General features: G+C 38.8%; 2 protein-coding genes and 1 long non-coding RNA gene across 4 annotated transcripts; all 3 read right to left on the bottom strand.

Moving 5' to 3' along the window:
• Nucleotides 1-43,311: 43,311 nt before the first annotated feature.
• Nucleotides 43,312-73,955, bottom strand: LOC121060101. Its single transcript, XR_005814744.1, has 5 exons — nt 73,767-73,955; nt 68,148-68,217; nt 58,418-58,532; nt 55,126-55,187; nt 43,312-43,513 (listed from the first exon to the last, which is right to left on the bottom strand). It is a non-coding gene; the product is annotated as an uncharacterized LOC121060101 (long non-coding RNA).
• Nucleotides 73,956-80,241: 6,286 nt separating this feature from the next.
• EFNB2 (ephrin B2) lies at nt 80,242-124,810 on the bottom strand. The gene is made up of 5 exons (XM_040537562.1): nt 123,721-124,810; nt 102,736-103,019; nt 86,500-86,592; nt 85,627-85,740; nt 80,242-84,043 (listed from the first exon to the last, which is right to left on the bottom strand). Exons 1-5 carry the CDS (start codon nt 123,846-123,848, stop codon nt 83,661-83,663), a joined length of 1,002 nt encoding a protein of 333 aa, XP_040393496.1. The 5' UTR covers nt 123,849-124,810; the 3' UTR covers nt 80,242-83,660.
• Nucleotides 124,811-131,635: 6,825 nt separating this feature from the next.
• On the bottom strand, nt 131,636-141,081 carry ARGLU1 (arginine and glutamate rich 1). Of its 2 annotated transcripts, none has more exons than XM_040537545.1 (4): nt 140,457-141,081; nt 136,157-136,382; nt 133,757-133,840; nt 131,636-132,477 (listed from the first exon to the last, which is right to left on the bottom strand). In XM_040537545.1, the coding sequence occupies exons 1-4, from the start codon at nt 140,810-140,812 to the stop codon at nt 132,313-132,315; spliced, it is 831 nt and encodes a 276-aa protein (XP_040393479.1). In that variant the 5' UTR covers nt 140,813-141,081; the 3' UTR covers nt 131,636-132,312. The 2 variants fall into 2 exon arrangements, 1 of the variants encoding a protein (XP_040393479.1); XR_005814743.1 differs by having other exon boundaries at nt 132,451-132,477; nt 133,757-134,330; nt 140,457-141,069.
• Between the last annotated feature and the right edge of the window lie 3,098 nt (nt 141,082-144,179).

The following is a 144,179-nucleotide window of genomic DNA, read 5'->3' as shown; positions in this document are numbered from 1 at the left end:
CTGACTATGCAAATGCTGTGCTTATGGTTACAAGGACTGAATTTACTGAATTACAAAAGTACTGTCTTCATACAGAGAATGGTTTGTTTAGGTTTTCTTTGTTATTTTGTAGGGGGCTATTTTCTGAATTTTTACTAAAAAATGAATTTATGGATAAGAAACATTGGGGTCTCATGAGTGTAATTCTGGCAACCAGTAACTAAGCTTAAATAACCAGGCTTTGAAATATATATGGCTCAGCCATGATACTGTCACTATTTAGACAATTTAGATGCTGTTTGGATCTACTTTGCTGTTTTATTATGTTTTATCAAAGAAAATGGGGAACAGAGTGCCTTCCCATTTCAAACTCTTTTGGTTTAATACAGGTTTCCAGAAAAAAAATAATCTTCTGGTTTCAAACAAGTTGTGGGGAGCAAGAAGAAAGACTGATAAAACCAGACCTTAGTTGTGCTTTGTTTTACATAGAGGGTAAGAGTGACAGTGACAAGGGATATTTATTTACCACATAACTACTATCACCTTTGAAAGCAAAAGTAAAAGTTCTCAACACATAAGAAAAAACATTTCAATATTAAAGAAATTTAATATATTCATTGACTGAAGCAAATACACAAACACATACCCTTTTTGAGATTCAGACTTTATGTCTCGTGCATAACTGAGAAACATTATTAGCTAACTGAATCTTTAAACAGGTAGGTAAAGACAGAAGTTCCCGTCTCAGCCCAAAAAGTTCATGTGGTTTAAGAATAATTTCCATCTGCCAAAAGAAAAATCATTGGTTTCATACTTAAAAGTTACAATATTAAATTGCACTTACTGAGTACAGTAGCCTAAGATCAATCCCTAAATGTCAACCATTGTATAAACTGTTGCAGTAAAGCAATTTTTCAATCTTTCAATTAAGTGCACTGTATAATTTTATGCTTTTGGTCTGCATGCACGGTTCATGCACAACTGTGTTAAACAATGACAGGATCAGCCTGGAATGAGGAAAAGACTACAGGGAGGATCCAGCCTGACAACGAAGCTGACAAAGCAAAGGTAAAAGAGGCTTAACGGCTGACAGACACACATGAATTTTAATTATCCTTTCCCACGTGCTCGTTGTTGCAACCCCATCTCACCCCCGCACCTCTCTGTTTCTCTGTTCTCATCTTCACTGCATGTCTGTTCTCCTCTCACCTCTCCATATCTTGAAATGTCCTTGCCTTTCTCTCCATGCCTTTGCTTTTCCTGATCTCCACCTACCCAAACCCCCATCAAACAAAAATAAGAATGTTTGGAACTCACAGGGTGTTTCCTGACAGGCCATTGCTCATTCCTGTCCTGTGACTCAACCTTTCTCAGCCTGACTGCTCCTGTGTGGTAAACCCTACATTTGCATGTACACACCCTCACCATGCATTGCCCCTATATTTTCAGCTGGTAACCTCTTCAAGGTGAAGACTGCCTTTTTCATTCAGTGTTCAATCAGACCTTGCCATGCATTCATGTGTGTTCAGTGTAAACATAAATAGCATGCATTTTCAGAATTATCAAGGCTAATTAGCCATAGTAGTAATGAACTATGGTATTTTTAGCAAACCTTAACTGCAGGTACGTACCTGTAATGAACAGCAACCTCTGGAAAACAAATGTCTCAAAGCTGTAGTGGATTTTTCCTAACATCATTCACTTCTATGCATTCTGGTATTCCAAACAGTAATAAATCTGGAAATATGTCAAAAGAAAGAAGGCAAAGAGAACTGTTCTATTTGTAGGTGGTCATAGGTAGTATTTACAAAAGTAACAAGTAATAGACTTGTTCTTTATCTCCTATCTCAGGTGTTTTTTCATCAGTTCATCCTATTTTTATATATTCATAATGTTAAAAAGTAAGAAAAAAGAAAGAGTGAAAGGGAGAGAAAGGAGAGAGAGAAGGAAAGAGAGAGAATGAAAAGTAGGAAGGGAGAGAGAAATCTTTAAAAAATATGCTGGGGACAATCACAGTGATGGTGCAAGTTTGTGGGCAGGATGGCAGGTACACTAGAAGCACAAATACATTTCAGGTTTACTCAGCTACAACTCATTCAGTATTGGGCACAATAAATACAGTGCCAAGTATAATGATTTTTTTTTCCTAACTGACACAGAAGAAAAAGACTTTTTCAGAGCACATTATTGCACTCTAAAGTAATCTCTTTTATGACAGTCATTACCTAAATATTTCACACAAGAGATCTATTCTATTAAGAAGCTCTGAAATTTTCTTAAAATTAATTATACTTTACTTAAGGTTTTTGGATCCGATTAATTAAAAATATGCTTGGATTGCAATAATTTTGCTCTTAATTATTCAAATACAGGCTTTTAATTCTTTCATTTATTTGTCTGTTACTTCCTCTGTATTATATGTACATATTATACCAATGTGAATAAAGAAAAAATATCAACTGTAGCAGATCAAACTAATAGACACGTGATATATGTAATCTCATATTAAAATATTTCATATGCTGCATACAGTATTTTAAGATCCTCCCAGGTGATAGTCATTACGTTACATAATGTGCTAATCTTACTAGTGCTTCTCTCTTTCCTCCTTTCAGGCTCTGCAAACTTTCTCACATGCTGAAAGATAACTTCACACATACATGCAGGCTTCCAGGATCAAGTGCTAAAGTTTAATTGCTCGAAGAGATGCATATAAGCTAAGCACCTATGGTCTATTCTAGGCACCTAACTTCACAGTTGTGTACAGTGTGGCACTTGAGTTTAGGAGCATGATCAGTGATTCAGATCTTCTGTAGTTCAGATTGCTGAGAACTTGCCTCCCCAAGCTGTCAAACGAAAAATGTAGTCACAGGATTTAGTCTGAACATTGTGTAGATGGGAAACATATCCAAAGGGGAAAATAACAAATTAGCTTGATTCTCCCCGGACATGTTTATTCGATAGAAGGTGCAGTATGTTCTGTAATTAATAGCAAACAGCAGTTGTTGATATCCACATGTTGAGGTGGAAAAGAATCCCAAACATCTTCTATTGTCTTAATAACAATAGGAACGAAAAAAATCACCTTGATAATAAGATCTTTTTTATCTGATAATTTTTTGACAGTTCCATTCTTGAAACATCTAGCTAGAAGTGTTCTCTATGAACATTGCACAAAGTTCTAACATAATTTAAAAAATAATAATAATCTTGCCCTGTACTCTGCACTCCATAGCAATATTGTAAACAATCACATAACCCAAAATCAAAGTTTACTGCATAATTTCATGTTGTTGATGTTTTAAAGGAAACAGACAATATAAATCCTGAACTTCAGTGGGTCAGAGAGAACCAATTCTTTACTGTAATGCAGTCTGAAGGCTGTGATGGTAATTTCTATGAATAGAATTTCTAGTAAAGGGGTTTCCTAGTTTGGATTTACTTCTCAGAGGTGCAAACTGTAAATTTAAAGGTGAAGACAAAAAAAAAAAACCACTAGAGAAGAGAAGCAGAAGTCTCAGAGATGAGAAACAAACAACAACAAAAATCTTCAAAATAAAAATCCAGAAACCAAACCAGATCACTCTGGGATCATGCAGTTAACACTTGCTTTGTTTCTGTTTTCCTACAGTTATTTGTTTAGGGAAATAGCAGTAAGGCACTGTGTTTTTAGGGAAGAACAAACAGCTGCAACTAATGGTTCCCATGGAAGACTCCTGTAGGCTGTAAAAGTGTGTGAATAGCTGAGTTCTTGTCCATATGTGCAATTTTGTTCAATTAGTCCTTATAATTACAAGAAGAGATGATCCCTTAGGAATTACCAATACATTCAAGGCACAGGAGAATTCAAACAGTAAGATCAAGATTGACATTATGAGAGAGAAAAAGAAAGATGAAAAGGCTACTTCTGCAAGGTACTCATTTACCTACAGTTCAGAATAGATTTTCATGAGAAGTATATCACAAGAAAAGGCCACATAATAATCTATGTTCCTGACACTGGTGAACTGTGAAGTATTGTGACTTAGCAGTAAAATACTTGTTGTTCGGCAGTGACTAGACAAGCTGAATGGCTTTTTTAAATGATGTACAGATCATATCAGTCAACTGTGCTGCTACTGCTACTGAATTTTGGGAAATAATTTGGACTGAGTTAAAAGAACTGTGTTTCAAGAAGCTGTGACAAAGAAAGCAATTAAACTTGGCACAACTTTTTTACAATCTGCACAGAGCTAAATAAAATAAAATAAAATAAAAACTACATCTGACAAAGGAAGTTCTCAGCCACAAAACACTGGAAACTAAAGAACTACATAAAATATCACTCTATGTTCAGTGTGTAAGATAAGTCTCTTGTTTGATCTAGCACAGCTTTTCATATAAAGCACATCTTTTAACAATGATGAGAGAGAAGCAGCACTAGTCAGTGAAGCCTTGTACCCAGCAAAACTGATTTTTTACTTACTGCATCCAACTGTGCATGTCAGACTCTAAATGTATTTCATTTGGGAAAGCACTGGAGCTGTTATACTCTGTCTGAGCCAAATTCTGCCCTTGGCTTCAGGCACACAGCTCCCATTGACTCCAGTGGAAGTTACTCAGAAGGAGATAGATTGTGTAAATTAGGCATGCTCTTTAGATAGTGAAGGAAGGGAGATTCACTGCTGAACCCCAGAGTGGGAGTTCACCAAAGGCCAGTAAAGTCAATCTTCAGCCATTCCTTCTCAACTCATGAGAGCAATGGCCTACCAGATTCATAAAAGAAATAGCTCATACACACTGCTTGAAAAATAAAAATATTTTCTCGGTCTTTTAGACAGGGATTCCCTTCACTCATTACCTTAGAATCAGCCAATCCTCAAAGGATTTTGGTGCTGTACTGTAATTGGTGAAATGTGCTGATTTTTTTTTTCTTCCCTCAGAACTGCATTCCCCTAGATCTGACTGAAATCTTTTCTTACCTACACTGCTATAACTCCCATCAGGGTTATACAGCTACCTCCCTGTTTTTTTCCCCCATTCGGGCACTGGTTGTTCCCATTCACTTTGTTTGCTGTTTGTCTGCTTTTGATTTCTTTCACTTCAAGAATCACAGGATTTATCTCTAATTTTCTCATAGGTTTAGATTGATATATTTTGTGTCATGCAAAGTTTAGCAGATGGGTGCTTTAGCATGGACCTAATAGTTTAACCTCAGTGAAAACCAAGGAAAACCAAGCATTATGGAAATGAGCATAGCTTACTGCAGTTCTCCCACACCCATCTTCTTAAGCAAAGAATGCACATCTGTTCTGAAAAGTCCCAAAAGTTCTGGAGGCTATATTAAGCTTGTATAGAAATTAATACCAGAAACAGATCAATGATGACAATTCCAGTTTGCTTTTTTACATATTTTTAGTATGTAGATTAAAAAACATCTCTTTGTATTATACTTTCAAACCTAATTACAATAACAACAACAACAACAATAATAATAATAATGATTATGCTTGTCAGATTCTGTTTTGTTACTCAAATCCCCACATTTTGCTTGTGTTGTAGATAAAAAACATATATTTGGAATGTGGTTTAGAAAGTTGCATCTTAAATTGGGGGAGTGGGTGTCCTCTTTAGTATGTCTCCTTAGAGAGCTGAGGCTGTTCAGCCTAAAGAAGAGAAGGCTCTGGGGTGACCTTATTGCAGCTTTTAAATACTTAAAGGGGACTTATAAAAGAGTTGGAGAGCAACTTTTTGCTCAGTCATATAATCACAGATTCGCAGAATGATGATTAGGGGACCAGAGCATCTCTCATACAAGGAGAGACAGAGAGCTGGACCTGTTTAGCTAGGAGAAGAGTGAGAGGGGATCTTATCAATGTATACAAATATCTGAAGGGAGGGTGTCAAGAGGATGGGGCCGGACTCTTTTCAGTGGTGTCCAGCGATAGAACAAGAGGCAGTGGGCACAAACAGAAACACAGGAAGTAACACCTGACGGAGGAAAAACTTCACTACTGCGAGGGTAACTGAGCACTGGAACAGGTTGCCCAGAGAGGTTGTGGAGGTTTGTTCTCTGGAGAAATTCAAAACCTGCCTGCACATGATCCTGTGCAGTGTGTGCTAAGTGACCCTGTTTGGCAGGGGGGCTGGACCAGATGATCTCCAGAGGTCCCTTCCAAAATCTGCCATTCTGTAGTTCTGTGTAATTAAACAGAAATACATGTGATGGAAGAAGTGAATAAATAATGACTGAAGCATGTAAGCTTTGTCTGTTACCAGATAGAATCGTATTTTTCCAGTTGTTTTGATCAGTTAGCATCAGTTTGTTTTGGGTTTCCTGCCTCCAACCTACAGCAGAGCCTCTGCCATTTTCAAGCAGGATGGGAGAGGGGGAGAGTGAAAGATTCAGTTGTCTCACAGTGACTGTTCTGGTCTCCAGGAAAAAAAAAAAAAAAAAAAAAAAAAAAAGCAGTTGGTTTCTTGCTGTTGTCTGGAAGCACTGCATTATCTCAACTCATATACACTTGGTGACTTTATAATGGTGCCTGGCCTGTTATAGAAAGTGCTTTAAATATATAATCCTAGCAAATACAAAACTTTCTGTAAGCAAAGTGAGAGGTCAGCTTTCTCTTGTCTCTTCTCTGTTTGAGAAATACAACCTTCAGTGAAGTATTCTAGGATCCAGTCATTTTCTTTATCTGAGAAAATCTTTGAAAGATCTTGAAACATATTTATGCTCTGTAAAATCATTGTGTGTCTTGTTAGTAACATATGGATACACCATCATTTTCTCTACTTCTCTTTGGATTGCTGTTAATAAGATATTTTAAAATATTCAGCCATTAATTACAAAGTTCCTTGAATTGTCTGTTGTTTCACATGCACACACATAATCTGCTACTGATGAGTTTTCTAAGTAACTCCAGAGATATTTTTGTCACTGGATTTGTCAACAAATTGCTGAAAGGCAGATCTGCATGAAATTGATATTAGTCCTTTGTTCAAATGAAATGAAGACATGGTCACTTTTTTATGTCTTTCATACTGAAAATCCTCTACCTATAAATCAGATATCTCAAAAACAAATCTTCTTACTAATGACATCTTTAAAGCCTCCTTATCATCACTGGGGGTTCAAAGGAGTGAAGAGAGGACTGACAGCCCTGTTTGATGAAGTATTTTCCTGAATTATCAGCTATCAAGGATATCCTTGGTACTCCAAACCCTCCCAACTGGCTTGTCACCTTTTAAAATCTCTCAATCCATCTCTCCAAAAACTAAACAAACAAAATCCTTCCTTGATCTTTGCAAATAACCAGGGTAGGTTGATAGGTTGACGTAAGGTTTTAACATTTTTGTTGTTGTTGTTAGCTCACTTAGATACTATTAGACACCATAAAAGACCAGCAAGTGTGTTATAGACACAAAGCTGAGCAGGAAGAGGAAGAGATTCCTTTAATCCAAGGCATTAAAACCCCCAACATCTCTCACATTATGTTCCACATATATGAAAGAAAAAAAAAAAAAAAAAGGACCTGAGAAATCATTTCCAATTATATTTCTTCTTTCCAATTCTCTTTGAGCATAAGTTGTTTAGAACTTAAGCAAAAGAACGGCACATATATTAAGATATATATATGTATCACTTATTTGATTAACTTCTATATAATTTAAATAATTATATAGAAGAATATAACAAGAATAAGAAGTTCCTCACTGTTTTTAATTACTTCTATTTTGTATTATAAATGTATACAATCTCTACTAAGTTACCAAAAGTGCATGAGATATTTTTACATTATGAAACTTCTCAAACAATAAATTTCCTTTGCAGGCTCTTCAAAATAAGATATTACATACAGTAAGCGTGCTAATTGAAGGTGAATTCTTCAGATAGTATAAATCAGCCTAGCTCTATGAATCTCAGTACAAGATACCAGATAATAGATTACAATTACTGTTTCTCAGATGACAGTTATACCAAACCCTAAGGGTCTGAGTAGTTAGATAGAGCAATTAATCCCAACAACCTCCTTTTCACCAATATGTTTCTTTTATCAATTTTACAAACAACAGAATAGAACAGGCTTGCTAAGGCTAATTCAGATGAATAATAGGATCAAACAGAGACTATATCTAATGAAAATTATATCTTTATAAGATTTTCAGTCCTAAAACAAGATAATGAGCTAAGATATTCTTAATTTTTGAATATTACTGTTCTTGTAAGGTTTGGGTTTGTTTGTTGTTTTTTTTTTTTCACAATATTTCTTTAGTGCTTCCCTTCAAAACATACTTCTTTCCTTGTTGATATGGCTGTATTAAGCATCAGCAATCCTACTGGTGACCTTTTCTGCTGGTAAGTGCTAGAGCCCTGTTGAAGTTCACCTAATTGATTGTAGTTTAATTCCCCACTGCTGATGATTACAGTGGGAGCAATTCTTTAATGGGGTAGGGCAATAGAGACTCAGGGAGGAGATGTTAGTGGCAGCCAGGCTAATAAAGGAACTTTGTACTGAATTTTTTGTCGGAATGTTTTTGTGCTTTACTTGTTTGTTTATTTTATAGAAATAAAGGGCAGCATTCACAAAGCTAATATGTATAGCACTATGAACATCAGCCTGTTCACAGAAATTTACTTCTCTAAGGTCTTTTCCATCTCACTGTTACTGTTTTATTTTTTCTGCTTCCATTGTGCATACCGTATGATTTTTAACATTCAGTCACAGTTGAGGTCAAACCCTGAGAACTGCAATTCAGTTGAAGTAATGATTTTGTAGTCACTCAGTATTAATCTTGGAGCCTTCTGTGACTGAAAGAAACTTGCTCTCTCTGAAAGAAAGAAACTTCTTAGACCTCCTCTTACAGTAGAAATGTTTGAATTTTTAATAACCATCACAGAACTTTACAGAATTTCTATCAGGTACTTTCTTTCAGATATGAATAAATAAATAAATAAAGGCCAGTTGTTGTTTATTTGTTTTGTTTTGTTTGTTTGTTTACCAGTGTACACTATTTTCAAAAGAGAGACACATGATTAGTTTTTCAGTGAAGTAAAAATATCTGTGATGGAAACACATTGATCAGTCTAATGAAGGAATGTAAAATCAGCATCATTAAAGAAACAAGGGTTATTGATTCAGTTAAGCAAGATTTGAAGGATTTTGTGCTTTGGCTTAGAATTAAAGTATGTCACATATAAAAATGTGACCTACTGAAAAGCTTATAAAAAGACTTGAATATCTAGAGAAACCTATGTGTAGGTAGGTAACTGTGTATTACAATCCAGTATAGCATACATCTTGGTGTAATAAAGGAAATAGAGCACATTGCATAAAAACTGCCAATAGCAGCATACTCTGCACTCAGTTGCATTCTTCTATGATTCATAGGGGAAGTTTGCACATATGCCTACCATTTTATTTACAACATACACTGAAAAGCAACCCAAATCATGCTAAGGATAGAAACAACCTTGTAACAAGCCAGCTTGCTCCTTCTAGTAGTAGGAAGCCTGGGACTAGAGAGGCCCAGACAATTAACAGATCCAGTTTGTCTGTGACCAGTTAACAATTAATGGAAACTACGTGGCCTCTGCTATAAATGGCAAGAGAGTACCAGAAAAAGATGCTCTTGAAAAGCAGTGAAAAACAGGATGGAAAAAAAATAAAAAATAAAAAGGAAGGGTCTGGGGGATTAAACTTAGCAGCTGGTGTTCCTGTGAAAGAACTAGAGCACTCAAAAAGATTGTGTATAAGCAAATAGTGTGTTTTTTAGGATGTATGTTTTGAATGCTTTTCCAGGAAGCAATATTAGCTATGTCAACTGTCACATTCCGTAAGCATGTTATAATTTGAGGTGTCCTCAGCTTGCTGTGTCATAAACACTTGTAGAACAGAATCTTTTACCAGCTTTTAGAAGCAAGCACTGCTTTTTGCAGCAAGAAGGAAAAAAAGAAAAAAAAAAGAAAAAAAAAAAAGAGAGAAAAGAAACAGACCTCAGCAGCTCTGGAACCACGGTGTACATTAGGTGTTACAGCACTGCCACCAAATTTGAAAAGGCCAAGTAGTATCTGCACAGGCTGGGGTGCAATGCCAATGAATTCCTCTGCCAGCTGACATGTCCAATATACTGCTAGAGCATTGGCACCTTCCTCTCCTGTGAGTCAGTATTCCAGGTCACAGCTAGCTCCATGTTTTCTAGGATTCTGGAACTGCTTACAATATATATATTTATATATACATATATTTATATATATATATATTTTTTTTTCCAGAGCAGCAGGGCCTGGAATTTGTCCATGGAATCCCTTAGAAAAGACCCAGACCTGGTCAGCTGCTCACCACAAACACTTCCCAGTAAGCTTAATCTTCCTTTTCACTTTATACTCTCTTCTTGCCCCCAGCTCCACCCCCCTCACCCCCCACCCCCGGGCTTTTTACTATTTCTGGCACCCTTCTCTTTTCTCTCAATACATTTTTTACTGCAGAAGAAGAAGACAGGTACTGTCTAGCTGAAGTGCTGCAAGTGCACTAGGGATTCTAATACCTAGGTCTTGCTGGCTTGGGGCTACCTGGCCTTAGAAGAATAATCTTTTCCTTTCTAGTCCATCTTCCCTAGAAGACTCATGTTCACCACAGGTCTCCTAGTTAGCATGAATCAACATGTACACTACAATCAGCAAATATTGCACTATTTTTTCCTCCTGTTCCAGGAAAATATTAAGCCCCTATGGCCCCAGGGCTCTATATAGATGAAAATTGGCAACACTGTCCAAAGTGGCCCTTCTGTCTGTCTCCTGTGCTCATTGAAGGTATCCCAAAATATTATCTGATTATATTAATTTATGTTATATTAAAGATAAAGGAAGACTCTATAAAAGTCTGATACACATTTATGATATGGTCTGTACACACTTTTTCTTGGTCTGTAAGTTGCTTTCCATTTCCCTCTTCTAAATAATACACAATTGTGTGGCAGCAGGTAAGGCATTTCCACCACCTACATTGTGTGACAAATTCTAAGTTTGGATGCAGTTTCAGAGGAGACAGGTGGAAAAAGGAAGGTGAGAAAACAGTTCTAAAAAATATTTCTAGGGGAACTATTAACCATCTTTTACAAGTGCTTAAAGAAGAGAAGTCTCAAAGATCATCATTCTGTATTAAATCTCTGCACTGAACTCATCTACAATCTCTACAAGGAAAACTGCCATTGCTTTCACCTACAAGCAAAGCTACTGTGAACATTCACACAGGTACTTTTTTGATGGGGGAAGTTGAAATCCAGACGGGTCCAGCCATACAGAGGGGTATGTGACACAAACTCAGGCAGGAAGATGGGCTGACTCTTCACTGCTCACTTTCAGAGTCCCTGAGGAAGACCATGGGTTGGATCCTTCCTTATGTTCTTCCACTGGTTCAGACCCTGTTTAAATCTCCCCTCAAGCTGAGATGGCAGAGGAAGACTGCAAAAGCAAGATCTAATCCAACATCAAGTCACTTTAGTCCAGTTCTGATGCAGTAAAAGGAAGAGGCTACATGGACATAAGGCAACTGTTTACCAGTTATACTACTTACAAGTGTTTCTTGGAAAAAAATATTTCATGACAGTACTAACCAAAATGACTCAGCCATTTCAAATGCTGTATTCCAGCTCAATGTCTTTACTTTGTTGTTGTTTGCTCTTTTTATGAAAACCAGCCTTTACAACTGAGCTCTGCATAAGTTCATTTATCTAGTAAACATTTGGTCTCCAATACATTGCAGTGCTGAACAAAAGAAAAGAAATTGAATGAACCTGTAGAAAGATGGACCCTCCACTCCAACACCATCCTGACGATAAGTAGTATCATATTTTTTTAACATTAATCCCAGAACTACCAAAACAACACATAAATATTTCCATATGGTTTCCAAATAAATCTCCCATATCCTGTATACCATAAATTGTTCCCTCAAGAGATATAAGCTAAATAAGGTTAGTCATCTATTCCAGCTCTCTTGGGGGCACCAGGCCTGATTTTCCACTTGGGTGCACAAGCTTTGTGCTTAGGCAACTTCACTCAAGTTAGCATCTTCCAGAAAGTAAGTCATGGGGTTGGTGTGAGAACAGAGAATCAATCTACCATCTTTCACCAACAACCTGTAGCTGTAACCCGATTTTTCTCCTTCTGACATGTTCAAATTATGAAGATTAAGTGAGCATGCCCTGGCAATTGCCAAGCGGCTTGTAGATGGTGCCTCTTGCCTACTGGCATGGGCTCCCAGAGCTGTGGCTCAAAGTCCCTTCATAGACTGTTCCTCATATCCCATCTGCACTGGGATAGTGGGTTGCAAAGCCTGCAAAATCACAGCCTTCTGGCTGTGATTTCAGGCTTTCTTACATATTCTGTGGGACTGTTTGTGAAATTTGTTTATGAATGATTAATATTTCACCAGTTTCTTAATGCTTTAGCACAGACCTGATGAGTGTAAATAAGAAACTCTTACAAGTCTTTGGCTTGAGTAGCATAAAACATTGTCTCATACCCAGTCTCCCCACAGACAACAGTTTCTGCTTTAAATAGTCCAACTACAACTCCCTGAGTATAATATAAAGGGCATAAACATTATAAAAGTACTGAATACTCAGACCTGCAGGATGACTAGACTAAGTAAGTATCAGTTCTTTGCAGTCACGCTACTTGTTATAATTCATTATAATAATGGATCACTTTAAAGATACATTCCTATAACTCAGGGAAAAGTTTCATAATAGAACTAAAAGTCCCTTTGCAGCTCTGAATGTGTAGGAGGTGAGGTTCAGCAACCTTATGTGTAATCTGATTGTTTTACTTAACAAAACATGAGCATCCATAGAGATCTGCACGTAGGATTAATACGTCTTCCTGACTTTCAGCTTGCTTTTTTTTTTTTTTTTTTTTTCCTGAAATCACCAGAAATGCTTCAGGAAAGGGAAACTAATTTGGCTTGATTTCAAACTCAAAGTTTGTTGTTGTTTTTTTTTCTTCCTCCCAGAAGAACAAGATTTAGAATAAGTGCTGGGGAAATGGTTCTTTGCAAATCTGAGCATGAATACAGATTGTGGGTTTGTATTTCCTGATCAGGATGGAAACAGAAACATGGACCCTTCAGATCTAAACCCTAAAATTAACTCAGAGAGCACCATTCAAAAGCACTTCCTCAAGTCAGCAGGGGAGAACGGCAATGAAAAGCTTGATGAGAGTTTGGTGAAAGAAGAGGAAATAAGGGAGGGAATGTGGGGAAATGACAGTGGACCCTCAGCCCCATACAAACTCTTTTTTAATTCTCCTTCATATGCGTACATTGTAGTTATTAGCATGACCAATTTTAAAAGAAGGATTTGGTTAGCTCAAATGTGGACATGTCTTTTGAATAACTCTTTAGACTCTTTAGGCTCATGCATTGGAGAACGAGCCATAAGCATGCTCAGGTTTTGATTGAAATATAATTGTAGAGGCAATAGTGATAACAGTATTACTTGAGTCAGCTTTATAAATGACACCTATCACTACAGGACTCTATTGGAAACATTACACTTCTTTCAACACAGAGAATGTTTCTATTTACAAATTATTTATGAATATTTTTTTACTTAAATTGTCTGGGGTTAGGCCTATTGTGAATAAATTGTAAGGTCAAAGGGCAAGTTGTTTATTTGGTGAAGAGACAGGATTATTACACTGAGAAATGGTGAGTACATCCTGTTATTGCTGTTACCAGTAAAAACATTGCATGAAAAGAACTAGACAGACTAGTTGCTTGAGTTCTCAAAGGTTTTATTTTTAGCCTAATGACAAAAATGTCTGTTTGCACAGGAAACCATAAGATTGATACAAGGGAGTGGAAATAAAATTCTTCATGTAATTTTCAGTGATACATTAAAGACTTGATCCCCTGAGTGTCAGAGAAATGTTTAGTGAACCTTAGAAAGATGAAAAGATGACTTTTTTGCCAGCCCCCTACCATTCTCTACTTCTCTGGTCATGGAAGCTCCTGCATACAAATCAATTCCTTGTGCAAGTTAGAGAATTTTCAGAACCATTCTTAGCTGTGCCAGCAAATAATGATGCTACAGGAGAACAGCTCACATAGCCAGAATAACCTGTCCTTCCCCCATGGCATTTCAAGTTGGCCCTGTGGGAATGGAGGCAGAAAGCGGATAGATGTCTTGCTGTTCCCCAGTGGAGTCTTTTGCTGTTGCTGTAAATTACTTTAAGCTCTCTTTGCTACAGTGGTGCAGAAGGTACTTGTTTGGGGTTAAGAACATGGATCAAAATGTAATCATCCTGGACCAAATCATCAATACTCACTTTCCATGGACCTCAGTAAAGTTTCCAGACATATTAGGGCCAGCTTCCAACTACTAACAACAGTTCTAACTTCTAAATTATTTTTGCCCAAGCTAGACTAACATTTGAAAACATGCTGTACTACGAACAATAGTTAAAGTCCTGCCTATGCTGGCATCAACAGTAGTTTTGCTATTAATGTAGTACCAGCAAAGCCATTAATTCACTGAGTGCAGTTAAAATAAAATATCTCATTTAATTTCATTTATTGAAATGAACATTATGCTTCAGTTCTGAATGTTCAGAGAATGTTCCTTGTTGTTAATTAACTTACTTATTAGTGTTTCAGAAATGCCCTAAGGTTCCAGTCGGGATCAATGCCCAGTTTTGTTGTAAGGTAGATAAAATGAAATGGAAAGGGCTGTTTTGAAAGAGTTTACTTACCAGGGCTTACTTCTACACTCCCAATCTCCTTAAGATCATAAATCAGAGTGCAGGATCAAGACTGCACTTTGGGAAGAGTTACTCACTTCAGGTGTATTTCCAGTGAAGGAACTAGAATGTCCTCGTTTGCACAGAACTGAACGCCGGGGATTTCTGAATTCCTTTAGCAATATCTTCCATAACATGTTGGTTACTTGACTGAAAGCTGACCTGCAGTTTTCAATTAATTTAGTACTTGGGGACTTTCTGTTGTTGTCATCTTGATTTTTTTTTAAATGTAAAATAGTGCAACTTGGTCATTAATTACAGCTGGGACTGTTTCTTGTGCATGTTTATTGTCTTTAGAAGGGGAATACAATTCACCCTGAGTGAAAAGGCCCCATTTGCTTTACAAGAGTCACTTTATTGTGGAAATGCTGATGCTGAGGGAGGAGATATTTCCCTCAGCCTGAAATATTTCACCTGACTAGAATTTTGAGTGTTCAAAAGGGACAGATACAGATCCTTACTCAAGCTGGCATAAGTGCAGAGGAAGTATACAGAGTCTGGAAGTTGTGGAAACGCAGCTCAGAACCATTCTCCTTTAGTGCTGAAAGGGTTTTACAGTGACTATGTACAGTCTTGTCCATTCAGTAGCCAAAAAAGCTTGCACATGAATTTACATGAACATTTACAGAAAATACAGGAACAGTCTTCAGTGAGGAACTTCCATCCTGCTTTTTTGCTCTGCAGTTCTGGGAGTTCACAGGAGTCAGGCATAAATGACATGTACAATATATGTTCCACTGTGTTGGGACAGACTTTCTTTAGAAGTCATGATAAATTTTCAAAAAAATCCCAAATGACCAGATTACCAGCCTTCTTTTCCAAACTTTACCAAGTCCTAGCTGAAGCAGGGTTGCTACAGAGGGACACCTGAGTACATGGGATTTGGCCCTTTTGTTTGTTCATCAGTGCTCTAGAAAGACATAGGAAAGGAAGGAGATAAAAGTATAAGAGATTTGTTATTTAATAACATCTGGTCTGGCTGAAGTCCTCAGGACAACCTTGTTCACACTAAAAGTGAGGAAGGGGAGTATTAAGCCTTTCTTCAGAGCTCAAGAAGGGACAGCCAACAATAAGATCAGATTATTGTTTTCTTATAGCCATACTTTTCTGTTTGTCAAAAAGGACCTTAAACTCAATTTCCAAGTTATGCCATTTGATGTTTCATGGTGATGTTTCAGGATAATTGAGTGATCAGATCATGGACTGTGTAAGAAAGCAAGTCATGAGGGACTTCTGGGGACAACATCATTAGGTCCCAGCAACATAACACCCTGCAAAGGGTGTAGAATTCCCATTATTTTTTTTCTTTTCCATTGGATAGCTACTGGGATATTTTTCCTCTGTCTCTCTTAGTTATGTGGTGTCTGTATTGCAGCTAATTCACAGTTATTTGAAGATTCTGGTAAATAGCTTGTAAAGTTAGGAAATCTTCCACCTCAGTTATTGTTTTTTTTTTCACCTTGCTAAGACAGGTCATTCTGTCATAAGAAATACTTCCATAAGATACATAAGTTTTCTCTGATTTAAACTCAGATCACATATTGATCAAAGATAGATATCAATGCCAATAATAATAATAAAATTTCAAATTCCAGATACAGAGCATAGTCCTATCTTGAATAAGCTCTATTTGTTGTATTCCTATAACTAACACGGAGGTCTTGTTCGCCAGGGCTTTAATACAGTGCCTATACATTGTTATGCCAATATCACCTCCTGGAATTCAACTGTTTTGATTTGATTTTTCTCTATGCCCAGAGAACAGTGTGGAAATGTCATAGGGATAGATACAACAACAAGGTATGAAGAGGAGGCACAATAAAGAGGAATCAAGAAGTAGAGTGATGAAGACAGAGAAAGAAAGAAAGGTGCTAGTACAGAGCTACAAAGAGCCTTGAAAACACATCTGCAGAGACATAAGAAGCCACATGATAAGATAAAGTGAACAATGTAGGGTAAAGAAATAATAGTAATTAAAGAAGCTGAGATAAAAAGAGGATAATTTTGAAAATAAATTAAATATCCTAGGGGTTAGGCTTGGAGAAGGGTGGAAAAGAAACCCCTAGAGAAAAAAAAAAAAAAAAGAAAAAAAAAAGAGGAGGTAAATAGCAGCTGCGGAAAGGGTTGGGAGTACTGATGATTAGGCAGGCAATGCCTGCTTTTTCATTTTGTGCCAGGCTCTATAAATCTTCCTGTTACACAGAATCACAGAATCACGAATCGTCTAGGTTGGAAGAGACCTCCAAGATCATCTAGTCCAACCTCTGTCCTAACACTAACAAAACCTCCACTAAACCATATCACTAAGGACTACATCTAAACGTCTTTTAAAGACCTCCAGGGATGGCAACTCAACCACTTCCCTGGGCAGCCCATTCCAATGCCTAACAACCCTTTCAGTAAAGAAGTTCTTCCTAATATCCAACCTAAACCTCCCCTGGCGCAACTTGAGCCCATTCCCCCTCGTCCTGTCACCAGGCACATGGGAGAATAGACCAACCCCCACCTCTTTACAGCCTCCTTTAAGGTACCTATAGAGAGCGATGAGGTCTCCCCTGAGCCTCCTCTTCTCCAGGCTAAACAACCCCAGCTCCCTCAGCCGCTTCTCGTAAGACTTGTTCTCCAGACCCCACACCAGCCTTGTCGCCCTTCTCTGGACTCTCTCGAGCACCTCCACGTCCTTCTTGTAGCGAGGGGCCCAAAACTGAACACAGTACTCGAGGTGTGGCCTCACCAGAGCCGAGTACAGGGGGACAATCACCTCCCTAGACCTGCTGGCCACGCTGCTTCTTATACAAGCCAGGATGCTGTTGGCCTTCTTGGCCACCTGAGCACACTGCTGGCTCATATTCAGCTGCCTATCAACCAGTATTCCAGGTCCTTCTCGGCCAGGCAGCTTTCCAACCACTCATCTGCCAGCCTGTAGCGCTGCTTGGGGTTGTTGCGCCCCAGGTGCAGGACCCGGCACTTGGCCTTGTTGAACTTCATACAGTTGACCTCAGCCATCAGTCCAGCCTATCCAGATCCTCCTGAACCTAGAACCTAGTTACCCTGAACCTAGAGGTGAGGAAGTTTGAGTATAAATTCAGAAGTTTGGATATTTTTCCAGATCTTACCTAAATCATATAAACCTCCTTATATATAGTATAACTTAGCCAGAAATAACTTAAGAACTCACTTTTCCTCATGCTACTTAGTGCAGCTGACTAGATTATTCATCCTCAATAATACTTACAGCACATACGTCCTTTTTTTTTTTCTGTTGGAGAATCATTTATGAATAAGCTTTGAGGACTGTTCTCCAAAATGTGAAATGCCTCTTGATCCTGTTGATTATTCTGAGCATTTACCTTCTTTTTTTTTTTTTTCTTTTTTTTTTTTTTTATCATAGAATATCCGAGTTGGAAGGGACCCACAAGGATTATCGAGTCCAACTCCTGGCACCACATAGATCTACCTAAAAATTCAGACCATATGACTAAGTGCACAGTCTTAAACTCCGACAGGCTTGGTGCCATCACTACATCCCTGGGGAGCCTGTTCCAGTGCACGACCACCCTCTCGGTGAAGAACCTCTTCCTGATATCCAGCCTGAACATCCCACATCACAGCTTGACACCATTCCCGTGGGTCCTATCACTGGTCAATAAAGAGAATAGATCAGCACCTTCCCCTCCACTCCCCCTTATGAGGAAGCTGTATGCCATGATGATGTCTCCCCTCAGCCTCCTCTTTTCCAGGCTGAACAGGCAAGTGACCTCAGCCGCTCCTCGTACATCCTCCCCTCTAGGCCCTTCACCATCTTTGTAGCCCTACTCTAGACACTCTCAGTAGTTTCACATCCTTTTGTACTGTGGTGTTCAGCAACTGCACACAGTACTCGAGGTGAGGCCGCACCAGCGTAGAGTAGAGCGAGACAATCTCTTCCCTCAACCAACTAGCATGAGTATTGTCTGAAATTAGTGTTCTGTACATTAGGTAAGTAGACTAATTTTCTCAGCATCATCAAATGTGAACTACTTTGACTATGAGCAGAGCATAAGGAAATATGTAGAGAGTACAGTCTCAGCCTTTCAGCTGCTCTCTCATCTCAGTTCTTTCCTCTTTTCTTCATGGTCTGTACAGTAAATATTGCTAGTGTGATACCTGCCTGAGTCTTCAGAAAGCCTGAAGCAGTGGTTCTGTGATGGCACTCTTTTTCAAGAGTTCACTCAGTTGTTTAAAACATCAACAGTAAGTTTCTTTCTACACTGTTCAAAGCATGTCTTGGAAAGAGAGGAAGTATCTGAACATGCGGATCCACATAAACTTCTCTGAGCATTTGTTAATTTTGGTATGCTTTTGATAATACATGGAAGGGGTGAAGAGTGCAGATGTTCTCATTTTCCCTAAAGGAGGGTTCAGCTTTCAAAGGTTTGGGAAATGCCAACTTGGGGGGGGGTTCAGATACTGTGCAGTTTAACTATTTCCTGCCTGCTATTTGGAGAATGTCATTGGTTAGCGAAGTCACGGGTTATTCTTCCAGCTCTCTAATGGGTTAGTGTATCCTTTTAAACACTAGGAATAATGAACGCTCTTGTTGTGAGGACTAGCCTCGTTCGCATGCAAATACGGGTATTCACACAAATCAGCCATTCCTCCCACCTCCTCAGGAACAAAAACCTTTCTGTCTGAAACCATAGGAGCAGCAGATAACAAGGGGCCTTGATATGGATAGATCAAACAGCCATTTAAAATTCCTGCAAATGAATACTGTTGTGCAATATTCACCCAGTCCTGTCTTCTTCTGCATCATGGAAAAGATAACAAAAGTTAAAATAGGATGTCAAGAAATGAGGAGTATGAAATAGTTCTGCTTTCCAAAATAATTCATCTATTCTGTTGTAGCACTTTTCAGATTGTTACCTTCTTTATGAAAGACAATAATTATAAAAAAATAAATGTGAAAACACTTTTGGAGTTTCTCTGTTTGTTCAAATTGGACATAGCTCAAACCCAAACAGCAGGTCCAATAAGCTTGAGAACATAATTTCAGATGCCTGAAAATTCAAGATACACAGTATCTAAGCAGATGAGAAATAAGACTTGCCATTTGAAGATTTACCAGAAATTCTTCAGTGATTCTCCAAGACTACTCAAAGAATGAGTTATGTCCTCATCTGGCTATAAAAATAGCTGTTTAGCCATAAAGTATTATACAAAGTAAGTGAAAAGAAAGAGCCTTACAAAGAGTGACAGCTCCAAGGGTAACTTGGCTCCCTTTCCTCACTGTGTTTTTATAGCTGTAGGAACTCCTTATTACTTTTTCTCAAGCTGTCATCAGAGCAACAGAAACCGCTGTTTTTTGGTTTCTCTTCTCTTTAGATGGAAAGAAAAGGATATAATAAAGGCAGGTCATGAGCAATAGGTTGTAATCTATCCACAAAATGACTCCACCTTGCCATTTATTCCCTTGTATTGTGGTGGAACAGACTGCCAGTAAACATGTCTGCTTCACATTGATCATCATTGATAGTAGCATCCCTAATAGTGGCTCCATCTTGACAGAAAAATGGTAAGTGCCATTGTGCTCTGTTGTTTTTGTCTCTTTCTACAGCCACTGAAAAACAGAGCTGTTAATTTATCTGATGAAAGACATGACGGTGAATGTTATGTACAACCCAGATGTTTCCCCACTGATTTCATAAATAGGAGCACATAATTGTGATGATTGGGAACCCATTAATTCAAACTACTTGTAAGCAAAAGAAAAAGAAGACCTCAGCTTACACTTTCACTGTGACAAGCTTCTTTGCGTGAGATGTCTGTCTTTTTACTCACTGTTTATAAACCTAACCAGTCAAATAATTTCTTCAGTTCTTCTCCATCTGTTTTCTCACAACAGTGTTAATGTTCACTTAAATAAGCATAGCAGCATTAACCTTTTGAACTTCTTGTCTCTTGACTCTGCTTAGATCAGATTTGTGGTCTAGAAAATTGACTCTTCCCTCAACTTTGACAGATTTTCTTATTATCCCCTTCTGACCTGCAGAGAATTGCACTGGCTCAATTCCTGAGGCACCTAGAAGTTTCAGATGGACTCAGCCTCCCTATCTGATTGCCTGTCATGGGAAGCGTCAGTGGTATGCTTTTTATTTTGGTTTATTCCCTTCCTCTCTATAGATATAATGAATTCTCTTGCACTTTTGTGCTCTTCTTTTCAGCAGGCCTTGCACATCACATCTTCATCTGTAACACAAAAGCATGTCATAATAAGTGCATCAATAAGGGCTTTATACAGTTCTGATATTCCAGGTATTGTCCACAGTAAATTGTATACAAGTTGCATAAGCCATTATCGCTGTGATTTAATCTTTCTACTTGCATAAATACTATTAGTTCTGATAACTACATAAATTAGGCTTAGAGCAAACTGTCAATGAAGATGGATACTCTTCATGCATGAAAACTGTGGGAAGGAATTAAGACTCTATTTAGAGCAAAACTGGTGCTTTGGAAAGTGTCATTAAACACTGAGTTTTCTATGTAGCTCCCAAGCATAAGCATGCTAACAAACTAGTTTGGATAAAAAGTTATATTCATTGTTGAATCCCCAGTTACTGTCCATATATTTTTGTACTTCTACAGCAAATATGACTTAGGTTAGCCACTTTTCACTGACGGAGGTTGATTAGGGCCACAGAGGTGATCAGAGGGATGGAGCACCTCTCCTATGAAGAAAGGTGGAGAGCTGAGGCTATTCAGTGTAAAGAAGAGAAAGCTCTGGGGTGACCTCATTGCAGCCTTTCACTACTTAAAGGGAGCCTGTAAAAAAGATGGAGAGCAACTTTTTGCTCAGTCAGATAATGACAGGACAACGGGAAATGGTTTTAAACTAAAAGAAGGGAGATTTAGATTGGATGTTAGGAAAAAATTCTTTACTCAGAGTGTGGTGAGGCACAGGAACAGGTTGCCCAGAGAAGCTGTGGATGCCCCATCCCTGGAGGTGTTCAAGGTCAGGTTGGATGAGGCCCTGGGCAACCTGATCTAGTGGGTGGCATGCCGGCCCATGGCAGGGGGATTGGAACTAAATGATCTTTAAGGTCCCTTCCAACCTGAGCCATTCTATGACTCTACGATTCTATTTCCCCCTCTCCTCCTCAACTGACAGCTGAGCTAGTTTAAGTTACATCACATTAGCTGTGAGAGCTAACACAAAGAAGCCAGCCTACAGTAAATTGAGATGAACTCTAAACTCTACACCAAGAAAGAGTTTTTTAGATAGGCTGGGTTTTGCAGGTTGAGTTATGCTCAGGCTGAAACGGAAATACAAACACTTATAAAGCTATGGGCAAACAGCTAGGGTATGACCTTGGAAGAGTGTTTTGAGAGGAGTATAATTGGAAAGAATGCTTAGAGTATGGAACAAGAAAGCTGCTGGCTGCTTGATTTTGATCCTATTTGGTAAACAGACCTTTGATATACTTTACAAATGAATAGAAATATGAGTTTGTCCTTTGTCATCTGAGAACAATGGCCAAAATAAGGGCTAGCCTAAAAATGAGGATCCAGAGAAAGTGGTAAAATAGGTAATCAGTGTAGCAGCAGAAAATAAAAAAATAAATTAAAAAAATAAAAATATAAAAAACAGTAGAATCTCTACATTTTAGTGCAATTATTCCATTTTAGCAGTTTCTACGTTTTCTGTGGTCTAGAGTTTATGCTATAGTCTTCCTGTAGCCCCTGCGGATAGCTTTTCCCTGCCCCAGCCTGAGCTTTTTCTGCTGAGAAAGATCTGTGAGAATAACTGTACAGAGACGAGAAGGACCAACATTACAGACAGAAGTGTGATTGTTTAGGGTAACTAATAACTCAAGGATTCAGGAAGGAAAACACCAGCATGGGAAGATGTGAGGCCCCAAAGGGTAAATTTATGCGTGCAAGGGCTTAGGATGCTGAGGTCCCAGCCAGGAGTCCCATGTTAAGTTTTCAGTGTCATGGGTGGATATGGAGGCTAGTGGCAGCTTCCCAGTGCCGTGGGACTCAAGGAGGAGTCACTGGTGCTGGCCCTACCCCTTCCTTGAAAATGCTAGCCCAAGTAGCAGCAGATCTTCAGGTACCTCATCCATTGTGGCGGTGAGCATGCAAGTACCTAACATTTGTTGATTTCTAGCTATCTTCTGTTTGTGCTAGCTGGTGCATAACTGTTTTACAGTTTCATTTCTTATATCCTTCTTGCAGAATCTCTCTGCATTTTCTTAAGATGTCTGAACAAGCCAAACCAAGTGAGAGGCCATAAGGAAGACAAGGAGCAGAGAGAGAATGAACAGTGCCATGACTTCACTGTTAGCCCAGTATTTGCAAAATTTCATGCAACAGGGTGGCAGGCCTGACACACTGCAGGAGCACCAGCCTCAACACTTTCTACTCCCTGCTCCAGCCTCAGCACTTACAGACCCATGGCATTTCATGTGGCCCAAGAAGGCCAGTTGTAGGCCATGCTGATTTAATACCACTTGCACAGACCAGCAACATAAATGCTGCAATTTAGCCTCTAGAGTGCAGAGTATAAGCCTCCCCTATTATGCATAGTTTCTAAGACTCAAGTCAGTAAGCGATTCCTCAGGGAGAAGCAAGACAGCTTGCTGACTGTCATACAACTTTCTGTTGGAGCAACCGACAGGAAAAATCAGACACCAGTCAACTGAGGCACTGATCCAAAGCCCCTTTAAACACCTTGGTGACTCTTGAAAATAAGATGTAGGAGCTTTTCAAGAGATTACCCCTAATCTGTCACAGCATGCAAAACAACTTAATACATTTATCATTTTCTTTTCAGCTAGAGAATTCAAATCCCTCTGTGACAAATCAACTAGTAAGTCAAACTTCTACTTAACAAACATATGTCCTAAAATTGCAAAGGGTGGGTCCATTTGTCACTTAATTGTCCTGAACACACCAGGCCTCCTACCAGTTAGAACTTTGCTATTGAATCAAATGGCCATAGTACTGGGAGACCACTTTTGTGTGTGTCTTTGAAATCTTGTTTTATGCTATCATGTTTGACCTAGTCACTTCACAAACACTAGTTCAGGTCAACAGACATAAGCTTTCTTGTTAACCTGGACCAATGCACCACAAATTACTTTTATTTACCTAGCACCTTCTCTTCCCACATTATGTTAAATGCTGATCTCAGAAAAGCAAATAAGCTGTCTTTTCCCTTTTTCATAATGACTGTCAGCTTGTGCTTTAACCAACAACTCAAGCCTCTGTCTGGCTTGTAAGAATCCTTGAGATACAGTGAAATAAAAATCTGTTTTGTCTTTCATTTTATATCCTGTTTCCCAGAAAGTATGAATATTTGCTTTTCAGCCGTATCATTTGAGTATTAAGGTATTTCCTTCACCATCCTCAAAAGCTGATTATTCTAATACAGCTCAGGAAAGCAGTATTTGGCTTCTTTCAGGTCAGAAATACATCGAGTTTTATTTTTAAAAATTCTGTTAGATCATTCAGCATTAGATATATTCAAACTAAAGTCACCTTAATACTAAAAATCAAATTCTTGGATATCAAATGCTCTGGCTAGTGGCTGTTAAATAGCAATAGTTGCTTCCAAGTAAGTGCATCTTTCTTAGAATCATAGAATGGCTTGGGTTGGAAGGGACCTTTAAAGATTAGTTCCAACCCCTTTGCCATGGGCAGGGATGCCACCCACTAGATCAGGTTGTCCAGAGCCTCATCCAACCTGACCTTGAACACCTCCAGGGACGGGGCATCCACAGCTTCTCTGGACAACCTGTTCCTGTGCCCACACTCTGAGTAAAGAATTTTTTCCTAACATCCAATCAAAATCCCCCTCTTTTAGTTTAAAACCAATCCCCCTTGTCCTGTCACTGTCTGCCCATGTTAAAAGTTGCTCTCCATTTGACTGAAAGGCCAACATGAGGTCACCCCAGAGCTTTCTCTTCTTTACACTGAATAGCCTCAGCTCTTTCAGCCTTTCTCCATAGGAGAGGTGCTCCAGCCCTCTGATCATCTTTGTGGCCCTCCTCTGGACTCAATCTAACAGGTCCACCTCTTTCTTGTGCTGGGGGACCCTGACCTGTATGCAGTACTCCAAGTGGGGCCTCACAAGGGCAGAGCAGCAGGGGACAATCACCTCCCTCAACCAGCTGGCCACTCCTCTGTTGATGCAGCCCAGGACGCAGCTGACCTTCTGGGCTGCAAGTGTGCACTGCTGGCTCATGTCAAGCTTTTCAGCCACCAGAACCCCCAAGTCCTTCTCTGTAGGGCTGCTCTCAGTGAGTTTTTCTCCTAGGCTGTACCATACTCTGGGATTGCCCCGGCCCAGGTGCAGCACCTTGCACTTGTTGAATCTCATGAGGTTTCCATGGGCCCACTTCTCAAGGTTGTCCACATCCCTTTGGATGGTATCCCTTCCTTCTGTTGTGTGAACTACACCACCACTCAGCTTAGTGTCATCTGCAAACTTACTGAGGGTGCACTTGATCCCACTGTCTATGCTGTTGATGAAGATATTAAACAGTACGGGTCCCAGGACAGACCCCTGAGGGACACCACTTGTCCTTGGCCGCCACCTGGACATAGAGCCATTGACCACCACTCTCTGGGTACAGCAATCGAGCTAGTTCCTTATTCACTGAATGGTCTATCCTTCAAATCCATGGTCCACCCTTCAAATCCATCTCTCTCGAATTTGGAGATCGGGACCTCCTGTGGGACTGTGTCGAAGACCTTACAGAAGTCCAGGCATATGACATCTGTCGGTCTTCCCTTGTCAACTGATGCAGTCACTCCATCATAGAAAGCCACCAGATTGGTCAGGCATTATTTGCCCTTTGTGAAGCCATAATGGCTGTCTCAGATCACCTCCTTGTCTTGCATGTGCCTTAACATAGTGTCAAGGAGCATCTTTTCCACGATCTTCCCAGGCACAGAGGTGAGGCTCATTGATCTGTAGTTCCCTGGGTCTTCCTTTCTATCCGTTCAAAAAATGGTAATGATGTTTCCCTTTTTCCAGTCACCAGGGACATGATTTTTCAAATATGATGGAGAGTGGCTTGGCAACTACATCTCAGTGACCAGATATAATTTGAAGTGCTTGTTATCCAACTGAGCATGGAATTTTTAAATACCTTGTTCTATTATATCCATCCCATTACAACCATTCTTTCAGCAATTTCTTTGTAAAATTAGATTTCTGCTAGGTTTCTCTCCCTTAAAACAGTGAACCAGTGAACTACAGAAATCTCTATTGCCTCTCACATCATATTTTACTTTATTCATGTATTAGATATAGATTAGCATCTTGTCTTGGAGAAGCTTATATTTAGTAGAAAACAGCAGAGTTTCAGTTAAACAATAACTGAATATACCCTTCATGCTTTAAAATAGCAGGAATTTTTAAGTGTTCTTTCTCATAGGCACAATTCTCAAGCTTTTCTCTCTTTTTTTTTTCCCAAGTGTGATTAGGCTAATGGTACTATTGTGATCAGTGTTTTTTCAGTGTAATGAAACCTCATTGAACAAAATATCTTCTTTCAGCCACATAAATCATTATTTGTGACCTACTAAAATGTGACAATACAAAACTTTTTTCCATTCTAACTGATCTCCATGGATTTAAAATTTTAATTTCAAGTTTAAGAACACAATCTTCAAAACAGAGAGGATTTAATTCTAGAAAACTTGGCACACCATTATGTTTCCTACGTAAAAAAAAAAAAAAAAAAAAAAAAAAAAACCTGGAAGAAACATAAAAGCTATGTAATTTCATCAGATAATCAGTTGGGCTCCCTTGGGTTTCCTGAACAGCAATACTGTCTAAATGCAGATGCGCTGTGCTTCAGTCCAGATGGACACAACAACCTGTGATGAAGCCACAGTAATTAGAAAAAGCCGTTATCTTCAGGACCACTGCAAATGTGATGGGAATGTTAGGCTGTCTTGAAGTACACCAATGAAGTACAACACTGATGCTACTTAGAGAAATAATGGCTGGGTACAGCCATAGGCAATCCAATCCTGTGATTCCTTGAGTAGTGGGTCAGCTCTCTTGGGGGAGAACTGGTGCCAGGGGGACACCACTCTTCCTCATACATCAGCCCTCTCCTTGGCTTGTTTCAGCTTCTCCTTCATAGCAACTGCTGCTGCTCCATATGCAAGGTTTCTGTGCTACAGTGCAAGAAGGGAGGGAAGAGGGTGCTGGGGAGAGAGGAGTGGCATAACAGGACCACCCAGGTATTTTTCCAGGTGAGGAGTGAGGGGGAGAAGAGTCTGTTTGCCCCAGGACCCAAAACAGCTCTTGGTGTGGGCTCTAATAGCACTGCTGGAACAACCAGACCTACAAAACACTGGCAAACACAAGGGTTTATTTTTCTTTTTTTCTTTTTTCCCTTCTTTACTTATTTTCTCTTTTCTTCCCTTCACCTCTTTTTCCTTCTTCCTTTCTTTCCTTCATTTTTTCATTTTCTTTTTTTTTTGCTCTCATTTTCTTTTTTGTCTCAAGCTATTTATTTCTCTTTCTCCCTCTCTTTCTCTCTTTCTTGCATTCTCTCTCTCTCTCTCTCCCCCTCACCACAAAACACGTCATTTCTTCAGAGAACACCACTCCATAATTTAATGGCAAAGCATCAAGGACTCTCAATAGCATCAAAAACAGTACTGTTGCTCCACCAGTTTGATTTAGAGATCCTCCCCATAGATAAGCTGCTATTTTTAAAGCATAGTTACATTGCAAAACAAGCCAGAGCATGCATTTATAATTTCAGTTTTTTTGACAGGAATTGTCTGAAAACAGCCTTTTTAACCATTGATGATAAACATAAAGAAATAGATAACGATGAGATGATTGAAGTAAAACACTTTTCTTTTTGCTTAAGGGAAGGTTGCATGCACTGTTTCTTTAGAGTAATTTCAGTATAAATCCACATCCTCAGAGAACTATTCTTAAAGTCAAATTTTTTAACATACTTGCTTGATCCTGGAGGGAACATTACCTTCATTTACTGGTAGGTTTAAAAATCTTATTTTCATGATCATCAGTCATTATAGTGGTACAAGGTAGGCACTAACCTATACATAAAGATACACCCATTTTGGTGGACATGTTTATGATAACATAAGTTATTTCAGAAACAGAAAAAGAGTACAGAGGTAAAAAGAAAAAAAACTAATAAGTACTTTTTTAGTAGAAATTTCTCATTTTAAAATTTGTTTTATAGCAAAATATCTGGCCAAAATCTTTCACAAAGTTTAAAGAAAAAAATCATTAAAATAATGTCTTCTATTGTATTTTTTTACCAGAAATGTGTCAGAATGACATCCTTTGAAATATTTTTACCGAAGTTGTGAAAAAACTTGGAAATGCAGGCCAAAGATTAATTTTTACTACAGCAATGTAACTTATCAGAGATGTAAATTAAAAACAATCACAAAAAACAATCAGTAAAAAAGAAATTATACAATATTCAGAATCAACGATAAGAATGAATAAAGCTGGAATTCCTTGTGACACTGTTCCATACCACTCCTAAAGTAGCAGAGGTGTTTAAGTCTACTCTAGTTTAATGGGTAAAGGTTGCTTTGAGGTCCTTTCCATAACTGTGTGATACCTGCATGTGAAGATGGAGCTTGAGCTAATGAAATACTAATGGGAAGTAAATAATTACATCCCCTTTCACGTATACAATACTCCAATCAGTATATTCCTGAACAGGATTTCCTTTCTTCTTTTGCAGCAGCTGCACAATGGATGCTTCAGGATTTTGTATTTGATGAGTGCTTGCTGTAGGATACCACAGGATCCTGCTGTCATCATTTTTCAGGGAGCAGCATGCCACAAACACATTTTCTGTGGATAGAGACAGGGATCTTGGGGCGTTGTTGCTTGCATGCATGTGGGTCCTGTTCTAATCTGAATTTGCAGGTGCCTGGCATGTATGTAAGAGCACAAGAAATTTCTCCTGACTCCAGTAATTAAGGTACGATAGATATGATCCAAGGTAACCTCCTGCCTTTTTTTCTGTGTATTAATCATCAGCTATTTTATCCTTTTTTTTTAATTTATTTTTTTCCTTGGCATAGCACTTCATACTTATCTATATTGGCTTTACTTTGCAAAATTTCTTTTCACAGTTTATCATGACCATCTCGAACTTTACTTCTGTCCTCCACAGAGTTTGCACATTTCTTAGTTTAGGTCAATATCAAATTTCCTCTTAAATTCAAATCCTTAACTAAACCATGAAACTGAGCCAAGTCCAGGATAGAGAAGTTATTATTGTTTAACTAGATAAGACCCATTATTTGCACATATCAAAGCAGAAAAGAATGATTAGCATGACAGTTCAGGTCATCGAAGAGAAGTTAATGGTCATTGACCATGGTTGTTTGGAAGAATTATGTTTGTACCAATTAAAAAGTCAACAGCCACCAAGTGAGGAAAAGCATGAGGAAAGATGAAAGCCACTACAAGAAGATTGCTTCAACCCCTGGGGGGAAAAAATGCAGGAAGAAAATGTAGTGAAATAATAGCAAGAAAACGGTAGAAGGAATTAGGGAAAAAACATCCTTAACTGCTGTGCCTCATGTGTTTCGAGTTGTTTCTATGGTCACAGAATAAGAAGGTCAAATCAGATCAAATAAAGCAGGACAGAACTGAACAGTACAATTAGGCCATAGTCAAAAAGTAATTACTTTTCCACCCAGTAGAGATTGCATGTTACTTTTTGGAACTGTACATTATTATCTAAATAATAGATAGCAGCCAGAGAAGCAACTGGGAATGAATTGGAAAAAATCAGCTAAAAAGCCACTTAGCTAAATATTATAACATTACAATTTATATTAAAGCTCAGATAAACTTGAAAGTTGGATATTGGTGGGTTTTAACCTATTTATGCTCATTCATCAAGAGACTAGAGGAATAAAAGATGCAGAACAGAACTAAAATACAATAGTACTGAAGTAATTTTTAAACTACTCAACTAAAACAACATTCCCTTTGCTCTGTTCTCTTTGCATTTTAATCTTTTGATATTATGGTTATGATTAAGACATATAAACCATATAACCTATCCTGGCGATGGTGTACAATGGTGTACATTAGATAACTTTAACTCTCTCTGGAGTCTCTTATTTTTACTTCAGCATCCTTTATCTCAGCCATGCATTCTTCCTATTTTCTCCACAGGGCATGAGATGCACTTCACAAGGCATACAATCTTCACATTTTTGTCAGTCATATATCTCTCTAAAGTAGCTTGCTAAATAAGTCATCTGTTTTACACTGCTGAAGTCGATTCTTGGCTGAACTAAATGGCATGGCTTTGTGGATGTAAGTAGAACTTCCTAATTTATCTTTCACAAAGGTAAAACTCTTTGTTTGAAAAGGTTTACATGTCCTCATTGATTCTCTTCACTTTTAGTAAAATATCTTCACTCAGCATGGCCAGAATCAGCTGCCAGCACCTAAAAATCATTAGAATCACTCCACTAGTGATGGAAATAAAATCTAGTGTAGTGTAAATCAGCCTCCCTAGTCATCAACCGTCTTTCCACAGAAGCCCAAATTACCCTGTGTTGTCTGCAATGCATCAGTGGCTACCAGATATGAAGAAAATGTAGTAAGTCATTCCCATGTCTGGAAGGAACTATGATCACACCACCTGAGTTATCATCATCCCAATCCAGACACATTTCTGCGCTTCACTATCACTACTTCAGAGAACCACTCCTAATCAAAAGTAATTCCTTCAGCTCCATCTGCCAGCCCTGGAATCCAGAGGGTTAAGGAAGCTGTAATTTATTTCTACCAAGTGAATAGAAAATTAGGATCTCTCACTTTCTCTCGTTCTCATGCGTCCCTGAGGAAAAAAAAAAAAAATTATTTCACTGGAAATTATGATTTCATCAGTTGAACTGAAAATCAAGAAATAGACCACTTTAAATATTCACACCATCTTGATTAAGCAGGTGTCTCCAAGCCGTATTATCGCAAAGTGATTGTCAGAATTTCCATTGTAAATCTCTTCCCTCCTTTTCAGTGGTTTATACTTGAGCCTTGGCTATAAGAGCACATTCCAGCCTGGAATTTAGGCTGGCTGGATTATTAAAAAGAGGGTGAATTTTCCTTTACAAATGATATTAAAACAAAATGTAGAACTAATAAAATTTTGTTTTTTTTTTCAGAAAGGGAGAAAGGCAGGAATGTTTTTCTATATTACACATGTTGACCCAGAACTAGCCACAATCTGGTAAAGAAAAGCAGAGCTGGAAAATGTCATATTTCCCCAGATGACAAAGGAATACTCTAAGCTGGCAACCCATTATGCTCCCTCATTCTGCTTCATTCCCTGTAACTCCTGGAATGGAAAGAAAATAAAAATTAAAATTATATGGGACACAGAAGGATGCAGTTATTTCTCTAATTACAGAAATCACAGGCCTCACTATCATATCATTCCTAGTCTTACTGTGTTTGTTTTTTTGATACGTTGTGAAGTGCTGAAATACTTTTGCTCATTTTGTAGATGTGAAATAAACACAAGATTTTCACCTAATAAACTTTAGATGGAACATCAAGGCACCAGCCACTTCTTTGCTCGTGCTCAGTGTTTAGGCTATGTTCACAATAATAAATTCAACTGTCCCAAGAGAGATACCAACAGACATACCTAGGCACTGAAAATCAACTGTAAATGCTTCTAAGTGAGTATCACTGTCACAACAGCCCGTGACATGGTTTCAGCCTATGCCAATTAGTACCCTCCCAAGCAACTCTTGGGCATGGTTCAGGAGTTAGCAGTGGCCAGAGATCATTCTTAGCAGGAGAGAAAGAGAGTTTAATAGTATTGGCCTTAGTTGTTCCCTGTCAGCTGGCCAGAGAACAGTCCCAGACATGTTTAATTTACTACTACAGAAGATGCCAAAATAGTCAGAACCAGCTAGTGTAGTGCGTGGAAGCCACATCTTTGTGCTGAGTTATGCCAATGCTAGCAGAAGCCTTTCTTAGCATAAGGTATAAGAATGCCCTCTCTAGCCATCATACTCTGCAGTACTTCATCATGGCTCAGAGTGTGATCATTTTTGTTCTCCTTTCCATCTATATTAAGGTTATATACTCATCATCAGTATAGCAGCAGTTTTCAGTGCAACTCTGCCGAGAGAAAAAATCATGTCTGTTGATACTTTCATGGAAGTAAGAATATGACTGTTTAAAGGAATTGGCAATAATATGCAAACTGCTTTTTCCATGCACACTCTGTAACAACATTTCCTAAGTATTTTATTCTCCTTTAGTAAAGAATCAGTGTTACAGGTCCATAAAATGAAAACATGTTCTCCTTAATATGCATTCAAAGTGAAAATCACTTTACTATCATAAAACCTAATAATTGGATGTTATGTGGGAAAACTGAGAAAAGAAATGAAGTTTCCTGTGAAGTGGCACTAAAGATGTTGCACAATCCTGAAACCGGCCACAGATATGTCTAAGCCACCATCCTGTACTGGCTTGAATAAACTTTTCATTTTTCTTACATCTGCATGCAAAAACTGCAAGCCTACTTGTGACTGAAATAAGAAAAAAGTTGTAAGTAGTGTAATGATCTATTATTAAAAAAGCCATTGTTCACTTATTTATTTGAAAATTATTTTCAAGCACTGTTTTTTCATTATTTAACTTGTATGTGATTAATGGCATTGGTGACATTGACTTAAATATTGTATCTGTTGAACCCTTTTTGAATATCCAAAGCCACAGAGGAGGCTTCTGTTTCCTAAAATCCCAGACTCCAACTGAGGAATTCCCATCCTCTCACACATTAAAGAAATTGAGAGCTGGATTCTCTTATTTAATGCTGGGCACAACTCAAGAAAGGAAATTGTGTTTTAATTCTGGATTCTCTATACACCTTGGTTATATACCCTTCATTTTACATCATTAATCTTTAGAATTCCAACCTACAGTCCCATCAATACTGATGGGAGTCTTTTATCATTCTAAAGAGGTTGAGACAAACACTGACTCAGAAACAGTTTTCAAAAGGAACAGAATGAAAGTGATGTCAAATTCAAGACCACAATCAGCTCCAGAAGTTTTCTGTTGTTGTTGTTTGTTTTTTTTTTTCCCCTTTCTAAGGAGATCTAAGATCTAAGTAGTACTAAAAGTGTCATAATGTTTAAAACACAGGTTTGTTTCAAACTACAGCTTTGAAAGTAGGGGGCTGCAGATTCTGTAATGTCACTGAATCCTTTTTATGATACTACTGTAGAAATGTTGAGGCAGCAATAACTCTCAGTAGGATTACATCCTGGCAAGCAGCAAAGCAAAATGCTTGTAGTGATCCCACTGTGTGTTAATCACATGGTTAATTTGTTAAATTTGCATTTCATTTGTTTCTGTAGCTTGGCACAAATTTTATTGATAAGGGCTTTTTTTTTAATTGTTTTGTTTTGGTTTTGCTGTTTTTTTCCATTGTCTTCCACGAGATTCTGCATTGATCAATCCGCTTTCTGTCCACAACTCCATCATAATTAGTGACTGAGTATGTAGCTGAGTAAGAAAAGTTAATAATAGGGCATAGTCTTTTGTGAAGTGTCTCGTTGTGTAATTGTTGCTTTTCTGGGTTCATAGGTTGCATGCAATTTGCTTTGGTTTTGATCTTATTTTCTTGTGAAATTGTTTTAAGATAAGCCTCTCTCAGTGATTTTTTTCAAGGTCTTTCTTCTTTGTTTGATTAATTTTCATCCTTTTGATTTCCTTATTTTCTTTTATAGCAAATGATTGGGGTGGGTACTCTAATATGGGGTCATGAGGAGAATCCAGCTCTCTTGCTCCCCCCAGCTGCTGAAGAAAAATATCAACAGCAATGTCATAAACCCAGAAATGCGTCCATCATTTCTCTGCCCAGATAACCTCACCAAACTAAAATGAATCACTTCTAAAAAAATAAATAAATATATATATATATATATATGCATTGGGTCCTAGACACTCAGCAATAAGAAATTCCCTCCATAACAATAACATTATCCCCATTGCTAATTCCACCAATCCATAGGAAAATAAAGCAAGCATTTCTTAGCCTCTTGTAACTCACTGCAGCCAAGTATTAGTATATGCTTGGCTGGATCACAGTCCATCTAAAATGTAGTATGTTGTAAACCCCTTGGAGTAACAGAAGAACTGATACATGAAATAGCTAGGATACAAATCAGCTAGAGTTTTAGGCATCATAGACAATATCATGAAACATCCTTTAAAGAAAGTAGACAACTAGTCCTTGGTTATGAATATGGATTGCACTAGAAGTTTGCATTTCTTATTACCCATTGTCTGATTTAAAGGATCAGTACTGCATTTTGCGCTGCCTGAAAACTGCAGCTGCTTTTCAAAGTAGCTCCAAAGGACAGAGCACCATATTATGAATTATCCCTCAAGTATGGACAAAAACCACACTGGTTTTGATTGGGGTAGGGTTTTGGGCCAAACATTTAGCAGAAGGGGGGAAAGGAAATCCAAGTTGCAGTGGCAGACCTAGTGTCTCCAGGTCTCATAGAGACTTTTGATTTCTCTCTTTCTGTTTTATTTCTTTCTTTCTTTTTAATCTGCAGGAGCAATCATATACCCCTGAACTTTTTTTTCAGACAGACTAAGAGGTGTCATTTACATCCCTGACTCATTATGACTGAAGGAATCTTCTTTGGATAAATACAGGGTTTTACCTTTCAGTTGTTCCAGCTTTCTCTTGCAATTAGCTTCAGTACTTCACTCACTGACATTCCTTCTGACACTCATGTTTCACTAATGGATCAGCAAGTTCACTTTCCATAGGCTGAACTGTATTCCCAACCAAACATTTTTTACACCAAGGAAACCTTCAGAACTCAACACTCACTACAGAGTCTGGAAAGGTAGAAACTGTTGAACCAAAGTCCCCACTCAAAGCCACGGCACCTCTTACCCAAGGGTGTGGAAAATGGGGAAACTACTTCCTTCAGAGAGGAAGAAGCAGAAGAGGATGTTCATCTCTGCATGTATGGCATTCCTTTGTTCTCTGGTATGACATTTGCCTTCAGGAGATTTTCTCTGCTACGAGAAATTCTTCAAGGGGATCATTCAAGAATGATCTCAAAGGAGAATTAAGTACACTACAAAGGTCTGACAGAGCCCTTGCAAGGGGATAGTGAACTGAGAAAAGTGAAGCAAGGAGTTCACTGATCCTGTCTTTTCCTATCTTCCTGGGAAGTAGGTAAATGATTTGGGTTTTGTACTGTCCTTTAGAGAATATCATCCACTGTGAACCACCTGGGTTTTGCTTTGGAGGCCTGTGAAGGTTTCTAAGGCCAAAGTATCTTTTCCAATAACATATTTTCCAAAGCAAACATGGTTAGAAAATGAAAGTGTTCAGTGGGCAGAGCAGAACTTCCACAGCTTTTTTTCACTTTCTCAGAGAGAAACAAGAAATGTCTACTAGAAGTTATTGCAACAGCAACAGCAGGGTCTGGATTGTAAGGTGGTAAGGAACACAAACCATATCTGACAATATGGAGTAATAAAATCATCTTCTGAGTTCAGTGCTAGCATGGGTTCAGGCTACCTTTTAGCATCAAAGCTGATCAAAGTCAACCACAAATTGTAAAAGATGAGTATTTGAAAATCTGGTGCCACTTTTTACAGCAATCTTTAAACAGTGTTTGCAGTGTCTCTGGTGTTTCACCCACTTTAGCTACATCCAGACTTGACCCAGGAATAAAGTTCTCTCTAATTATGTCTGTGACAAAGATCTTTGTCCAAATACACAGAAAAAAAATCTGAATCAAAGATTTCAAATTCAGAACTAATCTTTGATCTCTCAGTCTGTCTAGAACTTAAGCAGACAGAAGAACTCAGGAGCACCCCACCCAGTCAATCAAATGATTAAAGAAACACCAATACAAACTTTTACATTCAGATATGACCAAAAAACCCCACCCTGCATATCAGTCCAGTTCCAGAGTATTATATAAAAGAGTCCAAAAGTGTTTCCTTCATGATTCTTGGTTTGTGAATGCAAAAGATAGACAAATAAATAAATAAATAAAGATCAGAACATCACTTTTTAGTTGTACTGCCCCAAAAGAAATAAAACCTTATTTATTTAATCTCATGTCACCATCAGACCTGCCCTCAATAAATAAATAAATAAATGAAAACAAGCCAAGAAGCACACTGCTCATGGTCATAGAAAAGCTGATCAAGGAAAGCATTAAAAAAAAAATGGGGAAGATGTCACATTTTAGTCTCTGTTGGAAAACGTCTTACAATCTCAACAGTGGATCCATTACTCTAATCACTCTGTAATGAAGGACTTGCTAAACAGATATATTAAGAGAAAAATAATGCATCCAGTAGTGTCCGCTCTTTGTGAACTCATATCTGTACTACATAGAAGAGAATGCCCTAAAGAAAACTCTTAAAGAGTGGTTAATTAACATATAAACCACAAATGTCAGAGTATCATAAATATTCAAGTAGTGATGGATAGTGGGATAAACCCTGAGTGCATGCCATAAGTTTTTTATCTCCATAGCTATCTTGAGTTGGATATTTACAGTAAATTACAGCTGCACATGCTTTACTCCAGAGCCATATGTTTTATTATTCAACCAGATGTAAGCCATAAAACTGTTTTATCTATTTTGTGGTTCAGCTTAGTACTAATAAAATAAACTACAAATACCTGACTTATAGCTTTGCTGGCATTTTTGCACTCCAGTGAAGTGCAGTGCCAATGACTTGTGCAGTGAAAGTGATCTAAGAAAATCATATGTTCTTCCCATTTCTTAAGCTTTCATAAGGACCTTAAATATCTGAATGAACAGTGTTGGGCTATAACTTGTTCTTTTATTGTTTTTCATCACATGGACTATCACCATCACTGACAGTTCATGTTTTCTCCTGGAGATTGGAAAGGACATTGCAAGGGGCCTGCACTCTGTCTTGGTGTCTACATTACTGATATTCCTTAAGTGTTCCTTAAGTGTAGCACCAAATTACTAAAATAATCATCTAATCTAGGAAGGATGCATTTAGTTATATATACTTATATATATATAAAGTTGCAATTAACAGGACATTCCTCTGACTTTTTCATCTATTACATTAAATCTTGAAAACAAGAATCAAAATGCATGAATTTGTCTTACCACTATTTTGGGATCAAGATTCTTTTAAGCACCTATGAAAGCTGTCCTAAGTGCACACACAAATGTTTTCCATTTATGTCAAGTGTGGTGGAAGACAAATTCAGCTTTCATATCACTGTTTTTGCCAAAAAGAATTCTCAGAGGTCATATAATCCTATTTTTGGTGTGGAATGTGACCATAAACAACACGGCATATCATGGGGGTAGAGAAGACATGAAGAATTTAGTGAAAAGATCACAAAATACAGCCAGTTTTCTGAACATTTTTACATACACTGCTGGCCTTGGAGTAACATGTTCAGTCTTGAGGTTGTCATGGACATCTGTTAATAAGTCTTCCTAGACAAACAACATTCATTTGATTCTCAAAATGCATAACCCTAGCAGACTAATGAGGAACTGAATGCTGAATGTTTATCAAAGGGGACTCTCTTCCATTCCATCCACCTCTTGCATACTTTCAAAGAATTAATCTATTTTAACAAGGGACCCTCTCCGTATTCTATGGCCTCAATTCAATCCCTAAAACAGGGGATTAAGTCCAACTTTCTGCAAGTTGAAATTAAAGTGGTTTTAGTTGTTGTTTTTCAAGCTACTCTGAGTGTTAATTGGGGTAAAATCTGCAGCTCCTGGATTACCATTCACATTTCGCTTAACAGAGAAGGAAAACTTTGCCAGAACTACCACAAGGACTAAGGAAAATGAAGTCCTTTAACCCTTTCTCAGCATAATAAGCAGATATCACTTAGAGGAACACAGGCAATTTAAAATGTTTTCATTACTCTGCATTCAGTAATAAAGTTGAAGGAAAAAAAAAGTACTGTGTCATTTTTCACTCCTCAAAATCCTTCAGATTTCATTACGATTGATTAAAAATAATTAGGCAGATGTAACAGGCAGGAATGCTTTTAAACCCTTTGTGCTTAGATTTAAATCTGAAATAATGCAGATAAAGGAAGTGTGAAAGATTTCATACCATGGTCCCACAAGTATTCGTAAAATGTAAGTGCTGTTTAGATACTTTCTTATGCCAGGTACTTTATCATTTTTATGCTGCTGCTGAAAGGATAAGGTCTCAAGTGTGAGTTCCTGTGATAAACACATTTTCTTTTGGCTCATGAGTCATAGACAATGTAAAAAGTCGTTTTCCTCTCAAAACGACAATATTTTGAACATCTGGTTGATACCCTTCTTAACAAAATTTGTTCCACTGCTCTATTACATATAAACATCTGTCATTTATATCAAGCAGTTGACAAATGCTCTATCATGAATTCTAAGAACCAGCATACTAGATCATTAAATATTATTTTTATACAAAATGAAAACTGCTTGTTTGTGATGAAGATTGAATCTTATTCAATCAAAGTGACTTCTTTATCAAAGGAGAAAAATGGGTTAAATTTATATCAACAATCTTCAATTTTCTTTCTCCCAGCAACTGTATTTAATTACTCTAAAACCTTTTTCACATAAAAGACAATGACGTGCTACTGAGTGACACTACATGGGTACTGCTTAGTGAGTGAGTTTATCTATCTGAAAGACTGAAAGTTCTAAGAAGCTCCAGACCCTCTGAGTTTTCTAGATATGTATGCCTTGAGAAGTAATTTGTTAAAAAATAAGTTTTCCACGAGTGTTCAGAGCTCATGGATTGCTTCATTTTTGTTTGCTTTGTTTGAAAGGGACATCTACAGCCACACATACAAACAATATGTCCCAGTAAACATTGTTCCTTGAAAGAAGTGTGAAATCATTTCTGCCTCTCCTTTTGGATACCTAGAGGACTATGAAAGGAAAATCCAGTGCACCTATCACTGATTTTTACAGTGTCCCAACTACCATCCAAGCAAGAGGTGATCATCTGAGTTTTCTGAGACCAAATGGTTGCTGTGTGGTCCATTCTGTATTTAGGAAAGAAAGACCTCTTCCATGGCAGGATAGAACAAACTCCCAGGAAGCTTCAGCCAGAATTTCCACAGGATTCTGCCTCCCTAAATTTTTAAAGTTGGAACTGGAACCCAAATAGGAAGGGCCTTCTGTAGTTTTGTGATTCATGACTTGAAGAAAATCTATGTATGACCTCCAAAACCAGCTGTATTGGGTAGAGTCCACTATTAAGAGCAAGTCAAGATGTGTAAATGAGGTGTCTCCTTCTTTCCGTTGACTGTATAGACTAAACAGAGAGTCACCTGGCAACAATTAATAGAAAAATGGATTGCATTTCCTAAATGAGGTGCATAAAGTGGGCAGCCTGCACCTGGTCGTATGAGCGTTAAATTTGCCATCCTTATTCACATTGTATGAAGCATTTTTCATAGCTTTTCAGGAGACGCATTGCACAAGACATTTGTAACTAGCTGAAAACAAAGAAACCCTGTGATTCACTGAGAAAAAGGATATTTAGTTAGATTCATGGCAGAGCCAGAGGCAACTTTAGAGCTGCAAATGCAATTACTGCTGGCCAAAGGCATTTGCTTTCCACTGGGGAAAAAAGAAAAAAAAGAAAAAAATAAGTCTGCTCTGATTTGTCTGATTTCTGTCCGGTGAAGAACAGCATAAAACATGCTCAACCTTAGGCAATCTGGAAGATCCTCTGTAAGAAGAGAAAAGATTTGGAAAAGGAACCTCTACCGACATGTGTAACATGAAAGAAGATAATTTCATCATCCTCTACCTTCTCCCCAGTGTTATTAAAATAGTCTGAACATTGCTTTCTTTATAGCAGTATGGGCAAAATGTATGGAACAATTTGACGTGCAGCATATAGTAACGATGAGAAAGCCAAATCTAATGTCTTAATGAAATCTATTGCAATATAAAAAAATGAATTTATTAATAAGGCAGAACATTATTTGATTTTCTTATTGAGATAGACCATTTCAAGGCCACTTAGGGCAGGGAGAGAGAGCAATGCCTTTACAGTACATTCTTTGTTTCCTTAACGCTGATCACCTGTCATACTTGATTCCCACAGTGGACTTTTTATAGCAATTTGCTATTCTGACCTTTGCATACATTTTTTGCAAGCTTTACTCAGGGACTGTTTAAGTTGGGATGGGTGGGCATATGCTGAGTACGGCAGCAACGAAGTAGGGAAGGATTGCATTTCAGTTGTGAACTGGCTGCATCTCTTAAACCATTCATTACCAGATTCCCTAACATTTGGGTTTTCAAAAGGTGATGAATTTTTGTATGGAAAACGGTATTTTGTTGGCTGGACTCCACTGAAGCATACTTTCAACATTAACTCCCTATTGGCAGCAGTTTCTGCTTATGATTTTTTTTAATGAACACCAGTTTAAACTGGGCTGATCATAACGTCTACTGTAGTAAGGTTAAACCCCAGTGTGTTTTATGAGCCTGACCCAACCAGAGCTCATGTGCTGCAGATGGTAGCTATGCAAAAGGACATTTTTTAGTGTAGGAGTTAAATCTATACAGGATTTGTTAGAATACATGGGGGAAATTAACATTTTTCCATTTCTTTTTTCTTCCTGTTACCTCAATCCCTCATCTCCCTAATCACTGCATGCACCCACCACCGTCTGTCTCTCTGATCTCGTCCATGTTTCCCCTTAGCTTGCAATCTCTTCTACTCCTACATCCCCCAATGACCTCAGCTCCCTCATGCACAGTTTACATTCTCTCAGTGCCCTGATGTAACTATTCTTCATCGTCCCTCAGTCATACATTTCCTCAGCCTCATCACACATTTCTGTGGTTTCCTAAATCCTCCCTCTCACATCTCAGGCCAAACAGCTGGAAACGGGAAAAGAAAAGTTTCTAATTAAAAGCCTCCAATTGTGAATATCATATATTTCATAACTGCTCAGTAAACCTTACAGAAATGCCCTTAATTAACTTCCCTTGAAAATACTGAAAGGCCTTCCCTACCAGAGCCCATAGAACAGAGCCGAAGAAAAGTTGTTATATTTATTACTGATGTCACAACTCAAGAAGCATTCTTCATTAAAACTAAACCATAACCAAATATTGTGGCAAAAATAATATTAATTTGAGCTGTAATATGAGCAATATTATTTTTAACCTAGCTCTTAAGAATTAAATGTAAAATTAAAAAAAATCTGAAAAAAAATGTACTTCTGATGATGTTTCAGGATCAGCAGGCCATCAACTTTAGAACAAGACATCAGCTTAACCCTCATTGATAGAGTGCCCATATCATTCTGCATCTGTATTGCGTCAGTGTTTCTAATCAGTTCTTCCTAATCTCTTTGTCACTACAGGTCTATGACTGGTAGGGATGAAATATTTTTTTTCTTTGGAGATATCTATGAGTGCTTCATTTATTTTGGATAAAAGTAGGTTGAAATAAGCATGGATTAAATTAGAATGGCGAAATTCTCTTTGGGAATAGTAACCATTATAAATTGAGGACAAAACTGAATTGGATAAGAATTAAATAAAAAGGGAAAGATCCTCAGATAACATAAATTGTTATTGCTATTCCACTGATGTCATTACAGATGCATTGATCCAACCCTGCCAAGAATATTCTGAAAAGTAGTACCACAAACCACTGGCAAAAGGAATACCGAAAAAGCTATACCTGCCTCTTATCACAATACACTTTGCTTACAATTGAAAGTTATTTCTTTGTAAATTTTATCCTTGTGAATATTTCCTTCTGAGTTACCTTCAACTCCCTTGGAGCCTTTTCCCTTTGAAATGCAAGGGACTCAGTGTTTCATTATTGCAAGGAACGATAACCATATGCAATTTACATGTATAACTAAGCACTTGGATTTCAAACCTCAAGAGTATGGTATTGGAACAGTAAAAGTTCCTTCTTGAATACACAACCCATTTCAATTACACCTATAGTGAATCCATTTAGTTAAGAAAATAAAGCAACACTTATTTTATTTGCTAGTATGCTATTTATTCTGCCTCCTTCTTCTTCCTACTGAAAACATCTCTCTATATACTACTCTGTTTAGTAACATTAACAGATAAGCCTGTAGAGGCTAGAAATCCTGCCTCAAGGATAGTGGAAAAAAAAAAAAAAGGCTACAAAGAACTCAAAAGAAGCTGCAAATATGGAGACCAGAGGTGAGATTTCTAATGCATCAGGCATGTAATTGCATTAATTCAATACAATGATTAAAGAGCTTTGAAGCAATGCTACTGCCTCAGCCAGACAGATTCTGATTAAGTAACAGAGGTGTGAGAAACCATTATGGATCAAAGACTGATAAGACATGGGCTGGGAAGATCTAGAAAATGTATTTAGTGGCCCTGAGGAAAAAGGAAATGTTAAAATATAAACTATACAATATACTATTACATAGTATTACAAGTTTGTCATTATATGAATACATCAAGGAATACAGTGATAATGAGTAATTTAAAGATTTTATTTAAAATTATTGTAAGGAAAAGAAAATAGATGGTTCAGCTGTAGTTCAAACATCAGTCTTTCACACTTCCAACTTAAATATCTAAATTTAAACACTGGTGAAATAACTCAGCTTCTGAAAATCTAAAATAAGTAGTGGAGTTAAGAAATCATCACAGGATATGTAACAGACTTCCCCATTAACACCACAAACCCAGGGTTCACTCTAGGCAGCCAAATCACCCCAACTTGATTTTCAGGGATGCAAAGGAAATTCCTTGTAATTAGATTGCTTCCTGACTAAAGTGGCTCCTTCAAAATCATAAAAAGCAAGGCACTACATTAATCCAACTTACTATTATCACTAGTCCTGAAAATTAACAGCCAAGCACAGGAGCCTTATTTCTTATTCTATTTCTTTGTTGCTTGTGTTCAGATTAGTGCTTTGTTTTGAGAGGATGTAGCCCAGAAATAGAGAAAAAGTAGGTCCCCCGGGTAGCCAAGATATGGCTGATTTCTGGTATGCAAAAGTCCTGGTAATGAAATGCCATGGAGACTAGTATGCTAGCAAATGCACTTTTCATTTCCTTTTTTTTTGTATGTGTGTGTGTATGGATGTAAGTTCACTGGGCTGTGAATTAATATGAAAGATCCATAAACATTCTGAGCAAATTGCCTATGTTAGTATTTTAAAAACAAAGAGTATTTTAAGGATTCAGCTGGAGGTGTCTACCACAGCAGGAAGGAGTACACTAAACCATGACAAGGGTTTATGAGCAGCCACTGACAGAAGGAAATTTTTGTACTAGCAGCTGTTACAGGTGAACATTTATACTCCAGAAACAGTAGCTTCACACCATAAAGCTTTTTCAAGAGTTTACCAATGGACAGTCCTTTCGGTGTTTATATATATGTATATATATATATTTATTGTGACATATGGCTAAAAAAAAAAAAAAGAAAAAAGAAAAAAAAAGACCTAGAATCATCTTCCTTCTATTATTTATTTTATAAATTTCCAGTTGCTTCAGATCTTTTAAGGATACAGTCTTCTATAAATGTAGTGGACGCAAACAATGTTTTGGGGTTGGTTTTATGTTTTGTGTTTGTTTGTTCTGAGAGCTACGTATTAGCACGACATGATCAAGTTGCTATTGTAGAATCTTCAGATGGTGTTAAATTCTGTATCTTCCCTATGAAAAGATGAAGAGAAGGAAAAATATCACAATTAAAATGAAAATGATAGTACACAGAAAGCCCAAAAATAAGCTCCATTTGAAACTTTTTACATACCTTTTTGTATGTAAATGGCAGATCTGTGCTCATTTTAAATCCTTGTTTTAAGCCAAATACCACTGTGATGCCTTTCTCAACACCCTACAGCAATCTGAACAAGATGTTCAATTTCGGCCAAGCTATACCAAACACCAGAAATGGGAAACAGTAATCAAATATTTCCCTGTGTCCCTTCTGTGGTTGTCTAAAGAAAGAAAGTCTAGTTTTGACTCTTGGATAACTTTAGTACTCTTGGGACCTTTCCATATTTGAATCCATTTTCAGTAGTCTAAGGAGCTTCCCCAACAGCCTGTGTTTGCAGTGGGACAGTAGGATTGTCATTTCAGTCTCCTTTCTCTTTGGGGAATTCCCCCACGTAACACCACATTCACTTCCCCTTTGGTCATTTTTTGTTGCAAAATTAGTGCCACATTACATCTCAACAAAAACATAATGCTAATCAATTCCCATATGCCAATGCTGATTGAAAGGACAGGCTATGGCTTATTGAACCAGCACTGTTGCTTTCTACACAGGTGTTTTCTGTCCCATTTTAACATCTCTTCCAATTAGAAGTCATGCTCCTATAGATCTAGGTCCCAGACCATGTTTGTTTGTTTGTTTGTTTGTTTTTAAATTTTGTTTGTTCGTTTTTAAATTTTGTTTGTTTGTTTTTTCCTGACAACTTAAAGAAGTACATCAGAAAACGGCATGGCTGCAGAGCCTTAGTCTTTGCATGGTGGAGGGGGATGGGGGATTGCTAGAGTTCTTAACATTATGTTTATCCCTGGAAATTGCTTATATTTGGAGCTTTCTTGGACTTAGCCCTTTTAATCCCACTGCATGTAAAGCTGTATACAGGAATACATGCTTTGCATATAATTATTTTCTTCAGCAAGTTGCCCTGTGATAGTTGCAATATTGAGTCTTTGATTCTCTGCATAGCATTTTTATTAATAGTTGCACAAGTACCTCCAGAAACAGTGTGAAATATCTCTTCTTAGTGTTTTGTCTATCCCTCTGGTCAGTCAAAGCCTATCTTCAATCACCAGTAATTTTACATCTTCCCACTACATATCAAACAAATTTATTTATTTATTGGACTTTTGGACTGGGCAGAGAGTAGATTGAGCATGTGAGAGAACCCCTGGTGTAAGGAGGAAGAGAATGAAATCTATCTAGTTAGCTGTATTGGTCTGTATGTTTCCATTAAATGGATGTATCTGTCTTGCCATCATTCACTGTAATTGCAGTGTCTGGTAAGCTGACTTTCCCTCTAGACTAATCTATTTTAAGTTCAATGGATCACGGGGAAGATTTTGAAAGACTTGTGTAGAGCCTACATACTTGACTTCTTAATTCCAAGTGAAGACAATGTTGTGAGCAATATGTACTTCTTAACCAATAACTTATTGGAATATTAATTTGAGATAATTTCTCCATAGGAATTTCCACAGTCAAAAACACTTATAGTGGAGCACCACACATAGACAAATATATAGATACAAGTTGTTTTCAGAAAATACATTTAGATATATTTAGCTGTTACATTTAGAATCATAATCTTTCTATGGGACTGTATTTCTCTTGATTCATCATCGGCTCTCGTGGAACTATCAACACAGTCAAAAGCTGCTGCAGAGAGATTCAGATGCTCTGAATGAGAGTTTATTATACTTTTAGACATTGTTTTGCATTTTATCCAAGTACATCTGGTATAATTAAGACTACTAGACCTTTAGCCTATCTCAAGATACATTCCTTCACTGAAATAACTTGGAAAGACTTGTAGAAGCCCTAAACTCATTCCGAAGAGGATATCCATTAAGCTCTGTAATATCTAGTGGACAAAATGTCATCCTTTTTGCCTAGACTTTCAAAGTATAATGACCTCACCAAACACGCTAACCAAACAGCAATGAGAGAAGTGGCCTTCCAAAATCTCATTTCTGTGGCTAGTGTGATCTCTCTTCAAATCTCAATTTCAATCCAAGATTCATACAATAAATCAGTGGCTTACTTACACCTTACTTTCTTCTCTAATATGACATAGCATAAGATAAGAGCACTACATTATCTGCTTGGTCAATGGCAATAGAAAAAAATCAGTGGTTAAAAAAGTTAGTGGTTTAATTTCTTTTATCAAATGCCAAGAGTGACCAACTTTGTGGCTTCTGCTGGAAAAAAAAAAAAAAAAAAAAAAAAGAAGTCATGCCACAGGGTATGTATCATTCTTGGCCCACAACATTGCCTCTGCAAGTTCCCTCTTGAAGCAAAGGGAGAACAACCGCAAATAATAATTGTTATTCATGTTGATTAATACAGGGTTAGAAGGTGCATATTTGGACTGTAAAGAGAACCCTGTAAAAACACAACAATATTTGCTTTCAGCATTCATATTGTCACATGCTCAGACCTTTCAGTTTCCATCTTTCTTATTTTCTTGGGGACTTCCTACAAAGTCTATATAACAAGAAGCCTAAAGGATATTAAGTAATCCTGGTGTTAACTAGATGCATAAATAGGCTGTGAAGTATTGCATTCCAGGTTATAAGCTTTGAAATGTGCCCGGTCTTTTTCTAAATATCTGTGTTCAGAAATTAGGGACACTGGAGATACTCCACATCTGGGCTTCTTTCACTAGCACCTCAGGTTAAATTCAGCACATTTTGGAAAGAAAGAGAACATTATTCCACTTAAAGACTGATATTAAAATGTGAACATAAGATCTCTCTTAAATTAAAGAGAACTTAATATTCTGTCTCACCCGCTCTTAGAAAGCACCCATCCATAGGCCTGCATGAAGAAAGTGCACTGAGAGCTTTCCCTTCTTAGGGCACCCAAAGGCACAACACATTTTACAGCAGTGGTATTGGAGAATGCTGTATATCCTATCGGAAGCCCACCTTACGCTCAGCCTGGAAAGGGCTGCAAGAGCATACCCAGCAATGCCTGAGCAAGCCTAGCATCCCATCAGCTCTGCAGTGCCTTTGGCTGCTCCAGAGGCTGAACTTGCAAAAGGGACAGTAACTGAGTCTAATTGTGAGGTCACTATATGGGCATTTTTTGTGGCCAATATCATCAGCATAGACTTTGCTAATGGTCCACATGGGTTATGACAGGCCACAGCAGGAAAGAGAAGCACGCTTACTATATCAGCCTTGGACAGTGGCAGCAGACTCCTGTTGTATGACTGACCATTTAACAGGAAATCCACATCTGAGCCTCAGACCCATTACACAATACAGTATCATGGCTTTCTGCTGTCAAAACCATAGCAAGACCATACTTGTGTTTGTGGTTTACAAGAGATAAGAAGGCTCCCTCATATTCCTGCTTGGGTAGACACAGATTATACAAATTTGCTCAGCCTGTGCTTGTGTCCCTACCAACACACAGCTCTTATACCAATATTCTTCTTAAGGCATTTTTATATTATGTTATCATTATTAAACATCTTTGAGATCATTCTTTCTTCCTGTTCTCTTAAGATTGTTCTGCTGTAAATTCAACAGGTTTTTCCATATCCAGCTGCACGAATGAGAGACTTTGAAGACTTTGCTGATTCAAGGAACTGAAGTGATTGACTGGAACAACAGTACAGTAATAAGGGGAATCACTAGGGGTATGTTGGAGCAGACAGCTGTTATATTATTTCGGACAGGCAGTTTTCCTTATAAATATTTACTGTATTGAAAAACAGACAGCTATTGTAGTAGTGATCTGGAAAAAATTTTGAAAAATGACTGGGATTTTCCCTGTGAGACCAACATCAAAAGCTGTAACTGAATACACTTATGGTCCAATATTGCACAAAATTTGGGCTCAACCTGTACTTAGGCAAAACTTCCAGTGAAATACTGTATTTTCAATGTAACTTTTGCTTGAACAGACATTTCAGGACTCACACCTATTGCTCACAAATCTCACCCAGTCTCAGACATGTGCCTGACAAAAATGGCCAAATGTTTCTCTGAAATATAGAGGCCTTCACAGCCCTCACTGCACCTGGCTTGATTTACACTAGTGAAACATTTGATCCAAAAGTAGGGATCAGTAAATTTATTAAGAAATCATTTAAATGCATCCAAAATATATTTTCAGAGAAGCTGCTGCAGGTTTTAGCATCAAAATCTGAACATCTGAAATTTAATAAACCATTTCTAATATCCATACCAAAAAAAGATTACTTGAAAAAAAAACACACTAAGAAATAACTTAAATATTTGAGAGACATAATTTAGTTGCAGTTGCTGCTGTTGTTTAATTGGCTCTTTCGTTATGTAAAATGCTGTACCTATGAGATAATTAACTTTTCCCTGTAATTAAACCTGCAATTAAAAAATTGTTATCAGCACTTAAATAACTGCTTGGGAAACAATTCAGTGAAAAGAAGAGCTGAAATCGAACGAATGGTCTTTTTCTCAGAGTGTGAATAACAACAAGGTTTCATAGTCTGTCAGTCACAGTACCAGCAAGCTTGTCTTTGAAAACGTTTCCATTTTTCAAGCTGTTAGAGGGATTGCTATAGATCCTGGGGGCATAAGCCTGAAAGAAAGATCATAATTCAGCAATAGGAGGTCTGCTTATCTCACTCAACAGTGAGCTGGCAGAGGATGGGGACCCATGCTTTGTTTAGAGAGTGAATAAACAGCATACCTGCTTTGTGCCTGAACTGGCTTTATACCCTGATGGTACAGAGGTGGTGCATGGAGGAAAGAGTGAGACAGAGACAGTGAGGAAAAACCTGTGTGCCTGAGTGTGTAGGTGTGTGTTTAGTGTGATTATTCACATCTTCAAAATAGAAAAAGAAATCTGCCTTGTCCTTACAGTATCCCTTGATCTCTTTGTTAAACTGTATTTTTAGGTTTTTATTGAAATGTCATTCAGGAAATACCAGTTGACTTCCCTCAGCAAAGAAAGAGAGAGGATGGTATTGTGACCTGTATGATGAAAGGAAAGCTGTGACTAAATTTTATATTATTTCTAATTAAACAGAGATAATTACCAAAGAAATGGTGAAAAATGTGGAGGAAAAAAAAAAAATAGCAGCAGCAGCAGAAGAAATTAGATCATATTTATAACAGACATTTCACAGGGCTAAATTCAGCTATGCTAATTTATCATGAATGGCTCTCCTACCTAGGATAACCTCATTGATTTCAGTGGATGGGTCTGTGGGTCTACTTGCAAAGCAAAGTATTCCACTTAAAAAAAAAAGGCGGGGTAAGGGACAAGAGAGGTTAAACTGATTATAACAGCAATGTGCTAATTTGTCTAGTAAGAACTGGTCATTTTATCCATCTTATCCTTTTAGAAGAAATGTATTTAAAATCTAATTACAATGGTGCATTTTAATTTGAAGTTACAGGTGACACTCGCGACATAGAAAGATAAGTAATTACCTTAGCTGGCTGCTGCAAAGCCAAGAAAACCAAACAACCAAAAAAAAAAAAAGTCTTGACTGAAAAAGAAATATAGCAGAAGAATTTAGGCTTATGCTAAAACTATTTTACTGTTTTATCAAAGAGCTTTGACTTCTGATTTTTTCTGTGCATTTCTAAACAGATTCCACTTTGGATATTACAAGAAAATAGACTCAGAAGACAAACATGCAAACACATGTTTATTTTAAGCACATCACCTTTAAGAATGACCCTTTAAAAGATAAAAATTAGTATTTATATTCTACCTACAGTCCAAAAGTTAATCTGACTTGAACGCATTTTTAAAGGTCTTTAAGAATTTAAGAAAATAAATATTTCCATTTTCCTTCACTACTTTTTTTTCCCTTTTTTTTTTTTTTTTACTGCAGGAAGGCTAAATGAATATAAAACAGTTTTAACTGTTCTAAGTAATCAGTTTGTCTCAGTTCTTCATGAAAGATAATGAGGTGTATTTGATCAGAAGGTTCATTAAAAATGATTACATGAAAAAAGGAAAGTCATTCTAAATAGGATTGTTAATTGGAAAAAATGAACTAACATATGACTTGAAGTTTGGATCCAAGATCAGAGTCAAAGAAAATCTGTAACAATTTGTTTTCCCATGTGCATTAGCTTGTGTGATGTTATGACACTAACAACTCCCTCAGTTATATCAACTTTCATTTCTCTGTGTGATGTTGAAATAATTTACATTTTTCAAAATTATATTTGAGTTTCTGAGTATGAACTGCTGTAGGATGTAATTGGCTGTTTAGGAATCAATGTTTCTAATAACCAAACAAGTGTTGAATCACTACATTTTCCAGTGTCAGTCATATTCTTCATAAGACTTCTGAATTAAGCCTGTCACTTCACTGATATCTTATCCCTTTTAAATTGTATTAGAGTAAAAATGGTAACCAGAGAAAGCAATTTTTTTTCATGTTTCATTTGCATAGCTAGTATAATCAGAGTAAAAAATAGTATGCTTTCTTTAACTTACATGGGCAAATATTGCTTGAATAGCCCTATAAACCTCACAGAAGCTACACCTCTGATTAAGATTTACCGAATTGACTGTCATGGACAATCATTAGCTTTTCAGATGAACCTTATCTTTTCAGACATAACAAAAAGCATTTCTGTAATAAGAACACTCTTAGCTTAACAGTTAAGATACCTAAAATAATCAGGTATAGTAGATGCAAGGGAGAAAGCAGAACATATAGAACTAATCAAAAGAAAGAGATTTCCACTGAAATCTGCAGCAAGATTTCAGCCTATTATGCAATGAGCATATGCTCAATAAAATTTTCTTCCTCAGCAAAAGAAAGCAGAAAGTGCTTTTGAGAACAGGTGGGCAATAGGACTGTGACTTCCTCTATGAAACCTATGGATCTGTCATAGTTTTGTCTGGGACAGAGTTAATTTTCTTCATAGAGGCTCATACAATAATGTGTTTTGGATTTCTGATTAAAATAGTGGTGATAACACACCAAAGTTTTTAGTTGTTGCAGAGGAGTGTTTACATAGATCCAAAGACATTTCAGCTTCTCGTACTGCCCTGCCAGTGAAGAGGCTGGGGGTGCATCAGGAGCTGTGAGGGGACACAGCCAGGACAGCTGGCCCAGACTGGGCAAAGGGATATCCCATAGCATATGGCATCATGTGGAACAATAAAAACTGGGGAAAAGACGAAGGAAAGGAGGGGGACAATTTCTGAAAACAGTCATCTTGATCAAACAATGGTCTGAAAGTACAACTTTTTAAACAAAATATGTGCTAGATTACTTAAAAATATATATTACATTTAAATATATATATATATATATATATATATATCCACTGCAAAATATACCACTATGCCTTTTCTCTGTTAAATGGATATAGGTGTAGGTTTCACAGGACTATTCAAGGCTAATTTATAAAGTAAATTTGTAAAGTAATGAACTGTTTTAGAAAGAAATGTTATTCACTTCTGTGTCTTTAAGAGATGGAAATGTATTCTCTATCAGGGACCCTAATCAAGAAACAGCAAAGAAAAATGTTGTGAAGACAATGTTTGTTCTATCTTTTCCAAAAAGTTGTTCTATCTTATGTAGTTGCAAATGATACTAAGCAGGTACTAAGGTACTAAAGGTACTTAAGGTACTAAATGGTACTAAGCAGGAAATTAGGTCACTCTTACTATTTGTTAAATTAATTTCTATGGGAAATAAATTCAATTATACTTCATTTAACCACCCGGAACTCAATTGTTCATTGTTTTGCCCTTGAGTATAAGTATTTTTTTTTAATCCAGTTTGTATAATGTAGTGACAATGCAAGGTACAAGAGTGTAAATAGTACAGTCATTGTGTCTTAAAGCCTAAAATTTGGAACAGTCTCTCTATAAGCAAACTTCTCTCCTAAAAAATGCAGAGGGCATAAATATTGCTGAACAGTCATTAGACTGATGAATAACTTACAGATAGAAATTGTACTGCTGATACTTACTTGAGGAAAACAACCCCCCTCCCAAAAAAAAAAAAAATGTTGATGAAATTTATCAGTTGATGTTACTTACATCACCAAGTTGTAGATTATATTTTTACTACTGAAACAGTTAAAAACTTTGTTGGCATCCAGGGAATCATTAAACATCCTGGGACCTTTGTTCTGTGAAGAGCTGCTTCTTATTACACTTGTCTGAAAATATATTCTGCAGAGAAACTTCTAGACAGTGCACCATTGTAGGCTGCAGATCCTCTGAAAAGGCATGGTGCACTGAATATTAACACCATTTCACACATTCCCAAGATGTATGCAATTACCTCAGGGAGAGGAGCTGGGAATGTGAGGTCTCAAGGGCTTAGATAATGACATAAAATAAATTGCAACGATTACCCATGTATTTTTCCAAGAGACATATTATTTAAACCTGTCTAGGCTTTCGAGAATGAAAGACAGAGAGGAATGTCCACTTTATGAAATTGCTATTAATGTGTGACCTAGAGTTGAAGACAAGGTTAATTATGGGTTTTTAACAGAAGTATCATTCTGGTTTAATATCAGTACCCAGGCCTTAAATATTGAAGTAAGTCACATTTTCCAGGAACAATTGCCTTTGAATGAAGAATGGCGGGGCTCTGATCTTTGCTGACCCTTATGACTCCCACTGTGCAAGCCATAGCAACAGCGTTGCTACAGCAACTGAGGAACACGTCGTAAAATAGGATAAAACCATGAAATCTGATGTCATACTTGCATGAGATACAACATTGCAAATAACCTCCTAAAGCAGATTTATTAAATGTTTGATATGTTGCATACAAATTATACGGGATCGATCTGAATTGAACTGAGGTGGACAACATTACCAATATAACTAGTCAATCTTTCAAGCACACATAAATGTCCTGGTCGAATGTTTGGCTCTTAAGACTATTAAGACTATTTCCTCAATGTTTTCTTTCTCTGGAGCTTGTATCTCTGATCTGGATGTAGCAAGGGATCAGGTACACTTGCATTAACCTATATAGTTATCTCTAAATTAAATGGAGAAGAAGATATGATCGTAGTAAGTGCTATGTGAATGAGAGGGAGTTATCCAAGATATTATATAGTTTCATTTTGCCATGTCTACAAACTCAATATTCCTCGGGTCAATATAAATCCATCCAACAAGCATGTAATTTACATAAATGTTCACAAATACAGCAGGTTACTTGATAACATTACATTATACTTTCTGACAAAGAAAAAAAAAAAGATTACAGTATGCTTCAGAACAAAGGCATAAATGGCATGTTATAGTTTTTAACCATAAATATCAAAAACAGTAAAATACACTAACACACAGTTTGATCTAACAACAATTTTTAAAAGGCAATGTCTTTATCAAGAACACAACAAAACAATCTCAGAACAAAAGTCCTATTTATTAGAAAAAGTTCTTGCTGGTCAACACTAACATTTGCTATTAATATAACTTTTCAGTGAGATTAAGTATGTCACTGAATGGATGTATCGTGCTATACGTATTTTAATACGCTTAATAAGCTACATAGTACAATATAAAAAAAATTGGAAGGATCAGTCAGAAGGACTTACAGTAATCAATTTCATACAGGTTTTTTTTCTTTTTCCTTTTGTTTCACAATAGTCAAAGTGGGATACTTCAGAATAAGATGTAGATCTCTTATGTTGTATCCAGCCATAGATTTCTGTACCACACAGGTATAGAAAAGCACAGATGGTGCTAGATCCCTACATCCCCAAGTACAAGCTTTGGTAACTCCTGTAATTTGATTCATTAGTATGGTTAGTCAATTAATGTGTTTCTATGAAAGTTCTGCCTGTATATTAATAGCTTGTGATGCTATGCTCTACCTCATATATTATGCTGTAGATGTTTTGCCTTCATAGGAGACTCTAAAAGAATGTTGGTCCAAAAATTAACCTTACTAACATCCTCCTCTCCAAAAATAACTTTTTTGATACAGAAAGTTCAAGACGACACTCACACAAATCACAAAGTCAGGCAACAGTGATCTTGTTCTTACAAGGTCATGGGGGATCAAAGGATGGGTTGGTATATGTTTTCTAAACGCCAATTTAAATGAACACTGCAAACTAAGAATGCTATTTTTCAATTTCTTGTTTGAATATTTTAAGGCTCTTACATGACAAAATATTTATTTTCTCTACAATTACTCTTTCATTAAATATATGAAAATACATCATGCATATTTAGAAGAAACTTTGCTTTTAATCAACTAATGTACATAACTATGGTTACTGACAACAAAATAATGTATTTTCTTTTTCAATTAAAAGCTAAAACAAAAATCAACAGTATTTTATAAAAATAATTATTACTACTCAGCCAGCTTTAACATTCCCTTAGTTATCTGCCATAGAATTTTCATTGAAAACACAAGCTTATCCTTGTAAACTAATTGAAATGTCAGTAGAAGAATTGGATTTTATGGCTGAAATTCTAATAATGACATCAGAGTTAAACTGCTTGTGAAATCTGGCTGCAAACTCAGTGACATAGAATTGAATATATATATATCTGTGTAATAACTAAGTCTTATTGGAAGAAAAAGGTAAGATATTCACAGCTTTAGTCTCCCTACTGAATTGTACCATTTTGTCCACTAGTTAGTAATACAAGAAAATCATCTGTGAGATTTGCTTACAGAAATAAGTAAATAAATAAATAATAATAATAGTCCATGTCCATTACCTGTAATTACAATAATTCTTTTAGCAGGGTTGGTTTCAGAGTTAAAATAAAAACTCTCTCAACAAACCCCTCACCTCAGCTCTACATTTCTGTAGGATCTGGAGCCCTCTTAGCTAGGTATTGTAACAAACTGAATTTACGATGTTAGAAAAGCAGAAACATTCTTTTAGGTTTCAGTTGGGTGTTTTGTATTTCTATAACAGAGCGTCATTTCTAAGCATCCCTTTCTGGTTTTGCAGTAAAAAGGACAGTGAATTAGTGCTGCATTTCATTTGTGAAGAACCTCATTGAGGAAACTGTTTATGTGCATAGCACTCAATAATGGCTGTTCTGAGCTGTGGGGCAGGTGCAATCCAAGTTGTGATCCCTAATCCCAGGTTGTCAGGTGGCTACAAACCTCAAACTACTGTCACTTTCTATGGTGCACTCCACAAAAGGGGTCCCCTGACCACCCAAAATGGAGACCTATTGGCATGAGTGTCAGGACCTTTTGTGCTCATGTGCCGGGGTTTCATTCAAAAGAAACAACACCTAAAACTAAGGTATAGATACAACCAAGGTGATTTAAATACCTGCCTAGATCCTTTCATGAATGGACTTCCAGTTCAAGAAAGCATTTAGCTTTCATGTTTCCTGAACTCAGGTGAGGTGAGACAGCCCTGAACAAACAACCTTCATTTCCCTTGTGGTGGTTTTACTCAGGTGGGCGGCTGAGCTCCACCACTCCCCCTCCTCAAAGGGAAAGGGGATAAAATATGATGCAAAGGGCTCAAGGTTTAAGATAAGCATGATTTAATTAAAGGGAACAGGAAGAGGGAAAAAAAAAACAAGCAAAGGCCGCGCAGAAGCACAGAGAGAGAAAAGCACTTACTCTCTAGTTCCCATCAACAAGCGATGTTCGGCCAGGTCCTGGGAAGCAGGGCCTCGAAGCAGCTGTATGGGGGGACAGATGTTTTCACAATGAGAGACCCCTCTCTCCCCTCCCCTTCCCCCCCCCCTTCCCCTTTCCCACCCTTTATTGCTGAGTGTGACATCATATGGCATGGAATATCCCTTTGGTTGGGTTAGGTCAGCTGCTCTGATGTTGCCTCCCCACCTCTTGCCCACCCCCAGCCTGCTGGCTCTGGGAAGGTTGGAGGGAGCCCTGGTGCTGTGCCAACATTGCTCAGCAGTAGACACAACACTGGTGTGATACCAGTGCTGTTCTAGCTACAAGTGCAGAGCACAGCACTGTATGGGCTGCTGCAGGGAAAGTTAACTCCATCCCAGCCAGACCCAGTACACCCTACACAGCGTACAAGATTGGGATTTTGGTCTTCCAAACTCAGCTGTCTGCCATTTATTTCAAATGCCTCTCCATACTTCAGATTTTCCTGCCAATCTGATGGGAACTACTCATCTGTTTTGCTTTCTCATATCTCTGGATACACGTGTACACACACACATGCACTCATGCAGGAGGTCTAGTACAATCTCTCTTACAGGGGATTCACAAGCAGCAGGAACACCTAAATTAAGATGCACATCCCACCTCCACTCCTTCCAAATACAGGAGAGAGTCTGAAGATATACCACTTCATGCTAATGATTTGTACTTTCTGCAGCCTGTGACTCAAAAGCTTTGTTTTCTTTCCCTGAAATAAAATTAGTCACAAAATGTCCCATGAGGTTTAAACTACTTTTGGTGTATAGTTTATTTTATAGATGACTTTTTTTCTATACAATTTTCAATATTTTCAGAGGTCCCCTTCCTTATTATGAGTGTTACTCTGTGTGAAAAGTGAACAAAACTAACTAAAACTATGTCTATTCCACTTATGTTTCCTGTGCCACTGGCATCAGCAGGAATTTTGACGTTAAGCTCAAAGGATGTTGGATCCAGCCCTAAACAGGCTCATGTACTGCAGTAACATCGTTTCCTCTTGTTTTCAATGGCATACCTCGTTCTTTCTATTAGTGACCATCCAACACATTAAAGATTGATCAAGTCAAGGCAGGTTACAGCTAAAAAGAACATAATCCTCACCAACAAAGTTTAAGGCTGAAGCTATGACCTATTTTAGCTAATAAACAAAATGGGCTTCACAGGTGCCAGAATTCCACTACAATCAACCACTAATCCTTGTTTTGCAAGAGTGAAATAACAACAAAAGCAATTTATCTGTAAAATGACAAGTCAACTCTTACCAGGTTCATGTTAAAACAGGAGAATTCTGTAGGTATTTTTAAATATATTTTTAATCATGAACTTTAAAATCTTCATTTCTTTACATATGTGTTGTAGAGAGGGAATATTTATATTACTTGATTATTTTTTTAGTCTGCTTTCCAGGCTCGATTATTTTATCAGCTGAAAAGCTGGAAAATGTACTTATGACTAAATGACTTTTTTTTTTAGCTAGTCCCCATGATACCATTCTAATTATAACACTGAAAGAAAGCTGCAAACTTTCACGTTGTTATCTAATAATTCTATTCATTCAAATAAAATGTCAAATATATAAACCAATTGCCAATAAACTGGCATGATAAACATACTTCATATTGCATGGTCCTCAAGTGTGCAGATAAATTGTGATTTTTTTTTTATGTGTTATACATTTTCATAGATTTATATATAGCTTAGTTTTGTACTTAAGCATTGGTTCTGGGAAGAAGAAATCTTAAAAAAAAAAAATCTGATTCCTATTAAATTGTAAGCTCTTTAGAGCAGACATTCTTGTTTGAATCTGTGAGGGAAGATGCACAAAAACACCGTGCTGGCACCAAGAATAAATAATGATCATCTCTAGTTTCTTTGCATTTTTCCTATTTTGTAACCTGTTGTTATCAAATAGACTTACAGGATAAGAGCAAATCTTTATCTCGCAGGTTCTGTAGGTAAGTTTGTTTTTTTGCAAGCAATTTTTGTTGCAATTAAATCTTGATGATCTGTCAGACATCTGCACTGAGTAACGTAATTGGCTCTAATTTAAAAAATAATTTTGCTGTACAAGTAGCCAAAGGAAACAAAGAAAGGGGACAAAGGGTTAAAATCTGAGCCAACTGCCTTTCCTCAGGAAAAGCCTGTAGTTGAGACAAGGGGAAATCATATATGAGAATCATTTTCCTACTCTATATATAAACAAAGAGAAACTTTACTGTGAAAATATTAGCCATGAGGTTGTTTCTGACAGATGTCTTTACATCTTGATTCCATCACAGTCCAATGTAATGTTTTTGAATTCTACCTCATTTCAATATATATTTACTCAGAGAGGGGAGAATGACAAAAAAGTGTAATATTCAGAGTTTTTATTATAATTTTAGAGGGTAGAATATGCAGATAGCCATTATCGAAATCATTATCCAACAGTACTGGGAAAGTAGCAATCACAACATTTAATATGTGCACAAATGGTTCTCATTAAAATCTGATAGACTGTATGGTACCTCCCACTAAAAGGAAGAGGAGGGGAAAAGAATAATAAAAACTTGTGGAGAGGGCTATAAACTGTTATGCCTTTGTTTGCTCCTGAGTACCCATGTATATTTGTAGGAATTCTGCCTCTCCTCAAGAGGCTGCTATGTCCTGTGAGTGTACAGCAGAAGAGATAGTCACTGATCCCATGCGAGCAGGCTGGACTTTTTTCATCCAGGTTTCTTTGTTCTGCGTGACTTCGTTCTAGGTATAGCACCCTGAACCAGGTATAAGGAAGCATTTTGTTCACAGTATGTATGTTGCGTACAGTATGTTGTACGCATTGTATAAGACCTTCTTTACTTCTTAGCTTAGCGTATCCCTCACGTGCTAGTTTCAAGTGGATAAACCTTGATAGGGTTTATTCATTCCTGTTGGAGTTTGAAAAAGATGTGCTTCAGTAAGCACACGTCTGCATGACTTCTGCAACATTTTACCACATGCCTCACTTCAAAAAATCAAGAATGCTTCACATCTGGCTGTCAGTTGTGGCTCTCTGGGCCAGAGCTGTTGTTCTGTGTCTCTTGCAACAGAAGCACCTCACAGGCAATGCTCACTTGCTGTAGCTTGAGGGAATACTTAAACAGCAGCCAGTGCTGCTGACTTTTCTCATCATCTCCATCTTTACAACACATTACAGTGGAGATTTGACAAAAAGTTACTGCAAAAAGAAGGTTTCTGATATTTCCTATAGAAGCCTTACCTTCACCAGGAAGAAACCTTTCCACCACACTGCAGAGGTACCAGGATGTATCTTCGCCTCCTCAGGTTCTACAAAGCTGATGACTGTATTCCCCATCTTTTCATACCTGCTGTTCCTTTAATGGCAGAGTACAGATGAAAACCCTTAAATGTTTGCTTTCAAAATAGTCTGAGTAGATCTTCCCCACAGTTATTTTCTTCTTTCTTTTTCTTAATAAAGGTAAAAAATATGAACGTGTGACATTTAAGAAATAAATAAATAAATAATCCTGTTTTAAGGAAAAAGAAGGGGGAAAAAAGAGTATATTATTGTTTGTTCCAGAAAGATCTTGTGGAAAAGAACAACTTCACCTAACAGTGTCAAAGTCAGGTTATTTATTTATAAATAAATAAATAAATAAATAAATAAGTCTGGTTCACAGTCAGCTCCATATGCTGTTTATGAAAATCCTGTCTCCCTCACCAGAAACTTGTTGTTTAATAGCTTAACAGAGCTTAAAGAAACATCATTGTTTAATATGATACAGGCTGATGCAACAATCTCCATTTCCTTTAAGTGTTCACTGATCATTATTTCAGATATTCAATAGGGGTCTAGATGAGAGAAAATAAAGAGTTGCTGAAGATCCAGATTTATATCTCTAGGGACTCCTTGAACACCCTGTTAAGCTTTCTGAGATGCAAAGAAAGGGAAAAGATTTTTTTTCAGCCCTCGCAAGTACAATAACCAGAAAGGGATCTCTTGACCAGAAGGTCAGAATGAAGTTACTACGGACGTTTGGTTACCCAAAGGGATTTGCAAGGCATCCAAGAAGATAGAAATGTTTTTGTCATCTTCACAATGAAGGAAGTCAGAAAAGCCGCTGCTAATCAGGTGGTGATGTAATTCCAAGCATGCTCTTCAGAACACCTATACTACCACTATGTTCAACAGGAATATATGATTTTGATTGCCCTATCTTCATGCAGCCAATCTGAGTTAAGAAGGTTTGATTTTTAGAGGACATACCGTAGGCATTTTGACCACTAAGTCAAAAATCACAATTTTCTAACATATACAGCAATATCTTAAAGAAAGTGAACTTCTGCCATCAGTTATCTTTAGGCTGCTTCCTAATTATCTCTCTTCCTAGGATATGGCTGCTCAGAATTGAGTTCTCTGTAGCACAGAGCTACCTGGACTAACTTAACCTACTGAGCTCAGACATCATTACTAATCCAGTGGCAACAGTCCGAGCTAATTTCTCCTCCTCCACAGAGCAAATTGCTTTAACTTCAGCAGAGATAATCTTAGAATAAGAAATTACCAGTTATCATAAACATGTAGTACAACCTCTTCTTAAAGTTAGCTTTTAATGTGGGCACAGTAAATCATCATTAGCATTTGTACAATACATTGGGGATTTTTGAAGTGGTGACAGATTTTCAGCCATGTAATATTTTTTTTTTTTTTTTTTTTTTTGCCATGAAGGGATGAAATGGTGAAGCAAAACCGAACATTTACAAATGTTATCATTCATGGTACTGAAAGATCAAGTAGCAGAACTAAAGAGACAAGCAGATGCACTTAGAAAAAAATCAATGCATATGAGATACTTCTTTGATGACACATGCCTGGTTTTAGACTCCAAAGAGGTGACAGCAGAGGGAGGCCAGCTGCAGGGATGGAAAAGATGAGTGAAATAGAGATAAGGCACAAGAGAAACAGGATAATAGGAAAGATAATGATTGAGTAAATGTGAAGAAAGATATTAAGAGAGGAAGGAAGCATGACAAAAACAGTGAATGCAGTAACACTGTCTAGTATATCAAATACTGGATATCATACATGGTCAATCAGAAGTTCGAATATAACACTGGTAATAAGTAAGAAAAGAAGTGATAAAACAATATAATTCAGGTGAGAATATTTTGCACTAGTGGCAAAATCAAAGCACAGAAGGGAATATTGTGAAAGAGGCATTTTGATCACCTTCACTTCTTCACAGAAAAAAAAAAAAACACTGTGAAAAAAATATTTTAATTAAAATTCTTCATTCTTTTGTCTCAATCATCAATAGTGGCTGATTATTAATGAATTTTATTTTTTTCACTGTAATACTGTTGTTGTTGTTGTTTTTGCAAAGCTGTGCTCAGTTAATAGCTGCTTTTGTTTTGCAGATATAAGGTTGCTAGGAAGCATTTCATAAAAGCTACCTTTGTTAGCAGATGCCTTCAGTACCAAATCTACCCTTCAGGTATTGGCTTCCTGTAGGTGTATCGGTCTGCACAACCTTAGCCAAGGAGAAGTCTAACCATGTAAACACTCCACTGTGTAACATACAATTCCCATCAAGACACCAAGACATGGCACACCAGCATGATGACTTTGTGCCCCTAAAAGTGACAGGAGAGGTGCTCAAGAGGAGTACATATTAGCCACGCCATGCAGGAGGGCCTGTTCCACAAAGCTGTAGCTAGTGAATATGTCTTCTAGCAGGACTCCTTTTCACATGGAGCCTGATGAGAAGGCATCTTCCATCTGTATTTGCAACCAACACCACTAACCCTCAATACCTCCAGGATCACAGCACAACTGCTGTGATATCATTGAACCAGCTACAAATTGCAGTGTGATTGAACGGATTACTCAAATCATGAGATGTGAAAGGTGCACCAAGATTTTTCCCCCCATTATCCCTCTCAGTGTACTTCCAAGAATAAAAACAGTATGACTGCTATGTATGTGACAGGCCTTGCAGTGGGAGAAAGGAGGGTAGCCCACAAGTTCTACTTTCTGCTTAAGGTCTAACAAAAGGCCTTATCTGTCACAGATCCTGATTTTATCATTATTCAAAGAGCTGTAATTAACTGGATCAGAAATCATGGCTCACAATATTGAATTAAATAGAAAATACCATTTTGTCCATGAATCAATCTTGCTGAATTTCAAATTGAAATATGGAACAGAAAATGTCAAAATGTGCTATGAGAATGCTTAATTTTTGAAAAGATAATTTGATTGTTGGTTAAAAGTTAAAAAAAAGGCTAGATTTATGGAGTTTTTTTCTTTTTCTTTCATCTCTGAAGTAAAAAGAAAGAAACACAATTTTTGAAAGAACTGAATTTTCTTGTTAATTCAAATTAGATCTATCATGGAGTTATTCGTCTACCATTCGTCGTCTTTTTCATATCGTTATTGTAATCACTTTGTTAGTAGCTGCTTCTCACCACTATTTCAGTTGTACATCATATCAAACATGCAATGGACAAATTGATTTTTCTAAAATTTCTAAACTCTTTCATTGCACATGCTGAAACTAGAGGATAATTTGGTCCCACACACCATTTTGAAGCTCTGTAACAGCCATTGTTTGTCTGCCATATAAATGAAGCTGAAGCATCACATTGCCATGGGATTAACTCACCACAAGTTGCATTTCTAGTAAAGGAGACTGCAAGTTTAAATTGTTTGAAAGTACGGTCAAAGCTGCAATTTTTCCAGCTGAAGAGAACTTTATCTTAATAGCTGAAACTCACACCTGTTCAGAGGACCATGCCAGGCACTTAAAATGAATTTAAACCCTTATAATATTGCTATAAATTTAAGCAATAACTTATCACATGAGCCTTGATCTGGCTCTAGACCAAGGAATGAATTTCACCTGTGGTGAGTGATGAGTGAAGGGAAAAAATGTAAAAGAAAGATTCCGCAGAACTAAGCAAACTGATAAGTTAAACAAGGGGATTGGCAAAGAGCCTGCTATGATTGGTGATATTGGCTAAACAATGTGAGAAAAGTAATCTGAGATATTTTAAAAGCCATTCTAAACCCTTACCTAGAAACAAAAGAGAGATATCCTACACTTTCTTTGTGTTAGCCAAGAAGAAGGGGTGAGGACATAGTTGTTCCATTCATGCCTTTGTTGAGGCTCTGAATTTTCAAACACTGAATTAAACTCAGAGGACAATCTGAACTTCATAGATACAGAAGAAACTGGTGATAAAGGAAAAGACTGTATCATAGGATAGCTATTAAATGCTATTTTCCACCAATTAATATCATAACAGATACAGCTCTAACAGGATTAGAAAAGTATATCTTGACATGGTATCTCTGTGATGTAGAGTACAAAAGAAAGGGGCTATGGCTGAAGAAAGCCAAAAATGTCAGTTTGCATGACCCAACAAAAATGCAGTAAAAATCTAGTAGATATGTAAAACTACCTTTAAAAGGCGTTGATGATGTAGTATTGGAGCTGCAAGTCTGCTATTTCACACCTTGTCTGTGCTGCCAACTACTTGTAGGGATTTATCTGCTTGCACAACATGAGTACTTCCGTTTTTATGCCCCAGCCACACAAACTACATGTCGAAACGTAGGCTGAACATTCATCTTCAAGCTTTAACATGTGATTTTGATAACAAAAAAGGTCAAGTGAATTATCTTATTTATCTGGGCCTCTGAACTGTTACCAAGCTTTCCACAGGCTAACACTGTCCTTAGAAATACATACATCAAAGTAAAAGGTTAAGGGTTTCATATATAAAATAATCAAGTAATCAACTAATTCATTTGCTAAATCTGATGATAAAGACACTTTCACCTTAAAAGTCAGGATAGAGGTAATGTGGTTTGTAAAATCCTTTAGGAAACTCTGGAATGTTGAGGGTTTTCTCTAAAACTTCATCTGTCAGTGGGAAATGCAATTTAACTTCATAAGGCAATAAATATGCTTTTGAATGACCTCCCTTTTGTTTTACAGTGACATCAGATATTCTGACATTAAGACCAGAGCCAAGTAGAATAGAAAGCAGATGGGAACTCTTGGTAGAACTGCAGCAGATTATGGAACTTAGATTCACATTTGCAGGTACTCAAATATGGATTTCACTTCAGGAAACCCAGCAAACATTACTCCAGTATGGGAACTGTATTTCATTCTCTTATTATGTATGATTTCTGAAAGTAGTTTCAAATTCGTGCTCTAGAAATGGCTTCATTCCAAGTCATTGTATGTTGGATATTACTGAATATAGTAAAGTCCATTTACTGTTGAATATGAAATGTCTTTTATTCATGTATCTGCTATGATAGTGACAAGCCTGTGGTTAACCAAATCCAAACTTGTGATATAAGTGTGTGATGTAAGAAAAACCTAAGCTAATTAATTATCTAAACTTATATACTATCTGCAGTAATAACAAAATGTCTTTATTCACACTTGTAGAGACTCCATCTTATTGCTTAAACTTAAAACAATATTTTGAGGGCATAATTATAGTAGCGTTCATTAGGTAGAACTAGAGTTGTCCTTCATCCTTCTGTACCTGAGCAAAGCTTGTAAAAATGAGCTCTAACTAGAAGAAGTGTTGCAACCTGTCATATACTAATTATACAGACCTTCTGTGTGAATGCATAAAAATGAAAAAAAAATGTAATAATCTACCTGTTTTTTACATATTTCTTAAATATTCTGCATGCTTTTTATAAATGGCTGTTCTGAAAAGGGACAGTTATGACAATTTGTCCTCCTTTCTTTCCCAGGTATTAATTTAATGAGTTTTAATTAAAAACAAGCATGTGAAGATTACATGAGTGTGGACTTGGAAGAACATACTAAGCCACACACAAGTGTACACACTATTTGTAGGTGAGGCTCAGTACACTTGCATCTGAATGATAAGGTCTAATTTGAGGGTTATAATTTCCATCTAATTTGAAGCTAAAGCAATAAAGAAATGAAACATAAACTGAGGTAAAATTATGTGCATGCTTCCTGGACAGAGCTGTCTTTTCCTCTCCAAAAATCCATAATGCTCCACAGGGATAACAGTAGCTAACTTTTGGCCATGTGCGATGGATAAAAATGGCTGAATGAATATTTCTGGAGGCCAGTGTTTAATTTGATTGCACCGTATGCCACAGGAGCTCACTGGATTTAATTATCACTTTGCCCCAGAAAAAAAAATCAAGATTTTAATTTTTCCTAGCAAAACTTTTTGGAGTTCTCTTAAGAGGATCTCATTGTCATTATTACTATTTTTTGACAGGCCTCTGTGTGAAGCAGACTTATAATTTCATTACTCCAAGATATTAAGTCGCTCAGTGGACTGAGCTCATTCCTCTCTCAGTATGTTGAGTCAGGCAGCTTCTGTGCAGGGTTTGCAAAATTCCTTTGTCTCGGGTAGCATTTGTGACCTACCTCAGTGACTGACTGGCACCTTTGCTGTCTGGGTTAGGATACCTTCAGGCTCCCACTTTGAGGAGCTTTTGTAAACTGTTCTTTTAGAAGCCTGACAAGGCCTTCAAAGTTATGAAGTAATCCAGGAACCTCTTCTGCCTTTCTATGTTCTTGCACAAAATCCTGGCATCAGTGCGCCCAAACGAGCTCTATCACACAAAGAGATAAAGAGTACAGTCACAGTGTTTAAGCTGACCTGTGATTATCTGAATTGAATCTGACATGCTTGTACTCCATGCTAAAAGCTGCAGTGGCCATTGGCAGATTACTAAACCCTGGCAACTCAACAAACATTTTCATTTTAGTTGTATCAGAATGATGATCCTGTTCAAATCTTCCCATTTTCATCACCTGGGTTGGAAACATCAGCTGATAATGTTGTCAGTCAAATCAGCTGTCCTAGCAACAAAACTGATAGCCTTGGGCAATGATGATGGCTTCTTTCAATTAGCACTTTGTCTTGCAAAGTTGGCCCATGAGTAAATTGGTGCAAATATTCAATGAGCTAAATCAGATGAGACTGAACAGCCAAATATGTAAGAAAAGGTGGTATTTATCCTGACCAACATGCAAAACCAAACTGAATTAATTTGTAGGAATTATTTATTTAATAAAACTACAGTATAACAATTTGCCTAGTAATTCTGCCTCAGTGAATGGGGTATATGTACAAAGGTGTGGACTTGATTAATTTGGACCTGATTTTTTGAAATAAATGTTCAAATACAAACCTAAAGAGGAAAAAATTATATACTATCATCTAATTTTTGGCGAGGCATGAAAGATACAAATTTAAAGTAAGAGACATAGGTACTTATTTTTCAATCCATTCTTTCATTTATATCTTTCTGAGGTCGCACAATATTCTACAGAGTGAGCACTCCTAAAAAATGAAGAGAAAGGGAAGTTAGAGGTTCATTGCCTGTCCATAATAGTTGCATATCATCTTAAGAAAAGTAACAGATATGGCACAAAATAATTTAACAAAAGCCAGCAGTCACAATCTTCCTGTAAGAGCAAGGTAACGTAAAGCTACAGTCAGAAAGCACTGAAGGGCTTTTGAATCACATGATTAGCCTTGTGGTAATGTATATGTGTTTCCTTAAAACAAAGCAGCACTAGTATAAACTACTAAGACATTATTGGTACCAGAACAAGAAAATATCTCTGGAAAATATAATGCAACAAAGATATAATAAAATAACAAACCCAAAACCAAACAAAAACATTGATCTGTTCTATATCAGGTTCATATGCTACTACAAAATGAGTAAGCAATCAAATAGAGCCAATAGGCTAGCATTGCCTTCCACCTTCCCACACCCTAAATCATAGTGTCCAAAGGGTGCAGGATATTTCTGATTAGCCAAGACCAGTTTTTAATATCTCCATGCCACACCCTGTGAGCAGCCCTGCTGATTTCAAGCCGCCTGTACAAGAAATAAGGCCCTAAGAGGACAAGAGGCAGATTTCCACACGATATTGTTCCCTGCACACCAGTGTCCACCTCTGCATTTGTCCTGCTTGACCTTTATAGCGTTGCCCTCATTTACTGAATCCACCGCATCCTGTATGACAACCTGTCCTTCTTCAGGAATACCTCCTAGTGCGAAGAATACCTCTGCACTCCTAGCTCGTCAAACTCCTAATCTCCTGATTAAACTATTCCTTCGTAGAGCATTGCACTGTGATAAGTGATGAAATAGTTGTCAGTTTACAGTTTTTCTGGATTCTGTTTCCTCTCCTGAGGCCAGTGTTGGAGGAAAAATCAAGCTGATTATCAGGATATTTCTTATTGCCTATAAATAAACCTTTTTCAGGGCTAAGATTAATCAAAAGATATATTTTATATATGATTTCACTATTAAAGAGGTGTTTTGTTTTGTTTTGTTTCCAAATGGCCGGAAAAGGAGCACTTAGAACATGAATGCCTTCCTCACCTACTCAGGAGCATCTGGGGATGGTATTTCTAAGACACATTTACACTTAAAATGGTACATTGATTTTCATTATTTTTTATTAGTCATGATACCTCTGGCGTTTTCCTTCTGAACTCTCTTTTCTAAGTTTCCTCAAAGTTAGCCAAGTATGCAAGTTCACTTTTATTTCTTAATTCCAAAGAGGAATATGGAAAGTGCCTGCTCTGCTTTTTTATTAATGCATAGTTTGCAGTGGAGATAATCCACATGATCCAAGGAACAAAAACACCCACTTCATGCAGGTGTGTGGGCACGGCTGAGTTTCACTCTGCTGCCAGAAATCTTACACAGGCTTTGAGCTTTATACTCACTGGATAAATATGCAATCCCTCAAATAATTTTGCATCCAATACATCACGAGTAATTTATAAAAAGAAGTAAGTTAGCAGGGAACTGGCACTTGCCACTATGTACAGTCTTTGAAAAGCCTTGGTACAATAATGATTTATCTTGCTTAACAAGGGGGAAATGATGCCTAGTACTCAGTTGTTAGCACTTCTTATAAGCCTCTTAAGCAATCTTTTTTTGCCCAGTGATAAAAGAATTCTTTACAGGTTTTTACACAAAATCTCTAAGCAGCTATCCAAAATCTGCAGGATTTTTCTTCCAGGGTTCTTCCACCTTCTGCTTGCTATTCTGTCTCTGTTCTTATGTATTAATATGAGATGCCATTCTAAAACGAATAGAAATTTAATAGGAAGCATACAAATTTGCTGACGTGATGTTATATCAGACACAATGACTGCTAGTGCAGACTTTAAAGAAAACCTACAACATTCTGTAATATCTCAAGCATAGGCTGGAAGTTTCATTATTGCATCTCAGAATCAAAATAATTTCCTGACATAACAAGAGAATTAAAATTAAATATATATGTATATATATGTATATATATGTATGTAACTTCAGCTATAACTGCTTGTCTCCTGACCTGACCTAGTTCCTGGAGGGTACTGTCTCTCCATCAACTCCTGGGCACCTGCTGCATTATTTGCTCAGGTGCAGCAGCATGTGAGCACAAGGAGCCAGCACAGGCCACAGGGTACTGTGGCTTTCTTTCACCTGGACCTGTGCCCTACCCAGTGAGCCCTCTTATAACTTGAATTATTAAAGTGCTTGAATATTAACCTTGGGTAAAGGTTATTCAAATGGAGCTTTGTTGTTTCTGGACCTATATTGGCTTTAGTTATTCATACCACATGGTACCTAATCTGAGAAGTATAGTCAGATCTGTGTTGCTTCTGTGGAGTCATACATTCTGGTTGTACTGCACCTACTGAGGTCTCAAACCAAGGTTTCCTTTCACCCCACTAGATCCACCCTGTGTGTGAGTGGTACATGGGAGGAAAGAGAGAATGGTGACTGCCAGCATTTGGTATAGTTAATGGAAACCTCATCTCTTCGTTTACAGAGCAGTGTGGTAGTCTTTTGACACTTCTCTCTCTCATCTTCAAATGAAAGTCTTGGAAAGAGAACTTTTACCCATTCACTTTAATGCATTTTAATTTCGTGCTTTCCTTAAACTTACTCCGCAAGTCCTCCCATTGATGTTATTAAAATGTCAGCATGAAGTGATCAGGCTACTTTGAAGATCATTCCTGAAAAATAATAAAAGAAAAAAGAGGAATAATTGTGTCTATATGAATTTTATTAGCTCATACAGACATAATGCTTCTCCAAATAAATGTCCAGTAGAATGGGTATCATAATAAATTATGTAAGTAGATAATTCTGTTAATTTATCAGTATTATTGCCTTTTCCTATACCATTACATACTAAGACAGAAAAATATTTTCTCCCCTTAAACAAATATCAAATAATCTTCACATTCACAGGTTTCTAAAATAAAGTTTCTCACAATACAATAAGCGTTGCAAACACTGCATGACACAATGTTTTGGTTGACAAGTGAAATGAGTATCTGAGTGTCACAGGGAATGCCTGCAAGATAGAAGGCCTTGGTAGGGTGCAGAGCGATGTGTGGGAACACAGAAGATTACTTCGGAAAGATTTTTTATATGTGTGTGTAGTGGTACATAAGTGCACGATGCTTTTGAAAACTCTCCTCCATCTCCTATTGCTTGCATTTCTTCATTGCTATATCACATTTCTCATCGGACTGCAATACTTCTGAGACAGGGCTCGTGTCTAGCTGAGCCATCCCTAAGGCACCTAAGATGCTATGGGAGCGTCATAAGTACAAATTTTTAATCTTTGCTTCTCCCTAGTCATATTCTCATCTCTGATTATTAACTGCCACTCTTTAGAAATACTGGTTTTGAAGATTTTCCACTTCCCTGTTCCTCTGTGGTGTTATACGCTTCAATTCAAGTAACTAAATTAAGTCAATGGCACCCAGCTTCTCTCTCTAGGCTTTCACCTGCTGCTTCAAGGCAAAAAAAAAAAAAAAAAAAAAAAAGGAGCAGTTCTCCCCAGTCTGCAGCTGTAGGCTAATTATCTCTCTGGTCTGTCAGCAGAAAATTTAAAGAAATACACGCTTACTTCTGCTCTTTTTTTTTTTTTTTTTTTCTTTCAAGTAAACCACAGGCCAAGTGGTCTCCATTTAATTTTCAATTTAACCCCACTAACTTCAGAGCCTGCACGTAATAGCTGAATTTAGCTGGGCAGATTATGATACACCCCATTCTCCCTGGGCACTACATGGGGAATTCAAGCACCACATTTGGGTCTCTGGATTCCACTACAGAAGTCAAACACCTAAAATGTAGGTTTGAGCATTGCCATACCTACAACTCTCTCCACATATGGGTCATGAAGACCTACATCAGGTGTGCCTAAGGCTGCTTTTCCCTCCCACACCCTTTCAGCTGTGGTTTCCCACCCTGCCTTATTAAATACATGGATGAAAGGTACTAAGGACACAGACTCTCTCCTTCAGACTACAAATGTTTAAACTGGTGCCTGAGTTTTTCGGGGGAAAAAATCTGTTTTGTTTATTGAGGTATAGAGCTTTTCTGAAAGCAGGAGTGTGATAAGAACTCTAGATATATCAGCAAGTTAAAATTTTAGTATTTCTCTTCACATCAGCAGGAAGGAATTAAAAAGCAATTAGTTCAATATGTGATAGCTTCCTTTAATGACCTACTTATATATGAAATAAGGTGACCCAAAATTTACACCTGTAGTGTTTGAACACTACTACAAACAGCATATGGAGCAATGTTGAATTCTCTGTTGACCTAACAGCAATTTTATTCATGTTGCCATGGGGAATACATTGCTCATTAATTAGTTTACTCATCATTAATATTTTTTGCATTAGCTTGTAAACAGACTTTTCTAGGCTAAATCAATCATTTGTCAAGTATCTGATGGTCATGTTCTTTTAGGAAAAAATGGTTAACACTGCATTAAGCAACTAAAAATTGTCATCTCTGCTAATGGAAGAGAGAGAGGAACCTGTCCAAATCTCCTGGAATTAATTTTAAAATAACAAGACAAATCAGAGAGGTTTTCACACATTTATTTTCCACTTTGTAGGGGAGAACTAAAAGTGGTTGTAGATACCTAAGGAACTGAAGCCCATAGAAAAGACATATGGCATTGGATACATGTGGTTGTCTGAATGCAAAATACTGAACACATCTGAAAATGTCATCTGTGACTCTTGACTGTTGGTGGGAACATCTCTCACCCAGAGCTAATCTATTTGAAGTGCAAGGCCTCAGCTGTTTCCTCAGCACTTCCTGCTGACATCTTTGTCTTTGATGCCAGCACTGTCTCTGCCACTTTTAGCTTAAAGTACATGTCTTTAACATGAAGCTAGACTTTATTCCTTAAACCTTAAACAGCATTTTTCTCTGCTCTGTTTTTCCAACTGTATGTAGATGTCATTTGGTTTAATAAATTCCAGGTTGTGACTGTTAGAAAATAAAATCCCCAAAATGCTACACTGGGAGGGCATTTTTTTTTCATTTATTGTACACTTTGCAAAACTGTCACTGCTGCCGGACCATTCATTACAAATGAGCTAGTTCTGGCTCTTAGTAGTAGAAAATGCACAAGTAAGTTGAAGTCATAAGATACGATGAGAGAAATCTTCCATTCTGCCTTTCCTCTCATTGAGAAAATGAAGGCTATTGATTTCCTATTATTCATTTTCCACTGTGTTGTAAGTTTAAGCCCTTCATATTTATATGAACATCAGGGGATCTAAAGCCACAGTGCTGAAGGGGTTAAGCAGGTTTTAAGCAAAGAAAATGTGTCCAGACTTGCAGAAGCTTTCAAAATGCCATCTAAAAATCAGTGCATAGTAGTCAGCAAAGGCTCAGCCACTGAGCATAGAAAGCAATACTTTGAAAAGAGCTCTTTATTGTTCAAGTACTTTAAAAGTGTATTTTTAAACATCTGGAGCTGTGAAAACTGCACAGATGAGATTGTTCGTTACAGGAGTAGGCAGCGGATGGCAAGCAGCTGTGGGATCAACAACGTAACACCTGGTTTCTGACCTAAAGTGACTAAGAAACTGGAGATCTCATCACTGGCAGCCACAGTCCTGCAACGTGATCTATCCTCTGATATATTTGTCTAATGCTTTTTTTAGGCCTCCTGTAGGCTCTAGCTGCAGAAAACAATCCCTCTGAGTTCTTTCTTTCCTTGTAGAAATTGGCAAAGAGATAAGAAACAAAGTATGAAAGATAGCAAATGGATCTTGGGGGAATGTGATGGAGGGGGAGCCTCTCTTCACTTATAATGAGCAGACTGTTGCTCCAGTGCAGAAATTCAAGTTTTGTCTTTCAAATCACCAGGTGTCTCCTAGACCTCATGGATTCCCTATTTTTTCCTCGGTTTCTACTTATAGCATTCACACTTCCTGCTACAGGAGACTAACTGCAGCAAAATGTTTTCAGTCTGCCAGAAGGATTGCTTATAAGGTCTGTATGTTTGCTTCAGTCCTACGCAAGTCTGTACGTTTTTTTGGTGTAGACATGTACTAAGTCAGTGGGAATTACGCCTGCATATGCCAGAGCTGAATATGGCCCTAGATTTACTGTGTCATCAAGTATTCGTAACACAATAGCATTTGTCAAAATGCCAGCGTGAAGTGCAAGTGGGTTTCAAACAGCTGTAGTACTGCCATATGCTGCCCTTTGGTTAAGCCATGACTTAAAGTTCAGCTTCCCATTTAGAGCAAAAATTGACAGATTCATCTTTTCCAGATCTTCAGAAGCAGTCAGGCTCTCAGCTGTGCCTCTACTCATCTAAATCCTTCAGATGGGCACTACTGACACCTACCACTGCCACTGAACCCAGTGGGTGCCTTGACTGATGAAAAAACTCCTCATGGAATTCACTGTCCACCATGAATGAAGTATTTGGGGTCTCAGCTCAAGCCAGAAGCTCAGAGGAGACCTTGCAAATAGGCACCCTGCCAGTAAGACCTGATCTCCCACTTACGACACATACTGAATCAGGATAAGGTAAGGGTCAGAGCCCTCAGACATGATTTGGACTGCTTAGGTGTGTTTGCACCCTCTGCTGTGATGTGAGCTTTGTGCTCCATATTAAAGGGGATTTCCCTAAATGTCAGGTTTGGGGTCGATCTCTCTTACTGAATAGCAACAGGATAATGCCACTGTATGTAAGTGGTGAGGCTTGATGAGCAGGGTAAGAACCTGACTCCCTAGACCACTGGTTCATAAACTGTAGTATGTTGGAAACTGTGCCCTACCTAACTGTTCAGCTATCAAAAATGAGGAAACTAACACAAAAGAGTGACAAACTCAAAATACTTGGTAGGGCACTGACATGAAATCCTATACTCATATCTCTGCTCTGAATCATGCTGGCCATATTTAGTAAACCTAGGACTCCTACACCCTTGGTGAATAATCTAAACTGGAAGGCAAATGCATGTTTTTAGAAGTGGAGATGGAGACATTCTGGCTGCTAGCAGGGACCTTTAATACCTGGGAAAGGACTCAACCTTTGCTTCAAGCATGGTCTGTCTACAAAAGATGGATTGAGTAGTACAGTAAACTGTTACTATGTGGATGATTCACTTGGTTTATGAGGAAGAAAATGGATTAAAGGGGATCTTTGAAAAAGAAGTTTTGTGCATCGGGTTGGACTATGCAACAAAAGAGTATTGAGAAAAATATTTCCCACCAATGTATTGTTAAAGAAATGTTGTGATTTCATAGGTAGAAACCGTTTAATCTTTTTGACTGCAGCCAAAAATATAATCCTCCCTGGATAAGATGCTTAAGAGGTGCTGAGCAGTTTCAAATCCTACAACTATTAAGGCAAGCTGAAAGTGCTTATCACCACTCAAGATACAGATGTTTTACAGGAGCTGTCTGCCACAATGCTGTGGACACAATAATTGGCCATGATGGCATCCAAACTGTTTCATATGCAGTTCCTTCTCACCCTTGTTAAGATTAGTCTATTGAAAAAAGCCATGATATCTCTACTAGCAAATTATATATATTCCTGGCCTCTTTGCTTTGTAAGGTTATAGCAGAAGTAAGAAAGAGTTCAAAGTACAGAAAAAAAATTGTTTAGGGCATGGGAAATTCCATAAATGGGAATAGATTGAGGAGCAAGGGTACCATAAGAATGAGAATGAGATGAATGAAAATTTACCAAAAAAAAAAAAAAGTAGAAATATACTAAGAAGTTATAGAATTTAGGAGTTGGTTTCTCTGTCTCAAAAGACATGAATAGAGGGAATTTAAGTACATTAAAGCTGGAAAGCTAAAAACTGATCAAAGAAATCACTCGTTCATATGATGTGTCACTGAACTATAAAACTCACCTCCACAGAAAACCACTGTAGCCTAGAATTGAGCAAGATTAAAAAAAGAACTTGCTACACTCAACAATTACGTTTATCTTAAAATAGCTGGTAACATGCAGGATTTTTACAAGAGTCGTATTCGTAAAAGACTTGAAGATATTACTAGATCAGTCTTATATTTTACAATGATCTAATTACCACCCAATTCATGGCAGTTAACGGATTAACAAACATGGGCCAAACTCTTCATGGCACTGAAATCAGACAACCTCATCAGTGAGAAATTCTGCTTCAGCTTTAAGAAATCACTTTTAGGTCAAACAGGAGCCAGTGGAAATGTCGAGTGGATTCTGCACATAGTGAACAGGGAGCATAAGCCTTACCAGACCTCTCTCCGTAACCCAGAAGAAGCCTGTCCTGAGAAGCTGGTGCTTGCCTCCAGGTCTGCAGAAGGCCCTGCCATGACACTTGCAGCTGCTTCTTCTCGCCTCCGTGGTTTTCACCATGCAGGCTGGTTCCAACGTTTCAGTTAAGCCAGATCCTCCTCCTCGTTGATCATTTCTGGCAAAATGCTGCTGGCATAGTGGTACAGAGGGACAAGTCAGATAAATTATGGCATGCTGAAAGCCCTGTATCAGCCCCCACCTGCACTCCTCAGATGATCGGCTGCTTCTGAGAAATCCTTTGATTTCCAAGTGGTTGCTCTGTCATAACTGTCTGCAGAAAGCTGAGCTGTGGAGCACCACTGCTAGGCCCTGTGTTTATCACGTGCTTAGTGCAACCACGACGGACTTGAGAAACTCCAGTCTTGTGCAACACAGAGCAGCTCTTTGCTTTGCGAAAGAATGATCAAAGCACTCAGCGCTGAGGCCTCACCACCTCCTATCCGCCTCCCTGCAAAAGCCTAGGCAACCCAGTGCAATTCCTCAGAGCTGGTGACTGTAAGAGTGAAAATAAAATCAGTCCTTACAGCTTCTGCAAGCAGGGACAAGGCCTTCCTGAACCAAGGTGTATTGGTGCTTCAATCTGTCAGTGTTGTGGCACAAGTGAAACATGACAGTAAGATATTTCTCAAATCCTTGATATAAAATTGACACAAAAATATGTTCTCCTGAGGCTCATCTACATATTTGTAGGCACTGCTTTATTAATGAATGGTGCCTTCAGTAAAGAGACTCTGTGGAAACTTTGCAATCATCAGCCAGATACAGAAAAAAACAGAAGTGTTGTATAACTTGACGAATATAGTTCTGATCCTATCTTTAAAATATTTAGGCTGGGGAAAAATATATAAAGGAAAAATGACTGCTGTTTTAAAACCCAACATTGGAAAGGGTGGAGGGGGGGAGCCAGCGAAAGGGATTTATATTTCTCCTGCAGGAAAAATGCTTTGGTATAAATCCTTTGTATTGTGTGTAATCACATAGGTTACACCTACCAGTGGCCAAAGCATCCAGACTTCGGTTTCATCACCACTCATCATAAGAGACTGAAAAAAGAAAGCTACATAAATAAGCCCCACGCTGGCTGGTACACAGACAGTAAAACCAACAGCACTTTCTGCTTCTCAGTGTTGAGCTGATTTAAGGAAACAAAACAAAACCAAATATTGGTTATTGCCAAAAGTCATTCTGTCTTTCAAATATGTTCACTCAGTTTTGAGCATCACACCAATCACTGTTTCTTAATTCTTCTTAAATGATGGCTTCCAAAGTGAACTGATTACTCTTTTCTGAAAAGAGATCTTAAAAGATCTAACATTTTATCTAAAATCACAAGAAATGAGAAGAAATTACCTCAGATATTTTTAGCTTATTATATTGATGAATAGGGATGCAAGAACAACTGGATAGAAATGAGCTATATTTAAATTGTATTTAGGAATTTCACTGTATGCTATTTTCTTTAAGATGCAATTGAGTAAATACAAAAGGAAGATATAAAGCCACATACAAATTCAAACCAAAGCTCATTAGAAAAAAAAAAAAGGGGGGCTTAGCAGAAAACATACTCTTGGAACAAGAACTGTTCCTGTGTTCCATCAAAATGTTTTCTTCATGAAAAAGTTGTCACCACCTCAAATCCAGACCCAGTCACATAAAAGAAGGAAAGTCTAGGGTAACATTTATAAAAGAATCTTTCATGGTGAGCAACAAAAGCTTTGTCCAGAAGTGAAACCTTATCTTGGAAGATAAAGGCCTTTGGGACTGACAGGGGTGGCGTACTGCGCAGGTGATCAGGGCATGGCATCAGGGTATATAACAAAGGGGTTGAAGGAATGCAGCCACCATTTTCTCAATATTGGAAAGTCAGTAGAAAGCCTCCAGAATTAGCAGTATGAATCTTTACAGCTTGTTCCCTGTTTTGAGGTCTAGAAAGCTCACATTTGCTTTGTTGGTTATATACAAAAAGAATACATAGCATGAAGGAGAGAATATGAAGCAAAGGCAACACATGCAATTATTTTAACTTGTGCATCATCATTTGGGTTTCCCCAAATCTTGAGATTTTTTCCAGCGTGACATATGAAGAGTCCTTTTGCATCATATTCTGGCTTCTGAGCCTTCTGGCTTCACATCCTCTGGTATGCTTCACAGTGATGAAGGATAAAATGCTATTTATTCTGAATAATTACTGAATTGCTCACGTGATCATGTACTTCCAACAGCTGAGTTTAAAGAAAGCCAACATTCGGTATTTTGATCTAATTATGATATTTGGAAATACTAGGATAGCGGCCTGTGGGGATGAATGGAAAACATAGGAACAGCAGACAGCTGACCTGCCATTTATGCGTTTGGAATAGAATTGAATAGAAAGGAATGAGTTTAAATATTACAAGGAAGGACAAAGACACATTAAAATGTGAAATATTTTTATTATACATTTGCTAGTAATGCAATCTAGTTTTAATGACCAGATACAGCAAATTGCTGAAGATGTTCAATACTGTACAAATTACAATTGTTATGGCATTTAATAGCAGAGTCTTATAAAAGCATGTCATTGTTGGTATGTTTTTGAGTGCAGTCTTTATAATATTCAGGACGACACTCTTATAAAGCACTTTCTCATAGCATAAGAGGTATAATAAAATCTGTATGAATATTGCTTATGCATGTGCAATTCTCAACTGTGATAAGTAGGATCATATACCAAACGAAGCTACACTAATTTATATCCATTGAAGGTCTGATCTAGAAACAATCACCACCACCTCCCCCCCTCAATGGATTCCTTGTGTTATTAAATTAATTGCACTTCTTCAGCACCCTAAGCATATGAGGTTCTATTCATGTACTTACGAAAACACAGATTTTTTTCCATAGGTTTCAAGAGTTATTCACAAAGTTCTTCGCTGTTTAGACTTTTAATAGTCCTACAGTTACTCACTTTTTTGCGGACCTTTGATCCCTTTTTCACAGGATCCCAGCTTGCAGAAAGCACTGGGTTTTGGTCTCCATTCTCCACCCCATGTAGCCTCTTTTTCCTCTCAATGTCTAGCAGAACAACCTGGGCTGGTCTCCTCACATTTTCCTAACAAGAGCCAACAGTATTGAATCACTGTTTTTATTTCCCTTTTCTCTGTCAACATCTTTCTTCTACTTGCTGTTACCTGTTTTCCATTGAAGCCTTTACCTGTGTGTCTCTCTAACTCCCTCCACAGCTGGGCTTGTCATCTCAATCTGATTTTTGCCCAGGACATCATTACAGATTTCCCCAAGTGTCCTCCATGGGCAGTCACTGCCCTGTCACTGGCCTTCCCTCTCCTCTTCTCCTCCCTCTGCTCCACATGAAGCTTTTCTCCAGGAAGAACCACCTGTAGCTTCTACTCTGCAGCCTCACCTGGAGAGGTGTGGACAGACTAAGGCTTGCCAGTCCCACTTTGCCAGCACCTCACCTCTTATTGCCAGATCCAAGCACAAGCAAGGATCTCATCTGCACACTATACTTCCAATTGTAACTCCAGTTCTACCGTCAGCCCCATGATTTTATCTTTAGGGTGATTCCTATGGATGGCATTATGCCTTAATTAAGCATCAAAGTATTTCTGTGAGTCATATGAAAGAGAGATATTGTTTTATTTAAGAGATTATAGCTCAGTCAGCTGAATCCAGCACCATATGGATTATGAATGGCACAACTATGAATACACTGTGGTATATTCTCCAACCTTCTTCTTTTTCCAAAACAAATATTACTTGATTTCTGATCCAATGCTTCATGTGATGACATGCCAACTGTATAATGAGTACATTTGGCGTTTTTTAAGCCCTGCGCATTTTCCCACTACAATTTCTATTATGGCTACAAAGATGGAGAACGTCTCTTCCAAAGACTGAGTTTTGTTTTCTTTTATTTTGCTAACTACCACACAATTTTAAACTTTTCTGCAAAAAGGAAACTTACAGTGCCCACAGAACAAAATGAGCATGCTGCTGAGTGAGTAAGCATTTGATCAATGCATCACAGAAAAGCTGAAGAAAGAGGTACAACATTTTAAACATAGGTAGTAGCATTGTTATGCTTACTCTGTGAGGCACTATTTTATGTAATAGATTCTTATTCCATTCTAGATGGATAACAACTGTGAATTATAATTTTATTTTCCACTTAGCAGAGCCTATTGACTTGGACGAGTTCTTACCAAGGAACCAGTTTCATAATAAAGGCAGTAAATTCTGATTTTGTGCTTGTTTGATAATTAATATTGCAGTGTCAGCAACAGTGCAAAATGCAAGTATGATTTTTTTTCCTCTGCAAGTTATAAAAGATGGGTTATAAGTTAACAGCTTTACGCTGAGTGTCTAAGGCACATATTATTTACTAAAATGAGTTTAACAGACTCAGTGAAGGTTCGGTTATGTGTGTGAATGTGTGTGCAAGGCCCTCCCATTAATCCAGCATCCTTTTCCCCAAGTGCACCTATACAGTTACACCACCAACCATTCTCTCTCCCCCCCCCCCGCCCCGAGACACCATTTATAGCAACACTGCTTTGCCTTATTACTTAAACAGTGACAAAAATTGGTATGTGGGAGCTGTCTGTAAACATGCCATCTATAAATATAATAATTATATAATAATGTTTATCATGGATGGGCAAAAGAGGCACAGAAATGAAAATGCCATGTTAAGCTTGACTCTGTCAAATTACTTTTATCTCTATTCTCTGGTGTTTACCATGGCCTAAAATAAAGCAATAAATTAAAGCCTTAACAAAGCTAAAGAGCCGCAATTCTAACAGGCAGCTGTATCAGAAAAGCTTTTAGAGCAGACCACAGCGTTAATGAGCACCTCACAGACATTAACAGCGTGGCGGCCCTCACCACAACCCATCAAGACGAGCAAGTGAAATCCCACGTGCGCAAGGCATGGAGTAGAGAGTGAAGTCTCGATCCAGCCAAGTGTGTATGTGCCTCTGAGTGCGCAGAAGTACTTCCTTTGAAGCAACTCACAGCAGTAAATGCAGGATTAGGACCAAGTGAGTTACCCAGGCAGTCAGTGGATGCTCACACACTACACCTTGGGCACCCGCATGTTCTGCTGGACCACTGAACTGTCCCAAGGACATCTGTAGCAGAGGTGAGAGGGAAACCTGAGTGAACTGCCCTCTAGGGTCAACCCCCACAGCTGACTCTGTAAGCTGAGCTGGTTAAATTAGCTCCACCAGCAAGAAGCCATGCTAGCCCAATGGTTCGATAGTCTAAGGTTTCTTTAAGTAAGTCCACTTTCACAATACCTGTACCACAGCAACACATACAGTATCTCAAAGTTTACCTTCGCCTGTCACTCATTTTTGCCTTGACTAGTCATAAAAACAAAACAAAAAACCCTCTTGACAAATGGGAATTGCATGACCAATACTATAATAAACTAGCTGCCCTTCTTCGGTGAAAACTGTGACAAATTGGCATCAGTTGTTACAGTGATGAATGCATCTTTCCCCTTTGTAGACCTTTTCCATCTGCTAGTCCGTGGATGACCCTGACATTTATGCACTGCTAACAGGCTGATAGATACTTTGCTTTCAAGGTGACTGGACTTTCTCAAAAATGAAAGTATTTGTTAAATGCAAGAATCAGTTAACCAAGTGAAAATCAAAGCAACACAAGCACAGACCTTGTGTTACTGCTTGTGTCACCTGCACACATTGGCACTGATCTTCTTTAACGTGGCTTTCAGAACAGGTGATTTCAGAGTGCCTTATTCATAGCAGTAAAGCCAGGACAGGACATTGCATGGCCTCACTGAAAGAGGCATGCTGAGGTGCTTTGACATGGTGGTCCTTCTAATCCTTCACCATTCTTCAATTTCTTCCATCTCCTGCCCCTTCTTGCTCAGCCCCGCTGCCCCAGGCTTGCTCCTCCTCCTCAGAAGCAGCAGCAACAGCAACAGTGCCCAAAAGGCTTCAGGTATAATTTTTTCTCTGGCTCTACTCAGTACAAAAATCACCCCATAATTTCTGGGAATTATCCATGTGGTTAAAATCTCACCTCCCAGATGATCCAGGCAACTTGCAGCTGCTACAACTCACTGACCTCCAAGGGCGTAAGATCTCCCCCCCCCTTTTTTTTTTCCCCATATCTGCTGATGTGCCCTATCTGTATGATTTCCTCTCTGGGAAATTAGGTTACAGAAGTCAGTGTGTTACAAGGAGCTTGCTTTGCTCATGAACCAGAAGCAATCTGGGTGGAGAGATAGGGGGAGACGGGAACAGGGAGACAGAAAGGGAAGGAGGGAGGGGCAGATAGAGGCAGACTTGGTGGCTTTCGTATTTATTATTTCTGTTAAAAAAGAAAAAGAAAAAAATGACAAAAAAAGAAAAAAAAAAAAGAAAATACTTAGAAGGCAAGGTTTCCATAGGAAAAAAATATTTTATTTTTTTAAGAACAAATTCAGTTTGAAACAGACGTGGAATGTGATTTTCATAATTTTCATTTTCTGGGAGCTAATTGCAATGTGGAACTAAAGCAGATTTCAAACTTACTACCGGCTAGTTTAAAAACAGAACAAAACAAACAAACAAACAAAACAAAACAAAAAAAAAGAAGAAATTATTTATAACTCAAGCATAATACTGTGTTACAAACTGGACAAAGAAATTCTTAAATAAATATTCATGGTACACAATTTCAGCACAAATATGCGGCAATTTGGCAACCTTTATACCATTTTTTCCTCAATACAGTGCAAAGGGGAATGACACTGCCTTTAAACAAGCTGTAGCTAAATACATTGCAAAATTCAAATTTTATACAAAACATCTTGCTCGGACTTTATAAAAAACCAACATTGCTCTATATACACAATCTGGTTAAGAAAAGCCATTTTTGTCTTGTTTTCATATGTTTTTTTCTTTTTTTTTCTTTTTTTACTTAAAAAGGTGAATAAGGCTACTGTAACACCCCAAATCCATATACAGTAAATCTGAACCTATTTACAGCATCTTCACTTAGACATGATGGTGCAAATTCCAAGTCAGGTGACTAGGGATGATCATACAAGCAAGGCATTTACAGTAACTTTTCAAAGCTGAACCAACGTCAAATAAAGGAACAGTTGGTAGATTGTCATAATTCTGCACCAGACACAAAACAGACGCACAGTACATTTTTTTTCATTTTTTTTTTCCGATTGGTTGCAGGTTGCTCTTGAGCAATTCATCTGATTTTTTTTCACAGTTTAGTACATAACTAGAATGTAGTCAACTGATGAAGCATAGGTTTGATTTGATAAAAATCAGGATCAGCAAACCCATCTTTTCCCTTCCTCCCCCTCCCCCAAAATAAAATCTTAATGACTTACAAGAGAACCTTGTATGGATGGATTCACAGAAAGGAAGGGTTGTTGAAAAGACTAAACATATGTACTGTAGTTAGTCACCATGGTAACCTTCCACAGAACCATGGGTTGGGATTTTTTGTTTTGCTTCTCTCATTTGGACCAACATCCCAACGTCATTTTCAGGTTCAGGAAACAGAGAGAGTGATAATTTCTGTGACAGATTTTTTTTTTCCTTTTCTTGCAGGTACTCACTGGAGGTCTGAGAACCCCAAAATGCTGTTGCTACATTTTCCTTCCAAATCAGAAAGGAAAGTGTTACCATAGTAACATGACTATGTTAGAAATGTCTATTTGCATAGCACTTATAAAAGTAGAGTTTTCTTATTTCCTCTCCAGGGTGGGAGCTTCAGGGGAATAGCCATGCTAAAGAGAAAACTTTACCTGAACCCCCTCTCTACAGATCTCCATGAAATCTACAGAACACTTCAGCTCATAAGGCAAAGGAAAACACAACACAGAAAATAAATGCCGGCACACCTTGTCATTGTTAAATACGTGATGCAGTAACATCGATTTCCTGATTCTTGGGCTTATTTCATCATTTTCTCTGATTAGATACCGTTAAAAGGCTTTGGATTCTGTTTGTATATGCTCTCATTACCATTATTTTTGGATGGTTGTTGCTTTTCCCAGAAGCAGTTTCTGCATTTCTTAATGTATACATATATATGCATACATAAATACATATATATGTATATACACACATACACATATATATGTAGAACGATGACAAGTTAAGACTATTTAATTGCCGCAAATGAATTTCACATCTTCTGGTGTAGATTCTGTGCAATCTCAAAATATATATTAGTAATAAACAAAACAAAACAAAAAACAACAAAACAAAACAAAAAAAGTAAGAAAGAAAAAGAAAAGCTCTCATTTTATACCCCTTGTGTTCTATACACCTATTATAAATAAGACATATCTTCCTTCTCCATCTCAGTGTCATAATTTATTTTATTCTTATGGACTGCAGGAGGTTTGCCGTATGTGCTTTAACTTTGCAACAGAGCACCAATGAACTGCTGTGCCCATTACAGTACTTACATGTACTGTGCAGGTACAGCACTAAGATAAACCAAAGTGTCAAAAGGCTCAGTCAGAAAAAAAATCTGTTTTACTTTTAGAGATGAGAAAGGCTTTTTTTCTTTTTTTTTTTTTCCTTTTTTCTTTTCCCAACTTTACCAGTGATAGAATTACAGCTCATTTGACCTGTTATAATCATCTTGGTCAGATTTGGCTCTTTGCTATTTTCTTAAATGCTTTCCCTGTGTTTAGTATAATGTGACAGTATAGCAGCTGAGTCTGCTTAAAAGTCTTCCGAAGCAGACTACGTTTTTGCTACAGCTTCAAAGCTGTACATTTTATTGCCAGTACCGCAACAGCCCTGCCCTAATATATCCTCAGCGGCCTGCTATTGTCTTGTCCGCTCCAAGCTTGTTCACTTCCTGACAATATCCCTTTGTTCTACTGTATTGAAGGTACTATTTTTTCTGCACACTGGTATTTGATAACCGTGAATTCCTTCAAATGCAGCCCTAAGCCACTGCGCTTGTTATTGTGTCTCCTATTTGCCTCTTAAAACTTAGCATACCAAAGTGCTGTGCTACCTAAATGTTTTTTTCTTCCCAGCTTCTATTTTTGAGGCAGCAGTATTCAATTTCAACTGCAGCCAGCCCTTCCCTCCACCACCCAGTCCTGCTCTTGACTTGTTGACAGCCTAACTTTTGGCTGGAAGGCTCCTTACTATCAAACACAATTTCTATAAATGCATTACCCATTCGAGTGAGGCTGCTGTAGCAGATGGATGGAGCACAGATCTCCAAACATTAATGTTCCATTAGTGATTCAGGAGGTGGAGTGAAAGGAAATCTTATGTGAAGGATGGCAGAGCCCCGGATAACAGAAATAAATGGAACAGTGACGGACTAAAGCAAGAGAACTTTAACAAGTCTTACTTAGACACCAAGGTCTGTGTGACAAATCCAGTATGCACTGAGAGACACACAAAAGTCAGAAGATTGCATTTCAAGCTTGATATCCTAGAGCACCTTCCCAGGATGCCTAGAGCTATTAACATCCACGGATCACTCCATCTTCCCTTGGCTTTTGTACATGCCTGAACGCCTGCAGCACATGGCTTTGAGGATGATGAATGTAACAAGAGTACAGCAATCAGAATGGGCATCTTCTACATAAAAGTCTTCCAGCTTTTAGTGAATACTGATTCACCGAGAGAGGAATTCTACAGACTAGGTAAGCTGTCCAGCTCGAGTCGGCTCTCGAAGAAAGAGCTGTCGCCTTCTCTCCCCTGTGCTTGAGTCAATCCTAGCGCACAAGGCGTCATCACAAACCCCAACAGAAAGCATTAGACCAGTGAGTGTCCTCTACGCCTCAACTGTACCACAGAATTGGTTGTGTGTTTCTCAGACCTTGTAGTAAATGTTTGCTGGACTCTGAGGAGGCATCTCTTGAACTATGTACACCGGATGTCCATAGTCGCCGCTGACCTTTTCATAGTGGGGGCAAAAGACACTGTCTGCAGTCCTTAGAGGAATGATAATGTCACTGGGCTCGGAACCATTGTTGTTGCCACTGCGTTTTGGGGTGGCTAATGTACTAAGTGAGAGAGTTGTAGTGTGTTGCGGGGAATGCTTCCTGTGTCTTCTCCGGTACTTCAATAATAGAACCACCAAAGTGATGATGATGACGATGAAAATGATGCACCCTGATGCAATCCCTGCAAATAAGGCCACCTCTGAACCCAGTATACTGGAATGCCCAGCCTTACTGCCATCTGTGCTAGATCCTGGAAAGAATGGAAATACAACAGACAAAAGTTATTGCCGTCCTGTGACCTGTTTACACTGCTTAAAAATGTGTAGAGTAAGCAAGACTGGAAGAATTAACTGACAGCTAAACTTTGACAAACCAATTACCCTGTTAGATAGCTAAATGCAAACAGCCGAAGTCAGCAATCAATATTAAACAAGACTTTGTGTCTGTTGGTCTCACTTTTGTGCTGCTCCCAAATCACCCTGTTTCATACATCATCATCCATCAGCAGCAAGGACTGGCACTGACAAGGCAGCCTTTGATGCACAGTGCATCTTTTAACAGATGCTGACCAGCTCAGGGCAGCAGAGAGGGGTGGGATAGTACTGCAAGGGGAAAATAAGACAGGGAAACAACAATTCTCAGAACAACTGGTACTATTTAATGTCACATAGTTCTTCTATTTTATCCATCAGATATTGATTTAAGTGAAACTGTCCTTAGTGTCTCTTTATGTGGACTCCTCATGCTTACGACTGAAACAAAAGAGCTTGAGGCAGCGTGGGAGATGGGCAAAATGATTATGGAGTATATCTGTTTGCATTATAACTGTCACTTATTTAAAAGAAAACACCACCACATATCAGGTAGTCATAAAAAGCTCACGTGCTGAATAGCCTGTTGAATATTGTCACATTATTTGTCACAAAAATTAAATTAATGCTCACTTGACACTTTTCTCATTTCAGAATTTGGGCTGACTTCCCTCTCTTGATGCTCCCTTACATACAGAACAATGCTCCAGATGCTACGTCCACATAACTGTGAAATACTGGAACCTTAGCAGGAAATGGCTGAAGCCTGCCCTGTGACTGTCATATCGAAGATATCAGATTACACAACTAGCACAGAAAACATGCAGTCATTTTTGGGAACCCCAAAACCAACAGTCAGCAAGCTTTGCTTTGTTACATTCCCAGTTTATTGAGTTTTCCTCCAGAGAACTTGTGTTTTAGAACTTAGCTTTTTTCTTGCTCACAGTGTTTGAAATGCATCCTAAAGTTTTTTGTTTGGAACCATCAGATCTGTTTATCTTGTTTAGATAAATATTTTAAAAAAATAAATTTAAATTTAGTAAAAGACCAGCCAATCACGCATAGACTTCGCATGGTCAGTTAAAACATCAGGACATTAATTATAGATGCCTTGAAATAAACTTTATAAATGGCTGTCGAGAACTACTTGATAATGTATTATACGGGAAGAGAAAGACAGAAAGACTCGTTCATCTGCCAGAGTACTAAATGTAAGGAGCATTTACCATCGTAAAGCTGCTTACAGAATGTTCTGTCCAAAAACTTTCCTGTAAATGAGTGATATTCTTACAAGATGTAATTAACTTCTACTGCAGTATAGAAGAGGGGAAAGAGCAGCCGTTGCCAAAACTCAGAGCTCCAAAATCCTATCCACCGGAGCATCAGAACTGGCTTTTGCATCATCTCAGTATGAAAACATTTGATTTTCTGACGTTTTAATGCTAAAATAAAAATGTGTCTGGGGACAAAGGATGGTCTGTCAGAGCCCTTCACTTCTCATGTGAAACCCCATAATACCTACCTGAGTGGTCCTTCACAAAGGGACTGGTGGTGGAGCTCTTCCCGTTGGTACCAGCTTCCTGCTCAGGGCGCTTGGTCGGGTCTGTGCTCCGAGGTAATCCTGCAGAATTGGGATCTGTGGGAGAGAAAAATGACTCACTGTAGCTTAGGCGTCTGACGATATTAAGCCTTACAAGCCGGCTATAGGTATCTCGTGAAACACGGATAGCTTTGAACAGAAGAATCTTTATGCAAAGGACTAGGAGATACAATAATGTAATTTTCCTTTTAAAGCAAAATGGTTATATTAGTTATTTCAGAGGTTTAAATTGTGAGGCCATCTGCAGAAACTATAGGGACTCCTGTAATTGGCAAGAAAAGCTTTGCAGATGACATTTCAGTTTAACTGAGGAAGTTGATTGACTACTAAACCAACTTCTACTTAGAAGAATAATTCTTTCTTTCTGCACAATAGGTTATCTATATATGAAAAGAGACAATGAACAAAAACCTCTCTGTAACCACAATTCATAACAAGCAAACTATAGAAATATTAGCTTCCCTCCTTTCATGTATTTAAAATAATTTTGAACAATGCAGTTGTGGCTTTTGTTTTTAAAATGAAAATAAAAATGACTGAAACACGTAACTCCCAGGTGACCTTTCCTTCTAGGGAGCTCTCCAATGAAGAGATCTTATTACACCAACCCTCCTCCTGGAGAAATCTGTCAGTAGCTGAGGAGCAGAAAATAGGCTTCGCTTTCAGACTGTTAGGGAGGAACAACCACACTAGACTCGGCTGGCTCTCTGCTCTATGCTAGTAAAAGAAGCCTGAAAACTAAAAGGACACTGAGACTGATCAAAGTGATTTCATGAAACAGCAGATGGTCTTTACCTTGTCCAACTTTCATGAGGATCTTCATGGTTTTTGTCTGGCACACCCCTCCCTCCTGGTTATCCAGGCCCTCCAAAGACCCATTTGATGTTGCTGATTAAAAAAAAAAATAAAAATAAATAAAAATAAAAATAAAATCAGGAAATCAACAGACAAAGTGATGTGACATGAGTGTCTGAAAGCAGAAATCTTTCAATCTACCGGGACCTGTCCTTGTTGCTCAGGCTGACCTATGGAAAGTTGTGAAATGTTGAAAGCCAAAGGAATGAATACATCGGTAAGCTGTACAATACATACAAATGGAAGAATGTGTTATCAAGGTTTCAAATTTACCCAGCAGCTTTTTTTCTACACACAATTGACTGACTGACTGACTCGGACGAAAACACAGCACCTTGCTAAAAGGTGATGGAGTCAGCTGAAAGGGAAGCCTCAAAGGAGCAAAGCACTGGAAATTTACCCTTTTTTTTTTTTTTTCCAACAATATCTTTATAATCACCACATTACACCTGCTTCCTCTATTACAAATCTCCTGCTGGAAGAAGCAAAGGCATACAAAAGACCCAGGTGAAAGCTGAGATTCTGCACTGATTGGAAAACCATTTAATATTTGAAAGTACAATCTCACTTTTCTCAGCATTCAGGAGCCTCTGTGGGGGCGGGCTGGTGGGGGGGACACACTCTCTTCTCACAGAAACCTTCCAGCTCATGCAAACAAACGGGTGCTTTCCCCTGTGTTTATATTGTTCTCGCTTATCTCTCCACGCTTGCTGGGACCGCACACCTCCGCACAATCCCGCCACCGCAAGTCAACGTGTGTGTGTGAAGCACAGCTCCAGGGGAAGAGTCCAAAAGCCTTGAGTTACCTCCACGAGGTCTGCACACCCTGACAGCTGCTGGTAAAAACCCTTCGGCTGCTCCTGGGCGTGGGGCACCTCTGCCACCCTGTGCACTGCACCGGGCCCCGGCCGTGGTGGTGGCGCAGCAGGCCCTGGAGGCATGGCGCCCCAAAGACCAGGCCTGGCTCACACAACTGGGACGCTGCAAATGAACCAGGTGGGGGAACGCCGCCTCAGCAGCCCCCACCAATGCACATGGTCTTGCACCCTGGGTGCTTCTTGGATCTATGTATCCAAGGCTCCAAAAGCACAGACAAGCAGATGCATGCTCAAGCACTGATACCGGGCCGCTGACTAGAGAAAACAAACAGAAAATGAGAGTGCAGAGCTTGCCGCTTGGCGCGGTTCTGGCGAACTGCTTAAGCAGCACTTTTCTACGTGTGCCTCCCTCTTTTCAGGCTAGGGATCTCATTCAACAAGGGCTTCACACTGCTCAGAGATCTTTGTTTTTAATTCTCACTCCTTCTCTTTCTGCTTCCTTGGGGATTTTCTTTCAAATGCGAGCAATGTATATTTCCTTATTCCTTCACAATGTCTTCCTAGCCCCACGGCAGTATTTTTCTTGCTCTAATCTTCTCTCTAGCTGTAAAGATATAAACCCCATACCGCTGAATCCTGCTTCCTAGCCTTTGATCTACTTCTTGTTTTTGTTCCACTCCTGCCTCTTTTGTGACTAACTCAAATTACAGCCACCGTACGAACTTCCCAAACTGTGCTTTCTTTTCCTAAAATTCCCATTTCCCTGTACACAGGCCCTCCCAGTTCCTCCTCTTGTTCTCTCCCCGCTGTAAAAACATGGCAATGGAAGTACGTGAAACTACTGCTTTTTTCAGACTTGCAAAAAGACTTTTTAAAATATAAAAGAGCACAATGAGTAATTTAAGATAAAAGCAGATCTGAAATGTGCCACTGCATTGCCAGGCTCAGAAAATAATGGAGACATATAGTTTTGTTTTCTTTTGTTTTTTTTTTTCCAGAGGGAAAAAAAAATCAATACTAAGAACCAGTTCTGGACATAAATCAAATGTGTCTTTGCTGAAAGTGTTTTTTATGACCTATTTGCCAATGTACTAGAGCACAAGGACAAGGGAAAAAAGCAGTAAATAGAAATACCAAAGCTGAGCATCAACTGAAAGTGCAACTAATAAACACTGACTTTCTCTTGCTTTTTTGTTATTCTTCCTTTGCTTTTTAATCTAGGCTATGGGGGTTCATAGCTCTTTAAGCACCTTCTACTTAATTTTAATTGAATAGTGTTGCTTCTTCTGAACATCAATGCCTTTTTATTCTTTAAAGGCCTATCCATTTAACCTACAGAGCAGGAGACCTCAATAAGATGCAGAGGATGCAGTCTGACCTCAGTACAGAATAAGAAAGTAAGACGGCAAAAAGAATGTAAAATTACTTCAAATACAGTCTCCAAATGAGAGGGACCAAACGCACAATGAGTCTGGTTGTGTGCCTGTGTGAGTTCAATCTGCCTCGCTTGCTTGCTAAAAGAATGCTTTCATAGCTTTGATGTCAGATGAATGAATTTGCAGAAGTATTCACTTTTTCCACAGTTCTTCAAGGGTTTTCTGAAAGCCTACGTTATAGCTCAGAGTAGAGAGTACTACATCCTGAGGAACGGAGAATTTTCAAAGAGGAGCATTTCAGTGACAAAGCAAAGTTTCAATCTCAGCTTCTCTCTGTAATTAAACCGACAATTACCCAAGGCCATTGGAGGAAATTATTTCTCAAAATTCATTAAGACTATCGAAATATAACCTCACATATCCCCAGCGTACCAGGGAGAAAGTAGGTAGTTTAAACACATACTTTCAAGCTTTGAAAATCAGCACAGAGAGAAGTAATCTGGGACATCAGAGAAAATAGTTTCATACTGCTAATACCCCTTGACGGTTTATTGTGCAGAAGTCAAACAAGGGAGCAAGTACAAAATATTCCTCAAATGCTCACTGCTGTCTTTTTATATTGATCTCCAAGTGAAAATTATACCCAGTATCATCCAAGCTCCTCCATTACACTGACGCTTCTGCAGAAAAGTAACCCTGGACCTGGATCTGTGCTTATATTGATGTGATTTAAAAAAAAAAAAAAAAAAGTGTCTGTAATACAGCTTTGGGTATAAACACAGAAACATGACACAAATTCCTTGTGCTATGTGAAAAGGGAAACGCTACTCTCTGGTTGTTTATATGGTCAAATTTTAGAACATCCATTCAGTTTATTTTTCTATACATATATATTTATATATATAAGAGCATTTTTTTACATTTAGGTCTAAATATGGATATACTTGAGAGGAATTTACTCACACAAACTATCATATGACCCTGTGCTAAGAAGACTAGACACTACTTAAATATTAACATTTATTAATATTAATAAATGTAACTAATGATAACTATAAAGTTTCTCAGAAGTATTAAATGTTCTCAGGATCTCACATTTCACTTTATGTTAATACAGCAACACATAGGAAACTAAAAGTAAGTATAATGCTGCTAAACAGCTAAGGGAATGTTTTTAAATTTTTTGATGGATAGATACCTCTGATTTTCTGAGATCTGTCCTGTTCCATTGGTGTCAATTACAAAACTGAAACTTACAGTCAAAAGCAGATTAGATTATTCATCTTACAGTTTATCCACACCTACAAATAAATGCATATAATTAACCTAAAATCTCTATTAATTTTAAGACTTTCGGACAAAATTGTAATAATTTATAGCCAAAGTTTGTGAGCAGTAAGTCAAAACTGCTGTTTGAGCTCTACATAAGCATCATGTGTCTGCATTCCTTGAATACAACAGCAGCTGTCATTTTATAAGGAGTACAAGTTTGGGTTTTCAACTTTCACTAAAAATGTATGAAATTATGGTTAAAAGTCTGCTGATACATCCTTACTTTGGAGAAGACAGTATACATTTTCAGTTTCATGAAACACTTTCTTAACATGCCATTTCATTTACACAAGCAAAAATTAAATTATTCAGACCAAAGAACTTCATTCTAGCTCTGCCTTCCCTTCTTTAAGATACATATATATAATTGGTTGGTTGGTTTTTCTTTCCTAGAAAAAAAAAAGGAACTAAATCAATGTGTGATGTTTTACATTTATTTGCTTTTAAAACTTCACAAGCTCTGTTTATTGTATGAAATGCATTAGTCATAAATGCAGAAGCAGGGAACCAGTGAACGAAACAGAATCAGCTGACAAGAATAGTTTCTGGCTATGATTCTTATACAGTCCCCATGGAGAGGAAGTAATATTACATTTTAATATGTCTTCATTTGATTGTTATTACCCTGCCTCCCAGGAGGCTAAGCCACTGCATGGATCTTGGCTGTTTTCAACCTATCAGGTTGGTAACACTGCTCTAATCAGAAAGAGAATTAAGCTGCTGGATTTGTGCCTGTATATAGCTTTTCATTCACAAAGAGATTAGAAATGAAGGCACAGTCACAAAAATTCAGCTTCCCTCACTCTTAAAAATACATATTACAAAATTAAAAAACACCATCACAATTACTTAAAAGGAAACACAAGTAGACTAAAATCTCAACCTCTTAATTCTGTTGCAATTATTACCCATATGTTTATGTTTAGGGATTGTAAGAAACATTACCTACTTGCCAAATTAAATGTCACATCCCTTGAACTAACACAACTTTATAACACGTGCATTTCAGGACCCTGACTATGAAATGGACTACATGCCTGAAGAGGGAAATTATGAGCATCATTCTCGGTTTTTCTCTGAAAACTAAACAGACCTTAAGACACAGACTACAGGAATGAGCGAGTGATCTCAACTAATGGGTGAGGGCAAAATTGGCTTTGTGTGTGTGGACAATCAAAGACACATCAAGAATTAATTGCTGCTGGTGTGGATCTGTTAAGAAGGAAGGAGAGAACTACAGGTTTCTTTGGGGCAGATCAGTATTGTCCAATAGTAGTGATGTTCAACATCTTTTTTTCTTAAATACTCCTTGAAGTCAGTATCAGAAAACAGGCTGCTCAAAAGCAGAGCTAAATAAAATCAGACAACCCTATCCATCTCTACTTTTCCACAGCTGTGCTGTTTCTATGCTTAGAAACAGAATGGAAAAGCCTACACAATGCAGCAGCAAAAATCCACAAAAGCTTTAGATCCAACAGTAGTAAGTTATTCTTAATACAAAGCTGCACTTGATCTAATATGCAGTCAAGGATTAGTAAGCACATGTAAAGCTTTTGATTTTTTTTTTGAATTTTATTAAGTAACAGTACACTATTTTGGCCAGGCATCATGTGTTTATGCTCTGACTGCTTTCATCTGCTTTTGGTCTTTTTAATGACTTTCTTAGTAAAGCACCAAATAAATAATTCTTCTTTCCCGTAAATCATCTAAATTTATGTGACAGGTTTAAGAGCACCAGAAATCACACACTGAGAAACCACAAATCACAGATCACAACACGGTGGTTGTTTCTAGACCAGCCAGTGATGAAGAACAAGGCAGCTGAGGTAATAGAGTGTTTTAATTAAATGAAATTAAATTCCCCCTCCCCAACCTCCCCCCTCAACTTAGTAGCAATGCCAGATCTGCATGGAGATCTGAAACAACCAAAAAAAATTGCTCAGGCCACTCACCAAAGAGCAGGTAGCTTGGCAAACACTTGGTGTTGGGTGAGCTGCAGAAAGGTTTGAGAGAAGACAAAGATACAAATTTCAACTACTAATAACTAACCGTTTATACTTGTTTGTAGTTACAAAAATTCAGATTGACACCAAAACCTTCATTATTTTATTTTAGCATGAAACTGTCTTCCAAAATGTAACTCTCAGCAGTCCCAAACCTGGACTGCAAGTGCTAATACTTAAATGCATTAGGAACAGTTGCACAGAGTAGTCAACATGTCGTTTTTGTTCCTGTCTGAAGGCTGGAGACTTCCTCTCCAATTTGTGCTTGAACAATATAATCTCATCCTACCTTTTGTACTGATCTTATAGAAACAAAGAAAAACAATCATTAAACATGTATAAACAAAACATGCTTTAGCAATCATTTTGTATTTTTCTAACATGTTTTGTTTGTTTGTGCTATTTGCAAAGTCAAGGTGGCAGCAGAATTTCTTGAGGAGCTCCTCGAACTGAAAACCCTTCAGAAACTCCCGTTGACTCAATCTTATTTCACAATTTATTCAAATTCACATAGAACTTCTCTTAAAGTTTATAGTGTTTTGAAATACTGTTATAGCCAGCTTTTTTCTTTCATGTATCCACACAAGGGGAAAACTCCTATGCGAATGAAGGAAAGGACAAAAAGAATACTCCGTTCTTTTCCAGTTCTCATCCTTGTCATTTCTTAAATTATATCCTATGCTGTATGTCCCAGGATTTATATCTAAACAGGATCCACAAATTATATTCTGCACAGCAAGTAAGCAGCAATGCCCTCCCCAGTCAAGCTAAAACCAGAACAAATTGAAGTAAAATAAAAAGCAGGCCTCCTCTTGCCTGGAAGAAGGCAAAGGCTCTGCAGTGGAATTTTGTGATTCACTTTTTAACCACTACTCTGAAATGTGTACTCTTGTCCAAATGTGAATGGTGTGACTTGTGGTACTTAAAAGAGACTCATGGTAATAGGGGTCTTTATAAAATTCCCTATAAAATTCTCTACTTATATTCATATTTCAAAAGAGGGACAGTTTTTTCTACTGTTTAATTTCTGGGGGAGTGCGATGTGGAGGACACAACCAAGACAGAGCCAATCAGTTCTGTACTGTAGAATGCCTTGGTATATACTTTGCAAATATCAACTTTTTAATTCCAGGGACACCTCTGGAAATCCATAGATTCTCCTTCCTGTGTCTCACATCACCTGGCCGAAGAAGGATCACTGAAGTATTAAACACAAAATAGGGAGAGAGTACTTGTAGAGTTTTCTCCCTTTTGTATATTCAGAATGATTCTATTAATTCCAAGGAGACACGACATCACACAACAAGAGTAAAGGTGGTAAAATATATGACCTTTATTTTATTTTTTAAACAAAAGACTTTCAATTAAGGGAAAGAGACACAATGAGCAACATGGAGCTGGGATGTACCAAACAGGCTGTGAGCTCCAACTGGTTTCTTCTGCCTATCATTTTAAAAACAGCACCACTTTATCTCTTGGTTAAGGAATACCACACCTTAAGTGTACTAAACAGTACACTATTTGCTGCATCATTATCCAGAACATAAGGTCATAATATCCACCCACCATGGCAAAATCCTACTTGCTTCACTGTTACTGTTAGAAAGATTTAGAGATGATAAAAAAAGCATCTCAATGTTGTACCACTATGAATGACAATTTATGTCTTTCATTACACTTAAGCTTTTCTAAAAGTATTTCAGTTCTGTATTTCACGTACTCTGAGAAATGTTTTCAGATAATGATCTACTGCACACATGGTTGCTTCTAGTTTACATAAACAAATTATATATTTGTGAGTGCTGAAGTAACTGTGGCAGATGTAAGCCCACTAATTATGATGTATTCAGTGTATATCAGAATGTATGCATCTAAAACAGATTACTAGCTAGTTAATTTCACCAGCCATAAGCAATAAGATATTTTACATAGTTTATCCTTTCTCCTGGCACACTACGGGCAAAAGCCTATCATGGATGAGAAGAAATACCTCCCTCCTAAAACAGTGAGCTTTGCTTAACAGTTCAGCTGAACAGAACTAATACAATTAGTTAGCATTCAAGTTACACCGATTGTCGCTAATGACAAGTGGCCTTGCTGGAAACAAAAGCAGAAGCTTTAACATTAAATGAATGAGGACCTGTATCACAAGAACTCAACATCACTTTTCAAAGATATTCATCTGCCTTGAAAATCTCTCTGGTTTCTGTCTGTAGCACTTGGAAAAGAAAGGGTTATAGTGAAAGTTCATATTAAATAAATAACAAACCTCTTGCTCATTCTACTGTCACTAATTGCATGCAATGATATTAATGACCCAGTAATTGCTATACGAGTAGCACTGAAGTGGAAAACATCATTCTGAGGCAGAGTTCATCTCTAGGTGGTAGGACTTCACTACTGACTGAGTTAATGCCAAGTGACAGTTCAGAATATAACACTATAGATGAGAAAATGTGCCAGTCTGTTGGTTATAACAGTTTAGATGGACATGACATTATTTGCTTTGACCACAGAGAGTCCAGGAGTAACCCCAATAAAGTGCCACAGTCAGAGTTTGCCCTATAGATGAACCTCATTCCTTTCAGGGGAGATGCTCTGTACTATAACAATCTAGAGCAATTTTCCACATGTTTGCCTCAATAAAAGAATACCTTCATCTTCTGCTTTTACATCAAGCACAACAAAAGTGTGCTTTATTGCAAAACACAAAAAGCTATTTACATCATTTAACTATCCTTCAGCAACACAGAGTTTGGCACCTTAGTTCTAAGATCAATTATGATGCTATTGGATGACTATGCACTTGGCAAACATGATCAGAAGTTAAGCACTGTTTTGATTGCTGCATGCTTATGTTCATGTTTAGAACTTTAAAATACCCACAGAGTAAAAACTTAATGAGGAAACATTGCTAAAAGAAAGCAATCTGAATTTCCAAGGTGCTACAGGACCTTTAGTCCTACTACTTGACATAAGAAATTAAGGGATTCGACTTCTTTGGAAGTTATCACATAAGCATATCTTGGTTCATCTGAAGAAACTCAAGGGTATGTTAAAAAATAAAACTGAAGGGTATGTTAATCCTCCAGCATTTAGAATTTTGAAAAGTCGTAACTAGACAGAAGAATGGATACTTTTACTTCTAATAATAGTGTTCATACAGATTTTAATATTTCAGAAGTATTGTAATAGGATAACATTATAAAGCAGGAATGTTTGTTTGACAACACAAATTATTTAATAATACCTTGATTCTGCTACGAAACCTGCTATGGCAGACTCTGGAAGGCAGGTGGAATCACAGAGTTGCAGCACAGGCTGAGGCAACTGCCTGGAAAGCATCTTTGCAGAAAAGGCTGTGGGGGTCCTGGTGGACCCCAAGTTGACCACAAACCAGCAATGGGCCCTTGCAGCAAAGAAGGCCAACAGGCCCCTTGGGCTTCATTAGGCAGAGTGCTGTCAGCAGGTTGAGGGAGGTGATCCCTCTCCACTACTCAGCACTGGTGAGACACATCTGGAGAGCTGTGTACAGGTCTGGGCTCCCCACTGTGAAAGAGATAGGACATATCAGAGCAAACCCAGCAAGTGTCCATGAAGACGATGAAGTCTCCATCCTTGGAGATACTCAAAACCCAGCTGGACACGGTCCTGGATGGTTAACCCGCTGTAGCTGATCCTGTTTGAGCATGGGACTAGGCCAGCTCCAGAGGTGCCATCCAAATGGCTGAGTAACCATTCTGTGACTCTGAACAGCTACACTATTGTGGTCTAATGCATTTATGTGCTAATGTGTGATACTCTAAGAACAACTCCTTCTCAGCTTCCCTGGCAGGGTTTGGATTCAGAGTTGTTTCTCTCACAGAAGCTCTCAGCATATGAGGAAAAGTATGCTGTTGCAGTTTAGTTATTTTTGCTGTCTTCATCTACGGAACAGAAAATCAACAAATCATGCTAACAAAGGCCTGAACATAGTTTTTAAAACCAGCCTTATCAGCTTAGTAGGAACTCTTCTCTGAGAACTACTAAGACTACCTTAAGCCTAATCCTGCTTTTACTCACAAATATATTTCTGTGATTTCCTTGGAACTGCAAAAAAGCAACTGGAATATTGCCATTAGGGCTTAGTCTTACAGTTAAATTTATCAGAAATAAATTGTGAAATATTCTTCCTCCAAAGTTTCCAGGATTGACTAAAATCAGGAAATAAAGTATAAACTGACATTTAACCCTGTTTTCCAGACATTTCAATCCTGTGCTTTAGCTAACTAATGCAGTTCTTAGACAAAAGTACATTTCCCACCAATTCAACTATGTAAAGACTTTAATGAGAAAAACAATTTCAAATATTCAAAAACAGTTTCATTAAAGCCTTTATAAATGCTTACACAGTTCTTGGTCTTTTATTTCAGGAATTAAAATACTATAGTATATAACATATATAAGCAACTGCATAAAATAAAGACCAGTCATCACACTTTGACAGATATATGCTCATCATTGAACTTATGTACAAAATGAAAGTTGGATGTGTTTCAATATGCTGGTGTCTTTGTAAGTTTCAGTTCAGACTACTTTCCTCATATAGTATAATGCATCTCCCCAGTATACACCTCCTCTATTTAAAGTTATTCATAATCCATGTATAAAGCATAAAAAGTATTTGCTCAACCCAACCCTCTTCTGCAGGTAGTCCTATTAAAAATGTGTATATGTAAATGCAGGAACATATACAACCTGCAGAAGATCAGGACTTAAGCTGTTTTTTGCAAAGTACTTGATATGTGTAATACATGTATATATAAAAAGACTTCTAAGTGAGAATACTGTATTCTCCCTTGTGAACATACTGTATTTTCAGTATGTATAGATTAAGAACTAATAAAAATAATAAAATGAGAGAAGTGACTAAAAATATTAAACAGTCTCCTATGAAATTTTAAATCCTGTTTAATTCCTGAGCATTTCCTGAATAATTCTTTCTTCTAAGTGAATAATTACACTTCATTTTCATCAGGTTCCATATCTATTTGGAATATGTGGCGAGTGTGAGGGAGGGTAAATGTGTTTTTTTTCACAAGATGACATCAATTAACAACCTGAGCATTCCTATCTTTCATTTCCTTCCCGTAGGAATTGAGAAATAATAACAGATTTCCTGCTGAACTATCTCTGTCTACTTTAAAGGAGATAAACGGTCGGTATTGCCTAGGTAATGGCACTGAATATGAACAAAGTCCATCAATCCAAAGTAGCCTTATTCTCTTACAAGACCTGTGTGGTCTGGGACAAAACCCCAAAGGACGATGACTCCATTAATCCTGTAGGTCTTGGACTCTGTTAGAAATCTGAAGCTGCACAGACACTGATTTTTTTTTCTCCAATAATATTATTTGTATGAGCAGTATTTATATTTAATTCAACAAGAGCTAAGTGGTATTGCTGATATATCCCTTAAAAGACTCTCAGCAATGTCAAAGATTGACCTCTGGGTATCATTTTACACTAAGAAGAAATCGTTTATCTAATTTTCTGAAGGAGGAGGAGGAGAAAGGGAAGAAAAAAATAGGATCTTTGTGCAAGAGGAATCAGGGTGGCTATTATCACATAGGCTTTCATTAACACCACCAAAAAATAAATAATACTAGATTGCTGAGCTGTGCAGTCTTTATTAAAAAGCATCAATAATATCTATGTTGCAAAGAAATGTCACTGAATTTTTGATACAGTTTTCTCCTGGTTTTGGCTAGTTGGGAATTAACCTCAAGACAAAGAAAAATCTAGTTTTCTTTTGGGTGCTCTTGCTAGGTGTTTGCAGGGGACTGCAGACTGAATCCTGTGTCAAAGATGTGTCAGAACGTCCAGCCAGGCAGATTAGCTAGTGTTTGGTCAGAATACTAAAATAGCATTTTAATGTAAATCTATTTGGCCATGCAAAGAAATTTATTCTTCCCAATCGGGCTGTATTTCAGGGCACAATCTATATTGTCCTTTAATGTGTTCTTCCTCAGACAGTTATTGCCCTTTAATTGTAGCAGGATGACAAAGTGAAAACATAAAAGCCTTGGGATTTTTTTTAAACCCAGCTAATGCTAAAGTTTCAGAACAACTGTTTCCATTTTAAAAGCCACCAGACTATTACAAGCATTTATCCAAAACGCAGCACTGCTAGCCAGTATAACCCTTTAAATCAGACAGGGATTAAATACATACATTTTTTAATTTAAGCCAGAGGCCAATTATGTATGTGGGTCACTTGAAAAAAGTTGACAAAAAACATTTAAGGAAAGCTGCATATTGCATTTTGCCAATGTCAAAGCCAATGAGCATCATTAGCTGAGCAAGCTTGGCTAATGAGGTCACAGGCTGAGAAAGCACTTTAGAGGAACCTTTTCCAGGACTATTCTGCAGCCCCTCCCCAAGTCCAAAGTATTTTTCACTTACCAAAAAAAAAAAAAAAAAAAAAAAAAAAAAAAAAAAAAAAAAAAAACACAAAGCAAAACGAAAATGATAAAAATATTATCTACACATTTCAAGCAGGTAAAATTTCATTGTAGGTGACGTATTCTTTTACACTGATGATGTCGCTGTATAAGCCTCTTTTTTTTTTTTTTTTTTTTATGCAAAAGAAGAGATGAAGCGAGCAGAGTATGGGTTTGCTTGGCCAAACTATCTCAGGGGTGTGATGGTGGTTTGAAAACTAGCAGCACTGCTCCCTTCCCTCTGGCAAGGTAGCTTCCTACAGGTTTCCCTTAGGCACTCCTTCAGTGCAAACTCAATGTAATCCAGCACTCTCTATGCCCTGTGACTAAAGGCCTAGTTTGTTGGGAAGGGTTCAGGACAACTCCCATTCACCAAAAGTAAACATTTTTAGCATAGTATATATACCTATACTATACTACCACATCTCCCTCCCATACAAGAAATGCTGCATCTGAGAGGGATACTGAAGCAATTACATGATAACCCAAGCACTTGCAGATCTCTCTCTTACAGTCAAGGAGATTCCCATTCATTCTAAGCCATCCACAACAGCAGAAAATTATACTTCATTCCCAAAGCACGCAAAGACATAAAAGGACTTTTTGATGCAAACATTAGAGTTGCAAATTTACACACCCTTCTTCTGCTTAACTTTGCCCTTCACACAGGTATTTATGTTGTTGGGCACGATGTATCTTCATGCATCTGATTAAGGATTTCCTTAGAGACTTATGATATGTTAGCTAAATGGTTGCATATTTTAGGATAATCTAACCTTAATATGTCTGTGATCTCAAGTACATTTGACCTTCCCGAATTCTGCTGAAAAGAAATCAGGTAGCTATAAGGAAATGAATCTATTAGTTTCCAAGGAACCAAAAATTGATGATGGCAAAGAACAGAAAAGCAAGGACATTCTGTTACATCATTTATTCACTTTCATGATACCATTGAGTATCATCTTTCCAAGTACTGCCCTTCACAGAATTGAATCCTGATACTTGTACATTGAGGAATATCTTGCACTGCTGTTGTTCCAAAAAATGGATTAGATTTAGATTATTGTTGGATTAAAGTACCATTAAATATGAAAGGAGGTACCAGAAATTCATCAACATTTCTACTTTAAAAAAAAAAAGTGAATTAAGGAATGGGAAAAGTTACATTTTTATGTGCATAGAGCCAGGGAAGAAGTGAGTAGAAAAGATCTCCTGCTGTATCTACCATGAATACATCTGAATGATATAAAAATTATGGCTTGAAGAAATCATGTACAATCACATTTCCTAAAGGTACACAGGGTTCAGGAAGCTTCTTCATCCTGTGTTATAACTCCTCTGCTTTGTTACTCTAAGGCTCCTAAAATGACTAACCCCTTAATCTGAATAAAGATTTTACTGTTTAATACAGCTCCACAAACCACATATTATTACCTTAGAAAAACATATGTTTTCAAATAATGGCAAGATGATAAGGGTACATGACGATGCAGAAAACATGCTAAGGTTTGACAGCAACCTGTCTGAATAAGCAGCACGAGCTTCGTCTATAGATCCAGCCACAGACAGCACTGCGAAAACGCTGGGCTCAGTGAACTCTTGTCTCGGGTTGTTTGATGCTCCTTACTCAAGGGAATATATCTCAAATTTAAAATACCTCAAATGTAAAAGCTGGCATATAAAGTGCACTGGTACATTCACTTCAAAGCACACATCCCCCCACCCCCACCCCCCGACTCAAAAAACACCACCACCACCAAAAAAAACACACATATTTCCCAAGCACACAGAAAGGAAAGAAAGAAAAGAGGAGCAATGTTTGCGTGTCTGAGATAGTGGGAGGCAGACCCAGTATACTCCTCGTTCGGGCCTCAGCACACCTGTTAAATTACAGGCCTAGGAACAGGGATTTATGCAAATGATTTATGGTCCAATTTGCGTACATGATTAAGATGTATTGTATTACTTTCAAAAATGACAGTAAACATCCTGACTACCAGAACTTGTGTCTGACAAGGCTGCATGACGTCTTACGCTTTTGAACGCAAACTGTTAAAATGCTATCTAGCTCCAGTGTCTCTGTAAAATGGTGTCCTAGCTGAGCCTTGGCCTAGTTTCCTGCCCCTCTTGGTGTTTCTGAGGCCAGCATCACTGACTGCATTGTCTTCTCCATGAATGACACAAAAATGAGCGTTTTAGCTTCAGGATGGCCGGGTTATCAGGGTTTTTTTGTCCAGCCTATTAAAATGTATAGGTACCCTGCTGCAGCTGGGTTAATACGCTAGCGATACAGTGATAAATCAGCCATTTGCTTATGCAAGAATGAGCAGGGAAAGTAATATCCGTGCACTCCAGTATTACTGCCAGGCCAGTGTCATTTTTGAGGCATTAGGCTGAAGGCTGAGCAAGTTCTATCAACCAAACTACCCTGTAATCTTCCAGGAAATGCAACATCTATTATGTCTTATTGCTGTAATGAAATAATTATACAAAACTAATGAAAATGAGCCAGACTTAAAAATTCTCCAGGTAAATCCATGACGCGGATATGACAGAACTGACAATGTATCAGTAAGCTCCATTTGTGCCCATATTTTTCAAGTAATAGTAGTAACAATGCCATTTGCTCCATTATAGCTGCTCTGCTGTGGATTTTTTTTTTAAGCAGCACTAAATAATGAATGTATGTCATCATTAAAGCCAACTATTTGAGCATGGTTGTTTTTATGTTCCACATCCTCCTTGCTGTTACAGACAACTATCTCTCAGCATCTAATCTTGCAGCTTTCACCCCAGTAAATCTCACTGTATTTCAGTGGGAACTCTGACAAAGTTAAACGTTGTGTAAGTGGGATCAGGTTTTTATATACTCACTGACTGACTGAGAAAGTACTTGTACTAAGTGATGTTTTTGTCAAACCTTAAAAACAATAAATGGCGTTTTATATCTCCTCAGACTGTTATTTAGTAAAATATGTCATTTCTATATATATTTATTACTGCTAATTCTTACTTAATTTCTGTGATATACAATCTGCTTTATGCATAATGATACAGTGTGTACTGTTATGGTTATAACTGGGAAGTGATCATTAATTCATATTAAATGTAATTTCTGTTCCCATTTTAAAAGTACTTGCTTAGAGAACATGTAAAATTAGCAATATTTTAAACTAAGAAATTAAGAAATATTTACTGTGGCAGACGTTACATAAAATAGTTATCAGCCTCTCTGTACAATGTAATTTCAAGGAGATGGGAGAAATAAGACACATCAGTATGTAACCTCATTGTAACTGCAGATAAACCAATGCATAGACTTTGTCTAGCTCCTACTAACTGGTGATCATTGCTCAAGACATCAGAAATCCCCATGGGGCTAAATGAGATTTGCAGGCCACAGTATTAAAATGACAAAACCTAAACTAATGCAAATTGTTGTTGCACTGCCGAAATCTCAGCTTATGCTAACCCCTGATGTACATCGTTAACTTTACAAGTCATAAGTAATTTGAATCACAAAACTCAGGTTACCTCCAGATTAGCTTTCAGGTATAAATTCCTGATCAGCCTGAAACTCAGAGTTTAAAAATTGTTGGACACAGGCCTGTGTCACAGACATTCATTCAACAAGTCCAAGACCATGAAAAAGGACGAAACTCAAGATCATGCTGCATCTGGGTTTTGCCCAAGAATGTGTTTCCTGAAAGAACCCCTGGATCACTTGGAACAAAGGCCAACCATCTCTCACAGGTTACCTCAGCTGGACCACTCTACCCCTACTCCTGGCATTAAGGGCACCCACGGGCAAGGCCAACAGCATGGTGCATTAGCAGAGCTGCAAGCAGGAAACACACCATGCTTTAGCTGTGCACAACCTTTCAATATGAATATAGAACATAAAATCGTGCACAAAAGGAGAAGCTCTGTGAAGGCATAGAAGTACAATGTAATTTGGTGTACATGAATCAAGGAAAAAAGATACAAAGGCCCTACAGAAATCAGCAATAATGTCGAAAATATGCTGTCAAGAAAATATTGTTGGAGGAAAAAAAAATACAAACCCATTCAGAGTCTTCTTGGTTTGCTTATCATGTATGACACAAAATACAAAGAAACAAACAACTATATTTAAAAGAATGAACAACTGTTATTTTGAACTTACATATGACGTAATAATCTTTGTTCTTCTGAAATTCCAGGCCCCAGAGATTAGGGCTGAACTCTTGAAACTTGATGGTAAACTTAACATCTTGATCTGGCTTGGCACAGTTGAGTAGAGGTGTATTGTCCTTTCTAATAGCACAGCTATCTGCTTGGTCTTTATCAACCATGTAGACTTTATAATATTCATACTGGCCAACAGTTTTAGAGTCCACCTTTGGGCATATAATATCCAGTTTGTCTCCTATCTGTGGATATAGTACCAATCCTTGTCCAGGAAGGAATCTAAAAAGAAAGAAAGAAAGGAAAGAAAAAAAAAAGAAAAGGGTAAATGTGAAACACTTGATAAAATCTCATTCAGAAAAGTAGCAATTGCAATGGACAGAAAGGAAAAAACACACAGTTTCCAAAACCAAAATGACAGAGTGAACAAACCAGATCTTAATAGTTTAGGCCTGACTCAATTTAATATCAACAAGATGTTTATTTAGATCTTGGAAATTACAGATGGATTGAGTTTTATAGTCTTCATCCCAGTTTTGGGAACTCTGGAATGTTTTATGTCTCTGGCAGGAACTGTGGTTTCTTCCACATTTGGCCATTCACAGGAGCCAGTGCAATGTATGAGGGGCTACAATCCTGTTTTTACATGTTGGTAACATTTCTACTATTCTTGCACATATTTTGCTAATTTTGGACATGGGAGAATGACAAGAATGATTGTTCATTTGGAGCAGCCATGTGGGAAAGGAAACAACTTAGACTTTCAGACTTAACAACATATTGCGATGTTGATTAATGTTACTAGTATAACACAAAGGAACATCAGTCACTCGTCAGGATGATGCTTACAGACCTAGGATGGACTGGAGATCTACTCAATCCAAGGACTGCACATGCTTCTGATAAAACACTCTTCCAAGACACGATGATTACCACACCACAGTGATTTCTTTGTAAACTCCAATATTACACCGTTATTTTATCTCTTTTTTTTTTTTTTTTCCCTGGTGCTACAAATGAAACACAGGTGTGCTTTTGTCTTTGTATAGATGGAGACTTCTTAGACTGACAGTGAGCTTTAGTGTTTGGGGTCAGACTTGATCTTATTGTATCATTCCCCTTGGTATTAATTACCAGTCAAATATCAGCACTTCTTCATGAAAGGAAAATATAAATAATTACTTAGAGCATTGATTTATCCACAAAATTAGGAGCCTTATTCTTACAAGGAAAAAAGCTACAGCAGGTTTGTTTGTTTGTTTCCATTCTCCTTAAGATATATTTGTTTCATTTAAGGCTAAGAGTGCAGTTTTAGAACTACAGCCAGCGATACAATGTTGTCTAATGCACAGACCTAAAAGCCTGACTTTCTTTCCTCTTTCTCCTGCCTGCCAGCCTTTTCGAAAGAGCTTCTTTAATGGAGAATCAGCCTGAAAAACTGACTGAAACAATTGCTGCCTAATGAACACCCTTCTGCAAGCGCTAGTGCTAAACAGCACATGTAGTAAATCTAGCTTATTCACAGGCAGCCTTCCTGGAAGCTTATTAGAATATTAAGGCCCAGGAACAAAGCTGTAGGCGTAGATTACCCCCAGCCTTCTTCTTTGCTAAAGGAGCCCACCAGCCAGGAGCAGAACTGGATGAGAACTTAAGGAATGGGAGAAAAAAAGGAGGATGTGATGCCCCAGATTTTGAATCCATCATTTGCAACTGCTCCCGCACAATGCAAGTTTATGATCTGTGCTAATTGAGTGGGATTATTTCACTCACAAAGCCTGTGTAAGAATTATATTTGTTGGGAAGCAGCACGCAGCAGGACAAAGACATGTAATTACAGATTTAGGGAAAAAGAACAATGAAATGTTGTGGCAAGAAAAGCGACTGTTGATGCATAAATCACTGCGCTCCTTTGTGTCATGCAGTGTAATTTCTAGACTATAGAAACTAGGCTTGGCCACGGCTGTGCAAATAGAGGTGCACTGGAGACGGGGCGAAGCTGCGCCTCCTCCAGTTTTCAGACACGCCATAGGAATGCAGTGACTACCGCGTCCATAAAGCCAGAACGGTAATCCAAGTGCAAAGGTGGAAATACATCCTCCTTGGAGCTGCCAGCCTCGTAAGAAGCTACCTAGGGAGTGGCCAGCCCTGCAAGGGCACATAGGAAATGCGGAAAGAAATACCGCAGCCGGCATGTTTCCAAGAGAACAGCACAGATCCTGACTCAGCCCCTCCTCTCGGAACAATTCTGACCAGGCAAACGCAAAGGCAAAGTGACAGCATCTCTGGGCTAACCCAGGTCACTTGCAACTAACTGTATCGTCTTGTCTGGCCAGAGCCCCAGCTTGCATTGCTCCTGTGCAGCAGTGCTATACCAGGAGATGAACGGTACGGTACTCGTGTCCTTCAACCTGCATGCCAGGACAAAGGCTGTGATCCTGCTGCTGCAGCTCTTCTTCACATCATGGGAATGTGTAAGATGACACAGGACGTTCCTCAGGAAAGGATCCTTGTTTTCAAATTTAGATCATTTAGATCAATTTAGATGTGCATGCTTAATAAATACAAAATTCATAATGTTAGAAACATGCACCTGTTATTATCAATCATACAACCCAAAAGCCGCCCTGAAAAACTGAAAACACTGAATCTAACTTTGGATTTCACGTATATATGTGTGTAATTAAGTAGGAGTGGTATATGTTCTCCATGCAAATTCTGAGTACAAACAAGACAGGTTCAGGGACAGCCGGCAACTGATTCTCGAAAACAGTGACCAGACAGAAAGCATATTTGTGTGTCTTGGTTAAGCAGCTAGGAATTGTCCCATAAAAAGCAAAGGACAGAACCACCCCCAACAGACAGCTAAAGCACATTTTACAAGAGCTTTAACCCAGGCACTCGTTAGGCTTTATGACAGGGGAATACTCTTGCTCTGTGTCTGCAGTCTGTGCAGTTTGAGCATTAAACTCGGTAAATCTGCTTCCACTTCAGTTTCTGAACTTTTAGGATCTAATGCTGATGGGATTAGGAAAGAAAAAAGGATGAAAGGATTAATCTGAGGACTGGATTGTATTGATTTCTTTTTTCCGTGACCTTTGCAAGAAAGATATTTTCGCAGTTTACTTTCCTTATTTTCTTACAACTATAAAGCATAAATATGGATGGAGAGAATACAAAAGTTTCAGTTCCACTCATGCATTTCAGTTCAACCACAATAACTTAGTGACCCATAACTAGGCAGGATCTTTATCCTCCCATTTGTGTAATATTTCTGCTACTGCATTTTCATAAAGACTTTAAATAAATCACTTGCTGGGTAATAAGTACTTTCTGAAACTATTTAATGTCAAGGAAGGGGATTAAGACTATTGTTTTATGACCTTATTTTTGCAAACTTTAGATCTAAAAAAAAAACAAAAACCACTTGGTAGAGGCTAACAAAAATTTCAGCATGACTGAATGTATCTTGAATCTTTATTTCTGCAAGTGCTTATGTAGTTTTAAGCATTTTGGGATAGCAACAAAACTTATGAAATGTTTGTAAGATTGCATCTATAAAGTTAATAACCTGGTTTTAAGTCTGAAGGGAATGTGCCTTTAATTAATTGAAAACTTTTTTTTTTTTTTCCCCAAACAGAAATACAGTAAGGATAGATCAAGAGGTTTCAGAGTCCTGTGCATGACACTGAGGGAGGCTGTGTTACATCAATAGTTGTTTAGGATACTAACCCGGCTCTTTGAGCAGTCGGAGCAGTGACTTATTATTTATATGGTCGGAGCCATTGCTTTATATAAAAAAGCTGACTTCCTAATTTTATGCTTTTCAGATATAAATGTTCTTTACTGGGAAACTTACATAACAATATAGGTCCCTGTACCCAAACAGAAATGTAGGAGAAAAGCTTAGCCAGTTTTCTGACACATTTCTTCTGGAACTCCGATAAAACGCGACAAGGGCATTTGAAGAATTTTACCCGTAATTAATAATCATAGTGTTTTCTGTGAGAAAGCACGGAAAGGTACATGAAGTATAGTAAAAGCTGTACGATGAAATGAAACCACTTTAGGATACAGAGGGCATTTTTTCTGGCAGCCCCAAATTGGTGTGTTGTGGGTGACATTTGACATCTGTGCAAAGCCCATGGATGTAAATCCCTCCCACACGTCTAACTAGCCATGCAGCTTAGAGCAAGTAACACCAACATGCAGAGTTCCCAAAGGTTTTTGTTGTTGTTTTTTTTTTAAACCAGTTTTAAATTAGATAAAAAATTCGCGTCACAGGAATAGAAAAAAAAAGTCTCTTCCCCACTCCCATCAATGTTACAGTAATTTTCAGTACTACACTTATTTTGAGGTCCCACAGTTCCTGGTTTTAATGTACACTAACTTGTCAAAGTCCTAGAGAATTTAAATTTGATTTTGCAATTAATACCTATCTATCTATCTAGATACAATTTCAGAGTAATTTCTTAAGAATATAACTTTTGCTTTACAGAAACTTAGCACATTCACACATACTAAATTATAAAGGAGTTCTCCTTAATGATAACCACTCAAACTTATCTAATTGCATAATAGTAAATTCACAAAAAAAAAATCAAAACTTTATCTACCAGCAGATTTTTTCATTAAGAGTATTCTACTGTTCTTAATATTCTACTATTCTACACAGCCATTTCTGAAACTGTAAAAATATCAACAGAAAAAATCTTAGGGAAATAAATTCTTAAAAAGATTTTATTAATCAACACTGATGTAAAAAACGTGCTGTCACACTTACGAACTTGTAAAACTCACTCACTCACTCTATATATGCACTCAATCACTAACCTTTAACTATACCCTAGTAATTATAAAATAAATGCAATTTTAAAGAGCATGTTACTACTTGTTGAGAATCTTATATATTTAACTGGGGAAACAGTGCTAAATTTCTGTGCTTTAATACCTTACCCGAACTAATTGGTGTAGGCAGTTAGTTTTAAATTAATGTAACAAAAATAACCCTAAAAATGCGAACAATCAAGATGTTTCTTAAAATACAGCCTGAAACCTTCTGTTTGGGAATCCTACCCACTTAACTTTATGAAGTTTAACTACCAGCCTGACTATAAAGTTATTCATTGAAAAGTTTTATTAAGGAAATGTCATGAATACTAATAACACAGTACGTTAGCCCGTTACTTGCACAAGTGTAAACAGAATACAGAACAGCATACCACACACAACTCCTTCTTGTTTAAAAAGAATTGTTATTAAATAGTATATAGATGATAGCCATCATCTGGCTTTTTAGGAAAAGAAACAATATTTTGAGTATTATTTTGTCCTTGGTAGAAATATTTAAGCAAGGCAAAAGTCCTAATAGCTTGATGCAAAGCTCATAAAAGTTACAGGCAAAGGTCCTACTGATTTCACTGAAGTAGCAGGGGCCTAATCATAGCCTGCTGAATGAGATGAAAATCAGTTTATTGACTCCCAAAGACTTTGAACTGGAAAAAAATCCAAAAACATAGACCAAAACTCTCTATAAAGAGAGTCCTTTATCCTTACAGAGCTTTTACATTAGTTTCTGTCATATTCAATATCATACACAAAGATATGCCATGTGGATATGAGGTATACACACGGCTCTAAACCCCAAATGCTTTTTTCCAAAAGCAGTGATTGTATAGGACTGATCTCACGCCAGTTTAAATGGATTAAGTGAACAGGAATTCAATGAAAACAGGATCAGTAACTGCTATGGAACAGACAGAAAAACAAGCTTCATCAAAAAAGATTAATGTGGAGTCTCTGTCTCAAAATGAGTATGGAATTTGGTTAAAAAGAAAGGCAGTACTCTTACATGAGCTTTCTGCACGAAAAATTACCATAGTTTTGACACAGCAAGATGACAGAACTGGCATTATGCACAGACTACCAAATGAAACTTTGAAAACAAAAGAGGCTCAGCATTTAGTATTATTAACATTCTTTTAAGCGAGTTTTGGAAGCTACTTTTCTTTGCCAGTGTGGTATTATTAAATTATTTTAATACTATAACAAGGTTTTACAGAGTATGTTAAACAGGTATCTTTTTTGAATTTCAATAAAATTTAAGAAGTTTAATCTGCTAACCTTTATTTATATGTAACATTTTTCCACGCAGTTAATGAAATTATTCATGTAACCAATGGGTACTTGCATTTATAGGAATTGCATAATGGAAACTAAATGGAATTCAAAGAAATACATAAGCAAATATATTCTCATTCACATCCTTCAGGATCTTTAATGGTAAGCACCACATTATACAAACACAGATTATTAAATGCCGTAACAGAGGTTTCTAAAGCTACAGCTCTTGTGTTTCTCACTTCCACTGGAAGGGAAGAACAACCTCGTTGGAGGGCTTGGACTCTCCTGTAATAAAACCTGCAGAAAGCCCATAAATGCATTGAAACAGTCCCCTGAAACTGTAACCCATCTCCACCCTGGGTTTTGTGGTACCTCCTTGTCCTCCCTCTCTTTCTTACCTTCCCAGAAACTCATAATCTTTTGGACCACTGGAGGGAAAAAGCTCGCAATGCACTCAAAATGGAAATGGTCAAGGGTTTATTTTGTTTTTATCACCACCCTGGTCACAAATAAGGCAAAAAGTGCCACCATTTTGTATGTCTCAAGTAGTCATGCAAATGGACCCCATTCTTGGTGCCTTTTCCTGAGCCTATCCTTACTGAAATCAGTTGGAAAACTTCCTGAAGGCACAGAGCATGCAATGTGTAGAGGGACACCCGCAGATACCAGGACTCTTCAAACACATCAAGAAGTGCTTTGTCCAGCCTCCTAGAAAGATGTGTCATGAGTTTCCTTCACCAAACAACGCTTGTGACTATTGCTGTCGCAGGGATAGGTACACTCACTTCTTTCCATTCAGTTTAGGATGGTCACAAGTCTCAAGCAGCCCTACACTTGAGAGAGCCCCAAACCTGTAGTTGTGGCATGATGTTTGGTGAGAACCATACTCCTTTAACCCTTTGTGTATATGGAAGAAGGTCACCTGGAACCAGATACATCTTGTTGGAGACACTCTCTTCAAAATAAAATCTGGTCCCTTAAAAACTGTGACTTACGAGATTCCAGACGTTGTTCCACAGAAAATGTGGGTAAGTCAAAGGAGATGCAGCAGACCCCCGAGGGGCCATCCCAATGCTGGGCTTGGGCAGAGGCAGCTGATTCCACAGTTCCTGTCCTTGGGGTGACCAGGGGCCAGGGACCCTGCTCCCAGCTTACCCCGCTGAGCAGCAGCAGTGCTGGCCTTCGGGCTGCCGGAGCACAGCTGCCACAGGGGTTTGCCTGTATGACAGAGTGGCTGCTTCAACTGGGTGCCATTCCTCCTTCCCAGAGATGTGTTCACTTTGCTCGAAAGCTGCCCTTCCCTCTCTGCTTGGCTCTCGTTCACAAAATAAAGCAGAAAAAAAACACAACCTATCACAATTATATAACTAAAATCTTCAGACCAAGTTGCGCTTTACCCCTCAGCCCTCAACATGAATCCAGGGTGTGAAATGAATGTGCAGTTTTCCTCCCATAAAAGGAAAGCACATTTTCTTCTGCCTTAAGAATTCCTCCGAGAGCAAACACCTATCTAGTTTTTTTTTCTCTTTTTTTTTTCTGTAGGATGGGAAACAAGATCTGAGTGTTTTGCACAAGGCAGTGTAGCCTGGCTTAGAATATTTACTGCACAGATAATTCAATTTTTTTTACCAAGGATGGCAAAGGTACATTTTCAAAAACAATTTTAGATTTGATATTTAGTTTTTATACATGACCTCTACATAAAGCACTATTATCAGCAATTAACTTTTTGTTTTATTGTGCAGAAAGCAATTACTGCTTTGCAAGAAGCACACAGAGCACTAGACAATTCTGATCCACTTACTAAATCAATGCTGGTTACCACCAAAGAACCACTAATGTGCTTAGGATGGTCTGCTAACTAAGAAAAAAGATGGATATGACCAACATTCTATTTTAATTGTATTGTATTATAATTTCATCAGCATTTACAGAAATATGAACCGTCAAAACAGGGCCGGACTTACTTAGTTTCAACAATGAGGGAATTACTCCTCCAATCGTCGCTTGCTATCTCTCACACACAAGCCTGCGAACACACACATGCACGCTCTCTTTTTTACTGCATTTCAACAGAAACATGCTTTCTACCTAGAGTTTAAAAACTGCAAGTGGCTGCAGTGGAAAGCAGAAGCCAATCTGTATAAATGGCTTATTCTGAGGAATTTCTGAAAGAGAAAACACTCAGTAGGTACATTGTAATTAGTTGCTCTTTCTAGTTACCTCTTGACAAATGATGCGTGCAGGTCTGGATGAGAGCCCAACTCTTGACCCATGCCACCACTACACACTTCAGAACTTCAAGCAGAACCCCCTAACCTCAGCACTCTTTTAATTTTCTTTTTCCAGAAAGGCAGCATTGGTAATAAACAAAATGAGAACTAGACATGATTAGCAACGTTGGAATTCTTTCAGAAATGCTTCATATAGCTGTGCCCTAAATATATCTGAGGACAGCTTTCCGCCTTCAATTCCTTCCAAATATGTAGCATGTTTCAGGACTGGGTTAAAGGAGAGAACATGGAAACTCACCCTCAGCATTGTTCCCACAATGCTTAAAGATACACATTTACGACATTTGCAAACCTTTTAAACATAAGACATTCATGTGATCACTATTTTAAATACAGGAGATAGAAAAATGCAAGTTTTACCACCAAAAAAAACACCCTTAAAAAATAAACATTTTTTTTGGATAGCACTTTACTGCCCCCTTTTGCACTTTAACATTAGAACAGGTTTCAATATGAGCATACTTCTGTGAAACACTGTTAAGAAATGGGCTAAAACGACAGAGCATCGAATTTACACACTAAGAAACTACCAGGCACTGCTCCGGGGACATATTCCACTTACCTAAGCTGTAAACAAATGAAACATCTAGCTTTCATTGCCCTTAATCTTCCATGGAAGAGATCAGCAATGGATGGTTTAAATGACCATTTTCCATTTTAATCTGCATGTATATGGGCAATGGAGAAAGAAAGGGGTACTGCTCATTAACGCTAGTTGTCTATCACAATTTTCTAAAGCACAGATCATCTGCAACTTGCATTTGGTTTTATTCAACAGGAAGAAAAGAATGACAAAGGGCTTTCCAGTCTGAGGCCATTCATGTGTTAGCAATCTCCTAACTGAAAGGATGGGTGTAGCCTTCAGAAGAAAACTTCACAAACTGGCAGGCAAGGATATTTTCATGAAAGGTGAAGACAAGAAGCCTAGACATTCAAATACCCTGCAAGCCTACAGGCATAAACCCGTTCTGCAACTCCGCACTGCAATTACAGTCAGTGCAGAATTCATGTGTGTCTGTGTGTGTCCATATACATCTACAAAAGGTAATAAATCTACAGTCTAGTGGCCAGTTATTTACAAAATACTAATTCATTATGACTGAGCCAGAGGGGGACTTGTCCTGCCCCTGCCCTCAGCTTCCATTTGACAAAGTCCATGTGCTGCTGTGTACACTTATATTTAAACTTAATCCATTTTCCTCTGTCATCCTACAATTACAATACAAGTCACAATAATATTAAATTTCACAGCCTACAGCATTGCACAATTGAACCATTACTGTAATGAAAACTGACTCCCTTTGATATTAACACTGGTGTTTTCTCTCATTTGCTAGCCATGAAATACAGGAAGAGACCAATGTTGTTTTAATTAAAGAATTGTTTTTCAAAATATGCTACTGGGAATATTAAAGTAGTTCTTTGCTCTCGCAGCAAAGATAATCAGGTATTTATATGGTTTGGGTTTTTGAAAAAATAAAAAAAGTCTGTGCCATGGATTCAGTGAAACACAAAACCACCACTCTACTTGCGCTCGCAGAGGCAGGGTGTGCCAAAACCAAGAAACATGGCACTTTGTTGAAAAGATGCAGAGCAGTAGTTAGCATGGAACAGAAAGTCAAACCAAACCATGTGTGCTTCTTACACAAGTCACTTAAGTCTTTGCTGTTAGAAAGCTAACAGAGACCAGCTGGCACTTGCAAAAGAACTACTTTTCAAAAAGAGCACTGTAAATCACAAGCTATGGATGGAAGAAAGAAACAATGAAAACAGATTGTTCTATTGCTGTGCCGTTCCGTGCTCTTCTCCATTTCTATTACAGAAACAAATCTCATGTCAGCCACAACGCAAGGATATAAACCAAAGTTTTCAGTCTTCCTTAACTACAATTTGTTCACACCTGTACGGTCTTGTTCCAAGACATGCTCCAAGCAAAGTCTATAAAAGAGGGCGGGGTCTGTCTTCTTACTTGGTGAGACATTAATAATCAGTGATGATATCTCAAATTCAAAGAAAAAAAAAATCAGCTGCTTTGCAGTTGTTAGAAAAGATATTGCTGCATACCATTTGCCTGCATAAGGAAACACTTGGAAGCTGAACAAGTTGTTAACTCACAACTTTCAGGAAAAGTTATGCCAAATCAACTATGATGGTGTTATCATAAGACAAACCAAACATTTCGGCAAACCTTTGTTATGCAAAGATTTTCAGAATCCAGCTGCAACTCACTTTCACTCCTACCTATACTGCATCCTTTTTCTCTTTCTATAAAAAGGACAGTTTTCAGATGGGAAAGAAAAAAAAAAGAGCAAAAACCCAAATGAGACACCTACAATTGGTCTGCACTTGCACCTCACATTAAACCCAAGATTCAGCCACTGGTAAGTGTGGAGATCCTATGTTAATTACCAACTTTTCCAAAGTCTGACTGACTTGCAGAAGCAGAATCAAGCATGACCACCTCTGCCACCTCCAAGACAGCAGTAATATCTGAACGACCAAAAAGAGCTCTTGCCCCGCTGCAGTGCTGAGCCTCTCGAATTAAGATAAGCTGCCAGCGGAGTAGCTTAAAAATGCCCAGAGGTGTACTCATCACTAGATTGGACATCCCTACCCAGGTGGAAAAGTCCATCAGAAGGTTTCACCAAGTGGCTGGGGACCGCAGGAGCCTCAGCCACTCCATTTTGATCTGCTTGCTGCCCTATGCCTGAGAGATTTTGTCTCAGACTCTACCACAGGGAGGCTCAGCATGGTCAGTTAGTCACAAACCAGATTATCCTTCAGGGGTTAACCTGAGCTGCTCTGGGGATCAACTGAGCTGCTCACATTAACCAGTTCTCTGTGGAAATGCATCGGCATCACACTGAACTGCAAACAAAAGCACAGAAAATTGGGTACCGGCAGAGCTACCAGTGCAGACAGACATCTGGGAACAAAGGTGATGGACCTGCTCGAACTGTCCCAGCCAGCATGAGGGATCACCACGAGCACAGCTGCACTGATAGCTGGCAAGCTATGTGGAAATTAAGACTCATTCCAAGTGCAGACAGGGCTGTAGCTTCTGACATCCTTTCTGATAGAAAGAAATGTAATGAAGCTTCAGAGAGACGTGTATTTGTCCAACCCCCAAAAACCTTTTCACTCTGGCCTTGGTTCAAGACAGCTCATGCTTAAATTCGTCCCGCTTCAGCAAAAATATTCAGCATTCAGCACATGCTCAACATGAGCTCTTCTGAATGAGGACAGTTTCCTGAGTCAGGCTCTAGGAGCAGAGTTCAGTCTTGCTCTGATCCAAAGAATTGAAAAGATTACAATAAGCAATACATTTATGAAAAATTTGCTTTTTTTCTCTTCAAAAACTGTCTGAAAACTGTTCAATAAAAATTAGAAGGAACAACAATTACCACCAAAAATCATGTATTTTAGAATATTTATCGCACAGACCAGTAATCTTGCCTGCCAGCATGACCTTCCTTGTTCAGCTAATCCATATAGCTTGGAAATACCTTGGAAAAAAAAAAGAACCGAAAAAACTAAAGGTCAAGTGTTGTGCAGTGATTAAGCTAGACTGCTTCTGAACTAAACTGAAATTAATTAAACATGAAGAAACCAACTGAAGTGTGGACAGTGAATGCTATGGGACTGCAAAACCTCAAAAGGAGTCAAGATATGCCTAACTCCAAACTTGCACTTTCATCCTGTCAGGTATAGAAACCAACTGCTGCTCAGGAGGTAAGTAAGCAGATGGCAAGCACCAGAAAAAAAATGAAAATGCAAAACGATGCACCACTTGAAGAGTTAGAACTGTAGTTGTGTGTGCTTTCACTAGTGCTTGCTGCATAGGTTCCTTAAACAAACTGCTTCAAACTTGCAGAACATCAAAAGCCAGATGGGCCTTCCTGAATGAATCCACAGGCAAGGAGCCAGGATTCCCGTTTGCTGCAGAAATAGGCCTGGACTTGATTTGAGTCTTCTCAGCTCTGACAGGCTGGAGTCTGGCAGACCTCCCAATCCAAAATAAAATAGCATTCAATTGCAACTAGGCTTTAACTAATAATAATAATAAATTTTAAATCCCTCTTATTAGCTTTAACATGCACTTCCCTTTAGAGTGCACTGTTCACCTTTCCCACCACTGTTCTTTGGTTTGGGTACCTAAGTAAATACACTATTCAAATAAACACTAACAAAACAGTCAGAAGCAATTGACAGCATCACAGATTTTTCAGGCTAATGTATCATTCCAGCATCTAACCTATCCTCCTGTGCATTCTTTAAAGTGTATACAGTTCCAAATGCTACTAAATAAAGTTTTGCAAATTCTATTTTAGCCATTAATCAGAAGACATTTAAAAAGAATGCTGTAGGTTGAAAAACCATCTTATAGTTATGTATATGCTATGCATCAGGAATGATTCACCTAGCAACATAATCCTCTACCAGCCTTTATCTTTTTTGGCCTGGGACCTGCTTTTAAAACCAGAAGAAAGCATAGACTATTACATCAAAGTTTAAATCAGCTGCATTATAATTATCATGCTGATACCGCAATAAACACTGGGTGTTGGCTGGCCAGGATTGCCAAAAAAGATAGAGGTCCTGCCCTTATTCACTGTCTTTGACAGTGTATATAATCACATCAAAGGAAAGTTCTCTGCATCACAGTTAGCAGAAAAAAAGGATCTGGATGTTCTCTTTCCTTGAGTAAATGATAGATTTTGTTCATTATAGAGCCCTTGAAGGCTAACATAATACTCACTAGAGTCACTGGAAGTATTTTCATGGAGTTGAACAGGACCTAGACGGAAGCCTTAAACATGTTTACCTACTTGCAGCTGAAAATACGAAATACTTAAGGACATTTTCAAATATGGAATTTAAAATTATATATTGTAAACCTGTACTTAAGACTTCTCGAAGACTTCTGAAAATCTGGCTAACCCTAAACATTAATTTATAAGCACAAAAAATAACAAAACTAACAACTAATTCAGAACGACACTGAAGACACTACAAGTCTAAGCATCAGTTTAAGGAATGCCTGTGTGTTTGTCATTCCAGTTTTGAAGATGGAGCTGTCCTTGAGGGCAGAGGAGCAACGGCAAAACTGTTTTTTGTTCTGCCATTTTGTTTTCATACTTGGCGTTCAGAAACAGACTCAGTGAAAATGTGCTTGTTTTCTTAAATCGTGCCCTGCTCCCTCCCCCTTTAAGGAAACTCGGTGCAGATTGCACAAGCTCCGTATTTTAAGTCCATCTTTGAATCAACCTCTGCGAGTAAAAACTATTTCAGGGAAGTGGCACCTGCAGATGATTTTCTGTGGGAGCACACAGCCCTGGCACCCGCGGCACAGGGAGCCCCCTCCATATAGCACCACCTATTCCTTTCTGTGCCTTGCCAAACGCACGAGTCTTATCTCACACATTTCTGAAATGTGACATGACAGGCAGGTTCGAAAGCTAAATGTTGGATAATGGCTGGCAAACAAAGGACATCGGTTTTTGCATTATTTCTTTAATTACTTTAACCCTTGTCCTAACAGAAAGCATAAGGCCAGAGTAATTCAGCTTCTCCCTTTGTCATTTGCCTGCCATAAATATGCACCAGTCTGCATTTTAAAAGCTGAAGGAGGCCGCAAGCTTGCTGGACATTTATCATGCTCTGTTCCCTGTTAACAAGCAAATACTTTAGTTGAATGGCCCATTAGCAATCATTGTCAAATGCAGAATGCAAGGTGCTTGGATGTGACCGGCCTGTAAATTAGATGAGGGTGCCCCTGTGCTTTGAAGAATTTCAGCAAATGAATTGGATCTTTTGATATAGATTTCTGAAGGTTAAGCTGCAAGAGAGGAAACATATCTGAGTACTTCAGACTTTTGCCAATCTGTTCGGCTCCCTATATGCACTTGTTTATTTTTCGTTTGTTAAATCGCATCAACAGCTTGACAGTTTGGGTTCTGGAGTTGCCTTTTCAGTCAGATTGTGAAGCTTTCCACTCTACTATGGGGTAGGATAAGAATGATAAATTTAAGCATGTAATTAACATCTTTATAACAAAATAGAAAATGGGGGGAAAAAAGAACCTTAAAAAGTGTCCAAGCCACTGCCAAACAAACAGCATGAATCCCATTTTGCCGAGCTCATCCGAGGCTCGTTCCCACTAAAGAAAGACACAACTGTTATTGTAGACTTCAGTGTTTTTTTTCCCTTATGTCTAGACTCTGCCTAACAAATGCAGAATGCTTTCTTTTTCCCATCAGCAGACAAATGAGCAGGCAATAAAGTAAATATTTCTCATTTGAATGGTACCCCGATTTGCAACGTAATGCTGACTTTAAGCTCTGGGTGTTTATGGTTGTCATTTGGGTAGAAAAGCAAGCTATAACTACTTGGAAAGCTCTTTAAGAGAAAAGGCAGGGGAAAAAAAACAGGCAGCTGCACTGGGAGAGGTATTTTACTACCTTTGCAGCTGTAGATCGCTTAAAATAAATGACAAAGCAATGGCTACAATCTCTGCTGGCTGAACACAAGAGGCTGACAGCAAACTCATCCCAATGATGGGGGGGGGAGGCAGATGCTTATCTCGTTCATTTCTAGATCTCAGCCAGTCTTTCAGGAATAAATACCACCCAGAGACTAAGCCAATCAATTTGATTATCTGCAGTTTTACTGGCAAATAGGAATTAATGCTGTTTTGGGTTGTTGGTGTTTTGTTGCTGTTTTTTTTTTCCTTCTTTTATATTTTTGCAGGGTGGGAAACATAAGAAACGCTGAAACACCTGGCTGGGGCACGGACAATGCAGTATGTTTGTCAGTGCTGCTCCCGTGGAGTGAGGGATCGAGACCTTGGCCCGTAACAGAGCCAAAATCTGTTCTCCTGGTCTCTGTTCTCCTTCCAGCTAACCCCAGCCCCACCTGTTCCCCCTGCCCCCAGTGAAGGACAGCCAGGCATGCGAGCAGCCCACCCGACAGCACGGCTGCTGCAGGGCCAGGCCTGGACGAGGAGAGCCATCCCTGCCTTGCCACTGCCACAGCCTCAAGCTTCAGCCAGCCCCCGCTCCAGACGGAGCAGCAAATGAAATCTATCTTTACCATATTATACGCCACCAATGAGCAAGAACTGAGCAGCTTTTCTTCGCTGCTTTAACCAGCCTGAGCCACAAGTAGGCCTTTCATACAGCCTAATCCCGGCCCCGAGTTTTGTGCGGCTCTCACATAATGCCTCGCAGCCCGGAGCAAGGCCCTTAGTCTCCAGCACCCCTTTCAGAGACGTGTCATTTCTAACATCAAGCTAATCTATATGTTGCCATGGCATCACCCTTTATCTGCCTTTACATCTTATGAACTGCATGGATTTACCACATTATTTTTATCTGAAAGACAGAAAATGGTGGTTTTATTGCTATACAATCAGATTACTGCTGCTAGTTTCTCTATGCCTTTTTACCATACTTCAATCAAAAGGGATCAGTTTCTTTATACTCTGCCCTTGATTTACATTACATCTGTAAAGACCTAGTCTGGGTTGTAATCCCCTTATTAACTATGACCAGGGTTGATTTGCCTAAAAATAAAAGCAAATTGTGTCAGACCTTTTCACTTTGTTTTTGATTCGGAACTACAAAATGGATTACTAAAGAAATCTTCAGAGTTCACACGGCTGGTATAGTACTGAATTTAAAATGAGAATTAAACAAGTTAAACATGGGAGCTGTGTCAACGGTTTACATTTTCCATCATGGGAGAAAGGCTGAACTGCATTTGTCTTTGTGTTCTCCAGCTTTAAAGAGACAATGAAGCCACAGGAGTTTTTCCAAGCTCTTCTAACACTGTCTATTTGCCATCCTCCCTTCCTCTGCTTTTCAGGCAACTCCCTCCCAAACTCTTCTCCCTTGCTGCTCCCTTCCCCCTCCACCCTAGAAAAAGCCTCACTTGAGAAAAGAGTGCTCTGGTTAAAAGTTTATAGTTCTATGGCACTGCATATTTTAATCAAAATATTTCAAGCAGTGTAACATTCCTATTTAAGTTTCCACAACGCCTCACAAAGAATGAGCTCATAAGCAAATCCATGTAGATGTATGATAAATGACCTGAAAAACAGGTTTCTTTATGTCAGCAGTCAAGGAAGGCAGACATTAGGCACACATGAATAACATTTTAATAACTACTTTTTTCTCGGAAGACTTTCTTCTCATTTGCAACAAGCAATTTCTAGTACCGCAGGTTGCACGACACAAGACCAGATCGTTGAAAAGGCCCTGGTTCTGGCTGCTGTGCAGGTCTCCAAGGCCTGTCCTGGCCAGCATGCCACTGCAGTCACCTCAGGCCCTCTGCTGCCTTTCCATTACAGAAACCTTGACCGAATTTGTGACAATCCTAATTGTCACACCTCAAGGGATGCAATCTCCTTGCAACAAAACAGGAAAGAGGAAGAAAAAAAAGAGAGGGAGGGAGGCATTCTTGTGTGGAAAAAGGGGGGACATAGCGATTTTAGCTTGACTTTTAGTCACTGCCTTTCTGAAGGCAATTACTCCATTAAACAAAGTGAAACAACATGGCACAGCTTACAGATAACATGCTTTATGATAATTACAATAAATAATATATCAATTATACTCCCCCTGTGAAAGACTAGGGGAAAATAACCAACTGAAAAATCTGGACATTACTTTGTTCTGAATTCAGTTTGCTAATTCACTTGTGTTAAGATCTGGCTACAAACACCAGAGATAACAAATGGACTGGAAGACACCACTCACTTCTTGTATAAGCATGCCAAGTGTCAACAGCTATGTTTTGGGTACAATTTAGAAGCATGTGTTTAAATCATTTTAACCTTCCACTCCTGCTTCTTCAGCTTGAAGCTGCAATTGTTGAGGTTAAAAAGTGTGCTCCCATGACACCGGCCTCCCAAATAAATTCTTGTCTAGCAAGAGGCTACCAAACATGTTGTGAGGTATCGTTTTAGCAAGCTCTTTGTGCTTCGGCGGACTCACTTGTCCTGTGAAACAAGGACTGTCCATTACCTACAGTTTATCATCCTGACAAAACGTGAGGAATGTGGATGTGAAAGCACTAACAATTCCACCCATGGTGCTTTCCCCTTTTTTCTTTCTATATTAAAACCGACAAGATTAACCCAAATGCAAACTGCAGAGCATAGTTCAAGGGGCTATTCAATCGGTAGTGAATGTGCATTTGTTTACCTACAAAAATAAGAATTTCAGAAATAATGAGAAGCAGACTAGTCTATATGCTACTGAATAGCCCATTTAACAGGGTCATCAATTGTAGTTTATTTTATCAGTTTCTGACATGTGAGCATTCATTCAGAGATGGGCTGTGAAATATCCCATATATAATTGGTTATAAGAGAGAGAGAGAAACAGCTATGTAATCTAACTTAATCAGTGTCAAATGCAGCAGTTTTGAGGATAAGCTTCCACATGTTACCAAGGAGAACTGCCTTGCTCACCAGCCTATAGCATGCAAGGCATAGAGACACTCAGACAGAAACAATGGGTTTTGAATGAGATTTTGCGAAGGTTTAACTGAAATGCACTCCACAAAGCTATGCTCTGTCATACATTTCAGAGGCAGTGTTGAGTGCTTGGGAGGTGAAATTGAGGTAATCCATGCTATCTATATATATTGTTTATCTTGGCAGAAACAGCACAGGCAGAAAGTCCCTGATTAAAAAGTGTCAACAGGAGTTAAGTCTACAGAATAATTTCTCACTGCGTTTTCAAGATCATGAGAACTAACTTTCTTCAAATGAGAAGTTTGTAACATCTACAAAACCATCTGCAATGATGACATTTAACCTCCCAAGCTATAAAGTCAGAGGTATAATTATCTTATGTCACTTAAAATACACCTCTTGTGACTCGGTGGAGGCAATGAAAGTAGAGCTCAAGGAAGGGAGAAAGGAGCTGAGCATGAGCAGGGCAGGGAAGTCTGCGTTCAGACAGCTACTGTGTGCTCTCAATCCCAGCCACCTGCTAAAAATTACAACCTCTAAACTTCAGTGCAAAACCAATTCAGTTTATATGTTCACCTTAACCTAAAATTTATTATTTCTTACTTTGTATTAACCTGACTATAACTTCTCCCAGCATTTAATTGCCTACCTGCTCAGCAGATTTATGTGTTGAGGCTTTCAATAGAGTTAAATGAATAGCTTCCCTGAATAAATTAACCAGTACCAAAGATAGTTATTATTTCAAACCTAGAAAGGAGCTTTATTATACTACGCTGAGATCCTTTCACCAGCTTACTTCTCAAGCATGTTGAATCCCAAGCGAGGACAACCTTGTTTAAGGAGAAATTATTCAGTATCCTTTGGGCAAACAATTGTGACAAGAATTAGTAAGAAATCCTGCTCTGAGAAGTGGAGCTGTCTCACCAACAGCAATATCGGTAATGCATTTGTAAGCTTCCTCAAAGTATGGGCCTCCAAGTGGCCTATAAATCACTATCCCCAGCAATTGAAAAGACTAATTTTAATAGTGTACTTCTTCACTGTGGTGATTAAGCCTCAATGAATCACTCAAGAAAACTCAATTACATCAACAGCAGAACCTATTTTTAAGTGTGCATTTAAGTTGAAAAAGTAATTAGATATTATCATTAGATCTACCATTAACAACATTCAAACCTTTTTTGTAATCAAATAGTTTAGGATTACCCAAATGGAAACACAACTTGTATTTGATAAAGACAGCATATCCCCAGGCACTATAAGATGGGTTGAATTCTGCTGCTTGGATACTTTAATTTCACTGATGGCTAATAAAAGCTACAAGGTAAGTTTAAAAAAAAAAAAAGGAAAACAGGTTGGAACTGGAGGAGCAGCAGAGGAGAGGCCAGAGCAGCAAGCTGTTCTGCATTGGAAGAGTGACCTCTGTAGGAAAACACCGAGCACAGGGCTGGCGATGCAAGCCTCCAGGGCTGAGCCGAGCCTGTTTTCCACAAGCACAGTAGGCCCACTAATGTAATGCAGCCCCAGCTCACAGCCTGTGACTTCTGAGAACTCAAACAGCACCGTAAAGCCCGCCTTATAATCGCCTACTTCTCTTTATTCTCAGGTGTCATGCCATACCACCTTTCTTAAACCAAAGAAAGGGCTTTAAACTGCATGAATCATAGAAGTGCAGAGCCAGAGACTGAAGCTAAACTTTGTTATCCTAACTGGCTTCCCACCTGGTGTATGTGTAAATAAAATGAACATTTGTCACAATGCTAAGAATAAAAACACAGAAATGGCTACTCCACGGCCTTCCTATCAGTTTCTATTTTTTTAATGAAAGATTAGAAAACTTCTCTGCAAAGAAGTCACACAGGGATACAGCAAGTAGGTTCATTATTGAAAACTGCTGGCATAAAACCTGCGAGTTTTTCCTCAGCAGGAACAATGGCAGGGAATGATGACAGTAAGACAAGACTTGATAAACTTGAGTTGCCACTCTTAATTCAAACTTTGACATCTTCCCCAATTTTTTTGGGATCCTGCCACCCGCACAGAATTAAGCCCCAGTCCAGGAAATACTCCATTCTTCTCATTTCATCTCAACCTAACATTTCCTCTACAAAGTCCCCTGGGAAAACAAGACAGATACTCACTGGGTTTAATTGGAAATTTAAAATTCAATTAATACAATGCACACAGTTTGCTTTTTAATATATATTAAAGATGTAATATAAGTTCGAATAAATTATTTTAATCCATTTCTGGTTTAAAACTTCCTGAACTTATTACAGACTATTCCTTCCTAGCCAGAGAAAAAAAAATTGCTAAGGTGTTTTTAATCACAAAAGTTCAAAGGGTTTCACAGCCGGACGAAGCCAACTTTTATTTTGCATACATCAGAAAGAAAAGAAAGGGACAGAAAAGTTTTCCTCGGGTAGACTTTTCTTTGGAAAGACGTCTCACTTCCCAAAGTACTCTTCTTTCCCAAAGCCTAAGTTCCTTCTGTTTAAGTTTTTAAAGGATATGATATTTTAAGACCGTGCTTTGATAGCGAAGCCCTGGGAGCCCATGCAGTTTTTTGCCTGGATTTGCTAATGAAGAATGACTCTAAATGGTTGCGTGATGGGTAGCGCTCACTTCATTACTCACAGACATGTGCCTTGATACCATCAACTCCACCACCAAATTTAGCCCTGCTCTACGCAGATGCAACCCCGCCGGAGTCAAACGGGATGAGTTTGCATCTGCGGGCGGAGAAGTTGAGGAGCACCCACACACCCACCCAACCCTTTCCCGGCAGCGCCGCCCGGTGCCGCCGGCCCCGCGGCCTCCGCCGCTCCCACCGCGGGATGGCGGCGACTCCCCCGCGGGGCCGTGCACCCCTCCCGCAGCTTTCAGACCAGTGCTACCGCCCCTCCCCGGCCCGGCTCCCCCTTGCTCCCTCCGTCCCGGTGGGGCAAGCAGCAGGCTGCCACCGCCACACGGCCCGGAGAGGACCGGATCCTGCCGGGACAGCCACCCCGCCCCGTCCCGTCTCTTGGGGTCCGCGGCAGCGTCCCCCCGCGGAGGGAGGAGGAGGATGGCGGCAGCGGCGACTTACTTGGGGTTGGAGGAATTCCAATAGATGGGGTCTAAAACGATGGACCTGGCCAGCGCAGTTCTGCATAAAACCATCGCGACTCCCCAGCAGTACTTCCAGGCGGAGCCGTCGCGCCTCCGCGCTGCCATGGTCGCGGGCGGCACCGAGCCCGTGCCCGGCGCCTCGCCAACTCCGCCGCACCTGGGCGGGCGCCCAGTATCCCCAAGGCCGGGACGGGTGGCAAAAATAAAATATCAACTAAATAATAAAAAAAAAATCACACAAGGCGGCGGCGGGTCGACGATGCACTTGGCGAGAGTCGCGACAGATCTACTGAGTCATGTATGCCACCCGCACGTAGGGCATGGATTCTCCTGCAAGGTAAGATCCCAGCTACCTCCGAAGTAACGACGGCAGTAAAGAAAAAAAGCAAACGCCTCAGTCCTTCCTCTCACTCGGGGTCTGCCGGCTGCCTTGGAGGATGCCACTCAAACTACCAACTCCCATTTGGATCCAGTGCGCCATACACATTCACAGTGTCTAAGGCTCGCGTGAGAAGGAGTAGGAAAAAAAAAACAGCAAACGGTGGTGGGAGAAATAAAAGGGCTACGGAAGGGGGCACAGCCCCAGCAGGATGCTCCTGCTGCGTGTCTCTCAGCGCTGCCCGCAGTTTGCAATCCGCACAGGCACCAGCCCGGGCTGTTTCGGGGAGCTCGGGCGCAACCGCGAGTCAATAAATCCACTCCGAGAGTCACCTCCCCCGGTCCCGGGGACGCGCATCCGCAGGGCTCCGGCTCCCCCGGGGGGCACCGCCGCCGTCCTTGCCGCCGGCGCGGGGCGAGAAATAATATTAATTAAAAATAAAACAGAGAGCGGGGGGGCCGCAGCGTCAAAACCTCTCCCTTCCAAGATCCGCAGTGCGTGCCGCGGCGGCAGGAGGAAAGAGCCGGGCGCGGGGCTCAGCGCGGAGCAGACAAGGCGCCAGCCGCCTCCGTTCCCCCGCCGCCTTCCTTCGCCCGAGCCCCCGCAGCCGCCGTCACCGCTCCACTACCGCCGCCGCGGTTAGTCCCCGGCGCAGGAGCGCGGCCGCCGGCAGCGCGCCGCCGTAGCCATATAAGCGCGGCCCCGCCGCCCCGCCGCCGCCGCTCATAGGGCCGCCGCCGGGCCGCCGCGCTGGTTGGGCGCCGCGCGTGTCACTTACCGCCGCCGCCGCGGCGGGCGGGGCCGAGCCGGGCTGGGCCGAGCCGTGCTGTGCCATGCCGTGCCGAGCCGGCAGGTAACACCCCCCGGCTGTAACACCCACTCTGGCTGTGCCACCCACCCCGGGCCCCGTAACACCCTCCCGGTCCGGGGGCGGCCGGCGGGGAGAGGGAGAAGCCCGCTCGCTTCGAGTCGCTTTTTAGCTGCGTGGGGCGAGAATGAGGAAAACGAGAGATTGGGGAAAAAAATGAAAAAAAAAAAAGTCTTGGCTAAAATTGAGCACGCTTCCGTCTAAAGGGCCGGGCACTCGGTGGGGAGCGGGGCTGCGGGCCTCATCCTGCCGTGCCCCTCCGGTGCCCCGCCGGCCCTGCCCATGCCGTCTGCGGGTCCGCAAAGTTTGGCCGTGCTGGGCGATCGGCCCCGGGCCGCCCCTGAGCCCGCAGGACTTGGCCTCGGCTCAGCCCCCCGGCTCGGCACCGGCTTCCCTCGCCGTACCCCGGCCGCCGCTCAGCGCCGCTTTCCTCCCCGCCACACTTACAGGGGACGATGGGGGGGAATTTTAGGATCCGGCTTCTTTTCACACCCCCGCACACCTCCCCGGCACCTGGCCCTTTTACTTCTTGTCGGTATCACTATTATTTTATTATTATTCTATTCGTTCTTAGGCCCGGACAGCGCTGGAGGTGCTTCCCCGGAGGTCCCAAGGTGGGGGTGCGGAGGGAGCCGGGGAGGGGGCGCCGCGCCCCCGCCGCCGCCGCGCTCGGTGCCCGGCGCCCTGCGGCTCCCGCGGCACTTCCACGGGGCCACAGCTCCCACTAGCGGCCGGTGGCAGCCCTCGGAGGGGTACGGGGGGTCCCCTCGGCCGGCCCCCGTCCGCGGAGCCCTCGCGTCCCGTCCTCCGCCGGCGCCCAAGCGGTTCCCTTCATACCCCCCCCCCCCAGAAAAAAAATTGGCCGGTAATTGGGGATAAGGAGCCAACAGCGCCTGCCCCGGGCTGTGGCACTGGGGAATGGTCCGCGCCCAGAGCCGTACCCCGGGTAAATCCTGGGTGTGTAATGTCACGGCCGCTCCCGTAAAAACGGAGGGGCTTAGCGAATTTCTTCCAGCAGGGATTTCTTTGCCAAAACAGTATCTGCAGAAAGGATTAAAAGTTAAATCCCAGGAAATTACGGCGCTCTTTCGGTCATTTCCCAGCCTTTTATTTCAAGCAGGCAAAGAACGTGCAGCAAAAGACTCTAATGAAGAGCCAATTTGGTCTAATTTCATTCCCGGAGTACCACTGGCATTTATTTAAAAACCGGGTTAGCGGCGGTGCTCGTCCGGCATTGAGGCGAACGCGAAGCAGACCGTAGGAGGGAAACGGCTGCTCAAATCCTTTCTTTCCCCGATCAATTTGGAAGAAAACGATCGCTCTCCCCTTTCCTTTCCCCAAAGCACCGCTGGCAGGGACCGCTCCCCTCGCCCGCAACAGAAGGAAAAAGGGTTTTGAGGCGTGCTCGATGGCCCATAGCTTTTGTACTAATTGCGTCTGGTAGCTCCCTAATGCAATCTACCACTCAAGGAAACAAGGCAAGCAGTTTCCTTTTCGCGCAAAACATCGAATACGTTTTAAGCAAACTGCTTAATTCAATTTAATTTGCGGCGGGGAAGGAATTGCAGATCCGGCGACGCAATTTGGTGGAAAAGGATCTGATTCCCAGGCGGGAGACTTAGCACTCATGTGGGAGACAGGGCTTGCGTATCTATGCACATCGAGGGGCATCAAAGGATACCTTCGCCAGCGAGGGAGAGAGAGAAGTACTTAATTATTCAACTTTTAAACAAACGGGTGGTGTGCGGCCAGGCGGGAGCCAAGGCAAACGGGGAGCCCGATAAATGCTTCTAGCAACAGAGAGGTGTAAATCAGCTTTACTTTTTTTTTTTTTTTTTTTTTTTTTTTTTTTTTTTTTTTGTAACGCTGCTGCTTCTGTTTGTTTTGAAGCAAAAGATTACGGGCGGTGTTTTGTAAAAGCTGTGAGTAAACTGTGACCTCTAACTCGCCGTATCCTTGCTTTAAGTAAACCAGAGGAAATGAAGAGCCCTGGTATTGTCTGAAAATATCCTCCCGTGGCTAAATATATCCCCTGACTCCTATTGTCCAGCGGCTAATCATTTTACGTAAATACAGCTGTTGTAATCTACTCTTCAGCATCCCCACGATGCTCGCTATAAAAACCCGCGTGAATAAAATCACCGCGCAGTAGGGACGCGGAGCAAAAGTTATTCCTGAGCTGACCCCAGCAGCAGCTAAGAAACCCAGAGAACGAGTCGCTGCCCTCCTCGGCTCCCCCCTTTTGACATAGGGGGTCGGGGGAGCCGTGCCCAGCCGCCGAGCATCTCGCAGGAGCGGGGCGCGGACAAGGAGGGATGGAGAGGCTGCGGGCTGGGGCGGGAGGGAGGGGCGAGATGAAATAATCCGTGGAAAAAAAAAAAAAAAAAAGGCAAAACACGAAGTTAGCAGTAGAGCTGCGGCCGCAGAAGCGGCTTCTGCAGGGGCTGTTTGACTGGTAAGGCGCACGGCGAGGGATTTCGGGATTCACGGGGGAAGGTTTGCTGCTAGACCGAGCGGCGAGGGCCGGGCTGCAGGGGGGGAGCAAATCCTGCTGGCGCCGTGGGGAGCGACCCCGAGGTCCCCCTGCGCCCGGCCTGCCCTTGCCGACGGGAGTGGTCCGCGGACAGGGATGGATGGACGGACGGACGGAGCTGCTGGGTGAGCGTTACCTTCAAGGGTAAAAAAAAAAAAATAAATCAGGACTCTGCCACTTGCACTCCGCAAACCTTTATTTCCTCTACTTCCGCCAGCCTTACGGCAAAAAATAGTCGGGTTTATCCCGGAATAATTCGTTTTGGCTTCTTTCCGGCAGCAATGCGGGCCCTACCAAACAATAACTATTTGCCCTGATCCTAAGAAACCCGCGACAAAAAGACAGCTAATCGGAACAGGAGCGGGACTGGGGCCGCGATCCTCGATTCTTTTTTAAACATCAGTCTAAGCGTCGGGAATGAGAATACGTGGGACAGGGTCTTATAAATGTAATTTTTTAAGAGGAAAATCCCATCTTCATTCGTTGTTACGTGAAAATTCACCAATGTCAAAGTGGTAAAGATATAACTTAAAAGCATTGCCAAATCTAATGACAAATAAAAGCGGGTTATTGACACTTTTAAAAAGTGATTTAAACAGAGTTTTTACTGTCTGTACAAAAGGCCAAGCGTGCTAGATACTTGAAGAAGCTCCTAAAATATCATTAACACCATTACAATGTATCTTCTGTATTTGTGGTAGAGTTAATGTATATCTAGATGTTTTTTGTCTTCTCCGTGTGTGTTTTATAACCACAATTTTGGTTAACCATAGCTCTTTAGAAAAGGAGCTTGGCTGCTCCTAAATATAGCCATAGAATTCAAGCACCCTTGAAATAAAAATCAGAGAAGTTGGTACATCCTAAAAGTGCATTTCAGTCCTTGATGTATTTTTATACTGATTCTCACTAGCATTCAGTGAAAACAAAAATTGTTATTTATTTGCGGTATAGGGTAGGAAACAAGACCAGGGACCACACTTCTGCTATCTTACCAGTCTTTGTATAAAGGTTTATGTTTCTTTGTACATTGCTGACCACCGAGCCAGCATAGCCCTTGGTTCTACGTGTCACAGTCTGGGAAAGGTGATAGCAAAAATAAGCTTGTTTTGTATGGAAATACCAACGAAGACTGAGCCCTCCTCAGCTGGCATTGGAAGAGGTGGATAACCCCGACATGCATGCATTTGGTACTAGCATGAAAATGAAACAGAGATGCATGAAAAAGTCATGGTTCTGCTCCACTTGGACAGGACTTAGAGTCCAAAACTGTTTGAGCCTGGGCACTTCTACCATTTCCCTTATTGGAAAGGGCCTTTGGCACACAGACTACTTTACAATTCTCCTTCTGAAATAAATCACCTCTACAGTGCAAACTGAAAAGTATTCATCAACTTGAATTTCACCTGAACTTGCACTTGACACCCTACAAGGGCACAGCTAATCATTTTCCTCCCACTTGCCAAAGTACACATCCCAAATACCCTGAAAACGTTTAACACAACATTTCATGCAGTTAGAAGCAAATCACAAGCAATTCTAAGAGACCTCTCCATGGTTGGGGTACACTTTTAGAACAGCAGAGAAACACTCAAATGTCTTAAGAGCGTGCGTTAATAGCACGGGGAAGGTGGGTTTATGATCCGCAGGCCAGCAAGGGCAACACAAAGGTCAAGGTTCACGAGCTAGCACAAAGATTAAGAGAAAAGGAGAGATGATGAAGACATACACTTTTAAAAAACAAGATAATAGATGAAGTATTGATACTTTAGTAAGTTAATACTGGAATCTTTTTTCTATATGTAGGTGTGCCATTGCTTGGCAGCTTAAGACATCTCACCAACCAAAATGCTTTGAGCAGCATCAAGGACACCAGCTCTCCATTTCACAGCAGTCAGCCTTCCACATGTACTTGGAAAAATAACAATGATAATGGACATAGGAAGTTTAATCTCCAATGTAACTTTCCATTATGAAATACAGATATGCTAGGATAACGCTGTCTTCTACTTTTTCCTGCATCTGCCGGATGGCAGCATTGTCTGGTATTAAAATAATTCTCCAGGACATTTATGAACAGGGTTAAGAAAAACTAAGCTCTCCTCTGTTATCAGGTACAGAAACTGACTACTGCTCAAGGCAGGTGGCAACAAAAAAAACGCTTACCCATCTCACTGTGGAGAGGGGGAACAAAAAAATGGTACAACAAACCTGCTAGAGTAACCAACAATTGTAAATTTAAAGTTCAAACTGTAAGAAGATAAAACAAATCAAATAAAAACCAAACAACCGATACATTCTAACAGCAGTTTCAGCAGGTTTTCTGGGTAAACTAGTATCTTCACGGAAACTGACACACACACAAGCTTACACTGTTTAATCATTACCTAAATACATGTCTACATTCTAACATACTTTGCATTAAATGAGTATCAGGGGAAAACGAGAACATCTGAAGTTCCTACCATTAAATGTCAGTTTACCCCCCTTCCAAAGTGAGAGTTATTTCCCTAGAAATCAACAATATCCCAGAGGTCCCAGAGTAATTTAAAAAAGAAGGAAAACCCCAGAACAATGCAAATACAAGATCCACCCATTCCAGGTCTGTAAAATGCTAACAACTAAAGAGTGTTTTAAGACATTAAAGACAGTGGTTTTTACTGACTATATTTCTGCCCACCTCCCTCCACACTAAAAAAAATGTAGCTGTTTTTACTTTTTTGAGAGAAGGGAGAAGGAATCACACGTAAGAAGCTGTGGAATTGTGGAAGGGGCTAATTCTGACTGTGGACTTTGTCCACGGAGTAGTCCTAAATGTGTGAACGGAAATAAAATTGTGACTTAAGCTTGGAGAGGTTAAGTATAAAGAACAACTACTACTATTTGACAGCAAGTTGGTGACATAGAACATAAAAGCCTAATACCCCAGAGCTGCTTGTATGAGAATGTAACTTCTCACTTTTAGAAGAGGAGAGGAAACAAAAATGCGTAGGTCTGTTTGAGTATTGACTTTTAATAGCTTGTTTCTCTTAAGGGAACAGGGGTTGTTTTCTGTTTTAGAAATACAGGTATCAGTTGAGCTTTAAATACAACCTGCTCCTGCCAACAGGTCATGTACACAATTTATTTGGCTTCATTTTTTTTATGCATTAAGCAACCTTCAACTTTCTCTTGTAATACAATATATAGAGACAAATTTAGATACAGTAATACTGTAGGTATTTTACTCTCTTTGCATTTTTTTCTTGACATACTGGACAAAGAGATACACATCAATCTGCCCCGAAGCCCAGGTTTCATACAAAGCATATTGAATATACTGCTGTCAGTGACACACTTAACTTGCTCTCACATTTAATTTGCCAAATCTACAGAAACAGATCCGTAGGGAATATCAGGAATTATTTCCATCTTTGTCCGGCAACATTCCAATGCTCAGGCAACTACTGATATTTTTCATCCTATGTTTACTACAGATGTTGCATACCAACAGGAAAAAAGTTTTAAAACTGGAGAAGACATAGTAATCCAGGTTTTGGTAGAAGAATTGTAAACAAAAAGGGGATTTTATATATAGTTTTCAATCTGTATTTTTCAAAATAAAACCTGTATATACAAGTGGGTAACATTCAAGATCTTGTATATGCGTAACAGTTGCTTTTTGGCTAAAACAATACATTTAAACAGTCTTACTTTCTGTTTTCCTTTGGGGGGAAAAAATTTAATTTTTTAAATCCTTTAGGATCCATCAGATTTATTATATGGTAATGATCTTCACTTATAACAATATACTATATTATGAGGCAAACTGAAGGGGATTAGATACTGAAGTATTGGTGTGGGTGCAGTAAGCCATACAGCTGTTTAAACATGATACTACGGTTGAAATAAGTCTCAGTCAGAAGAAAAAACATTCATGAAAACAGCAGCAGCCATTAAAAACATTCACAACTGCAGGGATTTTTTACTGTGTGTAATTTTGCATTTTAAGTAGGAGAAGCCACAATAGTTTAAAGCAAAATTAAAAATATACCACTATAGTCTTGAATTTAATAATGTGAATTGTCACTTACAGCTGTTTATAGAAGTGTACTAAAAAAATTTACTTAAACATATGAATTTAAGACTTTCACTTTATTCAGCAAATTGGTTTATTTACACAATGGGGAACTCTGGTTGAACGCTGTCAATGTAATAAAAACAAATCTAACAGAGACAATACTGAACTCTCTCTATGTATTCATAGCAGAAATGACAAACTATTTCCTTACCTGTATCAGGAACATCAAGCGCAACAATGGGACAGTATCATAGGACACTGATTTAACAGTAAGCCACAGAGGTCCAGTAATACCATGGCAATTTACTCATGTATTTACTGACTTAAAAAAAAAAAAAAAAGGAGTCAGCAATACCCAGTATAAAGTTTTGTCAATTATCAGAGTCAAACTCTGATGAGTAGGTCAAGTAAAACCTTATCAGATCATCCACAATTCATAGTGACCTGATCTTTCAGACCACTAATACATAAACAAAACATATGAGAACAGATTTCCCTCTAAAAGGCAACAATGATCTGATAAGGGTTTAACTTAATGGAAGTTTAAAAAAAAATTAAGAATTGCAGAGCACAGCCCCTATTAGAACAAGCTAACTTTCCAGACTTTCAAAAAAAGACAAAAAAAATTGAGAGAAAAAAAACCACTTCAACAAGAAGCTACCATACAAAGTTTTTGTTGTTATTGTTTTTTGTTTCCTTTTTTTTTTCCTTGTAAGAGTTCAGAGTTGCAATTTAATCCTGGCTCTTTAGTGAGAAGGACAGTTTTGGCCTAGACTTTCCTTTGCCCAAGATAATTTTTTGCTCTTCCTTTTGCTGACGTTGCCTCTCTTGTTCTAGTTTCATCCTCTCCTCATGAATCTTTCTTTGTTCTTCAACAATTTTCAATTGTTCTTCAGCCTACATATGAAAATGGTAGAATTTAGGCCAACATATTTTGTAGTCATAACAGCAATTTACAAGTCTGTATCCAATATCCAATCCTGCATACTGCAAACATACTTGAGCTAGATGCCATAGCTGGTTCAATGGAACTATTTATAAAATGGTGACAAAATGAGTTTAGAAGAAACACTGAAACTTTTTACATTCATAGCTAATATTATCAAAACCTTGAATGCTTACTTACAATATTTTTCAGCATTGCTATGCAAACAACATATTACATTTTAAATACAAAAATCAGTGTATAAATAGAGAAATCTTCCTGACACCTGTCATGTCAGATGAAGTCATAATATAATGAAATAACAGACCTTCAAACAAAGGTCTCCCACCTCCAAGATCTATCTATAAGACCCTCCTAATTCAAAGTGATTTCTATTTGATTTGTAACAAGGTCAGTCTTTATACTGACTTAAGATTCTTACAGCTATTCCAGTGGTCTTCTAAAGGCAGGTGGTCTTCTGAATCTTATTTTGTTAATTACACCATTTAACAAATTTCCTTATTATCCTGTTTCCCCCATATAAGGTTGGGAAAAGGATAAAGCACAAACACCAGTGGAGAGCGTGATCTGAAGGAGACGTAGCTCAAGCAGTTTTAAGAAACATCATATTTACTCGAGAAGGTTATAAACACTTCAGCAATTGAAGCTGATAAAATTCAAACAGGATTTAAAAAAAAGCTTAGTTTGGTTTATCATGAATTGATTAGAATCAGCTAAGTGATACTGAACATTTGCATGAAGAAGCAACCTGCTTAAATAATTTTGGAGATCAATGTAAGATGGACTTTCAGAACTTAGAAGTTTTAAGCACATGTTGAAATTCTCTTTCAGCACTTCGCATTACCAACCTTATCCTAGTCTCAAATTCAGTTTATACTTGTCCTGCTCAACAAGGTAGAATAAGTTATTTCTGTTCTAGAAGCTGAGTATGTTTGCAAATTCATTTCAACCTTCCCCATGAGATAGTTAAAAACATTTTTTTTTTTTAAATAATGAAGGCAGCAATCTTCCTCCAAATTAATAAATGACTAGAAGTATTTCTTCAGACTAATGTTATTACTAAGGGTCTGGTCTCTTATTCTCAAGGGAAACAGAGCAATGCTACTGACATAACCGGCAACAGAGAAGTTAAACTCTAGAAAGCTTTGATTTGCTTATTTTAATTGTGTTGCAAATCAGGCGGAGAGACCTGTATTCCTCTATAAAACTGTTAACTACGTCTTTACATACCAGTTTAGCTTGTGCTTCTGCAATTTTTCGATTATTCTCTTCTAGTATTCGCTCTAGTTCCTCACGCTTTGCACGCTCTTCTTCCTAAACGGGAGGACAGGGCAAGATGTTAGTAAAGTATAACATTCAACTCCGTATGTCACTAATCTTTCTCAGAATTCTTTTGTGAACTGACTTAAAGGGGCAGCTTTACAGCCACCTATCTCGTCTCACAACGGTACATTGTGCAGCCACTAAAACTGGTCTCATCTCTCATACTAAATTTAAATCATCCCCGCCCAGTCCAAACAGCAACCAACTAAACCCTCCCTAAGCACAGAATCCTGACAGTTTATTACTACAATTTTAATATCACACAAATCAACAAGGACAACTACAAAAACTCGATAGTATTTACCAAATTAAAAAGTAATATATAAAATATAAATAAAGTGAATAGTTTGTCTCACCAATTAAGTATACCTACGTATTCTTTACCTATACTCCTTTAATCAGCATTAAAAGTTGAATATTTACTGTCTTGTCCAGTGTCCTGCAGAGTGTGCTCCTCGGCTGCCATACGCGCCAGCTTCCTCTTTAAAATGATTTGTACTGTTAGCTTGGCAATACCTGCATCAGCAGCTCAACCATTTATAAAGAAACAACATACAAGGAAGGCTGAGCTGAGGAATGCAGATGTTTATGATAGGAAGGAACAAAAATATGTAAATCATTCCTAAGGCAAACAATTAATAAGAAAAATACATTTACTGTTAGTGAAAATACAAATGGTAATCCATACTTCATGGAGCTATGGGCTTCCTTCATGGGGAGAATGGACTTAACATTCAGTATTTTGACAATTTTAAGACAGATGAAACTGTCATTTGCAGTCTGAACTTGGAATTCTGGAATCCAGGAAAGGCAAGATCAGGAAATAACGCCTTGTAATTGTTGCTTTCTTGGTGAATTTTATGGAACTCTTTTATGCAACCCATAAATATGAAGACTGCGTGAAAGATTTTGAGGTGTTTCAGTTCACATAATATATATCCAAATTATTTGAATATTTGGAAGATTTAAAGTTAGCCAGAGGTTTGTGTCTGTGTAAGAAAAAAAAGTTAATATGAACAAAGCAAGCATACGAAGAGAAAACTTCTTACTATGACTAGTAACCAGCTACTAGCTAGCACACTTCACTCCAGGCATGGAAGTTTATTCTGCATTGCAAAGAACTGATGGGGTGTCTCCACATCATATTGACTATAGCAAAAATACTTAAAAAAAAAAAAATCATCAATCTGATCAAACAAAAATCTGTATATATAAAGCATTTGCTGAATATACACATCTAAATGTCTAAATTCAACTTCAATTCCTTTACAGTCAAGGTTTGAACTTATAAAAAAATGTTATTTAATATCCCTAATATTTGTTGTAACTGTTTTTAATTTTAAAGACTCTGTGACAGACAGGTCACATTTAATATGAAGGGTAAATCTTCATTGCTACTACCTCTCCTTTTGTAAGCCAATCAATATATTCATTTAAAATAAACTGTACATGAAGTGCAGAGTAAAAAAGGTGCTTGACACGACTGTTTACTGTAAATTTTCTTCACACAATTTAAAGTTTGTCTTGACATTTCTGGATCCTGGAATGACTGGTGCAGGCAGGCAGGCAAAGCCTTTAGTAGCAAATTACTGTCTCACAGAAAGACATTTTCAGCTTCTGCTCCAGCTGCTGATTAAAAAAAACACAACCCAAGTCACATGTTCAGCTTGCCTTCAGACATGGGCAACCTGCTCTTTTATAACTTCTAGGGAAAAAAGGAATTGTTAGTAGATATTAAAAATGGAAATAATGATTTGGACATAGATCCTTCGTGAAGACGTGGATGGGCTTATGCTCGAAGTTCCAGAATTAGTCCAATGTATGCTCAAGGAAAATGTTTGTTTTGAATGGAGAGTAAGAAACCTATTTGTTAAAGACAGGTACTGCAGCTCAGTGCTGGACCCTGCTCTTTGCCTGACTGAAGGCAAAAGCCTCTTACAGTCTAGGTAAACAAAATGAAACAAATGAAGGATACATAATTACAGATTTTAATACCCTTCCCCAAAAAAGAAAGGACCGTTGATAAATCCTGCAGCCATGGCAAAAGTTTCAAACAATTCTGAAATATGTAGGTCAGTTCCATTAAAAATCAAGTATCCTTGTTCAGGTTTTAGGAGAATAACTGTTTAAGTATCAGTGAGCTCCTCTGAATAGGCTAAAAATTAAGTTTCGCAGCAATGCAAGTTTATACGAGAAGGGAATTAGATTTGCAGTATTCCATCTCTTTCTGAACCGAACAGGAGGCACAAACCGACACTGAAAGTTTTGCCATGGACTGTCTCTACTTTCCAAACGACCGAGCGTTACCTCTCTGGCTTTTTGTGCTGCAAGTTCAGCTTGTCGCTGTCGCTCGAGTTCTTCGAGCAACTGTTTTTCCATGATGCGCTTAGCCTCTTCCACCCTGCGGAGAACCTCTCGCTCAATCTCATCCTTCCGTTTCTCCAACTCTTCTTCTACACGTTTAGCCACAAGCTCTTCCACTCTTCGAGCAGTTTCTTCCTCTATAAGTTTCTCTTCAATTTCTTGTTGACGGCTAGAAAATGCAAACATGAAGATTACCTTTTTAATCAATAAAAATGGTTGCACTCTTGCAAATGCAGAGCACCAGCCACACTACTGAATCAACTTCTAATAGTTTTATGCTTTACTCACGTAGATTGGATATTTCAATAATGTTTTTCCCTACACTGAAGAATGTATTGTAGTGAACATTCAGGCAACCTGTGTTTCAACCACAGGGACCATTAAGACCATACCATATTTAATATCTCTCCTTATCTCTAGACTGTTAAGCTAAGAAGACAGCTTATCATACCACTTCTTGATATGAAAACCCATAGTTTTTAGGGAAAGAACACTGCTCCACCAAGTTTGGCCATCCTTCACACTTCAGGAATTTACATGGTTTCAAAAGGTAGTCATAATATATTGCAAAACCTTGTCTTAAAACAAACATCTCAGTGTCACCAAACTAATCAGAAGCGATACATTTTATAATTTGAATATTTAGTAAGAATTCTAGGTGTTGTTTCTGCAATCTACTTATCCAATACCTCATCAAATTTCAAATATTTCAGCTCTCCTCTAACTTGTCTACTGCAGCACCCTGTTTCCACCATAATTATCCAAAACACAATATACCAACACCAAGCGCTAAATAAATCCTTGCAACCTTTACAGTTTTTCATGTTCTGAACTTTGGAAGCATTTTTTAAATGTCAGCTTTTCTTTATATATGTTTAGCAACAGCATTATTACTTAGTTTGATCACTGTTTAAGTTTTCATTAAAAAGGATACAGAATGATTAGATCAATTCCCAGGTTTATTACCAAGTAAAGAAAGAAAATCTTCCAGGTAGTAATCACCAGTACAGTACGGCAATTAGATATCCAAATATTAACTATGTTCTTTTTACACAAAGTGAATACTGTATAGCTATGTTTCAGATGGCACTATTCATTTAGGATTATTACAGGGTTTGGGGGAGAATGCTGCTCTTTCTTGACCTTGAAACTGAACCGTCATTTTAAATATTCCATAAAATACAAAACAATCTTATAAACCTATCTTGTGGCCTGTCAGCAACAGAAAGCCACAATTTCGAATGACATCAATCATTGTTAGTATCCTAATATACTGTCATTTTCATAATTCTTGCATATTTCTATTTTATTTATACTGAGACACATAAAAAGAACTTCACATATTATGATTATGAAGTATAGGTTGCAAATCTACATAGTCAGCTGAAATACCAAGGTGAAAAGCTCAGAAATGGTTTACATATCTTCTTTTCAACCAAACGCATAGTCCCTCTCCTTCACTGAAAAGTTTTGGAAACCCCAACTTAGACGTTCAACCCCAGAAGACAAAATTTATTCTTCCATTTCTCAGCAGATAGCAAACTTTTCCAATGACACACTGGGCCAGTGCTCACTTTTTCTAAAGTGACGAAGTATCTTGAGTTAATTTTTTGAGGGAAAAAAAGGTCCCTATCAGTATCCAGAAAAATACATCAGACCCATGTCTTTGCCAAGTCAGTAACTTGTGGGCCTTTTTTCGATGGAAGTTGGAGAAGGGGTCAAAAGTTTTTTTTATTTACACACACACACACACATATCTGTTAATACCCTTTATATCCAAATAATTCTTTATTTTTTCAGAAAAAAATTATTCCCTCTTAGGATTATTTATTCAGTCATGAGTACTTATACAATCCTGAAATGATACATAAGTCTTTTCTACAGAAATCCGTTTTTCATAAAGCTGTTTATTCAATTATTTTAGCTTTCCTTTAATATTAAGGAAAATGAGAATAAAAGTTAGCTAATTGAATAATGATAGTACAAAGTTATACAAAAAACCTAACACTCATGCCTAAAGTAACTTTTCAAATATCCTCAGCAATCAATGATGCACTCAAATTAAGCACTATGCGTTGCACAGATTTCATTCTTCTCGCCTCCACAAATTCCATTTGTATTCCACTAAATCGAGCAAATATATCTTTTCACAAGCACAGGCAATGACAGTTTTATAAATATAACTGTTGAATATACAGGACTACATTTATTGGAGCACTGGAAACAAAAAGAAGTGAAACAGATTAAGATCAAAATCTATTCTCAAAATTCATTTATAAGACTACCTTATGCTTATGGATAACGACAATATACTTCTAACCATTTACTGGGTGTCTCAAGAAAATCAAGTTACAAAAAAAGATACGAACCTCAGCGATTTAGTAGTGAATATCAACTACTCTTTTTTTTAATCACTTATAGTACATTATATACAGATTTAAGTTTATCACCCTGACTTACTGAGCAATAATCCCAGAGAAACAGAGAAGCCATTAATGTAAAAATATTTTAGTATGCTCCATTTAATTCCTAAAGAATTAAAGAAATTAAAGAATTAAAGAAAAAAATGCTTATTTACCATCTTTATGAAAACTTTGCTACGGAAAACTATAATTACAGGTAAAATTGGGAGTTAGGCTGTGTGTTAAGATTTGAACAGACACTATAAGAAAGTCACTTTCAATACACAAATTGTCTTCTAGTTAATTCAGTCAGCAAGGAATTACTTATTTTCTTTTCTAACTTGAGTATATGTAACACGATTTATAAATGAGTTCAGATATCACACTTGTATGCTGTATGTATTAAAATTTATTGTTTGATATTGTTTTTGAAATTTGAAGTGCATTTTGGAAACATCAAAATTCTATGTCTAATCTTTTCCAATGCTGTTTCTCACTCAATAGTTTACTATTCTGTTGCCAATATCAACCAAATATTTGTTCTGCAGAGACTTCATGAGTACAATTTCAAAGTTTTCTGACTTGCATAGAAAACATTGCAGAAAATAGACTTGAAATCTATGTTGCTACATGAAACTTATCGAATGAACAGGCTACTTTCAATTGAAGCACTCAACTGAAGCAAAACAGATCAAATATTTTAAACATATTGTTAAGCACATTCCAAAGGTGTGTGGATTTTTTTTTATTATTTAGGTACTGAAAAAACTGTAAACTGCAAAATTTGGGTTAATGATTCAAAAAACATGTAACGATTTGGGGGGAATTTGTATTGCTATGTTAAGTTTTTATGACATCACTGTCAAATTCTGAAGTTAGCAAAGGAAATTATTGACAAAAAAAAACCTGACAATTCAGGGTGATCATACCTTCTGAACTACAAATAGTATTTCATTAGAATAGCACAGCTGAAATAAAATTCAAAGCTCCACCAAAGAATTAACAGAACTAGTTGGCTTCACATGTGCAAGTGCTATCTCTAGACTTGGTGCTCTAAGGAGTGAGGGCTGCATCAAAAAAGCATCACTTTAGCACAACTCTTACATCCGTTGTTACCTCTGCTGAAGGTCTCTTTCCTAACTAAAGGACATTGCTAGACATTTTAATGTACACCAACATTCACTTTAAAACGTACACCCAACATTAAACACGATTTACTTATCTTTATGGACTTTAGGAATTTATTACATTCCCCACAATGAAAACTGAAAAAGAAAAAGCTTTATATGAAGCAAATCTCTGGATCTCACTGTTCCATTTGAAGAGAAACGAAAAAAGTAAAGTAAAATGCAACGTTACAACAATGGTTGCTTAGCACTTCTTGAAACCCTAAGACGGGCAACTCTTAAATGCCTTCGCTCGAAGCATAATAAGCACCACGCACAGAAGGGGAGGGGCAGAAAGTGTGGCAGTGCAGCACAAAGCCTGCGGAGAGCAGAGGCCTCAGAGGCAGAAAGAAGTTTAAGAGCAGCGCAGGAGAGCGACAGATAGGGAGCGAGCAGCACGTCTGGGTGACAGGGAAGCGACGTGCAGCAGACGCTCGCTCTGAGTGGGCGGCTTTAGCACACTTGATAGAACAAGCCTTTAGAAAAGGGGAGGATGGCGGGAAAACAGGCAGAAGTTAGGCCTCAGAGAGGGCCTAAGCGCCTTTTCCCCATAAGCAAAGGACTACAGCCTGGGGGAAGAAGGCGAGGAGAGAAAGGCACTACAACAAAGCGCACCTCCTTCCTTCCCTCCCCCTTACCCCCCCAGGATGCCCCCAGCCCAGGCCCGGCACTCACATTTTCCGCTGCCGCTCGAACTCGGCTTTTTTCTCCTCCTCCTCCCGCTTCTGCTTCTCGTCCAGGCTGCTGCGCTTGCTCACCGTGCGCCCGAAGATGTCGATGCGGTCCGGCGGGGACGAGGCGCGCTCGCGTTCGCGCTCCCGGTCGCGGCGGGAGGAGGGGGCCGTGTTGGAGCGGGACCGGGACCGCGACTCCCGGCGCCGGTTGCGTTTGCTCTCCCGGGACTTGGAGCGCTTCCGCGCCCGCTCCTTTTCCCGCGAGCGGGACCGCGAGCGGCTCCGGTTCTTCTTGTTGTGCTTGGAGCTCTTGGTGTGCTTGGAACGGGACGAGCTGCGGCTGCGGGACCGGCCCATCCCGGCCGAGGAGAGGAAAGGCCGCGCCGGTGGCCGCCCGACTACCCCCGCCCCCTTCGCTAGCAGCGCCCGTGGAAGGCACGGGGAGGCTCCGGGCGCATCAGCAGCGGCTGGGCGCCTCGTCCCCTCTCTGTCCCCTCGCTCCTCGCGGCGAGGACGAAGAGCGGGCCCCAAGAGCGGCAGCAAGTCCGGCCGCAGACAAGATGGCGGCCCTTAGCAGAGCGGTGACTCTCCTCCCGCCCCACAATGCACCGCGCCGCGTTCGAGCCGTTTTCTCCCCCTCCCCGCCACCCCCGCCTCTCGCGGTTTTCCGGAGGTGCACGAAGTCGCTCGGCAGCGTTCGGTAGCCAATGAAAGGCGGCGCTGCCGGAGGAAAGCCTGGCAGGTAGCATTTCATTCTGCGCATGCGCGAGTTTGGCGACCGTTGCGCAGTTGCCGACGCCAGTTTTGGGGGCGTTGTGGGGCGGTTGTGTGGGGCTGGCGCTCTGTGGGACTGTGTGTTTGTGGGGAGGGGGATAAGGTGGGTTGTCGGCGTTGGGAAAGGCCGCCCGGTCCCAGGTGTTGTCTTGGGTACCGACCACAAGCGGGAAGCGTGGCAGAGCCGCCCTCAGGTGTTCCCCCACCACCACGGGGGGCTGGGATCTGCCTCAGCAACCACCGCGTCCTGTGGCGAGGTGCTACGCAGCTGAAGAGTTACTGCGCTTGTGTTTCCCAAAACTTTTATAGGCCGTGATTATTTTTTCAATTAATTTACATTATGTTAACGTAGGAGGTATTGTCTCCCTGCAGATTATGCAAGTTAAAAAAAAAACCACTTAACTGCCCCCAAGTAAAATACTGAAAATTATTTTTGTCCGTACTCTGGTGAACTGTATAGTTACTGGGATCTGTTTTATTGCAGCTAGTCTCGAGCTTGGCACCAGTGGATGTCTGCTTTCATACCTGTTTGGGAGTAACTTTACATGTATGTATTGCTGTCCTTTGTTAACTGTAGGTACATTGGCAAAAGCCAGTTCAAGTCAGGTGGAGACTATGAACTGGTGGTTCAGTGAGCATCTGTGCATGAGCTTTTTTAACCCTGTTCTGCCACGTAGTCATTAAAGTTTTCTGTCATAACAAAACTTGTGTCTGATGCTATCCTTGATTTCTGATGATATTGGTGAATTTTCAACTAACATAGTTTCTACAGCATAATTTCTACGGAAATTTTCTAAATTTCTTACATTCAGTATTGGATGTGCTGGGCCTGACTTGGAATGCAGGGGAAAAAATGGGACCCACTAATTGCTTTACCATCAGTTATAGGTCATAAATGTGTTTTTAAAGTAATTGCTGTAAGTGTAGTTTTATCCTTGGTAGGGCACTGTTAGCAGAGTCTTTGCTTAACTTTTTGAAGAAATACCAACTGCAGAATTCAATTCCTTTTTAAAATCACTGATTTTTTCAGAAGTATACAGATGCATTATACAATATCAGAACAATTTATGGTCAGCTTGTATAGTAGAATTAAGAAATGATATAACGAAATAATTGCCCTAAATCCTTATTATATTGCTCCATCTCTGCTTGTTTAAACTTCTGAATTAGTTAAACTTCTGAATTAATAGGAGAACAATTTATGTACCTATACTAGGATAATGACAGGCCTCTTACCAGAATCTAGTCTTTATAAGTGAGAAAGTAGCTCTGGAAAAGAACTCTTATAAAAGTCCCTGAGAGCTATGCAATGCTGACAAACTTGTAGAGGAATATTCTGACTTGTGATTTCTGTAATTTCTTAGAAGTTTGGTAGCTTTTTTTCATCCTGTCATCTTACTTTGCATAGCTTAATAAAAATAAAATACTACATCTTTTTTACATCTTTTTTTTTTTTCAGGTATTGCTGCAATGGATACGTAATAACATAAAAGAAAAGTGTTTATGAATTCTAAATTTAAGAACTTAATGTCATTAAGTATTTTTATTTCCCATATTAATTTAAAAGGAAGAAGGTCATTTCCCTGGTCAGTTCCCTTTTGAAATGTTCAATATTTAAATAAAGTATTAGGATTTTTTTCTGGTTTATATTGTGAGAATTCTTGAGTTTTTCATCACGTGTAAACACCTTTATTCATGTCTGGTTAGCCATACTTAATTTCTATGAACTCTTGTGGTTTTGCATTATTTTTCTGCATTTTAATATGTTTGGTATATTAAAATGCATAATTTGCTTCTTAAAATAGTTGTCTTAGAGTTGGAAAGCACCTTATTTGATAGCCAAATAGTGGCATAATTAAAGCACCTCACCCGTCAGTAATATGGCTACTATCACATGAAATCTCCCAACCTGTAGGTACTTGGTGGTAGCCCTGCAGTTAGATTCTGTATCCTGATAATCTGCAGGTCATGCTTGCTCTCATGCCGTCACTTTTGTTAGTAGCTAGGTCAAGGGAATCTTGGGAGATTGAAGGTGGATTACTTGGTTTGTGTTGAGTGTAGCACAGCTGGATATTTCTGTAATAGGTCTAAAAGGGAAGGATTCTGAAGGGTAAGTAGGGAGAAAGTAACAGTACAGTTAGGTAAAGTGATCAGTATGTAATTTGCATATATGGCTCTGCCAGGTCATAGTAGTAGCAAGAGGACAGAAGAAGTACAGAAGATCTAGTGCTTGGAAGGGGAAATGGTTTAAACTGTCAATTCTTTCAAAGTAGCTATTTCAGCATGAGTTTATTACAAGGTCAGGAGCTGGGTATGCATGGTTTGTTTTTTTTTTATGTATGAGTCAGCACTGAGATTCATGCCACACTGTGGATTACAAAAGTTATGCAGGTGTAGAGATTGTATTACTTAATCACTTTTTCACACCTGATGCCAAAGTTGCTTATTTTACTTAAGCATTTTCTGTCAGCTGCTTTGTTTCTCTTTTAGTAGCACTATGGAGTTCTGAGCTGCTAAAATACAAAGGTAGAGAGATGAAGCATCACGCAGAGTAGCAAAACAGTTGTGAGGATGTTTTTTCACATTGTACCTATACAGAAAGGCTGTGTGGATCATCTGTGTAAACATAGTTAATAGCTAAACTTTCAGAAAAGAGAATTTTAGGTGGTAATTGTTTCTTAGAAAACAAACTGTACAGTGCAGGACTCTGTTGAAAGTGTTTTGTAATTTGGATATGGGAAAAAAAAGGCACAGCTTGAGCAATCTGAACTAGCTTGTGGAGGTATGATAACATAAAAACATCTACTTTCATTTCCAACTAGATTTAGTTTTAGAAAATAAAATCACCAAATCCTGATCAACGTGGTAACTTTATACAGTTAATGATTTTTTTTAAGTCTACTTATCTCTTTATTAATAAATATTTGGGCTATTTCTCACTACATGGAGG

This window comes from Cygnus olor, chromosome 1 (genome assembly GCF_009769625.2).
Source record: "Cygnus olor isolate bCygOlo1 chromosome 1, bCygOlo1.pri.v2, whole genome shotgun sequence".
NCBI classification, from domain to species: Eukaryota; Metazoa; Chordata; class Aves; order Anseriformes; family Anatidae; genus Cygnus; species Cygnus olor.
Note: the sequence above shows the minus strand (reverse complement) of the source record. Positions and strands in the feature narration are given on the sequence as shown.

Excerpts from the sequence above, each read along its gene's own strand:
- EFNB2 (XM_040537562.1), bottom strand. The coding sequence starts at position 123,848 with ATGGCAGCGCGGAGGCGCGACGGCTCCGCCTGGAAGTACTGCTGGGGA. Across the intron at positions 86,593-102,735 it reads CAAAGATTATTACGTCATAT|CAACATCAAATGGGTCTTTG; the intron begins GTAAGTTCAAAA and ends TTTTTTAATCAG. Across the intron at positions 85,741-86,499 it reads CCTCATGAAAGTTGGACAAG|ATCCCAATTCTGCAGGATTA; the intron begins GTAAAGACCATC and ends TCTCTCCCACAG.
- ARGLU1 (XM_040537545.1), bottom strand. The coding sequence starts at position 140,812 with ATGGGCCGGTCCCGCAGCCGCAGCTCGTCCCGTTCCAAGCACACCAAG. Across the intron at positions 133,841-136,156 it reads CAGCACAAAAAGCCAGAGAG|GAAGAAGAGCGTGCAAAGCG; the intron begins GTAACGCTCGGT and ends CCTCCCGTTTAG. Across the intron at positions 132,478-133,756 it reads CAGAAGCACAAGCTAAACTG|GCTGAAGAACAATTGAAAAT; the intron begins GTATGTAAAGAC and ends TTTCATATGTAG.